Source organism: Eriocheir sinensis, chromosome 67 (assembly GCF_024679095.1).
Source record: "Eriocheir sinensis breed Jianghai 21 chromosome 67, ASM2467909v1, whole genome shotgun sequence".
In the NCBI taxonomy this organism is placed as follows: Eukaryota; Metazoa; Arthropoda; class Malacostraca; order Decapoda; family Varunidae; genus Eriocheir; species Eriocheir sinensis.
The window spans coordinates 2019579-2161194 of record NC_066575.1 but is presented as its reverse complement, the minus strand read 5'-3'; the positions used below and the strand labels follow the sequence as shown (position 1 = coordinate 2161194).

At 45.4% G+C, this 141616-nt stretch overlaps 10 protein-coding genes and 1 pseudogene across 28 annotated transcripts; 8 read left to right on the top strand and 3 right to left on the bottom strand.

Annotated features, from left to right (window-relative positions):
• Positions 1-12815: 12815 nt before the first annotated feature.
• On the top strand, positions 12816-15155 carry LOC126987919 (titin-like). 15 transcript variants are annotated; one of them, XM_050845514.1, is made up of 3 exons: positions 12816-14051; positions 14082-14111; positions 14202-15155. In XM_050845514.1, exons 1-3 carry the CDS (start codon positions 12831-12833, stop codon positions 15021-15023), a joined length of 2073 nt encoding a protein of 690 aa, XP_050701471.1. In that variant the 5' UTR covers positions 12816-12830; the 3' UTR covers positions 15024-15155. The 15 variants fall into 15 exon arrangements, with proteins under 15 accessions (XP_050701471.1, XP_050701473.1, XP_050701470.1 ...); XM_050845516.1 differs by having other exon boundaries at positions 14082-14141; positions 14262-15155; XM_050845513.1 differs by having other exon boundaries at positions 14082-14141; positions 14232-15155.
• A 2150-nt stretch (positions 15156-17305) lies between these two features.
• LOC126987921 (retinol dehydrogenase 12-like) lies at positions 17306-27469 on the top strand. Of its 3 annotated transcripts, none has more exons than XM_050845518.1 (9): positions 17306-17465; positions 19359-19521; positions 20825-20917; positions 21475-21602; positions 22372-22486; positions 23455-23646; positions 23782-23894; positions 25221-25310; positions 26243-27469. In XM_050845518.1, the coding sequence occupies exons 2-9, from the start codon at positions 19386-19388 to the stop codon at positions 26345-26347; spliced, it is 972 nt and encodes a 323-aa protein (XP_050701475.1). In that variant the 5' UTR covers positions 17306-17465; positions 19359-19385; the 3' UTR covers positions 26348-27469. The 3 variants fall into 3 exon arrangements, with proteins under 3 accessions (XP_050701475.1, XP_050701476.1, XP_050701477.1); XM_050845519.1 differs by having other exon boundaries at positions 17364-17465; positions 19259-19521; XM_050845520.1 differs by lacking the exon at positions 17306-17465 and adding an exon at positions 18023-18040.
• A 3328-nt stretch (positions 27470-30797) lies between these two features.
• LOC126987914 (protein odr-4 homolog) lies at positions 30798-43346 on the top strand. The gene is made up of 8 exons (XM_050845494.1): positions 30798-31292; positions 34591-34767; positions 35273-35475; positions 36567-36744; positions 37514-37795; positions 38254-38410; positions 38633-38770; positions 41688-43346. The coding sequence occupies exons 1-8, from the start codon at positions 31197-31199 to the stop codon at positions 41867-41869; spliced, it is 1413 nt and encodes a 470-aa protein (XP_050701451.1). The 5' UTR covers positions 30798-31196; the 3' UTR covers positions 41870-43346.
• LOC126987915 (probable glutamate receptor) lies at positions 42239-49620 on the bottom strand. Its single transcript, XM_050845495.1, has 5 exons — positions 49411-49620; positions 48864-49078; positions 48352-48569; positions 44993-45240; positions 42239-44742 (listed from the first exon to the last, which is right to left on the bottom strand). Exons 1-5 carry the CDS (start codon positions 49605-49607, stop codon positions 44478-44480), a joined length of 1143 nt encoding a protein of 380 aa, XP_050701452.1. The 5' UTR covers positions 49608-49620; the 3' UTR covers positions 42239-44477.
• Positions 49620-59098, bottom strand: LOC126987866 (uncharacterized). Its single transcript, XM_050845328.1, has 6 exons — positions 57369-59098; positions 56683-56861; positions 52875-52976; positions 50091-50372; positions 49734-49837; positions 49620-49626 (listed from the first exon to the last, which is right to left on the bottom strand). The coding sequence occupies exons 1-6, from the start codon at positions 57508-57510 to the stop codon at positions 49620-49622; spliced, it is 816 nt and encodes a 271-aa protein (XP_050701285.1). The 5' UTR covers positions 57511-59098.
• A 151-nt stretch (positions 59099-59249) lies between these two features.
• Positions 59250-74667, bottom strand: LOC126987916 (retinol dehydrogenase 12-like). The gene is made up of 9 exons (XM_050845496.1): positions 74484-74667; positions 70992-71153; positions 69653-69745; positions 68878-69005; positions 67766-67880; positions 63207-63398; positions 62479-62591; positions 60804-60893; positions 59250-60189 (listed from the first exon to the last, which is right to left on the bottom strand). Exons 2-9 carry the CDS (start codon positions 71125-71127, stop codon positions 60085-60087), a joined length of 972 nt encoding a protein of 323 aa, XP_050701453.1. The 5' UTR covers positions 71128-71153; positions 74484-74667; the 3' UTR covers positions 59250-60084.
• A 26457-nt stretch (positions 74668-101124) lies between these two features.
• Positions 101125-107106, top strand: LOC126987865 (histidine-rich glycoprotein-like; annotated as a pseudogene).
• A 3007-nt stretch (positions 107107-110113) lies between these two features.
• LOC126987918 (uncharacterized histidine-rich protein DDB_G0274557-like) lies at positions 110114-120448 on the top strand. 2 transcript variants are annotated; one of them, XM_050845500.1, is made up of 2 exons: positions 110114-110268; positions 119878-120448. In XM_050845500.1, exons 1-2 carry the CDS (start codon positions 110257-110259, stop codon positions 120397-120399), a joined length of 534 nt encoding a protein of 177 aa, XP_050701457.1. In that variant the 5' UTR covers positions 110114-110256; the 3' UTR covers positions 120400-120448. The 2 variants fall into 2 exon arrangements, with proteins under 2 accessions (XP_050701457.1, XP_050701455.1); XM_050845498.1 differs by lacking the exon at positions 110114-110268 and adding an exon at positions 119312-119447 and having other exon boundaries at positions 119878-120447.
• Positions 114194-132497, top strand: LOC126987917 (uncharacterized histidine-rich protein DDB_G0274557-like). 2 transcript variants are annotated; one of them, XR_007741278.1, is made up of 3 exons: positions 124337-124491; positions 124922-125677; positions 132385-132497. XR_007741278.1 is itself a non-coding variant. In XM_050845497.1 (2 exons), exons 1-2 carry the CDS (start codon positions 114287-114289, stop codon positions 125441-125443), a joined length of 534 nt encoding a protein of 177 aa, XP_050701454.1. In that variant the 5' UTR covers positions 114194-114286; the 3' UTR covers positions 125444-125790. The 2 variants fall into 2 exon arrangements, 1 of the variants encoding a protein (XP_050701454.1); XM_050845497.1 differs by lacking the exons at positions 124337-124491; positions 132385-132497 and adding an exon at positions 114194-114298 and having other exon boundaries at positions 124922-125790.
• Positions 131196-132805, top strand: LOC126987864 (uncharacterized histidine-rich protein DDB_G0274557-like). Its single transcript, XM_050845326.1, has 3 exons — positions 131196-131234; positions 131651-132098; positions 132792-132805. The coding sequence occupies exons 1-3, from the start codon at positions 131223-131225 to the stop codon at positions 132803-132805; spliced, it is 474 nt and encodes a 157-aa protein (XP_050701283.1). The 5' UTR covers positions 131196-131222.
• A 1689-nt stretch (positions 132806-134494) lies between these two features.
• LOC126987857 (uncharacterized) lies at positions 134495-138959 on the top strand. Its single transcript, XM_050845307.1, has 2 exons — positions 134495-134570; positions 138216-138959. Exons 1-2 carry the CDS (start codon positions 134556-134558, stop codon positions 138774-138776), a joined length of 576 nt encoding a protein of 191 aa, XP_050701264.1. The 5' UTR covers positions 134495-134555; the 3' UTR covers positions 138777-138959.
• The last annotated feature ends 2657 nt before the right edge of the window (positions 138960-141616 follow it).

Sequence of the window (141616 nt, the reverse complement as noted above, 5' to 3'; positions counted from 1 at the left end):
CGTCACAGCACTGAGTTAGACGTTAATTAATTAAGTTGAGTGGTGCTAAATCAGAAAAGTAAACAAGCACAGTTAGTCGTTCGATTTCTGAGAAGGCGTACGGGCCTATTTAAGTAACGGTTAATTAAAAACGTGGATGAACGGATTTCAAAAGTTGTGACGTTAAAATGTAACACACGGAGTCGATTCACACACAAAATAACAAGTGTCGTTTCACCAGACGAGGTGAAAAGCAAGGTTAAGGTTTGATGCCGCAGCAGCAGCAAGGTCAACGTCTGTCCCTTTGAGGAGGTCAGGCGAGATGAGTGTGAGAAGGGGAGGGAGAAAGGGAAGGGCTCAGGACGGTAAGGGGAAGGAAGAGGAGGGGGGTAAGGGTAGATACAAAGGCAGGGTGGAGTCTGATGGGAGGGAAGAGGGCGGTCACACACACACACACACACACACACACACACACACACACACACACACACACACACAAATACACACACACACACACTCATCACTATTGCACGCGTCGTTAAGCCAAGTGTCATCCGCACAAACAGTTTTCGTAGCCACTTCCTGCATTAGCCAACACCTGATCGATTATTCACCTGTTAAAAGGATCCTCAGGGTGGCAAGTTCCTCTCTTTTTCACGTGCACGAGTCATGAATATTCGCTTCCCTTTGCCTCGCTTTGTTGAAAAATAAAAGAGAGAGCTGAAAACGTCCTGCCTCTTGCATTATGGAGTTGGACGGAGTTGTGTGAGTTTTGCGTTAATGTTTAAATCTTTGTGAAGGGATGGGACATGTTGAGGAGTTGTCGCAAGAAGAGTGAATATCATTGCTTGTAAGGGATGACTGGATTCTCTATAGAAGAGATTAAATTCAGATTAGTAAGAAGGTTTTAGAAATTTTGATTGTTTTGTGTGTGTGGTGAATTCCTTGTCTTTTCTTTTTTTTACTTTTCAGTCTGTTGTGGTACAGGAGAAACTAAAACATAAGAAATAGAATAGACTGATCGTGACCTCTTCTCCATTCTGGTATTTAGTTCCTTGATAAAATCTGGTAACATTTAGGATAAACGGCAAATCATTTAAGGTAACATTTCCCACTACCTTTACCTCTCTCTGTAATGCCTGTAATATTTCTTCGTTCCTATCATTACTCTTCTCATCTGGTCGTCTTTCTTGCTCTGGGACGCTCCCCGTATTAGTGTCTACCCATAACTCATTTTTATATTTATTTTTCATGTGCAAACTTATATACATTTTCTTTGCACTTTTTCTTTTCCTCCTCCTCTTCTTGTTCTTTCTCATTCTATCTTTCTGTCTTTCCTTCCTTCTTCCTCTTCTTTACTTATCCTTCTTCCTCTTCTCTTTCCTTCTTCTTTCCCTCTTTTTCTTCTTCCTCGTCTTCCTCCTCCTCCTCTCCCTTCTCCTCCTCCTCCTCCTCCTTACTACCCCCACCCCCACCACTACCACTCCCAACTTATATAGACTGTAGGTTATCTTGAGGAGCTCTGTAGTGATGGGCTTGTAGTGATGGGCTCTGTAGTGATGGGCTCTGTAGTGATGGGCCTGTAGTGATGAGCTCTGTAGTGATGAGCTCTGTAGTGGTGGGCCTGTCAGTGCTGATGCGACGCCGTTTCTTTCCTGAGCTATACTCGAAGTCAGAAATGATCTTCCGCCACTCGACATTGATAAGAGTGATGTACTTTATTTACGCTAACTTCGAAAATAAGCCCCGCCCACGTCCGCTGATCAACCACCAATAAGATTTTCCCATTTACATGCATCCACCAGTCACAGTATGCCTGAACTTGAGACGGGGCGTGGCTACCCTGTGGAATGGACAATGATTTGCACCTGATGGAGATGAGGGAGGGGCTTATCTGCCACTAGTATTCGAACGCAGGGTATAGTGTTAATTTATTTCAAGTGCTAACCACTCGAGCATCACCGTCCATACATGCTGGCAATACGACGAAACGCAATTGTGAACTTAACATAACTTGGCTTAACTTCACGTGAATAGAGTACATTGACGTCAGTAGGAATCAAACACAGGATTCCATATTCATTAATTCCATGTGCAAACCATTCGACCACTTATAAATACATATGTCGCGGCAACTCTTTTTGTCTTCTTTCACTCTCTCCTCCAAGCACCCTTTCCTTTTATTATCATTATTGTAAGAGACGAAACAGGTAACGAGGGAGGCGTGCAGACACTATACGCTGCCTCTTCAGCCCCCAAACACCTGAGGCGCCGTGAAAGAGAAAATGAAAGTGAAAGCGATGAGAGAGAAGAAGGAGGAGGGCGAGGGGATTACGGTGAAGCAAAAATATCAAATAACAGAGCGAAGGACCTGGTTTGTCACCCACGACGGTGCATGTAATTCATCTGATAATCTTTTTTTCTAACCTGACACGTGTCCCATCTCTCTCTCTCTCTCTCTCTCTCTCTCTCTCTCTCTCTCTCTCTCTCTCTCTCTCTCTCTCTCTCTCTCTCTCTCTCTCTCTCTCTCTCGTCATATATTTGATTCCCTTCCCTCCCCTCTATCCACCGGGCTCCCCTTCCCCAATCCGGCAGTCTCCTCGTCTTGCTGTAAACCATTAGCGTCCTCACGAGTGCCCTGGGTGCTGCGTGGGCTGACGGGAGCGAGGCGGAGAAAGAAATGAACTTCAGCATTAGCTCCGGTAACCTGTCACTTCTCCTTAGCAAGCGAACTCACACAATAGAAAGAGGGAGAGAGAAAGATTCCCTTCCCCTCCCGCCAGCAGCCAGTCATGCCTTTCTTCTCTTCGTCTTGTTAAGGTTCATTTCGTGTCGTTTCTTTTATCTTGCTTCTATTTTACCTGGTTCGTCTTCTTAACTACTACTTCTATTATTATCGTTTCTTGTCTTTAAAGTTTTCATTGTCTTTTTTTCTTCATTATTTTTCCTTTTTCTCCTCCTCTTCTTTTTCTTTCTCTTTCTGTCTTTCTTTCCTTCTTCTTCTTCTTTTTCCATTTTTTCCCTTCTTCCTCTACTTATCCTTCTACCTCTTCTCTTTCCCTTCTTTCCTTCTTTTTCTTTTTCCTCGTCTTCCTCCTCCTCCTCCTCCTCCTTACCACCCCCAGCCCCACTCCCACCACTACCACCACCACCACCACCACCACCATCCATACGACACGTGCGCCAGACCCCAATACAATACAATACCATACCTTTTTTTCCTCCTTATTTTCTTTTCCCTTTTTGTTACATCTCCCCTTGAGCGCAACTTTATGAACCCGAAAGAATACACTCCAGGTAAATTAAGAAGAAGCGTGCAGCAGGTAAGAGAGAGGGAGAGGGAGGGCAGGTGAGGTGACGGTGGAGCAGCCTCGGGGGCACAGGTAACAAGGGGAAAAGTTTACCTGTCTCGATTTACCTGGCGAAAGAATACATGCTTTACGGGGAGGCCGGCACATCGGATCATTAGGGGCAGGTAAGGGGGGGAGACGGAGGGGGAGAAGAGGGAGAGGAAAAGGTAAGGAAGAAGGGAGGGAGGGAGGGAGATGGTATAGGTAGAGGATGAGGGTGATGATGATGGGAGAGAGAGAGAGAGAGAGAGAGAGAGAGAGAGAGAGAGAGAGAGAGAGAGAGAGAGAGAGAGAGAGAGAGAGAGAGAGAGAGAGAGAGAGAGAGAGAGAGAGAGAGAGAGAGAGAGAGAGAGAGAGAGAGAGAGAGAGAGAGAGAGAGAGAGAGAGAGAGAGAGAGAGAGAGAGAGAGAGAGAGAGAGAGAGAGAGAGAGAAGGTAAGCTATTGTGTGTGTGTGTGTGTGGGAGGAGGAGGGAGGGAAGCCGTGTCCGTGTGCGTGTGTGTGTGTTAGTGTGTGTGTGTGTGTGTGTGTGTGTGTGTGTGTGTGTGTGTGTGTGTGTAATTATCCCACACCACAAACAGGCTCAACTTTCGCCTCTTTCTCTCTTTATTTTTTTTCCTTGCTCACTTTTTTTTTTTTATCTCACTCCTCCCCCTTCTCCTCCTCCTCCTCCTCCTCCTCCTCCTCCTCCTCCTCTTCCTCCTCCACCTCCGTAATTGAAAAATGTATAATGAGGGAAGGTTTTTCTCCTCTCCTCTTCAACCTTCTCTTCGGAACTTGTGTTTTTCTCTCCCGTCTTGGCTTATTAAGAGAGTGAGTGACGCGATTGTGTGGCCGAGAGAGGGAGGGAGAGAGATAGAGGGGGGGGGGGGAGAGAGAGAGAGAGAGAGAGAGAGAGAGAGAGAGAGAGAGAGAGAGAGAGAGAGAGAGAGAGAGAGAGAGAGAGAGAGAGAGAGAGAGAGGATAGATCTATAGATAGATAGATAGATATAGACAAATAAACAGACAGATATCCTGACGCCTTCTACCCCTCCCCGGCGGTGGTTAAAAGTATAACATATATTGGTAGATATTTTTCTTTAATCTCTCTTGACTCTGTAGCAAGTAAACTATAAATGAAATGGCAGTGCTATAATAGGGAGACGTAGTGAACCGTACCTGCTATTGTTTTATAGAAAATCAAATAATTATAATAATGAAAAAAATAATAAAGTAATAAAGTTTATTTCGACTTGGCAGCCGTTAGCTCAGAGGAAGAGATGGGTAGCAGCTTAAAGACGAGAAACAATTATAGGTCACCATACTAAAAGAAAAGCTGCCTCATGCCCACACCTCCGCTTCCAGGAGATACCCTGGAGCACAACTCGTCGTAGGCATCCCTGTCAGCCTTAGACGCTTCGATTGACCTGCCCTGGCTTTTTATTTATTTATTTTTTTACGTTTACCCTAAGGCTCCAGTAGGCTTTCTTGATGGAGCTGATGATCGGTCCCAACTTGTTATGGCGCAGGCAAGTGTTTTAAGTGGCACCCTCTTGCATTGCCCATACTGCAAAAAGATCGCGACAGAAGATGTTATTATTATCGTTTGTTGGGGATACACTCAAGAGAGATAGACAGTGCTTGTTATTACAGACCTCCAAGGTAGTCTATTTATTGTAGAATGGCCCAGCGTGTTCTAGGATGAATGGCAAGCACAGCCCATGTCATCAACAGTTGTCCGGGGAGATGCTGGATTTGTTAGCCCATCGACCAACTGACAAACACCGTACCCGCTATACCACTGTGGCGCTCCCTGCACATAGTTACCAGTGGCGTAGCGAAGTGGTGTAAGGGGATTTAGCCTAATGTGTCATGATAATGGAGAATTTTATGTTATTTTTTTAATATGTGTGTGTGTGTGTGTCTGACAATTGTCTGTCCATACTTAGCGAAATGAGCAGCGGTGTGACCTAAGACTTATTCTCAATAATTATTCTACTCGAGAGACATGAGGGGTGGGTGAGGGGCTAGGATGTGAGGGGAGGTTAGTGTGGGGGTGAAGGCGTGGGGGTTAGGTTAGTGTGGGTGTGGAGGCGTAGGGGTGAGGTTAGTGTGGGGGTGGAGGTGGGGGTGAGGTTGTGGGGGTGGAGGCGTGGGGTGAGGTTAGTGGGGTGGGGGGTGGAGGCGTGGGGGTGAGGTTAGTGTAGGGGTGGAGGCGTCGGGGTGAGGTTAGTGTGGGGGTGAAGGCGTGGGGGTTAGGTTAGTGTGGGTGTGGAGGCGTAGGGGTGAGGTTAGTGTGGGGGTGGAGGCGTGGGGGTGAGGTTAGTGTGGGGGTGGAGGCGTGGGGGTGAGGTTAGTGTGGGGGTGGAGGCGTAGGGGTGAGGTTGGTGTGGGGGTGGAGGCGTGGGGGTGAGGTTGGTGTAGGGGTGGGTGAGTGAGGGTAAAGTTAATATGAGGTTGAGGAGTCTGGGTGAGGGGGGTGCTGGCCACTCTGCCAAAGCTACCACTCATCCATCGCCTCCCATTATATTTCTTTTTCTTCTCCTGGGTTAACGTAGATCGGGAAACAATCTGAAAACTTCCTCTGAATTTCCAGAAAAGGTTATGTCACCTTTGGAGTCTTTCAGCTCAACCTTTTCAACTTTAACAGATCCGTTCTGTTTTTCTTATTTAGTGAAAAAGAAGTGTTCTGAATATTGCTATTTTTTAACCTTAAATATGAAATAGACACCAATCAACCAAAAAATTTTCTTTAAATGTATAGAAAATATTAAAAAGAAGGTTTTTGCAAAGAACATTACATACTGACAACAATGAAGCCGCTGACAGTATTATCGAAGGAGACTTTCAAATTCCTTAGACAACTAAGGGAAATATTCATATTATGGTTGGCAAAGCATTCCTATTCTATTCTAATACACGTCATTACCAAGGAAAACAATGAACAGTATATAGTGGTTAACCTTGTAAAGGAGATATTCATAAAAAGGTTCTTTCAACACAAAAAGTCTATTCAATGTACTGCTTACTGACGCTTATCAAAGGGTATCATGAACTTCACACACACACACACACACACACACACACACACAGAAACACACACAAAACGTAGTAGAAGTAGTGGCAGTAGCAGTAGTAGTAGTAGTAGTAGTAGTAGTAGTAGTAGTAGTAGTAGTAGTAGTAGTAGTAGTAGTAGTAGTAGTAGTAGTAGAGGTAGCAGCAAAGTCGTTTTTGTTGTTGCAAAAGTCACAACAATAACACACTCATTCCTCCCTCGTTAACACAATGACCAAACAACTTCATTGAACTTTATAACCCGTGTATTGTTTTCTCCTACTGCTGCCCCGCCCTTACTTCCTCCCCTCAGGCTCCTGCCCCTCACGGAGGCCAGAGGTCAAGGAATACAAAGAGAATCAAACTTGGTGAATTTAAAATGTCGCGTCGCGTCAGCGAGTCAATGTGAAAACTTTGTTCATCGTTTGAAGGCTCAGAAACTAAATTGAAAATGTATGAGATACAAACAGATTAATATATATATATATATATATATATATATATATATATATATATATATATATATATATATATATATATATATATATATATGTACATAACTTGGTTTTATGGGACGTCCTCTCGGAACCGTATACTTGCGATGTAAGTAAATAACCCCATGCAGCAACTTCCACATCCTTTATTCACTTTGTGACGTTTCGGGAAACAACACTTCCCATCTTCAGACTTGAAATATATAAAAAAAAAACTTGGGTATCACACCCGCTTGATGGCTGGTAGATAAAAAGACTAGGTCCAGCGATGTCAGTTACGTCGCTGGTATACGGTTTCGTGGACTATGATGTTCGCGAGTGACATTTGATCTGCAGTGAAAATAAAGAGCATGTGTTGAGGAGTGGAGTGGCGGAGGTGTGTGCAGGAGAGAAAGGGAATGAAAGTCAGTAGGAGTGAAGCGAAATACAAGTGTGTGAATGAGACCCAAGGCAGCGGAAAGGTGAAAACACAAGGAATAGACGTGAAGTGGGGGGGAGGGGGGGGACTGAGTTTGAATACTTGAGGTCAACTGACTATATAGCGGGGAGTGCTGAAGAAAGGTGAGGAAGAGAGTGCATGCAAGGTGGAGTAGGTGAAGGTAAGTCTCAGAAGTGATTTGAGACAGAGGGGCATAAGAAAAAGTGAAAGGGAAGGTTTACAAGATGATAATGACACCGTATTATGTTGCTTGGTTGGGAGACGGTAGCAGCGACGAAAAGACAGGAGGCAGAGGGAGAGTCGAAGATGTCGAGATGGATGGAGATGGAGAGGATTAGAAATGAGTACAGTAGAGAGACAGCCCAAGTTATATGGTTCGAAGACAAACGGAGGAAGTCGAAATAGAGATGGTTTGGACATATGCGGAGCAAAGTTGTTGGGTTATATCAAGGGAAGGATGCTGGGAAAGGAGCTGCCAAGCAAGAGGAAATGAGGAAGGCCTAAGAGGAGGTTTACGAATGTAGTGGAGGAGGATATGCAGGTGGCTGACGTGACAGAGGAATTAAGATGCAGAGATGACGAGATGGCCGATTCGCTGTGGCGGCCCATGACGGGAACAGCTGAAAAAGAGAAGCTACCCCTACAAAGAGTCTACGTTTTCTTTTGTATCATTTGGAGGTTGAACTGTCTTAAAGATTCCCAAGCATTACAAGCCATAGCACGTATCAGTCTCTCTGGGCAGGACCACAGGCGTACGGGACCCTTCTCATATGGGGGGCTGAACTCCACCCGAAAAATATTTGCCTGCAATTTCAAGCAATTCTCTCTCTCTCTCTCTCTCTCTCTCTCTCTCTCTCTCTCTCTCTCTCTCTCTCTCTCTCTCTCTCTCTCTCTGAATGAATGAAGAAGAGGAAGAAGAGACGGAAAGGGAATAAAGAAGAGGAGAAAGAGATAGAGGGAATGAATAAGAGGAAGAGGAGACAGATAGGGAGAGCGAGGTGATTATGAGCCTTGGGAACACAGCGGGATTCGAAGTGGGCGGGACAGGCTGGGGCGGGGCGAGGCGGGGTGGGGCGGTGTGTTGGGGTTGCAAGAGGTACACGTTAAGCTTCACTATTTAGTCCAGCTCACGAAAATAGCCACTTAAGGCGTGACTATTGCGGTCTCGTGCACGGCCTCGAGGGGGCAATGGAAGGCGTATAGGACAAATTTGTTTCTTGACTTGTACGACATTTTTCATTTATATTTTTCTGACATTTTTTTCTCATTTCTACGTGATTTCATTTTTATTTTCTGCCTTTTTTCTCATTTTTACGTGATTTCATTTTTATTTTCTGACTTTTTTCTCATTTCTACGTGATTTCATTTTTATTTTCTGCTTTTTTTCTCATTTTTACGTGATTTCATTTTTATTTTCTGACTTTTTTCTCATTTCTACGTGATTTCATTTTTATTTTCTGCTTTTTTTCTCATTTTTACGTGATTTCATTTTTATTTTCTGACTTTTTTCTCATTTTTACGTGATTTCATTTTTATTTTCTGACTTTTTTCTCATTTCTACGTGATTTCATTTTTATTTTCTGCTTTTTTTCTCATTTTTACGTGATTTCATTTTTATTTTCTGCCTTTTTTTCTCATTTTTACGTGATTTCATTTTTATTTTCTGACTTTTTTCTCATTTTTACGTGATTTCATTTTTTATTTATTTATAGTTAGTGGATCGGTCTTTTTTCAGTATTTTGTGTTTTTATCATATTTTGTTGTGTTGATCCTTTTTTTCATATTATCCTTTTTTTGCTCTTGTTTACATCATTCATTTTGGGGTGTTCTGTGGTGGTCTGGATGAACCTCTTTGTCCCCGGTGAGTTAGATTTATTTGAGCTGCAGCCGGCTTGTGTAGCTCGACTTTTTTTTTTTTTTACAGCAGAGGAGACAGTGCAAGGGCGTAAAAAAAATAATAATGAAAAAAAAAAAGCCCGCTACTTACTGATACTATTCCGTGCAGACTCCTAACGCTTATCCACTTATGTTCTTTTGTTTTTATGTTCCGAAATCATAGTTCTACACTGGATAAGATTTCCCCCATCATAGATCCATACAAAACAAACCATATAAAAAGATTAATATTTCAACATTAATTTTAAACTTTACTGCATCAAACTTTCATTACCAGACACGTAGTTCAACAATGGAATTCTTTTTTTCCTTTCAAATGTGCACCACGAAACGAAAACCTCCTGCATGAAGTCAGTCATAGATATACTCTCTCCTTCCTTCATTCCTCCTCCATTCAATCCTTCACCGATTCATTAATATAATCAGACATTCTTTCCCTTCCTCATCCATACATTCACTCATACATTCACTCCTTCACCCAGTCTCGCATTCCCTTCTATAATAATCGAGCTAGCCACCACCACGCCCCAAGACCTTCCCTACTTTGACCAGCACCACCACCAGCACAACCATCATCACCACCACCACGACCTTCCCTACTTTGACCATCACCACCACCATCACCACCACTACTTCCTCTGCCATCACCGCCACAACCTCCCACCGATTATACGCTAAGGTAGTGAATCATGCTTTTAATTCTAGTCGTTTCTTTTCATTGTTCTTGTTGCTGGGGGCCAGACCATTAAGTATGTCGTAAATAATAAGTAACAAGTAAGTACAAGCACGTGTGTCTCTCTTTACCTGTGTCTTTGTTTGTCTCAATGTTTGTTTATTTTACTTCGTTTGTCATGTTTGTTTCTGTGATCCTGTTGTTCTCTGTTATTCTCTGTTTATCTAATCTGTCGTTCTCTGTTTATCTAAGCTTATCAATATTTTTTTCTGATCTTATTCTCTTTTTTCCACCTCTCTCTCTCTCTCTCTCACTGATAACCAGATAAAGTTGAAGTGCAGTGAATGACTATTAGGAACTGCAAGTGGACGGTGACAAGATGACTTAAAAGGTAGAAAACAATACAAAGGTGAGGTGATAAAGCAGGTAACCTTGATTTTGTCCACTATGAGAGAGAGAGAGAGAGAGAGAGAGAGAGAGAGAGAGAGAGAGAGAGAGAGAGAGAGAGAGAGAGAGAGAGAGAGAGAGACAGTGGGATAAAAGGAGGAAGAGGAGGAAGAAGAGAAAGACGAAGAAGAGAAGAAGAAAAGATAACGGGAGGAGGAGGAGGAGGAGGAGAAAGGAGGTGGGATGATGGACAAGGTGTTTTAGATGAGGAGGAGGTGACATGAACTTCCCTTTCCCCCTCCTCTCCCCCCCCCCCTTACCCTCCTCCCCTCTCTCTCTGTTGACTCTGGCCGGGCCCGTGAACCTAATTCGTCCCTCACTCTTCTGGCATCCACGGAGTCTCCAACTGCTCACTCTTTGACCCTGAAGAACATGGACAACACCAGAAATGCCTCCCTCCTACTCCTCCTCCTCCTCCACTTCTTCTTCCTCTCCTCCTCCCTGTTTCTCCTCTCCTTCCTCCAGCCACTCAGAGACACTCAACACTGTACACTCAACCCCACCTTACCTCACCATCCATGGCTTTATCTAACCTTTTCTTGAATGTATCTAAGTTATTGGCTTTATTAAATCCCTTCATCCATTTATAGACTTTGATCAAGTCTCCTCGCAACCTTCGCCTTTCTAGAGAGTGTAGATTTAAATGCTTCAGCCTGTCTTCATAAGGCAAGTTTCTCACCCCCTGAATCATCTTTGTCATCCTCCGCTGTACAGATTCTAACATCTTGATATCCATTCTATAGTAGGGGGACCAGAACTGAACTGCATAATCGAGATGAGGTCTAACTAGTGCTAAGTAAAGTTTGAGGATGACTTCAGCGCTCCTATTGCTTACGCTCCTTGATATGAAACCCAGTACTCTGTTGGCCCGATTTTTAGCCTGAATGCATTGAGCCCTAGGACGGAGGTCAGCTCTAGGACTCCTAAGTCTCTCTCACGCCCAGACCTGCTTAGAGGAGTGTCATTTAAGGAGTAATTGTGTAAGGGGTTATTCCTACCTACACTCAAAATGCTACACTTCCCGACAAAGAATTCCATCGGCCACTTCCCCGCCCAATCATATAGTCTGTCAAAATCCTGGAGAACGCCAGCGTCCTTGTCTGATTGGATTACTCTACCGATCTTGGTATCATCTGCGAACTTACTGACATCACTACTAATTCCTGTGTGCAAGTCACTGATGTAAATAATAAAAAGCAAAGGACCCAGCACCGACTCTTGTGGGACTCCACTCGTAACACTGCCCCATTCAGATTTTTTACCATTGATTTGCACTCTCTGCTTCCTACCACTAAGCCAAGCCCTGATCCAGTTCAAAACTTTGCCATCTACGCCGTGAGCCTGTAATTTTAGTAATAGCCGGTGTTGAGGAACTTTGTCGAACCCTTCCTGAAATTTTGATACAATATGTCATAGTTTTCATCTCGGTCAACCGCCTCGATTACTTTAGTGTAGAAGGACAACAGATTAGTAAGGCAAGACCTGCCCTTTGTGAACCCATGCTGTGAATCATGAATTAAATTATGCTTTTCTAGATGGTCCCGAATGCTCCCGGGTATAATTGACTCCAACATCTTTCCTACAACTGATGTTAAACTAACTGGGCGATAATTTGAGGTGGCTGACTTGTCTCCCTTTTTGAAAATCGGCGTCACATTAGCTACTTTCCATTGATTGGGAACATACCCAGAATTTACCGACACCTTAAAGATATCGGTAAGTGGGCCACTGAGGACATCCTTGCACTCTTTCAGAAGCCGTGGAAATACTTCGTCTCGGCCCGGCGATTTGTTTTTCTTCAACCTACCAATCTCATCCTGGACTTCTTGCCTAGTGATAATAATAATAATAATAATAATAATAATAATAATAATAATAATAATAATAATAATAATAATAATAATAATAATAATAATAATAATAATAATAATAATAATAGTAATAATAATAATAATAATAATAATAATAATAATAATAATAATAAAACAAGGCCTGATCACGAGTTGGACGCTTTCGCCAGCAGGTGCCCTCCCAACGTGAGCAAGTGCTCATTATCGTCGATCCCCGGGTACTGCCAGGACCTCACACACCACACACCCCATCTCCCTTGCTCAAGGGGGGACAGTAACCACTCCTAGTCAAGGGAAAGAATCCGGCGTGAGCGGGGCTCGAACCGCCGCCTGTTTGGCCGTGAAGCCTTGCAGCGCAGCGCTCTACCGATTGAGCTACCGGAGCGGTGTGTGTGTGTGTGTGTGTGTGTGTGTGTGTGTGTGTGTGTGTGTGTGTGTCTGTGTGTATGTGTGCATATGTGTGTGTGTGTGTGTGTGTGTGTGTGTGTGTGTGTGTGTGTGTGTGTGTGTGTGTGTTCCCCAACCCCCTCAAAGTTACCATCCCCTTTCTCCACTAAGGTCCTTGCAGCGTCTCTCCGTACTTTTACAATTCAAAGGTTAACTTTGAAATACACATCTTCAGATTGAAATGGAACTCTACACCGTATTCAAGAAGACCGTCAAACAGGCCATGGTGAAGGCCACTCTCATGGGCGCCGTGCTGGGCCTTGGTGCCCTGCTCGGCGGCGCGGCGTGGAAGGCCGCGACCACCGCCTCGCGGGTGTGCGAGGCGGTGCAGGCGTGGGAGGACAAGGGCCTCCACGCCACCAACGTGTGGCGGGCGCGGGAGATGCTGGCCCGCCAAGGGTGGCTCGGCCCCCTGCGCCCCAGTCCCCCTCTGGACCCCCTGGAGGCTTGTGGGCTGGTGCCGGGCGAGGCGTCGGCCTGCTGGTGGCGGCTGCTGCTGCAGCCCCGCCAGGCAGGGCGGCTCCTTGCCTGCCTGGAGGAGCGGGTGGTCGAGGCCGAGGCCGACCACGAGGCTTTCGGGGCCCGCCTGTGCTGGGGCGTCATCCTGGCGCTGGTGGTGTCTCTGGGCCTAGTGGCCGCGCGTCGCCTCGTCCGCCGCTGGGTGAAGGGGATTAATGGGCATCATGAAAGCCCAAGCGACGACTGTTTTGTGGATGCCCCTGAAGTCGATGCCGGCGAGGCACTGGTGGAAGATTGGGCAACCCCGGCAGCCGATAGTGATGTAATAGAGGAAACTTGGACAACAGCGACAGCAGTTGTTGAAGAGATCGATGAAGAGGAATGCTGGGCAACGCCAGCACAGTATGTGGAGGAGTTGATGGTGAAGGAGGAGGACAGCAAGGCAACGGATGATGATTCTGTAGGCGCAGAGTCTACACCTACAGACTTACCCCCTGCTGCTGACGACTGTGTGGAGTGTGTGGAGGAGCAAGATCCTGAGGAAATGAACGTGTTGGCCACCGCAGAGAATGTGGAGTGTGAGGAAGTGAAGGAAGAAGGCGGTGGCGAAGAGAACACGGAGCTGGAAAGAACAGATGATGATGCGGATAACAACGCCGCCGATAAAACAGAGGAAGCGGCCGACGAGCCGCAAGTTCCTGGCGAGTTTGTGCAGGACAAAGTGGTGAGCGAGGACCCCGAGGGTCTCGCGGGGGAAGAGCCGCAGAATAGCTTGCTGGTGGCAGAGGCGTTGCCCTTCGAGGGGAAGACAGTCACGAAAAAGAAAAGGAAAAGGAGGCGCAAGAAGCTGGACCCTGCCGTAGATGTGCTGAAGGCATCTGGTGACGCACATGTCAAAGACGAACACAAGACGGATGCCAAGACTGACGTCAAGAAGAAGGCGCAAAAGGCTGAGACAAAAGGAAAGGCTGTGCCAAAGGCTGAGGTCAAGGGAAGGGCGGTGCCAAAGGCTGAGGTCAAGGGAAAGGCGGTGCCAAAGGCTGAGGTCAAGGGAAAGGCGGTGCCAAAGGCTGAGGTCAAGGGAAAGACGGTGGCAAAGGCTGAGACAAAAGGAAAGGCTGTGCCAAAGGCTGAGGTCAAGGGAAAGACGGTGGCAAAGGCTGAGGTCAAGGGAAAGACGGTGGCAAAGGCTGAGGTCAAGGGAAAGACAGCGCCAGAGGCTGAGACCAAAGGAAAGGCGATGACTCCTGCTGATGAGGGAAAGGCCAAATCCGTGGTGAAGAATGTTACGGAGAAAGTCACCAGGAGGAAAAAGAAGCCCGCCCCGGCCCAGCCCAAGGCAGCCCCGCCCAGCCCGCCCCTCCACAGCGTGCGGCAGTCCTGGCAGGAGGACGTGGTGACGGTGCGGCTGCCGGTGCCGCCGGCCAGACGCAGGCACGTCATCGGCCCGCGCGGGGACACGGTCCGGCAGCTGCGGCGGGACTACCCCGGCGTGCACGTGGCGGTGCCGCTGCCGAAGGACGCCGACGCCCACGTGACCTTCAGGGGCCTCAAGAGCCAGGCGGCCGCCGCGTCACAGGAAGTCGCCGCGCGCCTCCAGGCCATCGAGGCTCAGATACGCGAGGCTGCACGGCTCCGCCAGCAGGCCGTGGCCACGGCGGTGCTGGACGTGGCGCCCAACAAGCGGCGCCTCGTGGTGGGCCCCGGGGGCGAGGAGCTCCTGAAGCTGCAGCAGCAGCACCCCGGCGTGAGGGTGTCCGTGCCGCCCGCCATCGACACGGAGTCCCGCAGCGTCACCATCACGGGGCCGCCCGCCGAGGTGCGCGCCGTCCAGGCCAATATCAAGAACCGCCTGGCAGCGATCGAGCACCAGCGGCAGCTCCTGAGGGCCCGCAGGCGGCGGCGACATCAAGGAACGGCTTCGGCGTCAGGGGCTTCCCCGGCCAAGAGTTGCTAAGGTGTTGACGCCAGTGTCGCATGTAGCAACTGCGTCAGTGCCCACACAGTGTTGTGGCAACAAGAGGGGAATGTTTCGGGGTTTTCACAGGGATTACTTACTTAACTGTTTCTTACTTAATATCTGATCATTTATTAAAGCCAACTATATTTTCTTATTGTATCTTCGTTTTCAATAACGATTCTAACATATGATTGCGGCCACTGAAATATTCCAGGGCATTGATGTGTGTGTGTGTGTGTGTGTGTGTGTGTGTAATAGAAAAGAACCCTCAACAGTAAAACAGCAACAACTACTGATTTCTAAGAAATCCTCATGCCCCCATCCGTGTTCATGTTTTCTCTTAATAAGTCCTGATGCAGACCCTCCCAAAGAGTGGCAGTCACCTATAGCTCAAAAACAATCTTACAAAAATTGTCACACCTTGTTTTGTCATGACGCCCTTTACATGAAGAACCCAACATCCCATAGCAGAGACCTATAATGGCTGATATTGAGATAAGGTCAGTAAATGAATTTCAGGAAATATTCATACCCCTAACCGGTTTGGTTGGGTTAGGTTATTAAGGAGTTAAAAGTAACCACCATGGTTATTTATCCACTGATGCTGTGCTGGCTAATCCCGTAAATTGAGGTGAGTCAGTACAACCAGTGGGACTTATTAATTTAACAGGGTTAGGTTACTAATTTAGAAGCAATAGGTTGCTAATTTTGTAGGAGTGTAAGAACCAATCTTTGGCAAATCTGCAAAGAACCCTCCAGTGATCAAGATGACCATTATTTTGTAGAAATAGTACACATGCACGTCCATTACCCAGCCCGAGCCCAGCCCCACTAGTGAGGCTGCAAGTACATATATACACAGCAATGTGCAAGAAGAAATGTTAAATAATAATCATCTCACATATGCATAGTGGTGTTGGTTTCATGAATCACCTGTCCACTTCTGACAGCCTTGTGATTTGTGGTGAAATATGGTATTGGCGCATTTTCCTTCACTTTATCAATGTTTCTGTTATTACAGCATTGAGGAATCACTGTAGGATAGATCCTGACAAACTATCACACCTGAAGTTTCAACAAGTGACACTGTGCTCACTCAAATCTGATGGTGAATGTTGTCTTACATGAGAGGGCACCAGCTGACACTGCAGCTCTTCCAAGAAATGTATGCTGTCATGACCTCAACCACATCTTGGGCTTGACAACACAAATCCAGTGTAAATTATGCAAGAAAATGACAAAAATTATGCACCAAATGACACATTCATCTGTATGCTGAATGGTGCAAGAAATGCTCTGGAATATTTTACCACAAATAAATAAAAAAATTGGCAATAATACAAATGTATAAGTATATATACACCATTATATTTTATTACAAATTATATTAGAGCAATTCCAAGAGCAGGATGGAATGCACTAACATCAAACAGGGAGAGGTGGGGAACATAGGGAAAGGCCTTTGTCATGAAGTAAACTACTAATGGCTGAAGATGAAGATAACGTTTCATTGTAGGGTGAAATGATGTAATGACAGAAACGTCTCTGAAAAAAATAAATAAGATTTTGAACCTAAAATTTCAGTTTGGAAATGAATCTTCATATTTTAGCATTTTTTCTCATCACCCAGTGTTGCTTAGATGGAGCATTATGTTAATAGGAAATTTAGTGTGTGATTTCTTTCTGGTTATGGCAATCATATATGGAATAAAGGTAAAAGAAAAATCTAATCAGGGGCTCTACGTACGTATACCATGCAGTAGAATAAAGGTTAATAGCCCATAACTGATAGTCCACACTTTGGCAACCACAGGCTAAATTCTGTGGCATTAGGTTACCGACCAAGCAACACTGAAGTGTTAAGTTAGGTTCGATATATTAGTTTGAAATTTGATATTACCTCTTTGCACCTTCATATATTGAACAATTGGTCATGTAATTCATCCATCAACTACAATATGAATGCTTCAGGTATATTTGGAGGCACAGAGTGCATCTACTCAATTACCTTACATATATCAAAGTGTTGAGATACACATTACACAAAGTTCGATATTACTTTGGTAAAGGTTGCTCATAAAATTTGAATAGTCGTGCCTTTACATTGTTTGCTTAACAGTATCCTGTGACATCTGCTTTGTTATATACTATCCTGTGTGAACGTGAGGGAGGGGGGTGATAAGGTGCAAGTCGCCGCCGGAGCGAGGGCAGTGCGGGCGATGAGAGATAAGCGGTTCCCTAATGAAAGACTTATCAAGGGAGGCTGCCGTGCACAGGGAGGTAGGGAGGCAGGGTCCAGGGAGGCAGGTGGGTAATGGGTATGCCAGGGCCAGGCAGTGCTCGCTAGCCGCTCCTGGGGTGAGGCAGTACCTCCAACGCTCTTGCCTTATTCTCCTCCTCCTCCTTCTCGTATCATCTTCTGCCTCCACTTCTTTGCTTGTAAGTTTTTGTTTTGTTTTGTGCTGTGTTGTGTTCTGTTCTGTCGTGCTGTGTTATGTTCCGTTCTGTTGTGCTGTATTGTGTTCTGTCGTGCTGTGTTGTTTTCTGTTGTGTTGTGTTGTGTGTGTGTGTGTGTGTGTGTGTGTGTGTGTGTGGGAGGTGTGTAGGTGGCGTGGACGTGTGGAGCATACGTATATTTATGTGTGTTGATGTGTGTTTGTGCAGCAACGATTGACTGGATGTTCGTGCTTAAGTGTCCAGGCTGGTGTTCGTGCGTGCTGGTATGTATATGAAGGTGTTCAGAAACGTGTGTAATAATCGTTACGTGACCACTCCTAAAATCACCTCTTACAAGTGTTCAATACTGTCATGCAAACACTAATACACGAATACGAAGATAAGACTCTCCACCACCACCACCACCATGTTAAGTGTCAGTGCCAACATCGTCGTCTTGGTGGTGTGGTGGTGAGGTCCTGCAGGGTGGAGTGCTGTCACCCGTGTGTCCTTGGGTTCAGGGTTGCGGAGGGAGGTGTTTGGCTGAATAACAAAGGAAGGGAGCGTAGGAGTGACGGGTAAGGAAGGCTGAGAGCATTAGGAAGAGTGAAGATAGTAGAGGGACGGAGAAGGGGCATAAGCAAGGGAAGCCATTGAGGAAAGTGCTCGTGAGTGAGAGATGGAGAGATGGAGAAGTGGGAGTAAAGATATGAGGCATCAGTTTACTCAGCGTTCTCTCTCTCTCTCTCTCTCTCTCTCTCTCACACACACTCACACACACACACACACACACACACACACACACACACACACACACAAGCACCTGGGCGCACACACGCACACACAGAAAAATAAACAAATGTTTCAACAAGATTATAACAACTCGGTGTGTGTGTGTGTGTGTGTGTGTGTGTGAGAGAGAGAGAGAGAGAGAGAGAGAGAGAGAGAGAGAGAGAGAGAGAGAGAGAGAGAGAGAGAATCTAATCGAGTGGGGAAAAGAAGTTGAATAGGTATGAGGCTGAAGTAAGGGAGTGGGAAGGAGGAAGGTGAGGGAGGTGAGAAGGAAGAAAGGAAAAGGAGGTGGAACAAGGGAGGGGAAGAAAGAGGAGGACAGGAAGATGAAGATGAGGGGAGCAACAACAAGGGAAGAGAGGGAAGGGAAGGGAAGGAAAGGGAGGGAAGGGAAGGGAGGCGAGGTATGTGAGGATCAAGGAAGGGGACAGAAGGGATGCGAGTTGAGGGGATGTGAGGGCGGCGGATGTCCTGCTTCAGACTGTATCACCCGCCCTGCCTCCTTGTTTCTCTTACTTGTTTGTCAATCACCCCTTCCACCCTGCCTCACCCTGCCTCACTGTTCCTCTCCCTTGTTTGTCACTGTCACCCCTTCCACCCAGTGGTGGGCACGGTTCAGTTAATCCGCTAATTAGCGAAGCTAACTTTTTCGTTAGCTGATTAGCGTTTTCGCTAACTTTGGAAACAGTTAGCGGATCAATTAGCTTCCGCTAAGTGTTGTTTCTCCTCTGATAACTTAAGTCCACTAAAAATTCATACAGGCTTGGTCTTGTCCTCTTTTATAATGGGTGTTGACAATCGTTCACACCCTTTTCCCCTGGCAGGACATGGGCAGACAATCTCTATGCTGCCAAAACTATTATTGACAGCCTTTTCCTCTTTTACACACTCTTCCCAGCAGCAGAAAATGACTAAACAATCTCTATTCTACTGGAAATAATATTGAGAACCTTTTCTTCTTTTACAATGGGTGTTGACAATCATTCACCCTTTTCCCCGGGTAGGACAAGGGAAGACAATCTCTCTTCTGGCGGAACCGAGATTGACACCGTTCCCTTCTTCACGAGTGATGTTGACAGTCGTTCACACTCTTCCCCTGGGCAGGACGCGTGTTGAAGGACGGCCAGCACCATGTGGACGGAGGTGGCGGCCGCGTTGGTGCTGCTGGTGATGGGGCTCAGGGTGTGGTACAGGTGGCAGGCCGGCGTGTGTGGCTCCAAGGCGTCCCTGGAGGGCAAGACTGTCGTCATCACCGGGGCCTCGGCAGGTGAGTGGATGACACCCTTCCTCTGCCTCACTTTCTCCTTTTTCTTTCATGTTTTTGTTTATGCTTCTGCAGGTGTGAAAACTTTGCTCTCTCCTGATATTTTACGTTCCCTTTTTCACACTATCCTTTTCCTTCCAGCCATTAACTCTTTGCCCTCCTCCACTTGTTTTTTTCCTTCTCCCACACACTCTCTCTTTCATCAGTGACTTCGATAACAGTAAAAAGTTTCAAAATGTAGACAACCGAGTGGTGTGAATTTTTAGATATTTGACTGTGGTCTTGCAATTTCTCTGACGCATATAAACACTGTATGTGTCTCTCCGGATCCATTAAAAGCCTTGCCATGTGTTACGAGAATGCACGGGGTCACCCCACCATCATGTCCACAGTGGGGGGGGGGCTGGGGCGTCAAGCTGTGTCGCCGAAGTGGGCCCTGGCACGGTGACCTTTCATTTGCTCATCAGTGGCTCGGTTGGTATTGTGTCCGGCCTTCGAATCTTAAGACACTGGTTCGATTCCTAGCATTCATTGGTATACATTTCGACACTCCACTATTCCTCCAAACTTGTCTCTCTCCTTTTTGCTTTTTATCTTATCTCCTCCTCTCTCCCACGTTCCTCTATTCACTACAACTTGGCTCTCTCCTTTTGCTTTTAACCTTCTCTCTCTTCCTCTCTCCCGTTCCTCTATCCACTAAAACTTGTCTCTCTCCTTTTTGCTTTTTGCCTCCTCTCTTCCTCTCTTCCTTGTTCCTCTGTTCACTAAAAATTGTCTCTCCTGTTTGCTTTTTACCTTCTCTTTCTCCCTCTCTTCCTTGTTCCTTCCTTCACTAACACTTGTCTCTCTCCTCGTCATCGCCTTCCCTCTGTCTCATCACCTCTCCTTCCTCCTTGCACTATTAATAGAACTCCTGCAGGTGTGAGTGGTGAACCCTCTTCCTCCCTCTTCTTCGTATCATCATCATCTTTCACCCGTTTTTCTTTCCTCTTCCTTCCTTCGTCAATATTTACACAGAGATTTCACACTTAGGTAAACTTTCATCTTATTCTTAACATCCTTATTTCCTGCTTTCTCTTCCTCTTATCTTCTTCTGTTAGTCTTATCTATATTATCCATTTTCTTCGAGCACGAGATAAGTAACTTTTTTTCCCTATCTTCTTCCTTTCATTTATTTCCCTTTCCTTCCTGAGCTCACTACAGTCCCTTCCTTTTTCTAATGCCTGTTTTTTTTATTCTTTATTTACTTTATTTTTTTCTACGTCCCACTTCGATCACGCGGCAAGTAACGTTTGTGTCGTGACAGGCATCGGCAAGGAGGCGGCGAAGGACCTGGTGAGCCGAGGGGCGCGTGTGATCATGGCCTGCAGGAATGTGGAGAAGGCGGAGAGGGCGGCGGGTGAGTGGGGGAAGGCGGGACGAAGAGTGAAGTGTGGTGGGGGAGGGGAGGGGAGTGTGTGTGGAGGGTGAAGTGTGTATGCGAGTGTGTGTAGGTGGTGTGTAGGTGGTAGGGGGGGAGGTGCGACAAAAGAATGACAGGATAAGTGTGTTTGGGTGATAAGTAATGGGCGAAATTTAAGTGAATGTGCCCCTCCTTTTGACCTTAAGTAAATCTTGTGACCTCGACTCTCCTTACGGCCTCAACTTCCATCATGGCCCCAACTAGCAACGTTACCAGGATCTCTTGGCCCTAAATAGCCCCGTGATTGACTGACCCCATGAGAGTACATAATAATTTGAATAATGCCTCTTCTTTCTCCTCCTCCTCTGCGTCCTTATCCTGCTCTTTCTCCTCCTCTTCCTACTCGTCCTCTCCACCCTGTCCTATACCCTCTAATCCTTGTCTTCCACCTCCTCTTCTTCCTACTTCTCGTCCTTTTCCTCCCTCCTCGTCCTTCTTCTCTCCATCACCATTCCTCCTCCTTCTCCTCCTCCTCTTCCCCCACCCACCCGCAGCCGAGGTGAGGATACACGCGCGTGGCAAGGGGGAGGCTGTGGTGCGTCAGGTGGACACGTCTGACCTCGCCTCCGTCAGACGCTTCGCCGCTAGGATCTTGAAGGAGGAGGAGAGGCTGCACTTGTTGGTGAGTGTGGGGGGGGGAGGGAGGCGTGTCCTTCAATCTCTTTCCCCTCTTCGTTTTTTCTTTCTTCATTTTCTTACGTTACATTATTCATTATTATTATTATTGCTTCTTCCTTATTTTTCTTTACTTCATCCTTCTTCACGTGTTTAACCATTTTTTAACTTGTCTCTTCCTCCTTTTCTTTTCTTTATTATTTCCTTCTTCTTTATTTTTTTTCATTTTTTCTTGTCATCTTTTGCTCTTCCGTATCTTTAATCTATTTTTTTATCCTTCTTCACTTTTATCATCTTTTTACCTGTTCCTCCCTCTTCTTTCCCTTCTTCTGCTATTTGTAACTTATTTTCTCCTCATCTTCCATTTTTTTTCATTCCTCTTCACGTTTTCTTAATCACCTTTACTACCGGTCTCTCCCCATTCTCTACTTTCTTCTTTCCTTCTTCCTTCTTTTTTTCTAACTCTTCATCTTTACCTCTTTTTCATTTTCAATTTCGTCATTCCTCCACTTTTTTCATCATCGTAACTGGTCACTTTCCCTTCTTGCCTTTCTTCATCCCCTACCTCCCTTTGTTTTAATTTTTAACCTCTTCTTTCTTTTCCTTTATTCTATTCCTCTTCACTTTGTTTCTCCATTTTTACCTGTTTCTTCCCTTTCTTTCCTTTCCCTTTTCATGTCTTCCTCAATTTTAAGTTTCTCGCCATCTTCGCCTCTTCCTTATTTCCCCTTACTTCACGTTTTCTTAATCACCTCCACCTGTCCCTCTCCCTTCAGATCAACAACGCAGGTATCGTCGGTCCCCCCACGAGAGAGGTGACGAAGGATGGCCTTGAGCTCACCATGGCAACCAACCACTACGGCCACTTCCTCCTCACCAACCTGCTCCTCGGTGGGTAGTGGGGAGTGCTGTGTGATGTGTGGAGTGATGTGTGTTGTTCTCTTCTCCCTAACGCCTCTATTCCTTTCTTTTCTAATTAATGCTTTATATTAAACCACAGTCTTCTTCTGTTTCTGATTCTTGTTTTTTTCCTTCTTCTGTTTCGTCTTCATCTTCTATTGTTTCCTTTTTCTTCTTGTTCTTAATTACCTTTCGCTCTTTTTCTGTTTCCTTTTCATCTGTTAGTTCCTTTCTATTCATCGCTCTATATTACCTCCTTACTCTCATGTTTCTTTTCTATCTACCATTGTTCATTCTTAACGCTCGACGTCTTCCTTTCATAATTCACACCTTTTCCTCCTCCTCCTCCATTTCTCCTCCTTCCTTACGTATACCCTTTCTTTTAATTCATCAGTAAAGTATGGCAAACGCTTCCTTCTCTACCTCTTCTACCACTTCTATCAATAAGAGAAGACAAATCAATGGTCCTTACTTCGCTACCTCTTCTCCTTTCAACACATCAATAAAAGAGGGCTGATCAATGATCCTCCCTTCTCTAGTTTTTCTTCTTACGATTCATCAATAAAAGTAGATAATACATTTCTCCTCCACCTCCACCCTATTAAGAACCCTATTAAAAAAGGCCCAAGCAAATCTTTACGTTGGCAAAGAGACGATTGCGGGGGACTTGATACAGGTCTTCAAACACTTATACAAGTTCAGTAATGTCGATCAGTCCATCCTTTTAGCGCTCCAAACTAACTCGAGAACAAGAAACAATGGTCAAACAATTCAAGCGAAGCGATTCAGCACTGACATCAGCAGAGTTATTTCTCAAACAGTCATCCGCCACTGGCACAACCTTCCTGCAGAAGTAGTTTGTGCGAAAACGATCAATTCACTTAAGAATCATATTGATCAGCAATAATACACTCCACCTCCTCCACCTTCACCTTCTCTTTCTCCCTCCCCCTCGCCAGGCCTCATCAAGCGCAGCGCCCCGAGTCGCATCGTCATCCTCACCTCGGACAGCCACGACGAGGTCACCAAACTCAACCCCGACTGCCTTAACTTCGAGCACGACCACTACTCCTCCTTCACGGCGTACGGCCAGTCCAAGCTCTGCAACATCCTCTTCACGCTCGAGCTGACCAACAAGCTGCAGGGGACAGGTGAGGCTCGGACAGGTGGGGCGAGGAGGAGGTGAGCATAACGGAAAATGGGGAGACTGGTGGGTATAGGTAGTTATTGTAATACATCCTGAGGGCGTGTGTAGCTGAGAGTGTTTGTGTGTGTCCCTCCGGCAGGCGTGACCGCTAACTGCGTCCACCCTGGAGGCGTGACCACCGAGATCTTCTACAAGGGCGACGTGACGTGGAAGCTGTGGATGTGGGGCAAGATTATCTACCTCATGGGGAAGGTAAGGCGGTTTGGCTTTATGTCGAGGATTTCCGTGATCTTTATTTATTTATTTATTCATTTACTTATTTATTTATTATATATATTGTTTTCGTCGTGATTCGGTTTGCCCTTTTTCTTTATTTTTACATCATTCAATGTATTTTTTTTCTTTCTGTTCTTTTTTTCCGTTCATTTCTCTCTTTCTCGTTCTGTCTCTTTCTCGTTCTGTTTGTCTCTCTCTCTCTCTCTCTCTCTCTCTCTCTCTCTCTCTCTCTCTCTCTCTCTCTCTCTCTCTCTCTCTCTCTCTCTCTCTCTCTCTCTCTCTCTCTCTCTCTCTCTCTCTCTCTCTCTCTCTCTCTCTCTCTCTCTCTCTCTCTCTCTCTCTCTCTCTCTCTCTCTCTCTCTCTCTCTTAATCAAAAGTAGTAACATCTGAACTCCACGAACACAGATTAAGGGCGTTTACCTGTGTCACTCACGAGCCAGGTAAACAAATACCTTCAAAGAGTCCTCCGTCACACTGCTGTAAACAAACTCCTTCATCAGAGACACCGCACTTCAACCCCCTCCCTTACCTCCCTCACGTCCACCCGTCCTCCCCCTCCAATGTTTCCTCCTCCTTCCTTATGTCTCTCTCTTCCTCACTCTTTCATTCTACCTTATTGCTTTTATAACTTTCTTTCCTTTTCCTCTTCCTCTCCGCGAATCTTCCTTCCGTCGAATTTCTATATATCAATGTCAGTACTGTCATGCGGTAATTTGCTAACTCTTCTATACCCATAATTCATTTTTAATCTCTCATGCTATATTGTTTTCGTGATGTCTGCCCTTCCTTTTTCCTTTTTTTCCTCCCTCACCGCATACTTCCTCCTCCTTCAGTGCCTCTTCTCCCTTTCTTCCTGATGTCATTTCTTCCTCTCGTCTTCCATGCCATTTTGTCTCTTTCCTCCTCCATTGCCTGTCTTGCTTCTTACCCTGACGTTTTTCTCTTATTTTTTCCATCCCTCTCCTATCTCTTCCCTCTTCTAATGCCTCTCCTTCCTCTGTTTCTCATTTTTGTTACTTTGTCTCTTCTCTCACCTCCCACCTGCCTCCTCACTCCTTCTAATCCCGACGTCTTTTCCTTCTCCCTCCTCTCACTCCCCTCCTGCCTCCTTCCTCCTCCAATACCTTTCTCCACTCTGATCCTGACACCTTCCCTTCTCCCTTTCCCTTCCTACCCTTCCCTTTCTTCAACGCCTCATCTCCCTCTGATCCTTCCTTCCTTCCTTCTCCCTTATTCCATTCCCCCTTTGTCGCTTCCCTTCAACGCCTCTCTCTAGCACCGACGTCTCTCCCTTCCCTCAGGACGCAACACAAGGGGCCCAGACCATCCTGCACGCCGCTGTGTCTGAAGAGCTGGAAGGAGTCAGTGGCAAATACCTCGTCGACTGCAAGGTAGGTGCTGTTACCCCAGGAAATATCGACCGCCTTATAAACGACAGAAGAGAGTGGACGAATGCTAAAACGATCATACTCTGGTAACTCATGAATGGAGAATGTTTTGAACAGTTTCATTTTTTGTTTATTTCATGTTGTGAGGTGGAATTTCCTTTCTTGGGTGACTTGTACCCATGCACACAACAGCCACCTTATGAATTATGGAACAAAGACTAAGGGGAGGCAAGGGAGGATGAACGCTGTAAACTGTTTGTAGTATAAGCTTCATATAGCGTTCACATTATACTTCAGGGAGTTATGCTTTCTTGACTGACATGGACATACAACTCCTCCTCCCCCCCCCCCCTTCTCCTCTTCCTCTCTCTTCTCTTTTCCTCTTTTCTCTTCTCTCCTCTCCTCTCCTCTCCTCTCCTCTCCTCCTCTTCTTACAATGACACGTAAAGGAGCTTGGGGAAATGTTTCACGCTGGTCAAACTGGTACTCTCACGCTCTGCACAACCTCTCCTAAACCGTATTTCCTCCTTCCTGTGTCTTACTCTTTCAAAGAAGTGACTACCAAAACAACGTTGGAGCTAAATTTAAACGTTCTTTGGTGTATTCTGTCTTCTTCACGAGACCAGCGTGTTGATATGTCTTTTTTTTTTTCCTTGATCTGTATCCATCATTAAGAAAAAAAACTAATAAGGTTGACATTCTATCCTTAAGTCTGTCTACCATTACTTAAGAAAAAATAAGGCAAACGTTTAATCGTAAAGTTCTTGGTCTCTCTCTTTCATTAAGAACGAAAATAATAAGGCTTACATCCTATTCTAAACTCCTTAGCCTGTCTATCATTAAAAAAAAATAATAACCCTGACATCCTATCGTAAAGTCCTTGGCCTGTCTATCAATATGAAAAAAAATTAAGGCTGACCGTTTCTATCCTGCAGGAGGCCCAAACAACGGATCTGGGCCGCTCACAGAAGTTGGCCAAGCAGGTGTGGGAGGCCAGCGAGGTGGACGTGAAGCTGCAGGCGGGGGAGAAGCACTACTAGACGGAGGACACGTGACGGACAGATGGACGGGAGGAGCCACGGACGGGAAAACTGGCATACACGGACACGGACGGAGATGAAAGGGACTATACAAACGTGATAAAAAGAGGAAGTAGAGAGGAAAGAGAAGCATTACCAGGCGAGACGACACGGGACGGACAGATGGACGGGAGGAGCCACGGACGGGAAAACTGGCATACACATTATCAGGCGGGACGACATAAACGGGAAAACTTGCATACACGGACACGGACGGAGATAAAAGGGTCTGTACGGGCGTGAGAAGAGGAGGAAGAACTGAAGGGAGACGGACGGGAAACCTTGCATACACGGACACAGACGAAGATGAACGGACTATATAGACGCGAGACGAGGAGGAAGTATAGAAGGAAGAGAGAAGCACTACCAGACAGGAGGAAACTGGAAAAATAAATAATGGAAGTAATAAAAAAAAAAAGATAAAGAAACTGATGAGAATGAATGAAGGACTTGAGAAAGGAAAATAAACAGTAAATGGGAATGAAGATTTTTTAAGGTGAAATGATAAAAGAAGATTGAAACTTTATTTTATCTCTCAGAGTCATTTGATATTTACAGAGGGACGGAAATATCGCGCAAAATCTTAATAGTAAGTAGCAGAAGTTATTGATAAAATGTTAATTGTGTTTGTAAATTATTTCTTTATGACACTTCAAAATAACTAACTTCTCTTATTCTTTTTTTCTTGTTTCTGTTTATTCTGTTTCTTGTAATATGAGATCGAGAGGCTTACTTTGCGTAGTTTTGATGTGCGCTTGTATGTATGTTGTGGTGTGTGCATGTTTTCGTGTTATGGCATAGGCAAATATTTTTATAGTAGCGCCGCCTTGCTTGGCTCATGCTTCCCCCCCCCGCCTCCCCCCCGAGCTCATCTTTTTAGAGAGAATCTAAAGTCCGGGTTGATAGATAGTCTTCAGGACAGCATGTGGTAGTCAAATTTTCCTACCCATCCTTGTCCCACCCCGCCTTCTCATGTTTATCCGTTTTCCCTCTATAAAATGATTTTTGTACTAACATTCCTCACTGAAGATGGTGGCAACGTCCATCGAAACTTTTTGGTAAATAAACATCTTTCGTCTGCAAGAGTGGGTTATATTCACATCACTCGCGGCATGCCGCCGATTTTGATCGCCGACAATGAAAAAAGACCATTATTTTTTACGACTCGGGTCTTGACGCGTTTGCGGATAGGTGAGACAGGGGTTTTAATAGATTCCTTGGCAGCGATCCACCCGCCTGCCACCAATCACCTGAGGAATATTCACCTGTCACCTGCCACCTGGGGATTATTCAGCTAAATGTAACCATCAACCAAGGAATATTCATGCAATAATAATGAAATGACCCTAAAGCAAGTCTCCTTCAAAGGTTGTTGAAGATGGAGGTGCCAGACAAGAGGAGGGGAGTAAGCCCTAAGAGGAGAGGTTTATGGCTGTAGTGAGGGAGGACATACAGGTGGTTGGCGTGACAGAGGAAGATGCAGAGGACGAGATGGAAATGGATGATTCTCTGTGGAGACGGAAACAGATGAAAGAAGAGAAGCTGCCCCTACAAATAGCTTACGTTTTCTGTTGCATTACTAGCAGGCCAAACTGTTTTAGGGATTTCCAAACGCTATATACAATCCATCGTAAACATAAAAGATTCTTTGGGCAGGATCGAACAGCCACTGAATACTGTCTGCCTTCCTTCACATGTAACTGATGTTATTGATGAACAAAACATAACTGGTAACAGTAGAAATAAAGATAATGAAGTGATGATCGACGTGGCATTGACATAGAGTTAATGCATGATATCATGCTGCTGCTGCTAATGATGATGATAGTGATGACGATGATGTATTGTTGACGTGACACTGATAACGATTATGATGATGATGAAAAAATTACATCAATGATAATAACAACCATAACAACCACCACTTAATTAATTCCACCACCACCACCATCACATCAACAACAACAATATTATTGATAATAATAATAATAATAATAATAATAATAATAATAATAATAATAATAATAATAATAATAATAATAATAATAATGACATAACATATCAATAAAAAATAACAATGAAGAAGAAGAAGAAAAAGAAGAAGAAGAAGAAGGAGACTAAGCAGATGAAGAAAAAAAGAAAAGACAAAAGGTGATTGATTGATTGATAGTTAAAAGGTATAACTTACCATTCCAAAGTGCGAAGATCATTTAACTGCCCAGAGACGGATGATTTGGAGTGGTTTAAGTGGATCATGTGCCGCAGCCAGCCGAGACACGTCCAGGCATGGAATGATTGATTAAATGTTTACATCCAGCATCCCCCAAGGTATACACGTACAGTCTCCTTGGCATCCACTCACCACGAGGCAAACACACGTCAGGGGATATGTGGAAGCTGCTGTAGAAATTCCTTGGTAGCGATCTGTTCTTCCTGTGTATTCATATATAAGCCTCCACCTCCTCCTAAGTATCACCTCCCTTATTACTTGTCGTTCACCTACATCACTTCTATTTCTCCTCCTCCTCATCTTCTTCAGCCTCTTCCTCCTACTAATCCTTCGAGCTCCTCCTGCCAGTCAGCAACGCCTCCTTGATACACTTGTTTTTATCCTCCTGAATGTCCTCGGATATACTAGATGCATATAAACGAGATGAACACGTGATGCAGCACACGAGCAGAACACTTTATCCAGCACAAGAGAAAAATAAATATACGAGGATGGACATCAACACACGAGGCGCGTCACTGATAAGGTCAACACTAAGGCGAACTTGACGGTGTGTGTGTCTGCTGAGCGTTTGTGAAATGCTATGGTTCGAAATAACTGATCGGTAATTTCACGGGAGAGCAGATTCAACATGTATTGTCTACCTAAATATAGAAATAAGTAGGCGGAAAGGTAAGAAGTAGGTGCATTTTGAAATTACGAAATTCAACCATGATATAGCCTATGTATTCGTAAGTACTGTTGAAATTATCATGATAAACTTTACTAAACAAACATATCATAACCTTAAAAAAAAGAGATTGTTCCTTCCAATAGCATATGGGTAGGTAATGAAGATCAAGGAGGCTTAACCATATCAGCTTTATGGCGTCTGTGTAGCTCCTGTGGATGGGAAGTAAGACCATATAACTACTTTTTTTGCTATATTCATCTTATCAATAATATAATTTATAGGTCAAACTACTATATATATTTTTTTTATAGTAGATAGCCACGCCAGTAGCAGTCAAGATCGAGGCACTACTGTACATTCCTTGGCAGCCATCCACCAGCCTGTCATCAACCACCTGAGGAATATTCACCTGTCACCCATGGACCACAGGAGGAATATTCAGCTAAATGTCACCCACCACCTGAGGAAATTCATGTAACAAAGCAAGTCTCCTTCAGTAGGCTAAAGGTCATGCTTGCACGCTCTCAATATATGGTGGCTCTTTTTTCGCTAACATGTGAGAAAATGAAGAGGTATTGAGGGGGAAGATAATTATGCAATGATGTGACCAAGGAGTCTAGAGAAGATAGGCTACTTTAGAATCCTTGGATGTGACCTGGGATAAAGAAGATGAGGATGCTGTGAAGGGCATATGCAGGTGTGGGCAGGATGAGGATGATGAGGATGAGGATGCTGTGAAGGGCAGGTGTGGAATGCTGTGAAGGGCAGGTGTGGAATGCCATGAGCTGTAATTAACCTGTGAGGGTGATAGGCCTGAACGTGATCATAATGTGTATCATGGTGACGAATGAGTTTTAAACGCCATTGAAAACCAAAGTTCGTGAATAAGCAGAATAGAAAATTAAAAGGATGATAATGACCTACGAGATGATACAAAGCAATAAACGTCAAAAGAGGAAGAAAAAGAAGAAAAGAAGCAATTCACACCTGGCAGAAAGGTGCTCAGGGAGGTCCAAAAGCTGCTAACTCAGTCTTTTGCATCGTAATTCGTCTAAAGTAACCCAGAAAAAGCCATAATATATATACTTCACCGCTAGATACTCGTCTTATAATAATTACGAGGATACTAGCACTATATCAAGCTGTTTAGTAAGGTTTTCAGTCTATAAAGAGTTAAAACCTTCCACCTCCACCAGGCAGTGAGCTCGCACCTCGCGGCAGGTGTTGTGTTGACGAGCAGCTGTTGCCTGACCTACCTGTCCTGCTCGACCTACCTGACCTGTCTACCTTGCCTGACCTGTCTACACTGCTTGACTACCTGCCCTGCCTGACTAGCTGACCTGCCCGACCTGCCTGACTAGCTGACCTGCCCGACCTTCCTGACTAGCTGACCTGCCCGACCTCTCTGACTAGCTGACCTGCCTGCCCTGCCTGACTAGCTGACCTGCCTGACTAGCTGACCTGCCTGCTCTGTCTGACTAGCTGACCTGCCTGACTAGCTGACCTGCCCGACCTGCCTGACACAACCTGCAGGCCCCCACAGCAGTCAGGAAGAAAAGGGGACCAAAACCTGTACTGGGACTGACAGAACAAGACAGACAGACAGTGAGCCACATGAAAAGAGTCTTGGTGGATAGGACTGTGGAAAGCTGGAAAAGGAGACAGAGAAATAATTAAAGAAAACAATTAAAGGACGCAAAGAAAGATCAAGGTGTAAAGATATAAGAAGGCAGTAAAGCAAGGATATAGGAAGAAGGAAAGAAGAAGAGCTATAAGAAGGTGCAAAGATATACTGTAAGAAGGAAGATCAAGGTGTAAAGATATAGAAGGTGACATCAAGCTCCAGAGGTCTGCAGAAGAGGAGGAAGAAGAATAAATCCCATCGTTGAGGCAGTCACACATCAGCCATGGGTCGTGTGGTGGTGGCAGATGACAGCCTGCAGGACAGCCTGACAGCCCTGGCCAAGGCGGGAACCTTCCAGCTGGGCCTGCTCATAGGACAGGTAAGGGCTGGGTCACACACACACACACACACACACACACACACACACACACACACACACACACACACACACTCTCACACACACACACACTCCTCAGGGGCATGGATGGCTGCTACAGGGGGCCAGATTGATGTCACTCCAAGGAAATATTTTTATTGACTGATTTAGCACATTGTGTTTTGGAGGTTGGGTTAGGTTAGGTTTGGTCAGCTTTAGGAAATGTTTTTACTCCCATTTTATTTCTTTGACCATCATCAGGCCAAAAAAAGCTTGGTAATTGTGTAGTTTAGCTCCACCACCACAAAATACCATATAACCTCTAATATTATGGTTAAAGGGCAGAATACATGTCCTTTAACCAAATTTGAAGGCACACATGGTTTGAAACTAACTTAACTTAAGCAAACCTAACATAACAAAACCCAACCGCTACTCCCCAGACTGCAGCCGCCACTCCAGCTGTCTCCAACACATCGGCGACACTGGCATGGTTATGTTTGGTTAAGTTAGGGGATAACACTGAAGAGAGGGTAGCCACCTCTTGCGAAGTCAATACTTACAATATGGATTCTATTCTGGTCCCTAAATGCAGTGCAGTAACAAATGACTTCTGGAAAATAGAAGGGGAGTCGAGGGCGGTGAAGTCCTCCTGTTTGGAGGGTTATGGGGAACGAAGCCCTCCCGTTAAGGGGGTGGAGGGGGGTGAAGCCCCCGTTAGGTAGGTTACGTTAGGTTAAGTTAGGTTAGGTTAGTTTAAATTTACTTGGCATGTGTTGTGGGGCAGTGGAAATACACAGCGTGGGACGGGGCTGGGGTGGTCCATTACACGGGCCGGTAGTAACAGGTAGAAGTGGGGTGGCGGCGGGGGTGATCCACTACACGGGCCGGTGGTAACAAGTGGAAGTGGGGTGGCGGCGGGGGTGATCCACTACACGGGCCGGTGGTAACAAGTGGAAGTGGGCCGGCGGCGGGTGCACCTCAGGCATTGAAAAGTCAATCATTAAGTGATTTCTGGAAAAGAATAGGTACTATCTCCGTGATAAAAAGCATCATATTTTATCCAAAAACAATCAGTCAATGTCTCAAAATTAGTAGCCCATCTTCTCTTCAATAATCCCCAGGTTATGTAATGACCTAAATTTTCTTTACTATTTTCCCACACATCCTCTGCATGTAACGAAACACACAAGAAATTAATCCAGACAAGGAAAGGTTTTGCTGGCACCAGGGATCGAACCTGTGTCCAGTGAGATGGGAGAGCCTCTCCTTAACCATTCGGCCAAAGAGGTAACACCCTCGGTGAGGTATTGGAGGCTCGCCCATCAGGCGGGTCAGCTGCACTACAGTTAAGCTAGCTTCTAACCCTGCTTGCCTTAATATTATGGTTACAGGTCATGTATTTTCACCCTTTAAACATTATGTGAAGGTGTAGATGGTATTTTGAGGTGGCAGAGGTCAACTACACATTTACTTGAAGGTGATGTCTTGGAAACGTAAGAAATACATGCATTCACGCTAGTTAATCATCTGTACCTCCTGTTGGCGATCATCCTGTGCATAATTTCTGCCAGTTAGGTATTACAGTAATTTAGTCTACTTGCAGAGCAGTGCTTCGTGAATAATGTCGATGTGTAGTTATTTTCTGAGCAGTTCGGCAGATAAAGGTAAAAGTAATAACTTATTGCTGCTTAAATACTTCAGAACTATTTATATTAAAAAATAACCCCACTTTAACCTAAAAGCACACCTCGTATAGTAGTTATCACTCCTAGCTATGAATTTGCCGGCCTGGTTGTGAATCCCACCCTGGACAATATGCATGCAGCCCACCCAGCTGTTGATCCTCCCTTTTGGGCTGGTCAATAAATGGGTGTCTGAAAAAACCCAGGGAAGGTACTTTGTGGTAATCCGAGTAACACTTGCCCTGTGTCCCAAGGTAGTCGATTCTTACCCTGCACAGGCTAACGAATCAGTGTGACAGACATGAGCACCAATGCCACACTCAGCTGTAATGCCTCCAACTTTACCCTTACTTTATAAACATAATAGATAGGTAATAATCTGTATGCCTCCAAGGTGGTTAGTGTGCCCAACTACGAATGTGTAGGCCTGGGTTTGAATCCTGGCTTGGGCAGTTAGCGTGTAGCTACTTCCTGTTTAAGTACTGTATATGATCTTTGGACCTGGCAAAATCAGAAGCTCACAGCCAACATCAGCATTGCCAACTTGCCATTTTTTAGGAGGGAGGAAATTTTTGTGGGTAGCTTACTGCTGCCGCTTCAAGTGCAAATGTTGAGAGACTACTTTCTTTATTTGGCCTCTTACACTCAAAATTTAAAAGTAGAATTAGAGTGGACATGGCTGGGAAATGGATATTTCTTCAACATTTTGACAAAAAAATGTAATTTGGATTAATCAGTTGATTTGAAGTTTTCTGTAGGCCTATTTATCAAGCATTTTTTCTTGAATAATGGACGTGTACTAAGATGTGTCTGTGATTGTTCTCATTATATGATAAATTAATTATATTAATTACATGGCTTCCCTTTCCCTTTTTGGTCAAATTCTGTGTGTTTTGATATTTCACCTATGTTGCTCCTTCTATCCCTTTTCTCCGGTAGTGTCTTCTTCGTAGAATCCAACATCTTCCTGAGAGAATGTTGTCAATTCTTGGTTACCATCTTACCCTGATTTGCCTTGTGTTAATTATACTACTGGCCACCCACTCCCAGGGCTCTTATTCTGTTGACGCCAGGAGGCTTACTGATGCACACCAGTGTCATGGGGGGCTTTCTTTACATTATTTAACAAAACATTACACTTTTAAAAAACATGAGCTTTTTATCTTCACCGGGAGGAGCTGGGCTGCAACAATTAGTCTTACCTGGGCCAGGGTTTGAACCCGTGCACGGGGTGACCAAGGAGAAGCAGAGGCTGTTGCCCTACTAGTCAGCCAAAGGACTATCCCACTGGCCAAGTGGGATTTTTGTGGTCTTTTTCATCTGCTTAGTTTATTGATTTAAAGCAGTTTAATAATCTGCACAGTTGCTGAATATTTAGCCTATATAAGGGAAAAAGGTTAGATCATTACACTATTGCATCAGCTTTTCTCAAATATGTTTGGTAAAAACTACAAGAGGATTGCAGAATTTTTTTAACCTCAGGTCCTTTTTTGGATAAGTTATTTAATCTGTTGTTATGACAACTAATCTTTCATCATGACTCATGCAGATGGTGCTACATCACTGCTAAATCCCTTGTAAAGTTATCATCTCTCTCCAACCTTGTCCTGTTTCAGAGCACCAGTGACAAGGACATCATCGTTCACCTGGCACCCACACCTGTGCCAGATGAGGGTGATCTTAGCTCTGAAGAAGAGGAGGCAGTGCCGCTGAAGCAGGAGCCCAACAGACCTAAGTACCCTGACTCAATTCCCAAGGTGGTGGAGACGACAGTGTCCCAACATGCCCGCCAGGTAGGGGGAGGGCAGACATTTGCACTAGTCTCCTTGTGGTGAGTGGAGCACTCATGTGGGGAATACAGCAACCATGTCATGAGTCTGACAGTCATGCTCCCTGATCAAACATTTCATTTGAGGAGTAGCTCAAGCTACAAGATATTCAGCCAAAGCTTAATCAGCATTGTAAGGTCTCAAATAGTGTAAGCTGCAAATTTAGATGAAATATGATAAGTTATGCAAGTTACAATCCAATAGTATATCCCTTGGTTATATATAGTGAAGAGTACAGATATAAATGGCTCAAGTTTGTTTACCTATCCACCAAATTTCCACATTCTTCTGGATCTTACTGTAGTCATATGCTTCAAAAATATAAGCACAACTTTAATGTTTGAAATAATTTTGTAACCAGTCACTTTTCAGTTTTATTGGCTTAGTTGGCAAATTTATGACTAGTTTGGACAAGCATGATTCCTCTAAATAGGAAGTGTACATATCTTAAATAACTGTTTTTTTCTAGGTTGTGCGTATGTTGCCGGGTGGCCTTGATGTTATTGGCGTGTATGTGGTGACGCCACAAGCTGATTTCACCACCTCAGCCAGCCAGACCAAACTGCGCCTCATCCTCACAGCCACTCACAAAACTACTTCAAGAACCCTCCTGGAAACTGCCGAAGCAAGGACTGGAAAAGTTATCCTTCATGCATGCACACAGTCTTTAAAGTGAGTTTTGTTGTTCTATGATTACTCATTCATATTTTATCATCATCTTCATAACCTTGTTTGTTGCACCTTCCTCTCCTAGGCAGAATTCAGATTGCAGGCTTGAGAAACAAGCATTACAGTCAGAGATGGAATGAGCATTCATGCATACCAAATGTGGATATCAAATGCAGTTCTTTTTACAGGAATTACAGTAGCTACTGTTTAGTGACGACATACAAATTCTGCCAGAAATTATTTTGGTAAGATGGCGATGGCATGAGACAAGTTAAGTTTTCTTGGAATGTAGCACCTTCTACATCTCTTGAGAGGTGTCTGTGTTTGCCCAATGCCTGTGCCATAATGATTTTTGTTTTGTTTTTACACTGACAGCTGTTTTTGGCACATGCCACCTATCTGGTGCTGGACTAGCCATGATTGAAGGTGAGATTGAGGGGTGGTTACTTGACAGTAGTTAAGAAATAGTCGGTTTGGCAGTACTTACCCTGCTTTCACCCCCATGCCCTAACCACTAAGTCAGACTGTCTAAGGAGAGTGCAGGTGGAAGGAAATAAGCATTATGTTATCAATTTGATTGGTCAGAATAAGAGGCAGGAACATTTTAGTTTGGGCATGCAAGTATTGTTTGTGAAACTCATTTCTGGTCTTACTGACAGCTGAATTTATGAATGTATTGGTGAATAACTGAATAAAAGCTTGCTATTCACCATTAACATGAATTATAGTATCAAACTAGTGGTAGCATGATCCTCAAATGGTGTCTAAGTCCATTTTCTCCAGTATAGTCATTAGTCAGAGACTAATTGTCAGAGCTGTAGAAAGCTTAATGACAACACAGTAAAAAAAAAAAAAGAGATGGTTGAGTTTATTGGTTCCATTCTGTGCAATCATGAAAGTACTGCAGGAGAGGTGCAAGAATTAGTAAAGGGAAGGAAACAGAGGGCTTTCACAATGCACAAGGATTCCAACCCTCACTTCATTACCTCTTGTGTTAATTCCCCTCAAACAACACATGTAAACAGGACTAGCTTGTTGTTTCATTAGCAGGTGATACGAGTTTTATTACTGTTGTCTCATTTTCTTTTATACAGAACTGTGTGCAAGACACTGGATGTGTCTCCATCATCTACCAGCACACAGGAAAATGCAGACCTAAAGTTCCAGCGTGGTGGCAGCAAGTGGCACCAGCTCAGCTACTCATACAACATAAACCTGAACCTTTGGCTCCCCAAGAACAAGCCATCACAGTCCCTCTACAAAACCATCATAGTAAGGCTTGAGTGATGTGTCCTTGTTATCTGTGCAAAGCCTTGGTATCTGACAAAGTGTATTTTTTATTTGTGATGCTGTTGCTGATGCTTTATTTCTTTATTTGCATGTGATGATGTTCATGAATATTTTACAGCTTTTTATGTTATCATCATAACAACCATATCTCATAAATAGGTAAAGTTGAAGGGTCAGTCCTTGAGAAATAAGAGAGCAATTATTATTATCAGGAAAGATTCTCCAGTGGAGTGTGCCACTTTGCATTGTTACAGTATTAAAGTACTGCCACCTTAGACATTGGTTTTGATAGATAGATGCTTTTAAGTTGACAAGGTTGGCAACTCATTCATGTATTCTGCCTGCTAAAAAACTTTACCCACTTATTTGTGTAATGTTTGTTAGCCATCTTGCATTTATCATTCTTTCACAAAATCCATAAGTTCTGATTCTTTAATGTCAGACTTCCTTACCACGATGTGCAGCAGATTTTTTTCACTCTTCTTCACTCCCTCAGTATGGTCATCATAACCATTTTATCAGAAATCCAATATATGTCACAGGACCTATGTACTGCACAACTTCTCTGTTTATCTATTTTATATACTCCACCAATGTTTGGTATTCTGTACTTCAGAAACTTAGTATTCTTAAAAGATAGTTGTGTGTCCTTCTGCTCCACAAAGTGATGTGTTGAATTGTTTATGTAAATTTATTTCGCCTGGCAGTCATGATGGTTTCACCCCACTAAAACAGCTTTTGTTTCCCTCAGTCCCTCCTGAGACCATGGGCCAAGAGTGTCACCCAGAGTCTGATCCTCATTGATTCAGAGATGCCAGACGACGAGGATTCCCTAGACTCCAGCGTGGAGGACAAACCAACCAAGAAGAAAGGCGGCAACAGAGGCCTGATGGAGCTGACGCCTCCCAAGGTGTTCAAGGTGGACATCCTGGACCCCCTCACCCCCACCTTGTCCCCCAGCGGCCTCAATGACATATCTGGGAACATCAGGTTCTCGGGCACACTGGCCGGCCTCTCCTTTGTCCATTCCAAGGTGAGGTTGTATTAGGAGCCTGAAGCAGTATTTTTTTTTTTTTTTTTTTTTTCTCTCAAACTTACAGAAAATTCAGTTTCAAGTGATTGAACATAAATACATAACAGAAAAAGTTTTGTTAGTGAAAAGACAGGTGTGCTACCTACTATACCCGAAGTAGCTTGCATATCTGTCGTTAGCATCTTTGGTCAGGCGGCGCAGTATTGCAAAAAGCAAGATGCTGATTACTTAGGTAAGAAATGTTGTAGCATTACAATATTTATATATTTGTGTTCAGGAAGCAAAGTTTTATTTATTGAGGGACATTTTTTTTTCTTCGGAAATGCCCCACACTGAGGTGTTAATTCATTTTAAATTAGATCGCAGCGAAAGGATTAAGGAAGTTATGTTTCCATTTGTTTATTATGTAATTGTTTACATATTATATGAAAATTTTAACTGGACTTTTTTTTATTCAGGCGACAGTGGGTGAGGCGCGGGCTGCAGTGATGGTGGACTTGGTGCGGTCAGTCTTGGCTCGGTGGGAGATGCACTGCGACTCCCTGGTGGAGGAGCCGCCCTCACCCATCAGTGGCGCCATCGTACATGAGCCCCCCAGAAGGGTGTTCCTTGAAGGTGTGCACCATGGTTCTGTCCTGTAGTCTGTTATTGTTGCCATTATCATTATGGTCACCATGATTTCTCATCACAGCTCAATGAGCTCATCCATCTCAACACAAGCATATTTTGCTTTGAAAACTCATAATCTTGTTCTGTCATGCCTATCATCATGTTACTTTTTCCATCATCATCATTATCATCATCATTATATTGATGTGGATTACTGCTGCCTCTCAGGTGGTGGGTTGCCTGTGAGTCTGTGTGACTACCTCTTCCCTGGAGACTCCTGTGCTGACGCTTGCCAGTCTGCCAAGGAGTTGCTCGGCCTCAGGATACGCAAGGAACACGTGGACGACTCACAGGAGACCCTGGCAGGTAAGGACTGAGGGTGTGTCAGTTGTTGGGGTTCTTTTCTCATGGGAAGTCAGTTGAGGTGAACTGTTAAATGAGGAAAACGAATATACGATAAATGAAACTGAAAAAGTAGAAGGCCCACAAGAAAAAATTATGGAAGAGGAAGTAAAAGAAGCACTTAAGGAAATGAAAAATGGTAGAGCAGGAGAACCTTCAGGGCTAACAGTAGATTTAATAAAAGCAGCAGGAAAGGAAGGAGTGGTGGAATTAACAAGAGTGTTAAACGATGTATTAAAAAAGGGAGAGATATCAGAAGACTGGAAAGGAAGCTACACTATACCCATTTTTAAAGGGAAAGGAGATGCTTTGAAATGTGGTAACTATAGGGGGATAAGGTTACTGGAGCATGGCATGAAGGTATATGAAAAAGTCCTGGAGAAGAGGCTGAGAAGGATAATAAGAATCGATAAATGTCAGTTTGGCTTTTGCCCTGGGAGATCAACAACTGAAGCAATATATACTATGAGAGGGCTTCAGGAAAGGTTTATGGAGAAGAGGAGGAGATTGTATCATGTTTTTGTAGATCTAGAGAAGGCATTTGACAGAGTACCAAGGGAAATTATAAGATGGGCATTGAGAAGGCAAAGAGTACCAGAAAGATTGGTTGAATCGGTGATGGGACTATATGAAGGTACAAAATCAAGAATGAAAACAGTGGTGGGAACATCAGATGAGTTTGAAATTGGAGTGGGGGTTCACCAGGGATCTGCCCGTAGCCCGCTCTTGTTTATAAGTAATGGAGGAGGCAACAAAGGAAGCAAGAGGAGAGGCACCATCGGAGCTGCTGTATGCAGATGACTTGGTAGTAAATGTAGAGACAGCAGAAGAAGTGAAAGAAAAGTTTAACAAATTGAAGGAAGGAATGGAGGAGAGAGGTTTGAAAATTAATATGGAAAAAACAAAGTACATGGTGACTGGAAAAGAAGCAAGAGAAAAGATTAAATCAGGAAAATATCCATGTGGATGCTGTGGGATGGGAGAAGGTTTAAATTCTGTCTTGTGCACATGCTGCAGGCAATGGTGCCACCAAAGATGCTCAGGCCTCAGAAATGTAAAAAGGAGTGCAGAATTTTACTTGCCCAGCTTGTGTAAGGAGACAGTAAGGACAAGAAACTGAGAGGGATGAACTAGAGGTTACTGGAGGAAAGCTGGATGAGGTACAACATTTCTGTTATTTGAGAGATGTTCTGGACTCTGAGGCGGGAGTGGAGAAGACAGTGAGAGCGAGAGTGGCGGCAGCATGGTTAAAGTGGAGGGAGGTGGCTAGTCTACTCGTGAATCGTAGCATCCCTCTAAAGAGCAGAGCATTGATGGGATTGTATGAGCATCAGGCAGAAGCAAGGCTGGCTGTACGGTACGGTACAGAATTTTTAACTGTACTCCGTACCTGAAAAAAATACCATACCATAATTTCATACTGTACCCCAGCTATTTTTCTGTACCATACAGTATGATAAAAATACCGTACCATTATTGTACCATCAGGAAAATAAAAAAAAAATAATATTTGTGAAAAAATAATTAAGGTACATCAATAAATTTGAAAAGGCACATTTACAAAGTAACTATGCATGTATCAGGCCTCCTGAATATAGCCTACCTGTCACTAATGGGCAAGAAAGTAAAAAAATCTTAGGATCACTTATTTTAAGCCTGTTCAGAATTTTGCTAAATTTTCCATGCCTATATCATACCATACCATTCATTAGGAAAGATATCGTACCGTAATTCCGTACCATACTTTTTATCAATATTTCAACCATACTGTACCGTATTCCGTACCGTACTGTAGTGCCAGCCTTGGGCAGAAGACAGAGTAGAATGGAGGAGAGCCATAAAGCGTCCAACCACTCAGGAAGAGTGAAAACGGACATTAAACGAAATGATGATGATGATGATAAGTCAGTTGAGGTGAAGAAAGATGGTGAAAAGTATCTTTGAGAAATATCATTGAAGATTTTGTTACATAGGGACTGAAGCAAATAGATGTGGGAAAGTATCAGAGGCATGTTACTGTACTTTGTTGTTGCAAAGAGTTACGTCTTTGTTGAGTACAATTAACCCGGTAGCAACGGGGATCATGTTTCTTAATGGTCCCTCTAAGTGAGAAAAATGAGAAAAAATAATCACTCACACAAACCATTTCATAATATATATCGAAGCCTTTGTGATCAGTTTATGTATCATCTGTTTTGGGGGGTTTAAATCATGGCACAAATTTGGCCCGTCGCTGCTACCAGGTTAAGTCAAGTAAGAGTGAAAATATTATAGTAAAATTTCAATGATATATCAAATACCAACACATTATTTTATTTAAATTTGTAATTCTATTTTAATGCAAATTTTAATTAGTCACATGATGACTCACCTGTTTTTTGCAGTACTTTCATATTATTATTATTATTATTATTATTATTATTATTATTATTATTATTATTATTATTATTATTATTATTATTATTATTATTATTATCATTATTATTATTACTGCTATTATTTATTATTATTATCATTATTATTATTATTATTATTATTATTATTATTATTATTATTATTATTATTATTATTATTGTTATTACGAGAGACATAAAAATCAAGTCATTGTCATGCATGGGTATCCAGTTCATGTCTTCCCTGCTCACAGCATCTGTTGCAGTTAGTAGTTACCTGCCACGTTTTTCAGTCCCTGATGCTGGAAATGGATAATGAAACTGAATTTTAACATTTTGTCTTCTGTAAAAACTGAGATCACACATTTAGAATTTAGAATTCTTGACAGAATCTTTCACATGGGATGGAAGAGGTTAAGTTTGAATGGCTTTTATAGAATTTATAGTTTATAGAGTTTATAGTGGAAATTGTGGACCTTCCCTTACAGATGCTTCAGAGGTGATGTACAATGCAGACATCAGTGTGACTGGTGGTGAGGAAATGGAGGTGCAGGGGTCCTCCAGGGAAGGGCCGTGCTCCACCACACACCTACTCCTGGCGCTGGCAGTGGCTGCCGTGGGCATGGGTGTATCCTTCGTTGCACTACAGAGTTCAAGTCCGTTAACTTAGGTCACGATGGAGTATAGGATAAACAATGTCACTGTAGCTGAATTATTGTTATGGCTCCTACATGGGAACCCTCAGTGTGTGAACCAACTAGTTTTATAATAATTATTGAGTTTCACAAAGCCTATTATTTTTGGGGGAGAGGGGAATCTAAGATATTCCTCAATGCTTTTTATTTAGTCTACCTGGTTTATTGTGCTACTGTCTGAGGGTTGTTGAACGCTGGTCAGTTCAGTCATCGTGGTGTTTTTTGGTTCTAATGCTGTATGTGCTCTCTATCATGAGGATTTATTTTTTGTGTGCATGTGACAAATTCAAGGTGCAGGGATGCAAAGGTGAATACTTTCACAATATTGCTGTTGATGAAGTTATTTTCTCTTATCAGTTCTCCAGGCTGTTAGGATGCTTCAGTGAAAGCCTGTATTATGTGGTGGTGATAGAAGTCTTTTTCTGTTTTCATGCATTGTTTATATAAGTCATCAAGCACAGTTTGTATTTATCTATGCCTTGATCAGTAGTATTAATGTATGTATTTCATCTTGCTGAAGTTTTCTCTGCATTTTTATACAGTTGTTGGATTTTTCACTCTGGGTTTCTGCTAGCAAAATTAGAGCAAGCCATGGAAGAGATGGTCAGTGTGTCACTGTGGGATCAGCAGAAGAGTGCCAAACTGGGGAGCTCACAGGCCAAGAAGATGCTATACTGTGGGAAGTCTTAAATTCAGTGCTGAAGATTTTTCATGATTTACAGAAATGGAGCAGTCCAGGGGTAGAATTAATATAAAGAAAGACTTAAATGTTGTTGCCAGAAAAAGGCAGCAATGTTGTCTTAATCACAGATGTGGAGGTACAAGACTGTGGTTGTAAAAGGTACCTTTATTTTTATTAATTAAATGTTAGAAAACAAAGTTTATGCAATGGGGAGAGAGAGGACCCCCATCACACCCTCCATCACACCTTAAGTCAAATAAAATCAAAGAGTTTGTGCCTCCTTTTACCTTGGACACATTCATATTTACACACACGAAAAAAAAAAAAAAATTGTAGGTGCTAATTCCACATGTGCATAATAATCTGGGGCAGTCTATTTTTGAGTGGCCCTGAGCCAAATAGGGAATTTAAATTTGCAATTGAGGTGCTTTCATTATTACTAATCAGCTGAGGTCAGAAGGTATATTTTTCATGACTAAATGTTTTATGCTTTTAAAAGTTAGTGATATGTATTCCCAGTCCTTCAACATTTCCTGTGTTTCCTTGTCTTGGGGGGAGGGTGAAGAGCAGCTTGTTTTGGCCTGGCTCGGGGCCACTCACTGGGAAGGTTTTTGTACACACTATAGCAAAGGTGAGGATGGAACATCAATGTGATAATATAGATTTACTGTAAAATATTTCAATTTTCACACCAGTGCATTCATTTCCTCAATGTAATTTTTTTTGTCATATACATTATATGGCAATTTAGATTATAGTATTAGCCTTTTTATATGGTCGTGATGACATGACATTGTTATTTTCCTGAATGGGTCTATATTGGCTGTATTAAATTGTACTTCCAATGAATAGTTCTGTTCATGCATTCACTCTGAGGCAGCTTTACAGTCATGTCCTCTGTGGTTAATCAGACATGTGAATGGTGTTTTGAAGGTAGTCATTTTTGCCCTTTTACTCAGCTGAGTGGAGGCAGAGAAAGAAAATATACAAGATAGGATTAACATCAGTACATGTCCATTGAAGCTGTAGGGGTGCCTTGGAGTCAGAAGCTGAGGTCCCTCCCCATGTGAAGGGTATGCTTTCAACAGCCGTACACCTGAATGATCAAATCTCTCGCCTAAAATGACCCTTATGCTGAAAAAGAGTATTGCTGAACAGAGAGTCGTGTGTGGCATGAGAAGGGGTTGAGTGGGGTGAAAAGGATTTATTAGAAGTCAAGAGATGTCAAATATCGAGAAAGTGGGAGTTATGAAAATGAATGGGGAATGGAAAAAAATATAAGGTCGGTCAGAAAATTTTGGAAAGAAGTGGAAGGTGTCGGTGAAGTGTTTGATGGGAGAGAAGGATGTGTGACACTGGAAAGAATGGATGCAAGTGAACCGAATGAACCAATTAGTAGGGAGGAGGTTAGGAGATGTGCGAGAAAACAGAGGAATTGACAGGCAACAGGACCAGATGGAATCTCATATGAAATGTACAAAAATGGGAGAGAGGTGATGCTTGATAGAATGACCGAGTTATTGAATCAAGTATGGAAGTAAGTGCGGAAGAAAAAAAAAATTGTCACATAAAAGAGGACACAAGAGTAAAGGTGAGTTGAAGAATTATATTGAACTAACATAATATACAATAGTGCAGTGTTGAATGACTGTGTAAATGTATTGTGAATGCTAAGATGGGGTGAGGCATGGTATATCAGTGATGGTAATCCTACCAAAACAAATGAGAGATAATGGAGATCCTTACAAATAATTAATTTTACACAAGTATGATCTATGTATAATAAGAGACTAGCACTACATAGTATTAGGTGTTAGGTGTCAAAATAACATCATTTCCATTCAGTCAGCGGTAAGCAACGGCATGTCTAACCAGGGCCTTCTCAGTGAGTGGGCCTTGGTCTAGCTCAGCATCCCGATACATAACCTTCCTTTACGAGTATCAGTAATGGCTATGGACCTGCCCCTGCGTTCCCTGGCCTTGGCGATCCGCTCGAGGCAGCAGCAGGCAAGGGCGAGTGCGATGGCGAGGAGCAAGCCCAGCGCGGGGGTGACTATAGCGGCGAGGCGCAGGGGCGAGACGCTGGCCTGGTCACAGTCCTCGCTCAGGGGCAGCCACTGCGCCTCCAGCTTCTTCATCAGCCCGCCAGTCTTCATCCTCAGCAGCCTGCGGGGAAGGAATAGTGTGTGATAGTAACCTGCATGGTGTGGATCTCTAGCTTTCACCTCTCCCTCGTTGTACGTACTACGTATTTCCATTCTTTAGATATGCAGAGGCGTAGCTATGCTTTGTTTCTTTGCCCCTTATTTTTGGTGTAGAGTGTAGACTATTATTCTTACGGACTGAACCTCCAACGCCTCATGAGAGAGAGAGAGAGAGTAACCAACATTCAACACACTACATAATAATGTCTTACACGTTGTTGAGGATGCGGACCAGCGGGGAGCCCTTCGTGAACGCGATGGAGGTGGAGGCGCTGAACTCCGCGCCGGGCAGGACGTAGTGGCGGCAGTCAAGGTTGTTGTAGATGAAGAGGTCTGTGTCCATGTAGACGTAGTTCTCCGTCAGCGTCTTGGCCACGCCCTCCGCCGACGTGGCCACCGTGAGACTTGAGTCGGCCGTCACCATGCTGTAGGCGGCCTGGTGGTAGGGGTTGTCCGAGGTCTGAGAGAGAGAGAGAGAGAGAGAGAGAGAGAGAGAGAGAGAGATTAGCTTATAACAACATCTTCGTGTAGAGGGGCTCCCGTGGTCCCATGGTAGAGTCTGCCCCTTGCGCTCTGGCGGGGTGTTGAAGCGTAAGAGTTCGAGACCTATCCGGTGCCATGGGAGTGGAAAGGTGGGCTCTCCGACACCCTCAGCCCCGTTGTTGGGCCTCCTCCTTGAAAGAATTGGGCATCTTTCTACCAGCCGTCTTCGTGGTTGCGCGGCATGCTCCGTCTTTCTCCCTTGGGGTATATCCCCAACGAAGCAACAATTTTTGGGTTGGCAACACTGCTCGGGGGTTTAAATAGTCAGTGTTTTGTGTGAAGTGACGGTGGGTGGTGTTGCGATGCTTCCATGTGCTTTGCGGAGGAACCATGAGCCAAGTAATGGATTTTAAGTGTGGTGGCGTGATGTCTGGTGTGGGGCGTGGTGTGGGTAGGGTGGCGTTGAGTATAGGAAGAGCTGAGGGGCCAGTGAGGGTAATAACAACAGTTCTGGGTTTGGGTGGTGTGGTGTTGGTGTGCTGGTGCTTGGTGGTGCTGGCGTGGTGTTTTAAAGGGTTGTGTAAGGGTGTGGCGTGGTGTTTTTGAAGGGTCGTGTAAGGGTGTGGCGTGGTGTTGATGTGGTGGTGTGGTGTGTCCGGTGGTGTCAGGGTTACCAAATTATCGTATATTCAGACAGTACATCGTATTTTCCGGTTTCTGAGTCACAGCTATCGCAAACAAACGTCAATAAGTAATGCTTTTAACGAGAACTTTAACTGGTATTTCGTTATCTGTGTGGGTGAGAAAGTTTTGGGCCCTGGAACTGGTAAATGCGATGTTTTGAGTACGGTAATTGTGTGTGACGGTGTGGCGTGGTGTTGGCGAGCTTGGTTAGTGCTTGCGAGAACTATATAAATAAGGCTTCGTATATTATGGGGCTAGTGTGTGTTAACAAGAACCAAGTTAGCAAGGTGTTGAGTTTCTGTGCGTGTTTGTGTCGTTGGTGTCCACGTGGGTGCAACATTAGTGTAGCCAACTGCGGCACCGCGCGGAGAGACGGACCATCTCACAGGACGGTAAGGGATTTTTTGTTTATTTATAGTATTGTTATCTATTGATTTAATGTTAGAATTTACTCAATTTAGTTTATTGTTAATGTTCTTTTCATCTTGTTTCATCGCGTTTACGTGTCACGCAGAGAAGACATTTGTGAATTATAATTGTTGATGTAGATAAGTGGTTCTCAATCTTTTTTCAGTGATGGAACCCTGAACTTATATAAACCTTTTTGTGGCACGTGAATTAACTTCTTATACACAATTGTACCTGTTCAAATTACTTTAATTAATGATTTTAAAATTATTATCCATACTCAAACCAAAATTAACATACGGTACAGTACATAGAACTCATCAGTAGAATTAGATTAACTTAAGAGTTGTAAATGCAAACTAACATTAAAAGAAGAAAAAAAGGCATGATTCTAAATTCATAATATTGTGGCACCCCTAGGCACTGTCCGTGGCACCCAGTTTGAGAACCTCTGATGTTGATATATGTAATTAGACAGAGATAGATTAGCTATAAATATAGATGGATAGATACATAATGAGAGTGACTTGTTTAAATGATGTTTATAAATTTCTTATTGGCAGTGGAGAACTTGTAAAACAGCGGAAAGTGTAGGTGTTCTTTGTATAATTATTGTAAAATGTGCACGGGTCATGGTGATACTGGCCTGTGGAGCAAGGTAATGATGAAGTGACGGAGTTTTGGTCATTGGTCTGTTATAAAGATATTTTCCCAGGAGTTGACAATAGTATAAGGGGTGGTTGTGAAACGCCCGAATTTTCTCTTTTCTCTACTCCAACACGACCACCGCATGTAACGAAACACGAGAAATTAATCCAGACAAGGAAAGGTTTTGACGCCTGGGATCGAACCCACGACCAGCGAAACGGGAGGGCCACTCTTTAACCAGTCGACCAAAGAGTGAGTTATGAGAGGCTCTGTGGTGACATCTGCCATCCGATATCCTAAGACATCCCATTTTTAATTTCGCATCGCGGAACCCAATCTTTACTATCACAGAGTAACTAAGTGAAGCATCTAAGTGTAAAAAGTACCAAGGAGGACCTAAAAAGCTATGCAAAGCGGAACAGGTCACAAGAAGAAGAAGAAGTGATTGTTGACATACGTCATCATTTGCTTTCATAATAATATAAATAAACTTGGGTGGGATGGATGACGACAAGCAGTCGATAGACACGGTACCATGTCGAAATTCATGTATGTATTCAAGATGGGATGTCTCACGATCTTGGGATGTCTCATGACGCCACAGGCTCGCCCACCAGGCAAGTCAGCTGCACTACAGGAGAAGGCCTGACGGACTGTTTACTGTTCTCAGACGCGGAACCCGGGGCCGCCACCAGCCAGCACCATGGAGACTCGCCGAGCTGGGGTTGGTGAGTGTTTCTTTAATTTGTTTTACACATACAGGAGACCATAACTTCCATAAGGGGCCACTCACCCTACACATGACAGCACCTGAGAAACACTTACCCATCTGCCCTCTCCGTCCATGACTTTCTAATTCTGGACGATCAGCACGTGAATGGGGCAGGAAGACGTGAATAATATTGTTCTCAGGAGCGCCATGCCATGCTCACGATGATGTGTGAGATGACTAACTCTATCTTTATATATTCGTCATGTTTGTCGTGGTGTCCGGGAGGCTATATTTTTAGTTCTTTCCACTTGCCAACTCGCTTATGTAGCAAGCTGCCTTTTTATTTTTGTTTGGCAACAAAGCACCGCTCATCTCGCCTGCATGCTAAAAAAATAAAACGCACTTGTGTCGCTGCGTTTCGTGTATGCCAATGAAAACTGATTTGACAACCAGCGTAAATTGCCACTAGTTTTAATCATTTATCTATTATTATGTGATGAAAAAGCTTTTATTATGCGATGAAAAAGTTGACACGTCATTAATAAAACAAGGCGCCCGCAATCATAGTCCCGCGCCCCCATCCACCCGGGTCAAGGCTTCCACCTGCGCCACGCGGGGCAGAGCACAGGGCCTCACCTTGAGGTACTCCATCAGAGCTGCCCCCTGCATCACGCCGAAGGAGAGCCGCGTCTGGCTCAGCACGTCCTGGATGGTGGAGAAGGTGGGCATGTGTGGCCCCGCGGCCAGGGAGGAGGCCAGGTTGCTGGTGTAGTACGCCAGGATCACCACGTGCAGCAGCATCGTCGTCAGCAGCACCAGGCGGGCGGGGCCGGAGCGCGGCGGCTTACTGCACCCTGGGGAACCGCGGGAGAGGCATGACAGGGAAGGTGTTGTATTACCTTGCACTAACCAATAAAAGACCTATATAATACTATATAAGACTCCTATTCCCTAGTCTACTGTAATGATGACCACCTATCTGTCTGGGCACTAGCGAAACTCAAATAAGAATGGCGCCGCTATAAAACACTTGCCTGCTCCACTAACGGGCTGGGGTCAATCTACAGTCTCCATCAGGAATGCCTACCGGCGCTATGGGCCGAACTTAAAAATAGAGTGGGTTACCAGAGCTTGTGTGTGATGCTTACCCTGGCCACACAGGGCGCCCATGACGACGATGAAGCTCTCGAGTAGGGAAAGTCGCTCCTCGCCCACCTCCAGGACAGTGGTGGTGCCGTGCAGAGTCAGCGTGAGCAGCACCGTCATGGCGCCCATCACGGCCCAAACACCGCCGCTGAACTCCTTCGTGTACGTCCCCCACATCTGGTCCCTGTTTGTAGGCCGCTTCACCACCATCTTGTACCTGTGGGGGAGGCGCCTTGACCTTGGTGTTGAATCTCACTCGGCACACGAAAAAGTGATTTGCGATATACCATATATCAATATGTTATAGATTAAGTTGATCGAAGACGAATTGTAAGCTTTTCTTAAGGATGCCCATCGTATTTGCACTCGCCATATAACTGCTAATACTGTTCTACTCGTCCACCGTTCTAGTTGTGTTACCAATTATCATGCACCGGTGTTTATGAAATCTAGATTTTCCTAACCTATGAATCCCACCCTGATGCACTCGGGTAAGGCAGCAAGTAAAAGGCAACATTGCAGTCTCTTATAAGTCTCAAGTAAGTGTACCTTGTGTCTAAGACCGGCAGGAGGAAGTCAACTGCCTCGCTGCGCTCTGCCGTGATGTCCAGCGATGCCAGGGCCATGTCCGCCACCCCCGCCACCACGTCCCCCACCATGCCCGTCCAGCGTCCCTCCTTCAGGCTCCCCCATTGCCCGTCCCGAGATGGCCGGCACACCTTCCTGATGGTGGCCGGTGTGCGCATGAGGTGGTCACCTCAAACCCTAGACATTACTTTTAGTTTACCTTTATAGTAATTAATAAAGCACACACACACACACACACACACACACACACACACACACACACACACACACACACAGTAACGCACGTGAAGTTGGTGATCTGCTGCAGCGTGGTGACGACGTCCCCGAATATGCCGGTCACGATGACAGTGCCGTACTGGCGAGGCTTTAGCAGGGTATTTGGGGGCTCCTGGTGAGAGAGACGGGGTCGTGAGGCGAGGCTGCAGTGGCCACAACTCGAAATCAGAAAGAATACTACCGAATATACAGTTTTGGTCTCTGGTGACCTGAGTGAATACTTCCATCAGGTGGGTTATGTCATGTTTCACGTTTTCTGCGCAAGAGGGAAGCAACAAAAAGTAGGTGGGTGCATCCTGGATCAGCAGTGAATTGGTCCTATTGGTCCAGGGTCTACCTGTGTGTCGAAGAGCAAATTGTCTTACGTGGATTGTGGAGCAGGTGAGCTGGAGGCCCGAAAGGTCTTCCCGTCGCAGCAGCGGGTCACCCACCACGCCAAGCATCCTGCCGAAGGTCACTTTCCTTTCCTCCAGCCTGTCTCGGGGCATCATCTGACCCCTGACCCGGGCCAGCTCCTTGTCAGCCTCGGGGGTGGGCAGCAGCCAGCGGCCGGCGTGCAGCAGCCTCTTGTCCATGCCTGGAGCCACCTGGTACACCTGCCAGAGGGTGGCGGACGCACTCTCGGGGGGGATGACGGCCACAGTTACCTAGGGAGGGGCGGGATACGGCAGGTGTCTAAGTCGAGGAGGCCAAGACTGTCCTTCAAGTTATAGTATTACTGACTGAAGGAAAGGTTATGGGTAGTCCATGATGTAACGAAAATTTTGCGTTATTCCCATTACCTGTAATATTTATTGTTTAGTTCAATATTTTATAGCATCCGTAACAGTCACTCTAGTAGCGAAAAAAAATCAGCTATATGATAATGAACATTCCAAAGTACAGTATTTTTGAGTAGCGGCCTAAAGTACTAGAGTCGCATTTTGTTAGTCGTAAACCAGGGGCGTCTGAGGCTTGACTCGACCGGACGCGGCGCCAGTGTATAGGGGAGAGCGGTGATTATGCAGCCTTTCTTTAAAAAAAATAATAGTTTTATAAAATTAATATTCTTGGATAAAAAAAAGTTACAGAAGTAGTGAACGGTTCAGAAACTTAGCGCCTGACAAAACTTTTACAGAAAATGATAAGAAGCGCAGAAAGAGGAATAGGAAGAAAAATGCTAGATACATCATAGAGACAGGAAATGAGGATCATGGAATATATAACAGACAAAGGTTTAAGATTTAGGAATAGAAAAATGAACTTGTGTGCGGAGCTTATAGCAGATGGACAACCTAAGTAACTGAGTGGCAGAGAAGACAGAGATTCAGGTGAAGCGATTAAACTAAGAACATTTGCCGCAGCAGGAGGGAATGCACTATCAGGCAGAGAAGTGGAGAACGTTGGGAAAGGCCTTTGTTCTGCACTGGACTATATGAAACGGCTAATGGACATCAGTATTAAAAGACTACTGCATCGTTATAAGATATACAGTAGACTACCGTATCAGGACACCTCTCCTCCCGAAATTGACCCCTCTTTCGGCCACCTCTTTTGATTCTTTTTTGTAGGAGCAGCGAGTAGCGGGCTTTTTTTTTATTATTGTTTCCTTTTTTTGTGCCCTTGAGCTGTCTCCTTTGTTGTAAAAAAAAAAAAATATATGAGTACAAAATAGACTATGTAGTACTGCATCGCGCATCGTAGATCAGTAGTGTGACAGTAACCTGCGTGTCTGCATCCCTTTTCTGTGGCTTATGTATGCATGTATGTGTTTATGTGTGTTGGGCACGTACCGTAGCTCCCTCTTATCTTGATGCCCGAATAACAGGGCTGATGATAATGGCGTGACTAATCGTAAAGGATATAAAAAAAGGGAGAAACTAGAGCGGAAGAAGGGTGGAAAGGAGTGTGATAGAATATTTATGGAAAGTGAGAGGGGTTAAAGGGGTCAAAGAAAACTGGGGAGAGGGAGGAGAAAGATAGGGAAGAGATACATAAGAGAGTAGAAGGAGGGGAAAAAAAAGGTACGCTGTTAGGAATAGAGAAAGTAAGGGAGACCGGAGGGAAAAAATATCTAACACAAGGGATGAAAAGTAAAAAAAAAGTGAGATAGAAGAGAAAAGGAAGGGAGTAAATGGATGGAGAAAAAGATGCACTGTTTAGGATAAAGAAAAGGAAGGAAGACTGGAGGAAAAATCGAACACAAAGAAAGATGAAAAGTAAAAATAAGGTATCAGATATAGAAGAGAAAGGTAAGGAGTAGATGCAGGAGGAAATAGCCGTACCGTTAAGGATAGAGAAAGTAAGGGAGACAAAGGGAGAGATGAAAATAAAATAAAAAGTGTTAGATATAGAAGAGAATGGTAAGGTAGAAGACTAAGTAGATGGAGGAAAAAAAGATACAGAAAATAAATGAATGGGAGTCGGTGGAGGAAAAAAAAAACATACACGGTTAACGATAGAGCAAGTATAGGAGACAAGAAAAAATCGACCCCAAAATATATGAAAAGTAAAAAAGAAAAAAATAAGCTTCAGGTATAGAAGGGATTAGAATACATCAAGGAGAGAACTAAATCCCCTTATCCTGATTGAGGCATTAAAGGTAATTGGGGTGTTTGCGGACAGGGGAGGTGTTATGTATAAGTTTGTGTGGATATTTTTTTTTCTTCGCTCACAACGGCTATTCACACGTCTTGCCATATTTTCCGATGAGGGCGAAAGGGATACTGACGTGACGTGTACTTACCTGTCAAAAGTACATCGATCTACGGGGATGAAGTAGCACGAACACACCTGAGAGAGAGAGAGAGAGAGAGAGAGAGAGAGAGAGAGAGAGAGAGAGAGAGAGAGAGAGAGAGAGAGAGAGAGAGAGAGAGAGTAATGGGAAAAAAGAAATATGAGTAAAGGAAATTGGGAACGAAGAAAGAAAGCTGGAAAAAGAAAAAAATGGGGAAAAGAAAGTAAGATAGAAAACTTGAAGGCTGGGAAAAAAGAAAGGTTGTAGAAAAATAAAGATGCGAAAAAAAGAGAGAAAAACGGAAAAAAAGAAAGAAGGAAAAAATGAAATTGGGAGGAGGAAAATAAGTATAGAGGGTTAGAGAGAGACGACTGGACACAGAAAGGCAAATATGGACAGACACAGACAGACGGACAGACAGACCATTCCTCACCATGCTGTCTAGGAGAAGCGTGAGGGGCTCCAGCCAGGGGGTCAGGTCGGGGGAAGGCAGCAGCAGCAGCCATGAGGACCAGCTTGGGGCCCTCGGGAACACCTGTACGCCCGGGGGAGACACGGGGGGTAGGGGGTAATTAAACTGTATTGTCGTTATGATGCAACAGGTGTGTCTGGCGTGGAGGGGGAGCACGTAATAATAGTAGTAGTAGTAGTAGTAGTAGACACGTAATAGTAGAGTAGTGCAAAAGCTGCAGTGTTCACTTATTAATGTATGCAATTAAGGTTATGTTAAGATATAAAACAAGCCCATAACACGGTTGATATGTATGATAAATGAGCATACTAGATACGTTAACTATTTGATCAAGGCGTTTATCTGACTTATAACATACATGAACCTCTAATGGTAGTGTTCAAGCTTGCTTATAGTGCAAAAAATTAATCTCCCTGAAGATTATATGCTGTACACAGTTACTTTATATGAATTGTTTAATTGGATAAGCTCACCTAAACTCAGAAGATTATTAAATACTGGTGGTGGATACAAATCCCCCCGTGAATACTGGAGCCTCTTTCCGTCACTGTATGTTAGCCTGATCGATATAATGACAGTCTGTCGTAATTCCTCTGGGTTCTTAATCCTTCCACGAACGCATTAAGCAGAGACGCACGGCCGCAAAGACAGTGAAGATAAATGTTGCTTCATCACGCTCGCATCGACAAGGACATGGTGATTAATGTCTTAGTATTCATGATGATCTGTTCGATGAGTTTTCTTCTGCTTAGGCTGTACGAGTGAGTCCCCGCGATGGGTTTGGACACTTGACTATCGTTAATATTGTCATGCATCACTTGTATGGGGGGGCTTCACTCACACAGCTCTCTTGGACTGAGTAGAGTCAAATGCTCTTCGTCTCATCAACTCCTCTTCTCATACTGACGGTCTTCTTCCTCTTAAATTCCGCCGCCATGTTACCTCTCTTTCTATCTTCTATCGATATTTTCATGCTGACTGATTTTCTGAACTTGCTAACTGCATGCCTCTCCCCGCGGCACCGCTGCACTCGACTTTCTACTCTAGCTCATCCCTATACTGTCCAAACCCCTTATGCAAGAGTTAACCAGCATCTTCACTCTTTCATCCCTTACACTGGTAAACTCTGGAACAGCCTCCCTTCGTCTGTATTTCCTCCTGCCTATAACTTGACCTCTTTCAAGAAGAGTATATCAAGACACCTCTCCACCCGAAATTGACCTCTCTTTTGGCTACTCTATACTATCGTCTGTTGTGGGAGCGGCAAGAAGCGGGCTTTCTTTTTCTACACTCTTTTTATTACCCTTGAGCCGTCTCCTTTGTTGTAAAAAAAATGTCACGAACAGGAAGTCTAGACCTACCGTGGGAGGCGTAATATGTAAGCATGAAAAATGTTTACATATTTACATGCAGGCCTGTTAACAACAGAGAGGAACAAAAGAGGAATGGAAGATGGAATTATGGAATGAAAGGGAAAGCAGTGAAAAGGTGGATACAGTAAAAACGAATCAAAAAGGAAATATCCTAAAAGGAAATGCAGGCAGAAGACGCTGTTGGCGAAACGGAGACAGTGTTAAATGGCAAAAAAACTAGAATGCAAATTAAATGATAACAACAGCAGATACAAATAACAGGGTGAGCAGACGAAAACACAAGTAGCCTCTTGTAGCGAAGGAAACGAATGACGGAAGACGGTTGAAAATAGAATAAGGTAATGTAAACGGGCGAATTCCAGCAAACGAATGACCTCATGATTACGGAGGAGGGAAATGAAGACAAGGGGCAAGAAAAGAAACAAATCAAGATAATGAAAGCTTGCATATTCTAGTAAACGAATCATCTCGTAATTATAGCAGAGGAAAATGAAAACAAGAGGCGAGAAAAGAAACGAAGATAATGATAGTGGCAATTTCTATTATTGGGTTGAAACGATGGGAGAAAAAAAATGTAAGCGGTGAACAAGGACAGACGCAAGTAACCGGCATGAAGTGAAGGTAAATGAAAATAGAAGAATGATAAAAAAGTCGAAGATAACGATACCAGGCAAACTGTTGTAAACGAATAAATCGATGATGAGGAAGCTGTGATTGATTTAAAGACACACCAGTCATGCAGACATCAACGAAACAAAAGACTACGGAGGTCACTTAGTAACACCAATATTTTAACGAATAAAACGATGATAAAAACGATCACTGATTTAAAGGGAGACGAGAAACCAGTCATGCATAGATCAGCTAGCTAATTAACGGGGAGCATACGGCAGGGGGCGCGTCGCTTCACTCACCCACCCAAATGTATCACCGACCTAGCCCCGCGGATTTACCCTTCCCATTCTGAGTTAATCTTGGCAGGATCGATCACCTTGCCCCATCCATTAGTTACGTGAAGGCTTAAGTAGTTTTATTGTATTTGCAAGTCGTAATTTTCGCTCCTTATTTCTTGCATTGACTCCCTTTCGTAACTACCGTTGATTCTTCCCTGCTTCACTGTTTCATTTAATTGCCACTCTTTCTGCTAGCTCTCTCATTCGTTCCTCACTCGTTGCTTCACTCCTTCCTTACCTTCGTATATTCATTCCAGTGATACCCCATGATCCTGCTAGGACACTTGGTACCAAATGCATCGACGCCCCTCTCCAAGTCAGTATTCAGTGTCCATGTCTCACAGCCATACAGCATGACAGTATAAGTGCAAATTAATGGAAATTCAGAGGAAGTGTATGAAAACAGAGAGAATATATCTTTGTCCTTTACACATTACAAACATCTGAAATAAGTCTGATGAACTCAAATTTCTTCTTCACATCAAAGCTTCCTGTATGTGGTATGCAGAAAAACACACATGACTTTTAAAGAGCCAAATCTTTGTCCGCCTGCAAAGATGTCGACAATGCCATATACATTAGCGAAAAAAAGACTCGACTACAGAGGACACTTAAAGTCGTATTTTCTCCTAAGTGATCAGCCGAAGAGGCGACACGCGGGCTCGGTAATGTTCCTGTTGATGGCTCTGGACGGAACACACGCACGGATGTTAATTATCGTGTCCATGCATCTACCGCGTGATGGGTTTTGCTCCTCGTCCATTAAACACTCTCTCTCACACACACACACAGTCACACTCACACTCTCTCTCTCTCTCTCTCTCTCTCTCTCTCTCTCTCTCTCTCTCTCTCTCTCTCTCTCTCTCTCTCTCTCTCTCTCTCTCTCTCTCTCTCTCTCTCTCTCTCTCTCTCTCTCTCTCTCTCTCTTCTACCTTTATCTATTTATTTGTCAATCCGTCAGTCAGTCATCAATCAATTAATGTACCTTTTCGTATCTGTTTATCTCTATCAATATCTCCATTTATGTGTCTTGTCTCGTTATCTCTATCAGTAAGCACATCCACATCTATCTGTATTTATATTTGTTACTGTATCAATCAATATATAACTATTTTTTGTGTGTATCAGTTAGGCTGTCTCTTTGTCCATCTTTTCACATGCCTATATTTATGTTTTTTTCTGACTAATTTGTTCATTTACGAGAACCACCATTCAATTACACTGATCTCGTTAAAAAGGAAGGATACACGAACGCTCCAGTCCTTTAATAACTCCTCCCCTTAAAGAAAAGTGTAAAGAAAATCACGGCCCCTTTTCTTCCCCCCCCTCCCCAACTACTCGCCACCTCCACCTGCGAGACACAACACCCCCTTAATTATGAACAGAGTCTGAGCTCGGCGGCGGCGGTGAGTGACGGTAGGCTGGCGGGATGCAAACACTGACTTGGGCGAGGGCGGCGGCGTGGCGTGGCGAGGGCAGCAACGCCACCATCAGGGGGCTCACGTTGGCTCTGGGCCAGCCGTGTGTCTCCCCGAGGCTGGCCAGGGGCACCACGGCGGCAAGGGCGGCGGTGCGGGTGGCCAGGGCGAGGTAGGTGTCGGCCGCCCACGAGGAGCCCAATGCTGCGACGCCACAGGGAGAAAAGAGTTACCAATAAAATAGTTACCAATAAAATAGTTACCCATAAAATAGTTACCCATAAAATAGTTACCCATAAAATAGTTACCCATAAAATAGTTACCAATGGCGCCGTGCTTGCTTATCTGATGACGTGTTTGTTTGTTTGCTTGTTGGTTAGCATGTTTCTCTTCTTATTTATTAGTTTCCATTCTTGTTTATTTCCTTGTTTTCATTCGTTTATTTGTTAATGGATAAAAAAAGTCCTACTGTACCTTAATTAGTTAGCAAATAGGGATTACAGTGAAAAACTCTGCGGAAAGTTAGCTTAGCATTTTGTTATCGTTTCTTTTTTTTACCAGAGTACTCTGATCCTAAAGCAAACGAGAAAGAATACCATTTTGAATAATAAAAAGTATGATAATTTAGGACATTATACTCTGGACAGAACTATGGGCGTTATGTGTGTGTGTGTGTGTGTGTGTGTGTTTGTGTGACCGCTATTGGCTTACCTGAATCCATCACGTACACGTCGCGGTGTCTGTAAAACTGCACGAAGTCCACCACCACCTGTGTTGTCACGTTCTGCCCTGAGGTCGCCACTGCCCACGCCGCCACCAGCAGGCACCCCGCGGCGCCAAGACACCCCGACATCACCCGCGGCGCTCAATTAAAACTGGGCGTGGCGTTTATAGTTTATAATTTTCGAATCGACTATGTCTTTTGACCTTGGGTACATTTAAAGTCATAGGCACGAGATCTGCTTAACTGTTATTTCTTGCCTTCAATTAAGAATACTCGCGAGACCTCAGTGCACATATTCTCAGAGATTTTTTCTTTAGTTTTAGTTTGACACGTTTCATGCAACACTCCTTCGTTACCTGATAATCCTTTTCGAGGGCGTCAAATAAACATTTTCCTGTACTTTTCCTTTTTATGAAAAACTGCTTCGCTTGTTTCTTACTTTTCTCGTGCCTTTACTGCCACACATGGGCACTCGACAATACCCGTCGGTGCATACGGGATATTTATTTTTCCCTGTGTCAGTACTTCCAAACACTAGCACCACCGTAGACTCGTCGGCGCACATCTCACTCCTCCCATCACCAGATAGCAACTGCCGCCCTGCCACCGCCGCCGCCGCTGTCACTGATGCTAGGGGCGAACATCCATTCACCTGCTGGTCGATTCTTTGTCGGACGATTGGGGACTATCAAAGCTGAATTAATTAGGTCGAGGCAGCACTGTGTCCTGGCCCTCTGGCCGGAACAACGGGAGAGGCAATGCTTCTCCGATCCTCTTCTATACGGCTCGGTGCCGTAATATTTCACTGAAATGATTTCTTATGAAAATATGCGAAGAAAGCATCGCTCACCTTGTTGTATTTCTAACATATTGAAGTCATTATAAGGAAAACCTAGTAACTTTTTTCTCCGTCCTTTTTATCAAGCGGATGCAGAAGTAAGTAAACTTATAGTCTTTTACAGTGTAATGATACATGTGATCCATACTAACTAAGCAATTGTGTTCTGACTATCAACATATTTTCTGGTGAAAGTAATTAAAAAAAACTATTGGTACATAATATCCGTGAGACGGTCCCTCAGGCGTGAACAGTAGATGTTGATTATTTTACTCGCAGTGATGACTGGAGGGAGCCACGTGCTACCGAGCCACGAATGATTTCCTCAGTCACAATGCCGACTTCTGTAGGAAAGCGTTGTTTGCAGAAATCATGAAGTTAAAATTATGAACAGTGAATTGAAAACCTCTATAAAAAAAGTCCAAAGAGAAAAGTCCTCATATGGACAAACGTATTTGCTGGCACGTCAGGTTAACTCAGAGCTGCTGGCGGGCACAATATTTGTTTTAATCATGTGTCGGACAGACTGACTCGCGACCCGAAAGACCGTATCGTCTAGAAAATTTAGACACTGCGATCATCGTATAGTTAATCTGGAGAAAGATAAATTTAATCAACCTGGGAAACTAAAATGATCAAGTTTGGCAGAAAAACGTTATAAGAAGAAAATCATTAAAAAGGAATGATGTCCAGTCCGCATAAAAAGTGAAAAAATATAATTTGGAGAAAGAAAACTACGTGTAACTACTTTATATTTTTTGTTAACTTAAACAGACAGGCTTTATTGAGATTGCTGTGTGAAGCTGATGATAGTGTACAGGTTTGTGGTGTAGGGCTGCACAGGCGAGGTGCCGTACAGGTGTGTGGGGCAGGTGTATAGATGAGGGTGGTGTTTGGGCCTGTAGGGGCGCGTGTGTGGTGAATCACTGTACAGGTGTGGGTGGCAGGTGTGGGCCGAGCCAGGTGTAGGTGTGGTGGTGGTGTCTTGAAGGTGTGTAAATTGCAAACTTAGGGTGTTATAATCGTACACACACACACACACACACACACACACACACACACACACACACACACACACACACACACACACACACACACACACACACACACACACACAGAACTACACTCATGCAAGTATTTCCCATTAGTAATACGCAAGCACACACACACACACACACACACACACACACACACACACACACACACACACACACAACACAACGTCTAAGCGCACATCAAAACTACACAAAATTAGCTTCTCGATCTCATATTAAAAGAAACATCAGCTTGAAAAATGAAGAGGAGTTAGTTATTTTGAAGTGTCGCGAAGGAATAATTTAGAAGCACAATTAACATATTCTCGTCAGGAACTTCTGCTATTAATTGAAATTTTGCGCACAAATTTCCGTCCCTTTGTAAATATTAAGTAACTCTGAGGAAGATAAAATGGTTAATCTTCTTTAATTATTTCACCTTAAAAAGTCTTCATTCCTCAGTGTTTTCTATTTTTTTCTTAAGTCCTTCATTCCTTTTCTTATTTTTTTCATATTTTTTTCTACTTCTCTTTCTTATTTTCTAGTTTCCTCCCGCCTGTTAATGTTTTTTTTTCTTCTCCGTCTGTACTTCCTCCTCTTCTTTCGTTTGTGAAGTCCCTTTCATCTCCGTCCGTGTCCATGTATACAAGTCTCCCCGTCCGTGACTCCTCCCGTCCGTGCGTCCGTCCGTTAAGAGTCTTCCTGCCTATATAGTAGCGGTTCTCTCTTCCTTCACTACTTCTCTCCTCACGTCTCATCGCCGTCCTTGTCCGTGCATGCAAGTTGTCCAATTCGTGGCGCCCGTCCGAGCGTCCGTCACGTGTCCTCCGCCTAGTAGTCCTTCTCCTCCGCCTGCAGCTTCACGTCCACCTCGCTGGCCTCCCACACCTGCTTGGCCAACTTCCTGGAGAGGGCCAGATCCGTTGTTTTGGCCTCCTGTGAGATAAAAATAGTCGGCCTTATATTCTTTTTATTATTGATAGTCAGGCAAAGGACTTCACGATAGGATGTCAGCCTTATTACTTTTCTTAATGATTGACAGGTTAAGGAGTTTGGGATAGAATGTTAGCCTTATTTTTTCTTAATGGTATAGAGAGGCCAAAGCACCGTTGCCAGATTATCGTACTCAGAGCCTCGTATTTACATGTTTCTGAGCCATAGCTATTGCCAAAAAACACCAAAAATTTACCTGCCACAGTTTACCTTCCCCAGATGTTCCCAGGTATTCATTTATCGAGCCCGGGCCAGGAATGAAACCCAGGCCCGCAAATTCGTAGTCAGGGATGCTAACCACTGCACCGCTGAGATATCACCGTTCATCCTCCCTTGCCTTCCCTTACTCTTTGTTATATCATTCCTAAGGTGGCTGTTGCGTGGGTATAAGTCACCCAAGAAAGTAAACTCCATCTCACATCTTGAAATAATCTAAAAAAAAACTGTTCAAAACATACACCATTCAAGAGTCACCAGAGAATAGTCGTTTTGGCATTCGTCCACTCTCTTCTGTCGTTCATAAGGCGGTCGATATTTCCTGGGGTAACAGCACCTACCTTGCAGTCGACGAGGTATTTGCCAGTGACGCCTTCCAGCTCTTCAGACACAGCGGCGTGCACGACAGTCTGGCCCCCGAGTGTTGCGTCCTGAGAGAAAGGGATAGGCGTCAGTGCTAGAGAGAGGAAAGGCGTTGGAAGATGGAAGAGACTGAAAAGGGACGGGATAAGGAACAGACATTAGAGAGGGATGGGAGAAGGGAGAAGGAAATAGCGTCAGGCTCAGAGGGAGGAGAGGCATTGGAGGAAGGAAGAGAAAAGAGAGAAGAGAGGTATAGGAGAAGGGGAAGCGACAAAAGGGGATGAGAGAAGGGAGAAGGAAATGCCATCATGATCAGAGAGGGGAAAGGCATCGAAGGAGGGGAGAGACATAAGGGGAAGAGAGAAGGCAAAGACGTCTGGATCAGGAGGAAGGAGGAGGCAGGTGGGAAGTTAGAGAAGGGAGAAGAAACAAAAATCAGAAACAGGAGAGGCAATAGAAGTGGGAAGAGAAAGGAGAGGGATAGAAAAAATGAGAAGAGAAAAACGCCAGGGTAAGAATGAAGAGAGGCATTGGAGAAGGAAAGAGACAATATGGCGTGGGAGACAAGAGAAAGAAAAGACGTCAGGAATAAAGGGAGAAGAGTTTGGGGGGGAGAACGAAGTATGCGATGAAGGAGGATATAGGAAGGGCGTCATGAAAACTATATAGTATTAGGAACAGAAAGAGAAGTATGGGTATAAAAGTGTTAGCAAACGATTCGCCTGCCAACTATCGTGCAACTTCTGTGCAGGTGTCAGGTAGCTGTCGTAACGGCCAAAATTTGAATTTTGTGCCTGACCATTTCACGAGTGCCGCCCGACCTAAACCGAAAGCTGCACGAATGCTTCACGATAGCTAGACGATCAGTGAAATTGATGCACGATGTCTAAAGCACTCCTTTCCGAACTTTGCCACAGTCACCGGCCACACCGAGGACTGCACGAAAAATAAGCGCAGCTCACCTTGCCGTCTTATCGGCCATCACTCGTTGTACACGGATTTCCTCAACGATGATTAGACCAGGATCACAAGTGTCTTTTGATCCTGGACTAGACGATGGGCAACGATTATGAACTCGAGTGATGCACGAATGGAAGTCGTGCAGATATCACGTTCAAGATCGTGTATGTGTGAATGGCCCTTAATTAAGGAAGAGAAGAGACATTAGGAAGGAGGAGGACTCATAGGAGGTGAGGGGGGGATGAGTGGACGTGAGGGGGGGAGGGGGTTGAAGTGCGGAGTCTCTGATGAAGGAATTTGTTTATAGCAGTGTGGCGGAGAACTCTTTGAAGATGTTTGTTTACCTGGCTCGTGAGTGGCACAGGTAAACGCCCTTAATCTGTGTTCGTGGAGTTCAGGTGTTACTACTTTTGATTAAGAGAGAGAGAGAGAGAGAGAGAGAGAGAGAGAGAGAGAGAGAGAGAGAGAGAGAGAGAGAGAGAGAGAGAGAGAGAGAGAGAGAGAGAGAGAGAGAGAGAGATGAAAGGGGAAAAAAGAACAAGAAAGAAAAGAAATACATTGGAAGAAGTAAAAATAAAGAAAAGGCAAACCTAATCACGACTAATAAATACCAATAAATTCCAATAAATAGATAAATAAATAAAGATCAAGGGAAACCGCGCCAGAGAGCCAAAGACAGCCTCGCCTCCTCACCTTCCCTATGAGGTAGATAATCTTGCCCGATATCCACAGCAGCCACGTCACGTCGCCCTTGTAGAAGATCTCGGTGCTCACGCTGCCAGGGTGGACGCAGTTAGCTGTCACGCCTGCCGGAGGGACACGCACAAACACTCAGCTACACACGCCCTCAGGATGTATTACAATTTAGAATACTCAGGTTTATACATCATCTTAGACTGCTTGTATGGTTTGCACCTTTCCACACACACACACACACACACACACACACACACACACACACACACACACACACACACACACACACACACACACACACACACACACACATTCACGTATCAATTAAAACTTACACAAACTATCTTTATGATCGTTACTAAGTTCTTTCATCAAGCTTACCAGAAACACTCAGACGCACGCTCATGCATGAATACAATGAATACTTCCCCTCGCCCCTCCTGTTAAAGCCTCACCTGTCCCCCGCAGCTTCCTTCCCTTCCCCTACCAGCTTCCCATCCCCCCTCACATTTACCTCCCTCTCGCCCCACCTGTTAAAGCCTCACCTGTCCCCTGCAGTTTCCTTCTCTTCCTCTACCAGTCTCCCATCCCCCATCACATTCACCTCCTCCTCGCCCCACCTGTCCGAGCCTCACCTGTCCCATGCAGCTTCCTTCCCTTCCTCTACCAGTCTCCCATCCCCCCTCACATTCATCTCCCCCTCGCCCCACCTGTCCGAGCCTCACCTGTCCCCTGCAGCTTGTTGGTCAGCTCGAACGTGAAGAGGATGTTGCAGAGCTTAGACTGGCCATACGCCGCGACGGAGGAGTAGTGGTCGTGCTCGAAATTGAGGCAGTCGGGGTTGAGTTTTTTGACCTGGTCGTGGGTGTCCGAGGTTAGGATGACGATGCGACTCGGGGCGCTGCGCTTGATGAGGCCTGGCGAAGGAGGGGAAACATGGAAACATGGAAATATGGATGAACATACAATAGAAACCCTGTTATATCATTACGAGGTTGCCTGCTTTAGTGATTTAATCGTAACTTAATGACCTTTTTGTAATTACGGGACCAGAACTGAATGACGTATTCCAGGTGGGGCCTTACTAGCGGGTTATACAAGGACAACATTACTCCTGGCGTCTCATACTCAAAGCTTCTCGCTGTGAACCGGAGCATCGTATTGCATCGTATAGGGGCCGGACTTGCAGTGTTTTATGGGCATCGTCAATCCTTATACTGTCCCCGAGGTCTTTTTTCCTGTACGACTTGTAGTGGCTCCTCACCCATGTAGTAATGAATGGTTACTATTTCTGAGCCTAAAGTGCACGACTTAACATTTGTTAGGGTTGAAGGACACTTGTCTCTCTTCAGACCACTGCATTATCCTATCGAGGTCCCTCTGGATGATATCGCAATCTGGAGTTGTGAGGACTTTCCCACCCATTTTTGTATCGTTGGCAAATTTAAGTGGAGATGGAGGTGTAGGAGTGTTTTGTCTTTACTTGTATAGATGAACTGAAAGATGGAGGTGGAGAGGAATGTTTTTTATCGATGAATTGTAAGGTGGAGGTGGATGGGGGTGGAGAGGAAAGTTTTTTATCGATGAATTGAAAGGTGGGCGTGACGGAGGGTTGGTGAATGAAACGAATGTGGATGGAGGTGGAGTATTTTGTCCTTACTTGTATTGATGAATTGGAAGAAGAAAAGATAGATAAGGAAGGCTGATCAATGTGCTTTCTTTCATTGTTGAACTGAAAGAAGATTAAGTAGAGGGAGGGAGAGAAGTAGAGCGAGGGAGGAGAAGGTGGAGGAGGAATGTATTATCTACTAGTTTTTATTGATGAACGGGAAGAAGAAAGGGTAGGGAAGGAAGGATCATTAACTATCCCTCTTTTATTGATGTGGTGAAAGGAGAGGAGGTAGTGAAGTAGTGTTGTCTTCTTTTATTGATGAATCGGGAGAGAAGGTAAAGAAGGAAGTGTTTGTCATATTTTATTGATGAATTAAAAGAAAGGGTAGAAAAGGAAGGAGAAATGGAGTAAGGGTAAGAGGTATGAATTATGGAAGAACAGCGAAGGAAAATGTATGAATTAGGAATGGGAGTTAGCTAAGGAGGAAGGGAAGGAGAGAGAGGAAGGAAGATTAGAAAGAAATGAAGAATTGAAGAAAGAGGGAGGAAGGGAAGGAGAGAGAGGAAGGAAGATTAGAAAGAAATGAAGAATTGAAGAAAGAGGAAGGAAGTGAAAGAAGATAAGGAAGATATATATGACGAGAAAATAAGTTAAACATAGCAGGAAGGGGAGAAAGAAAGAAAGAAAGGAAAGGAAGAGGTGATAACTAAACAGAAGTAAAGATGGAAAGGGAAGGAAGAAAGTAGGAACGGAAATGGCTTCTGTAACATTACGTTAAGCTGCTAAGGAATAACACATCTAAGCGAATACGTTGATGACGATAGTAAATGTCAGCGATATCCACGTAATAGGTAACGTAATGGGGATAATATCGAACCTTCTGCTTGGTGCAATGATACGGCCAATATCCAGGTAATAAGAGACGCTTTTGCTGTGGGATACAAGGAGAAAGGTGTGTGTGTGTGTGTGTGTGTGTGTGTGTGTGTGTGTGTGTGTGTGTGTGTGTGTGTGTGTGTGAGAATGCTACGACTACCACCACCACCACCACTCCTACAATGTGTGAATTTTTCTTTAAAGGTGGCTCATGGATTTCTTTTCTTCACATTTTTTTTTACATCCCCGCCTATAGCGCCGGTAGGCTTTCTTCAGGGGCCAGATGGTCGGCCCAAGCCCGTCATGGCACAGGCAGTTTTTATAGTGGCGCCAGTTATGCTTGGCTCATGCTGCCCCCCGGAACTCATTCTTGATTCACTGGACGGTTTCTTCTAGAGTCCGGGTTGATGGGTGGTCTTCTGGACAGCATGTGGGTAGTCTTAGGCCACTCGGCGGTGACTGAAAAATCCCTGGTGGTAGCGTGGGGATTCGAACCGACACACGTATGCACAGATTGTACTGTTCCATCTAGAAAGCCTCCAAACAACTGTACCGTGGTCTTGGCCCAGGAGACCTGAAGTCTCAAGGGCTTCGCCTCCTCGTGCAGTGCCTCGAGAGCCATCACTAAAACCTCCAGCGACTCCGCAAGAGTCACTGCATCATCGGCAAAAATAAGGTCAGTGACCCTGGTATTGCCAATGGATGCTCCACAATTTCTTTGATCCACAACTCTGCCTAGTACCCAGTCCATACAAGTATTGAAAAGTGATGGGGCAAGGACACAGCCCTGCCTCACTCCCGCATTCACGGGAAAGAAGCTGGACAAGCCCCCCCACACACACACACTTCACAGCACTCTCTGTCCCAGAATGCAGGCCAGTCAGCAAACCAATAGTCCTCGCAGGAATCCCACGGAGTCGCAGACGATCCCAAAGTGCCTCTCGATGCACTGAGTCAAACGCCTTCTTGAGATCGACATAAGCTGCAAGCATCATCCCCTGTCGAAATTCTCGTCGGCGCTCCACCAGTACGCGAAGCGCTAGGATACGGTCAGTTGTTGACTTTCCAGGTGTGAACCCAGACTGTTCAGGTCTCTGCAGCTTCAGCAGCTGGCTGCGAATTCGCATCAGCAGTAGGTGGGCAAGCACTTTACCTGGCACACTGAGCAGTGTAGTACCACGGTATTTGTTGCAGTCCTGTCGGTCCCCTTTCCCTTTCTAGATAGGGACGACCAACCCCCTCTTCCAGTCAGGAGGAATGGTACCAGAGTGCCATACGGCAGTCAAAACCGCATGCAACCCGCGGATCATGGCCTCGCCTCCAGCTTTGAGCAGCTCCGCACTGATGTTACGGGTACCAAGTGCCTTTCCACCCCTTAACTTTGCCACAGCCTCTCTGACCGTAGGATTAGCATCCGCCACCTGCAACCCAGCAATTGGAAGCTGTCTACTTGGAGGGTCCACCGTGTACTGCTCAAAGTAGTTATAAAGAGTAGTAATAAAGGTCGAGAAGAAAAGAGAATAAGGAGAAACAAAGTGAGGAAGAAGTATAAAAGAAACAGAAGTTTGAAAGGTAATGAAGTATTGAGAGGATGCGGTAGCAGTGAAAGACATGAAGAAACAGAAGAAGAGCGAACGGCAATGTCGAGCGTCAAGAAGAAAGGAGCAATACTAGAAAAGAAGAAGCAGAAGTGATCGATAATGTAAAGCGATAAGAAGAAAGAAACAGTAGTAGATGAAGAAGAAACAGAAGTGATTGATAATGTAGAGCGTAAAGAAGAAAAAAGCAAAAGTAGATGAAGAAGAAACAGAAGAGAAGTGATCGGTTATAGGGTCTTGCAGTGAGCTCGACCTGCCACCTACCTGGAACATCTGTCAGCTTCAAACCTGCGGAACCTTGACTCCAGCGAGGCTTAAGTGACATTTTTTCTGTTCCAAACTAGCAGCAAGTATATCGGAGTTGTAATGGTCAATATTATGTTTACACCAAAAAATCTGAGTGCTGTACATTATTCATGACGTTATAATAAAAATGTTGGAAAAATAAAACGCATTCAGTGATAAATCCTACGGCACTCTATCCAATGATTAATAGGAATGCATCAGTGGGAATTCATGGATAAATATTTCCTTCATGCAAGAAAAGAGAAGGCAAGCAAGTCAAACAATGGTGTCATGCTTTCAATTTTTTACAAGTAGTGAAAATTTTGCCACTCAACATTTCCTCCAGCTGGTACGCCCCTACCTCACACACGATGCGTTACTTTATCTCTCAGTCAAGAACACAGGAGGTTGTTTACACTGCTCCAAAACATATCGAATGCTCCCGTCAGCAAGTGTTAAACGTATTTCATATTTCTAATTTAAATCAGAATACATATATCTTTAGCATCTTGAACAACATATAGCATGTGACGATTGTTTCTGTGGGAAAAAGTATATATTTTTTTTAATTTCCCTTTTCTCGTGATGTTTTGTTTCTCAAATACTATTACAATTGTCTCTGTACCGTAGCTGTGATAAAAATACATGATTTCTAAATACTAACGAAAAACTTGTAAGAAAAAATATTTTGCATAATATTTTTTTGTAGTTCCAAGACAACCACCAGATGGCAGGTCGAGCTCACTGCAAAACCCTATATAAAACGTTAAGAGGAAAGGAACAATAGTAGGTAAAGAAGAAACGGAAGGAGAGTGAATGGTAATATAGAGCATAAAGAAGTAAAAAAAAGGAATAAAGGAAAGGAGCAAAGGCGATACAAATAAGGGAACAACACTCTCCACTCCCCACTACCCACCGAGGAGGAGGTTGGTGAGGAGGAAGTGGCCGTAGTAGTTGGTTGCCATGGTGAGCTCGAGGCCGTCCTGGGTCACCTGTCTCGTGGAGGGGCCGAAGATACCTGCGTTGTTGATCTGAAGGGGAGAGGGACAGGTGGAGGTGATTAAGAAAACGTGAAGAGGAAGGAAGTTGAGGACGAGGTGAAAATGGCGAGAAAGTTAAAATTGAAGAAGAATGAATAAAAAGGAAGGATAAAAAAGGAAAGGCTAAGAATGAAGAAATAAAGTGAAGAGGAACAGAATAAAGGAAGAGAGAGAAGAGGTTAAAATGAAAAAGAGCAAGAAAGATAGGCGTCGAAAATGAAGAAAGAAAAGGTGGGAAAGGGTCAGGTCATGATGATAAAGGTACAGAGGATTGAAAAAATGTTATATAAGAAAGAGGCAAAGATGACGAGAAAAGATAGAAAAATAAGGAAGTAGGAAAAAATAAAAAATAAACAGGAAATAAAGACACAGGTAAAGATGATTAAAAAAAAGGTGTAGAAAGATAAATTGAATAGAGGAAAATAAAGAAGAGGTAAAGAACACTGAAAAATAAGTTAGGAAAGATATCAGAAAGAGGAGGAAGAATGGAAAGAAGACCGGATGATAGTGAAAAACGTGGATAAGAAAAAAAAGATGATGAAAAAGCAGGATGGATAAGACGAGGAGAATGAGGTGCCATTGAAAAAGAAGATTAAGAAAACAAAGAAGATGGAGGAAGATGAGAATAGAAGAGGAGGAAAGGAATGAATGAATGAGATGGAGACGGTAGAGAAGGCAAATGAGGCGGGAGTGAATGAGATAGAGAAAGAGAAGAGAGAGAATGAGAGAGTGAAGAATTGGAAAGATGAGGTACAGTAGTGAAGGAGGAAAATGATGGTGATAAAGAAGGAAGGGAAGAGTGAAAGGCAATGCAGAAGAAAGGAAGAATACATTGAGCAGAGAGAAAAAAAAGAGAAAAAAGAAGGAAGAAGAGAAATAAAACGAGGGAGGAGAGAGCAAACACACTCACACACACACACACACACACACACACACACACACACACACACACACACACACACACACACACACACACACACACACTTACCAGCACGTGCAGCTTCTCCTCCTCCTTCAAGATCCTGGCGGCGAAGCTTCTGACGGAGGCGAGGTCAGACGTGTCCAACTGACGAACCACAGCCTCGCCCTTGCCACGCGCGTACACCCTCACCTCGGCTGCGGGGAAGGGAGATGAGGATAATGAGGAGGAGGAGGAAGAGGGCTAGGACGAGAAGAGATGGGAGTGCGAGTTGGAGGAAGACAGGGAGGATGAGGACGAGGAGTAGGAATAGGAGGAGGACAATGATAAGGAGGAAGAGGAGAGGGTGGAAAGGACGATTAGGAGGATGACGAGGAGGAAATGAACGAGAAAAAGGAGAAAGAACAGGAGGAGAGGGAGGAGGAAGAAGAGTATTTAATCAAAACATCATTAATTCTTATGGGGTCAGACATTAACCGGGTCATTTTAGGGCAAAAGATCCCGGGCCATGGTGAAACTCGGTCATAAGGAGAGTCAAGGTCACAAGATACAACTGGAGAAGAAGAGTGAGGAGGAAGAAGAAGAGTATTTAATCAAAACATCATTAATTCTTATTGGGTCAGACATTCACCGGGTCATTTTAGGGCAGAAGATCCCGGGCCATGAGGTAACTCGGTCATAAAGAGAGTTAAGGTCACCAGATACAGTTAAGGTCATCCAACACCTATTATCACACACACACTCTTACCCTTTCATTCATTAGCCGTTTCACACACCTACACATACTTCACTTCCCCAACTTCCCCCATTCACTTCACTCTTCGTCCTGCCTTCCCCCACTCACCCGCCGCCCTCTCCGCCTTCTCCACGTTCCTGCAGGCCATGATCACACGCGCCCCTCGGCTCACCAGGTCCTTCGCCGCCTCCTTGCCGATGCCTGTCAAGATACAACAGTTACTTGCCACGTGATCGAATTGGGGGTGAAGATAAAAAAGTGAATTAAGCATAAAAAAACAAACAGACATAAGGATAGGGAAGGGAATGTAAGGAGCCACATGATCAAAGTAGGACGTAGGGGAAAGAAGGGGTACAAAGCTTAGTCATGAGGATAGAGGAATATTGAAGGGAGTGAAGGAGGAAAACGGAAAAAAAAGTTAACTGCCGCGTGTTCAAAGCATGGCGTAGAAAAAGAAAGTGGACATAAGTGGAAAAAAGTGAAAGAAAGTGTAGCATAAAAAAAGGCACGAGGATAAAGAAGGAATTGAAGGTAGAGCAGTAAGCAGAAAAGGGAAGAAAAAAGTTACTTGTCTCGTGCTGGAAGAAAACGGAAAAATAGTTGTAGAAGTCATATGAACAGAAAAAGAGTAAAAACGAGTGGGGGAAGAGAAGGAGGAAAAAAAAGGGCACTTGAACGGAGCAGGAATTAAAGGGAGCATAAGAAGAAGATAAAGGAAATATGGTTGTAGAAGTTATATGAACAGAAATAGATTCGAAACGAGTGGAGGAGGAGAAGGATAAAAAATATATAAAAAGGCAATATAACGGAGCAGGAAATAAAGAGATCATGGGAAGAAGATATAAATGGTTACTTGCCGCGTGCTCGAAGGAAAAAAAAAAGCAATTCCAGACAGCATATGAATAAAGACAATAGAAACGAGTGGAGGAAAAGGAGGAAAAAGATGATGAAGATGATAGAAGCTCTGCGTATTGACTTGAGAGGAAGGAAGAAATGTAGATCAGATAAAAGGAAGAAGATGAGAGGAAGAGAAAGCAGAAAATAAGGATGTTAAGAAGAAGATGAACGTTTACCTAAGTGCGTAATCTCCATGTAAATATTGACGAAGGAAGGAAGGAAGGAAGGAAGAGGAAATAAAAACGGGTGATAGATGATGGTAAGAGGAAGAGGGTTACCTACGCACACCTGTAGGAGTTCCGGTAATGGTGGCAGGAGGAAACTGTTATCGAAGTCTCTGATGAAAGAGTGTGTGAGAGAAGGAAAAAAAAAGTGAAGAAGGGGAAAGAGTTAATGGTTGGAAGAATACAGGACAGTGTGAAAAAGAGAACTTAAAATATCAGAAGAGAGCAAAATTTTCACACCTGCAGAAGCATACACACAAAAAAAGTAAAAGTAAAAGAAAAAGAAAGAGAAAGGGAGGCGAAGGGGAAGAGGGCCATGCACTCACCTGCCGAGGCCCCGGTGATAACGACAGTCTTGCCCTCCAGGGATGCCTTGGAGCCACACACGCCGGCCTGCCATCTGTACCACACCCTGAAGCCCACCACCAGCAGCACCAGCGCGGCCGCCACCTCCGTCCACATGGTGCTGGCCGACCCTCAACACCGTCCTGCCCAGGGGAAGAGTGTGAACGAATGAATAAAGACACTGTAAAAGAGGAAAAGGCCAGAGAGAGATTGTCTGGCCATGAAGAAAGAGTGTGTGGAAGAGGAAGATGCTGTTAATAGCAGTTTTGCCAAAATAGGTTAGGGCGGTGGCCGAGTGGTCAGCGTGTGGGCGTGGGGCCGCGGGGCTAAGTTCGAGTCCCACCAAAACACGCTGATTTTTCAACCATCTCCGATCTTCAATCAACCCTAACTTCAGCGACTTCGTTCAAGTGAAGCACCGGGGGGCGGCATGGGCCAATCGAAACATCACGGCATCCACTATAAATAAAATTCGCCTGTGCCACCAACGAGCTGGGGTCGCCCAAGTGGCCCCTCAAGACACCCACCGGCGCTAGAGGCACCCCCTAAAGAAAATAAGAGATTGTCTGGCCATGTCTTGCCCGGGGAAAGTGTGTGAACGATTGTCAACACCCATTGTAAAAGAGGAAAGGGCTGCTAATATCAATTTTGGCAGCATAAAGATTGTGTGCCCTTATCCTACTCGGGTAATAATGTGTGAACGATTGTCAACACTAATTAAAGAGGAAAAGGCTGTCAGTATTATTTCCGGCATAAGAGAGATTATCTGTCTGTCCTGCTCTGATAAAACTGTGTGAACGATTGTCAACACAAATTCTAATGAGGAAAAGGCTGTTAATATAAGTTTCGACTAAAGAGAGATTAGCTGTATGTCCTGCCTGGTGAAAAGTGTGTGAACGATTGTCAACACAAATTCTAATGAGGAAAAGGCTGTTAATATAAGTTTCGACTAAAGAGAGATTAGCTGTATGTCCTGCCTGGCGAAAAGTGTGTGAACCATTGTCAACACCATTTTTAAAGAGGGAAGGTTGTTGATGTCAGTTTGTGCAGAAGAGAGTGTTAGTCTATATTAGTCGGGCAGAGGAAGGAGAGAGTTCACGAGACACCGGTTCTGGCAGTGAAATATGAATGCGTGAGGCAGAAACAATGGTAGGAAAAGAAAAGATTGAGGGACGTCTGTGGTGCAGGAAAAGATCATAATTTTAAGAGAGACACCCATTCTTGCATGGAAAGAGATTTAGTGACGACCGTTCTGGCAGGGAAGAAGTTTCCGTGACACAAGTATTGCAAAAAAGAAAAAAATCATGAGACATCCATACTTGCAGGCAAAGAGAGATATAGCGACGTCCGTTCTGCCAGGGAAAAAGAGTTTGAGAGACTTCTGACGGCGAGAGAAGTGTGCTCAAAAGACATCTGTATTGGTGGTCGAGGATAATATGCAAGAGATTAACACCCGTCCTGGCTGGGGGAAGGAGTTTTAAAAGGCATTCTTTCTGGCAGGGGACACACACACACACACACACACACACACACATACAAAGTACCAGTTATCTTATTGCTTCCAGACATTTTATATTTACCCTTGTCAGTCTGTAAGGAGAAAAAATGTGTGTGAGTATGATTGAATTTTGATGTTGGTTCGGCGAAGGTTTTAAGACATTTTTCACTCCTGAGCCATGAAACATTAACATCAGAGAAGCGCATATAGAAAGACAAACAGAGAGACAGACGGTGGAACACGGAGAGAGAGAGAGAGAGAGAGAGAGAGAGAGAGAGAGAGAGAGAGAGAGAGAGAGAGAGAGAGAGAGAGAGAGAGAGAGAGAGAGAGATCATGACGTTACATGACTATTTACTGGGTTTCAAGGTCCCTGTGTGTGTGTGTGTGTGTGTGTGTATGTATGTGTGTGTGTGTGTGTGTGTGTGTGTGTGTGTGTGTGTAGGGTATCCTCAGTCACGTGATCTTTGGGTGCATTGGGGCGGTTATTATCTGTGAGCAAGGGAAGTAAGGTGAGGGAGCGGGGAAGTGGGGGGTGGGGGGGGTGGAGGGGATGCAATACACACACACACACACACACACACCTTCTCCCCCACCTGTACCATCACCACTAACCCACTTCCTCTTCTTCCTATACCCGTGACTAAAATAAAAAAATACGCACTAGGGAGCAGGTGAGCCAGAGAGAGATGTAGTGGAGGGGGGGAGGAATAGAGGCTAGAGGAGAAGCAGAGTGTGGTGGGGGTTAGTGAGTGAACCGATGGGTGAATGAGACTGTGGGTCAGTTCGACAGTCCAACCCAGTCATTGCAAGCGCCCAAACCAAACTATATTCTCCACAATGATCCGTTATTTCTACTCAATACCAGATACTAAAGAGATTTCATGTGTGGTTCTCTATAGTTTCCTTCATTTTATATAAACGTCAAATAGTGTATAAGTCATTTTCGTAGTATTTTGTGTTTGGTTGAGGAGCTTACAAACATGCTGTACTGGACTGTAAAACTGGCCCCATGAGAACTAAAAAGACATGGTAGAGTGCGTTGGAGAATGGAGACGAGTGAAGCATGAAGTGTATCACCGTAGAGTTGCTGAGACACTGAGGGGAGAATACTTAGAAACGAGGCAAAGAGGCGAGGAAGGAGTGAGAAAGAGAGAGAGGAAGAGAGGGAGGGAGGGAATGATGCAGGGGGGAGGGAGGGAAAAGAGCCAGTCTCTCCAAAAAAGGCTCCAGGCAGTACAAGAGGGGAAAAAAAGCAGGTAAAAGAAGTCTGTGAAAAGCGGAGGCTGGATGTGAGGAAAGCAGGATATGTACCAACAGAGTATGAAGCAGGAATGTTGTGTGTGTGTGTGTGTGTGTGTGTGTGTGTGTGTGTGTGTGTGCGCGCACTATGTAAATTGATGCCTCGTATCTTTACTCCCACTTCTCCATCCCTCCATCTCTCACACTTTCTCAAACGCTTTCCTTTCTTATGCCTTATGTCGGTCCCACTCTTTTCTCCCCTATTCCCTATAGTTCCCTCATCCCTCCTTACCTATGACTCCTAGGCTTTCACCCTTTGTTTCTCGGCCAAACACCTCGCTACGTAACCTTGAACCATAGGGCACACGGGTGACAGCACTGCACCTTGCGTGACCCCGGTACTGGGCCACCAAGACGACGCCTACAATATTGGCACTGGCACTGAATGGCGGCGGTAAAGGCGAGTCTCTTCTTCGTAGTCGTATATACGTGTTTGCGTGACAGCATTTCAAGAGTGGTCACGTAACGAATATCAAATGTTTCTGAACACCTGCATATACGCACGCACCAACAAACACCAGCTTGAACACTTAAGCATGAACATCAAATTAATCGTTGCTGCACACACACACACACACACACACACACACACACACACACACACACACACACACACACACACACACACACACACACACACACACACACACACAGCAAGCACCACACAAACCCTTACAGGCAAAAAGAGTCCTGGCTGATGATCCTGGAATGGAGGAGGAGATGGAGGAGGACGATGACGACGATGAGAAGATGATGCAACAGGGAATGAAGCGGAAGGAGGAGGAGGATAAGTAAGGAGCGTTGGAGGTGCTGCCTCACCCCAGGAGCGGCTAGCGAGCACTGCCTGGCCCTGGCATACCCACCTGCCTCCCTGGACCCTGCCTCCCTACCTCCCTGTGCACGGCAGCCTCCCTTGATAAGTCTTTCATTAGGGAACCGCTTATCTCTCATCGCCCGCACTTCCCTCACTCCGGCGGCGACTTGCACCTTATCACCCCTCTCCCTCACCTTCAATATTGCCTCTGAGTGGCTGAAGGAAGGGGAGGAGAAACAGGGAAGAGAGAAAGAAGAAGAGGAGGAGGAGTAGGAGGGAGGCATTTCTGGTGTTGTTGTCCATGTTCTTCAGGGTCAAAGAGTGAGCAGTTGGAGACTCCGTGGATGCCAGAAGAGTGAGGGACGAATTAGGTTCACGGTCCCGGCCAGAGTCAACAGAGAGAGAGGGGAGGGGAGGAGGGTAAGGGGGGGGGGAGAGGAGGGGGAAAGGGAAGTTCATGTCACCTCCTCCTCATCTAAAACACCTTGTCCATCATCCCACCTCCTCTCTCCTCCTCCTCCTCCTCCTCCTCCCTTTATCTTTTTTCTTTCTCCTCTTTCCCTCTCTTTTCTTCCTCCTCTTCCTCCTTTTATCCCACTGTCCACTCTCTCTCTCTCTCTCTCTCTCTCTCTCTCTCTCTCTCTCTCTCTCTCTCTCTCTCTCTCTCTCTCTCCCCTTCATAATATTTACATCTCTTCCTCGTACTATTATTAACCATGTTTTTTTTTCCTTATTAATCTATTTTCATCCCTTATTTGTGACTTCCCTCTCTCCTGTGCTGGACGTCCGGTGTGTGTGTGTGTGTGTGTGTGTGTGTGTGTGTGTGTGTGTGTGTGTGTGTGTGTGTGTGGATGGGGGGGTGAGGGTGTGGGTGGGTGATGTTAGAGTTTGGTGTTTTTGCAGATGCTATCGCTGATTACATTCCTGAGTTCATGCATGTATGTATGTATGTATGTATGTATGTATGTATGTATGCATGCAGAAACGCGCAAAGTATACATAAAGGAAAATATGGAAAAGTGCATTCTCTCCTTAATTAAAGAAAGTGAAATCAGAAAATGCACAAGTACGTTATTATTATTATTATTATTATTATTATTATTATTATTATTATTATTATTATTATTATTATTATTATTATTATGAATGATATTATTATTATCATCACCACCTCCATCATCATTGTTTTTACTCGGACTTTTACCTGCGTGTGAGTCTTACGTGTCCGCTGCGAGGCATAAGTCACTCCCTCAATCAGCTCGGAGGCTCTAGTGTCGTATATTTAGCGCCGAGGCAGTCACCAAGGCAGGACGCTCGGCAGCCACTCACCAGGTCAGTCAGCGGCCAGGCACACAAACAGAGGCAAAGTTAGAGGGCCAGGCAGGCAGTCAGTCAGTTAGTCGGATAGGGACAGCAAGAATTAGTCAGTTAGTTAGTCACTCAACCAAACATAGAACCAGTTTGTAATATTGTCATTCATTTAGTCAGTCAGTCAGTCAGTCAGTCAGTCAGTCGGTTATGGAAAGCAAAAACCAGTCAGTCTGTTAACCAAACGCAGGATTCATTTGTAACCGTCATTCAATTAGTCAGTCAACGAATTAGTCAGTCCACCAATCAGTCAGTCTGGTTACGAAAAGGAAAAAAAATCAGTTGGTCAGTTAGTCAAACAAAAACGAATTCCACTTACTACTTTGCCATTCAGTGAGGAAGTTAGTCAGTCAGTCAGTCAGTCAGTCAGTAGTAGAGTGTTAAGTAACTGCATGGTCACCTTCATCCCTAATTAGTCACTCAGTAAATTCAGAAAGCCACTAGACTGTTGACTGATTTGATTCATTCAGTTGTTTAGTTATTCTTTCCTTCGTTATTAACTCGTACACTCATTCACTCCTTCATTCATTTCTTGTTTGTTAATTAATTCAGTCATTCATTCTTTAATTTTTCATTCCTTCAGTTATTTTTATTTTTATTATCCGTACATTTGCTTCTTTCTTTCTTCTCATATCTTCATTGTTATTCCTTCTTTCTTTATCCATTCATTGCTCATTCCAACATTTATTTATTAATTGATATTCTTTACTTCTTTATCTACATATTTAATCGTTCATTCATTTCTTCAACCAGCGTTATTCCGTTATTATCCATACATTCACTCCCTCATTCCTTCATTCCTTCATTCATAAACACTCATTCGGATACTCCTTCCTTTCCTTCATACATTCAATGATCCATTCACTCTTTCAGATCATGCATTTCCCTTCTATAATCAAGACAGTCAGCCGGCCAGCCAGGGAGTGCGTGCGTGAGTGAGTCGGTCAGTCGGCGGGTCGGTCTCTTAATCTCCCTCTCCAAACACGGGGTAATGAGCTGAGTACAACCGCCTCTTTCACGCTCCCTCGCGCCACCTCTGTAAAAGTGGAGGCAACGAGAGGCATTAACGTGAAGGGAAATAAGCAACGTTCACTCATTTTATGTTGCCCTTCCCTGGTCCTGCTCGTGACCCTCCCCCTCTTCCTCCTCCTCCTCCTCCTCCTGCTTCTGCTTCACTCCCTCCTCTTCCTCCTCCTCCTCCTCCTCCTCCATCTGTCTTTCACACTCAGTCGTTTCATCTCTTTGTTTATCATTATCAGCTTCCAACCAATTAATCTTTTTTGTTTATGTCTCATGGCTCCACTCTCTCTCTCTCTCTCTCTCTCTCTCTCTCTCTCTCTCTCTCTCTCTCTCTCTCTCAAAAAACAATGAGGGAAATCAGAAACATAGAGGGAAACGGATGTCGCGCCGAAAACATTCGGCCGGCGTCCTGCCATCCCAGACTCGACAAACGTAGCTTTTGCGCCGTCACGGTGTTTACGATTAATTTAATATTCCCGTCTGGAGTTGTTCTGCAGTTGTCTGGAGTTCTCGCCCTCCCCCGCCTCGGCGGTGCTGGGGAGCGTCAGGGAGCCCAAGGTCTCCCTGGCGAGCGTCGCGGGGCTCAGGGGTTCCGGCAGGGCGTCTCGGCTCCCTCGGGGCGTCCATGGCGGTGCCGTAGATCCCGAGTGTCCAGGGGCGTGGGGAGGGGAGGGCGTTTGGTGTTGTGTGTTGGTATGGGCGGGTCTTTTCTGGGGTGAAGGAGATTCATTCGTATCAGCCCACAGCACCAAGGAAAGGCGATTTCAGAACAACTCCACGACAGGGATATTACAGGTGAAAAACACCGAAAATAAGGAAAATAAACTGAAAGAACATCAGAAATAGGACAATACAGGAGAGGAATTCCAGGAAATAGACAAGATAGAAGCACAGATGAGAAAAATAAAAAAAATAATACAAAAACACAAAAATCCAGCAAGAAGGCCTTTGGTGTGGTATATTGGTATGGCTGAGCCTTCTTTGGGGTGAAGGAGACTCCGCTGTAGCAAGATACGGCACCAGGTAGAGGCGATGTAGATACTCTACACAACACTCACACGACAAATAAAGAAAAATAACACCGGAGACAGGATAATACAGAAAAGGAATGCCAGAAAAAAGAAATCAGATACAAAACACAACATTAGCAAAACGAACAACTAGGATTCAGGACTTTGGTGTGGTATGTTGGTACGGGCGAGGCTTCTCAGGGGTGAAGGAGACTCGTCTGTAGCAGGATACGGCACCAAGAAAAGCCGATATACAGTAGAAACAACACCAGAAAAAGGAAAATGAAGAAAGAGAAAACCAGCACAAGGAAAATACAGAAAAAAACACCAGAAAAAAGAATACGATAGAAACACAACATCTTAAAAAGGAAAAAGTCATCATCCACATTTTGGGCTCTCGATGGGATGCTGACCCTGACTTAACTGTCGGGGTGGGATGCTGACCCTGACTTAACTGTCGGGGTGGGATGCTGACCCTGACTTAACTGTCGGGGTGGGATGCTGACCCTGACTTAACTGTCGGGGTGGGATGCTGACCCTGACTTAACTGTCGGGGTGGGATGCTGACCCTGACGTAAATGTCGGGGTGGGATGCTGACCCTGACTTAACTGTCGGGGTGGGATGCTGACCCTGACGTAAATGTCGGGGTGGGATACTGACCTTTAAAGGAAGGAAAATGAGTTGTTGCGATGTCTTAGTTTTATCGACAAAGGAATCGACGTTTTGGAAACAAGGAAAGGAAAATATGGTTTTGAGTTGCTTTAGTTTTATCGACAAAGGAATCAACATTTTGGAAACAAAGAAAGGAAAATATGGTTTTGAGTTGCTTTAGTTTTATCGACAAAGGAATCAACGTTTTGTAAACGAATAAAGGAAAATATGGTTTTGAGTTGTTTTAGTTTTATCGACAAAGGAATCAACATTTTGGAAACGAATAAAGGAAAATATGGTTTTGAAATGGTTTAGTTTTTTCGACAAAGGAATCGACATTTTGGGAACGAAGAAAGGATAACGAGTAATTACAACGTGTTTTTATCGACAAAGGATAAAGATACGGCACCAGGTAGAGGCGATGTAGATACTCTCTCTCAAGGTTGCCTGCACTATCACCTCACCTGTATCAATGTTTTACCTTTAAGTTATCGCGTCACCGTCCACTCGCAATTTTTTAAAGTCCTTGCTTGCATTTCAGCTTCATCCGGTTATCAGTGAGAGAGAGAAAGGGAAAAAGAGAAAGAGATAAGAGAAAAACATCGATAAACTTAGATAAACAGAACAAGAGTATCACAGAAACAGAAATATAAAAAAAACGAAGCAACATTAACATACATACATACGAACAGACAGACACGAGTAAATACAGACACACGGATAAACGAAACAGCTACTTACGGTGGTGGTGGTGATGATGGTAGTGATGATGGTTGTGGTGGTGGTGGTGATGATGGTAGTGATGATGGTTGTGGTGGTGGTGGTGATGATGGTAGTGATGATGGTTGTGGTGGTGGTGGTGATGATGGTAGTGATGATGGTTGTGGTGGTGGTGGTGATGATGGTAGTGATGATGGTTGTGGTGGTGGGGGTGATGATGGTAGTGATGATGGTTGTGGTGGTGGTGGTGATGATGGTGATGATGGTTGTGGTGGTGGTGATGATGGTAGTGATGATGGTTGTGGTGGTGGTGGTGATGATGGTAGTGGTGGTGTTTGTGGTGGTGGTGGTGATGATGGTAGTGATGATGGTTGTGGTGGTGGTGGTGGTGATGATGGTAGTGATGATGGTTGTGGTGGTCTATCTTCTTACTCCTCCCTCATCTCTAACCTCCTTCTATTCCTCCTCCTCCTTCACTTCTAATCTCCTTCTCTTCCTCCTCCTCCTCTTTATCATCACTGTTCTCCTCCTCGTCGTCGTCATCATCATTTCCTCCTCCACATCATCATCTCTTCCTCCTCCTCCTCCTCGTGCCCTTTCTTTTCATCCTTCTCCTCTTCCTCCTCCTTTTCCCCTCCTGGTCCTCGTCTCCAAATAAATTCGCTCGAAGCATAAATATTCACGGATCTGGACGGAACTAGGCATGAGGGAGGCAAGGCAGGTGGGCGGGAGGTGGGTGGCTGCCGGGGAGGAGGGAGGAAGGGAAACAAAAAAACACGGCGGTTCAGACTCCGATTCATCGAGATAATAAACACCGTCCCTGCTTTTCCCTCCGTGCGCCAGGTGGGTCAGGCGTGCACGGAGGGTTCTGTTCTAGCCATGACCGGCGCTGGGATGGAAGACATTAAATAAGGCGCCTTGGGTTAGCTTTCTTTGCCTTTCTTTGGAGAGGCGGTGGCGGCGTCGTGGAGTACCCTGATTCAAGTCCCATCCGCCTCTACAAGCTTACAATTTTCAGTCATCGCCGAGTGACCAACCCACATGTTATCCTGAAGACCACTAATCAACCCGGACTCTTGATGAATTCTCTAAAGAGGATAGAAAATGAGCTCTGGGGAACAGCATGAACCAAGCAAGAGAGCACCACTATAAAACGAAAAATAATTCAATGTTTTATTATTTTTCTTCGTCTGCGTCTTGGTTAGCGAAGAGAAGGGAAGAGGGTGTGACTCGTAGAAAAAGATTGTTGTTGTTGTTGTTGTTGTTGTTGTTGTTGTTGCTGGAATATAAAAATGATGCTGGTTTTTGACGTCGGTTTCACTTCTAATTAATGAAGATGTTACTGTTCCTTTGTTGTTGTTTATATCTTTTGTGTTGTTACTTATGTTACTTTTCTTTCTTTGCTGTTGTTCTTCATTTATTTTTTCTTCTCTTAATTCTTTCTTTTTCATGTCGGGGTTTCCACCAAGCACCATCACCACCACCACCACCATCATCCCCCCACACCACCACCACCACCACCACGCTGTAAACACTTGGTTATCCTCAGCTTCAAGGGAGTAAACAGGCCTTCCCCCTCCCCCCGCCCCCCTTCATGACGTCACTACACCCCTCTACCTTGCTCTCTCTCTCTCTCTCTCTCTCTCTCTCTCTCTCTCTCTCTCTCTCTCTCTCTTTGTGCTATATTTCTTCTTCAAGCCTAATTTCCTTTGTGTATATAGTTCCTCCTCCTCTTTTTCTCTCCTCCTCCTCCTCCTCCTCCTCCTCCTCCATTCTTAGTTCGTTACAGCTTTCTTCCCTTCCTCTTTCCTCCCTCCTCTCCTCTCTCTTTCTCCCCTTCTCTTAGCCCTACACTATTCTTTCCTTCCTTCTTCCCTTCGTTTCTTCCTCCGTTCTTCCTTCCTTCCTTTTTTTATCTCCTTCCTCTCTTCTCCGTTCACCCTCCCTCTTCTTCTTTGGTTATGTTCTTCTTTTCTCACCTCTCCTCCTCCTCTTCCTCCTTCTCCTCCTCCAGATGCGTAATGAGTGGACGTGTGAGGAGAGGAGGAGGAGGAGGAGGAGGAGGAGGAGGAGGAGGAGGAGGGAAGGCCAAGGAAGCTAAGGAGTTAAAATATAATGGATTTCCACGGAGATGTTACCACTCTCTCTCTCTCTCTCTCTCTCTCTCTCTCTCTCTACGCCTTCTGTGTCTTTTCTATGACTTTTTCTTTGTTTCCCTTCGCTTTTCCTACCTATGTATACTCTTCTTCTGTATACCTATTTTCCTACGTGTGTTTTTTTCCTTTTTTTCATTCTTTGTCTTTCCTCTTTGTTTAATTTTTTTTCGTGTTTGCTTTTTTTTTTGCCCTTCCTTTATTTTCCTTTTTATTTGTGTCTTCGTGTTTGCTTGTATTATTTTTCTTTCTTTCCGTGTTTCTCATTCTCTCACTTTTTTGTTATTCTGTGCTAGTTCTGTTTTTTGGCCCAGAGAATTTTACGTCTTTACTTTTCTCACTAGGTGGTGCTATTTCAATCTTACCCATTGCCTCTGAGTTTGCTTGTTCTCGATTAGACCCCAGTCACATGCACGTCTAAAATATCCCCTTTTGGCACACGAGGCTGCGAGTTTACGATTCGGGTACGTGATCCGAAGCTCCATTGGTTTGTGTTTCTGGTTTGACGAAGCCTACGTTAATTTTTTTTTCGTTAATCTTTTTCTTTCGTTAATCTTTTTCTTGTTTGACGAAGCTAACGTTAATCTTTTTCTTGTTTGACGAAGCTAACGTTAATCTTTTTCTTGTTTGACGAAGCTAACGTTAATCTTTTTCTTTCGTTAATCTTTTTCTTGTTTGACGAAGCTTACGTTAATCTTTTTCTTTCGTTAATCTTTTTCTTGTTTGACGAAGCTCCAGAATGTTCAGAAAGACTAATGACTGACACTCCCACATCTCGCCTTGAACTTGCTTTGGTATCAGTTACGAAGAGATATAAATAGATAAATAGACACATAGGTAGATAGATAGATACTCTTACATATATAGATAGGGACAGAGATATATTAAAGTCTGTTTCATAAGACACTTTCTCTTCTCACATCAGATATTTCTAGAGGTCAAAGAGGGGGTCAGTCGGGTTCTAATGCGTGTTTCTTTAGGTTCACGGTAAAGAAGAAGGGTCAAACTACAACCAGGGTCATAAAACTACTCCTGGAAATACCCACAACTCCTACGAAAGCCTTGTCAAATAGGTGTTCTTGGACGACGAAAAGTTTTATAATACGACGCTAAGAGTCTATAGGTTTACTAACGTCACTCCCTTAACCTTATGGATCAAAGAAGCTAAAATTATATATGATACCTTAATGGAGACCTTGATTAAGAGACTAAGAGGACAACTTTAAGGGTGGTCTCAGTAATTTGCCTCGAGACACTTCCTTACATTCTGAAGAGAGTGAAGAAAATGACGGCGAGGCGGAAGAGGGAGGAATCAAAGAGCAGCCTCCTCCTCCTCCTCCTACTACACTTTCCCTTCCTCCTCCTCCTCCTCCTCCTTCTCCTCCTCTTCATTATCATCATTATCATCTTCCTCCTCATTGATCTCACCCGTCTACTGCTCCTCGTACTCCACCACCTATATTTTTACCCCCTATATCGACCTCATCCTCCTCGTCCTCGTTCTCGTTCTCTTTTACGTCCTTGTCTTTTTCGCCCCCTCCCTTATCTAGCCTCCTCCTCCTCCTCCTCCTCTTCATCCTCCTCCTCCTCCTTGAACCCCTCAATCGCTGTCCTTCCCTTCATGCATACAACTATTTCAGGTTTTGGCTCCGGTTTTCGCCCCCCACCCCCCTTACACACCCCTCCACACCCCTCCAACCCACAACCCCCCCAAGCCACACCCACAGGCACCATCATGGCCTCCCCACGCCAAGCCAAACAACCCTGAATGCAAGATAACTGATTTTTTTGTGTGTGCTTGCGTTTGTTTGATTCTGTCGCCGCAAACATACCGGAAGGTGTTTGTTGGAGCGAAGGAAGTGAAAGTGGCGAGGAGACGTGAGGTAAGGTTGGAAATGGGGGGGTGGGAGGATGGGCGGGGGCTCTGTGTGTGTGGGGGGGCGGGGCTGTGTGTGTGGAGGGGGGGCGGGGCTGTGTGGGGGTGGAGGGGGGGGGCGGGGCTGTGTGTGGGGGGGCCGGAGACTGTGTGTGTGTGTGTGTGTGTGTGTGTGTGTGTGTGTGTGTGTGAGAGAGAGAGAGAGAGAGAGAGAGAGAGAGAGAGAGAGAGAGAGAGAGAGAGAGAGAGAGAGAGAGAGAGAGAGAGAGAGAGTATATATATAAATAGACTCGTCCAATCGCTCACCATTTGTTATCTGTTAAAAAAAAAAAATTATGTGCCTCTTAGACGATCAGTTGAATATGTTTGGATTATTCTCACCCATTTTCATGAAGCTCAAATTTGGAATGTTTTTTTTTATTTTTTTATCTGTAGAATGTCTTGAATTGGGAGTGACTCAGCCTTAGTATGCATAACACTTATACTAATGTTGGTCTGTTAAACGTCATTTGCCACAGCAGGGCCTTCGAGAGGATCTTATCAGGTGGTTCAAAACTATTTTCGAGCCCCCTCCCCCCCCCGTTAGCCCTCATGTTTTCATTCGTAGCAGCTTTTAGCAAGTCACCCTTCAAGTTTTCGGAAGTGCAAAAATGGTAAAGAAGGTGAAGCTGGTCGCAGTGGAGCAATTCGTGGACTTTCTGCATTTAAGGTTCAAGTCCTCTGCTACGATAACGATGACGACGACCTTCATTAGTAACTTAACGTTCACTGTCGTGGTGGTTGAGATTCTTAACTACATCCCGTCTTTTCGCAGTCGCAGGCGTGGACAGCTCCCGTGCGCGGCTGCAGGAGGCCGGGAAACGCTCGGGGCAGGGTGCGGCAAGGATAATGGACACAATACTTTAATGTGTGGATGCGATGTTAAAGAAAGTATTACGAGGACGAAAAAATATATTGAAAATTAAGTCAGGATGAACAATGGTGTTTTCTTTCTTTTCTTATATATACTTTTCTTTCCCTCTTCGGCACGTTGGGTGTTGTAGATTTACCGTTTTTTTATAGTTTTTTTATAAGCCGAATGTAATCTTCTTTGTACACATTTGAAAGGTGTCTGAAGGCTGCATCCTAAACAAAATAATAGAATGTTACAACTTTGTGAAAAGATTCCAAGAAAGAGAGATTTTCAATGATTCAAGTTAGTAGTGTTGTTGTTGTTGTTGCTGTTGTTGCTGTTTTTCTTGATTATGATATGTGTTAGTGTGTGCATGAGTGTGTGTGGGGGGGAGTGTGGGGTGTGTATGTTGGATGAGGGGTGAGTGTCAGCGTTGCCAGATTATCGTATTCACCATATTGTATTTATCATTTTTAAACCTCAAACTCTCGTACCTACACAAATAACGACAGAATATTAAAGTTAGCGTCAAAACTGTTATTTATTGATGTTTGTTTGTTTGTTTTTGCTATAGATATCAGTAAGAAACTACGAAAATGTAATACGGAGTGTACGATAATTTGGCAACGCTGGTGAGTGTGTGTGTGTGTATGTGGGGGTGGGGGGGGGTGCGTGCGTGTGGGTGTGCGTGTATCAGCCTGCCGTGGACAGTCTCAGGATACACACACACACACACACACACACACACACACACACACACACACACACACTGACATGTCTCCCTCCCTTTAAAAGTCCTTCAGCATGACGTGAGCACCACCGCGACCCGTCCTCGGCCAGATTTGACACAGCTGTTGAAGGGCGGGCAGGCGGCAGCGGACGGACAGAGGGACACAAACAAGGGGACAGAGAGATAGACAGGCGGACAGGCAAGGAGGCGCAGCGGACAAAGGGACGCAAACATAAGGGGTAACATGACTTAAAATTAAACACGCGACATGCAGAGAAGGTTTAAAATTGCTTCTTCCTTTGATATAGATGCTTGAACTTCCTGACTATGGAGTATGTAGTTATCATCTTTACTGCTTAACATTCATTCATTGCCAAGTAACGTATATAAATAAGCATATCGGGAAAAGGAGAGACAGAGGAAAGGTTAAAAAAGATGACAAATGCAGGTGGGACAAATAAACAGGTAAAGGAGAGGCAGATAAATGACTAGACAGGAAGACAGGCATGCAGGTAGGACGCAACTCCGGAATCATGGGACGACCAGCAAATTGACAGGTTGGTGGGAAGACTGACAGACAAGTGAAGTTACATGCAATTTACGGAAAAACAAAAAACAAAGACAAGCTGGAGGACTAACAGACAGGCAAATGGACATGGAAATAAACACTTAACTCGAGACAGGTGAGCAACATTATTAGTGAACAGTTAAATGGAGACAGAAGCAGACAGGCCAATAGGAGGCAATGAAAATGAAGTAACATAAAAATAAGAATCAGGAAAGCAAACAAAACAAACAGCTAAGAATTTATAAACAGACAAAAATAATGAATAGAACAAAAACAACTACACACACACAAACACACTCAATACCCCCGCCCCTCACGCCACCACCTCGCCTCTCTGCTTGCTTCGAAGGGGCTGTCAGTCACGAGCCATGAGTCAACGGGGGCCAGGAATAACCTCATCTTTGCCTGCATGACGGCGATTTAAGGCCCTTGGTATCCTCTTGCGGTAGACAGAGGGGCAGGGATGGGTCGGAAAGGGCATGGACGGGGTAGGGGCAGGAGTAGGAGAGGTATGACGGCGTGTTCTACCTGGTCTTCCCCTGCATCCAACTTTTCCTACACTTTGTTATGGTCGCGTCTGGGAGAGTTTTGCTTTTCCTGAGACTGTATGAGCCTGTGTTGACGGAAGATAAGGGTGAGGGAAAGAGAGAAGGAGGGAGGTATAGGAAGTGTATAGACGAGTAGGGAAGAAGGAAGGGAAGCTGAGCGGGAAAGGAGAGAAAATAAAGTGATGGAGAGAGCGAATAAGGAAAGGATTTGATGGTTGGGAAAGATGGAAGTTGAGGACGAAGTGTTGAGAGTGAGGGAGCGTAGAAGGGAAGGGTAAGTGAGTGGGAATGAAGGAAGGGAAGCTGAGCAGAAAAGGAGAAAAAATAAAGTGATTGAGATAGCGAATAAGGAAAGGATTTGATGGTTGGGAAGGATGGAAGTTGAGGACGAAGTGTTGAGAGAGAGTGAATCGTAGAAAGGGATGATTTAGGGAGGAAGGGTCAGTGAGTAGGAAAGAAGGAAGGGAAGGGGAAAAGGGGAGAAAATTAAGTGTGACGAAGAGTAGGAGGGAAGGATAGAGGGAGGAAGTAAGGGTAGATTAGTGGGAAAGGAGGAAGGAGACGGGAAGGAGGAAGGAGAGAAAAGAAAGGGAAGCAAAGTGAAAGGGATAAAGAAGAAAGTAGGAGAGTGAAAGAAATACTGTAGGAGGGGTAGAAGAGAGGGAATCAGGAGAAGAATGGGTCAAAGAGAAAGGATTAGAAGATAGGAGAGTAAAAAGAAGGAAAAAAACGGACGGAATGGATTAAAAGGAGAGGGAGATGAGGAAAGAGGGAAGAAGGGAGGAAAATAGGACAGTAAAAGGGAAGGAAAGATCGATGAGAAGGAAAAATAAGGAAAGTAGTAGGAGAGAGAGAGAGAAAAAAAAGTTTGAAGGTCGGTAAGGAGGAAGCAAAGAAGAAAGGAAGCGTTGAAATGAGGATAAAAAGATGAAAGAGAAGAAGATAAAAGAGGAAATTAACGGAGGAAGGCGAGGAAAACATGAAAAAAGGAAGGCGAGAGAGAAGGAGAGAGAGAGACAGAGAGAGAGAGAAAGCTGGAAAAGGAAGGGAGGTAAAAAAGGAAATAAAAGAGAGAGAGAGAGAGAGAGAGAGAGAGAGAGAGAGAGAGAGAGAGAGAGAGAGAGAGAGAGAGAGAGAGAGAGAGAGAGAGAGAGAGAGAGAGAGAGAGAGAGAGAGAGAGAGAGAGAGAGAGAGAGAGAGAGAGAGCAACGCCTAATCAGAGGAGGATAAAAGTAGGGGTGGCGAGGGAGGGGATCGCGGCCCCGTCTTTAACCCCACCCCACCCCACCCCCTACAATCTTCTTTGGCTCTTTTGATGAGTCACTGTGGCTGTATTTGCGTCGACGTGTGTGTGTGTGTGTGTGTGTGTGTGTGTGTGTGTGTGTGTGTGTGTGTGTGTGTGTGCACGTAAGAAAGCACCCCCAATCACTTCACACACACACACACACACACACACACACACACACACACACACACACACACACACACACACATTAGCTCAGGTCTCTGGTCATGTATGGGCGGCATTGTCAAAGGAAATCAGTAAAGGGGGAAAAGACGCGAATTCCTATCCTTTCTGTACACAACGCTGACCTCGCTGTTTACATTCAAACTCTTTCAAGTCTCTCTCTCTCTCTCTCTCTCTCTCTCTCTCTCTCTCTCTCTCTCTCTCTCTCTCTCGAACATCAAATAAGCCGATATGGTGTTTTTTTATGTCTTATTTTGTGAATTTCAGAACTCTGATGTTAAGGAAAAGTGTGAGAGGTAGGTCGTGCTCTCCTTTTGGCTCACCTGTCCCTCCTTACCTGCCGTATCACCTGTGTTCCCTGTGCCTCCTTCGTGCTCTCTCTCCCTTCCTCCCCTCTTTCTACCCTCCTCCTCTATTCCTGTCATCTTCTCTCCTTCTCTGCCAGGGATGCCACGATATCGTACTCATCAAACTAGATTTCCCCATTTCTAACGCATAACGACTGCACAAAACCCTCTATAATTAACACTTTTACCGATAAGTATAAATAGCTATCATTATTTTAGATGGTGAGACGATTTTTAGGCTGAAGACGGGAAAAATGAGAAGGTGTGAACGACAATCTGGTAACATTGTTCTCTGCCCTCTTTCTCCTCTCTCCCTCTCTTCCCTCCTTTTCTTTCACTCTTTCCCCTCCTTCTTCTCTCTCCCTCTCTTCCCTCCTTTTCTTTCCCTCTTTCCCCTCCTTCATCTCTCTCCCTCCTCTCCTTTTTCTTCGCCTCTCCCTTTCAGATTAAAGGTTTCACGTGCAAAAATCATGTTGGGTGTGTGTTTGTTTTCTGTCATGTGTGTGTATTTATGTCTGTCTGTGTATGTATGTAAGTGTTGATGTATGGCGAGATATTTTTGTCATGCGTACGGTATATATTTGTTTTGATGGTTTTATGGTACAAATCTTATGTTCATTTTAACAATATGAGAACGCAGTTAAAAGCCTAAAATAAAGTTAATATCCAGAACTCGCTGGAGCTGTTACAATGAAAATATGAATTGACAAAAAAAGGGCAGTGTTGTATAATTTATTTTTTCCTAACACTGATGTTGATGATAAATTTTCTTTCATCCTTGAAGCCATGCCGAATTTCCTTGAAAGAAAATGCTTAAATAAACATGTGCTCTCTGAAAATGCTAACTCGTAGACACAGTAACTATTGAGCATGTACACCGTTATTTAATTGTTATCAGGAAGCAAAGGACAGGATAGAGAGTAAAAATACTAGCCCGACGCATTAACTAGCAAGCCAGCACAAACTCTTCAAATGTTATTAGAAAGCAAAGGAAAAGATAACATAGAAGTGATAAGCTAAAAAAAACTATAATATGATTTCACTCGATGACCTCAGTCGTGATCTTATCTAGCCAAGCGACGCGACACAGCTGCCTACCTTGGTTACGACTGTTACGTGCAGACTGATCTCTTTATCACATTCTCCCAGTAAGTAGAGACATAAGAAGTAGCTCAGTGAGATACACAGTAAATTAGCGACTTAATGCGAATGAAATCGAAATTGCTCACTAACTATTGGCGTTCTCTCGATTTTTCTGTTGAACCGTCGTGATGTATTTTATTGTGTTTTGTTTTGTATGACCACGCTCTGCCCTTCGCCTATAATGCTGTAATAAAGAAACGTCTCAATTTTATTTTGGTTATCGTATTTCTACATTGCCTTATAAGATGGGCGCTTTATTTTGCATATTTTTGGGATGTATCAGCGCTCCTTTGCCTCTTATGAATAATGTCTTCGTGGCCGTGTTAAAACAGCGTAAGGAAAGTTTTGCTATCCACCATCACGATCCTTCTCGTAGAGTTGCTCTTTAATTAATGCACGAACAAACGTTTTCTCTGAGACGGCGAACTTAAGGCAAACTCACTCATCTTGCAGAGAGAGAGAGAGAGAGAGAGAGAGAGAGAGAGTCAGTCAGTCAGTCAGGCAGGCAGGCAGGCAGTCACAAGGTATCACAAGCTACTGACGTTTGTCGTTTCGCCGTGTGTTGGGGCAGCACCTGCTAGCCGTTTTTTCACCGGTATGGAGCCCCGTGCGCTGTAGATCCCACCGTCGATTCCACAAAAAGGATGGATGGGATGTCCAGAAAAAGTCAATCTCACCAAAATTTACTCTAGGAGGGATCGAACTCCGCTCCTCCGACCGGTAGCCTCTACTCACTGAACTAGAATACCACGACGCCCACACAGTGCTGTCATTCTTTGCCCAGCAGCCTCGCCATGCTCACCTCGCCACCTTCCTACAGTAGTTAATAAGTTCAGTTCTCCAGTCGTTCATGGCTTTTAGCCTTGAAATGATACGTAATGCTTCTGGCTTCCCACCAGTCACCGTAAAAAAACTTGGGAGTGTAGTAGTGAAGAAAAGTTTTATAAAGAACTAAAAAGATTCCATGAAATAGTTAATGTGGAGTTTTCATTTTATGTGTTGCCAAAGATCAGTGACTACAATGGATCTACGGTACGTTTGTCAGGACAATAGGGATGTGTCCAATATTAATTTATATATTCCTCTGTTTTTAGCTTTTCTTAAGGGGCAGTAGACAGACCGAGGCTCCTCCAAAAAAGATAATTTCGAAATATGCTGCTTCTACAAACACAGAAGTTATAAAGAAAAGTTGTTCAGAGTTAAAATAACAATAAAAAATATTGAGAGCTTTTATTGAAACAAGAGAACAATAACACACATTCCTATGATACTAAGATTATTTTCATAGCTATTAAAATAGAACTAAAAAATAGCCGGCAACCTAGAAACAAAGAAACAGACTCCATACGCAACACGACTGCAATAACGACGCATTCCCACAACAGCGTAAAAAAGCAGAAAAATTAAGACCTTGGAACAAAGGATCATTTTTCTGTTTTTTCGCTTCGGAATATAATGATCTCCCACTGCGTGCGTGTGAACCCGGCTTTTTTTGTTCGAGTAGCCAATGATTATCACTGCTGGACAATTAGTAACGCATAGGGGAAGGAAGAAGGAGGGAAGGGAGAGGGAGATATGAACACAGGAGGGAGGTAGGGAGAGGGAGAGAATATGTGCAGGAGGAAGGGAGAAGAGGGAGGGAGAGATATGAGTGTAGGAGGGAGGAAGAGGGCGATATATATAAATGTAGGGAGAGATATGAGTGTAGGAGGTAAAAAGGGGAGGGGTGGAGAGGGAGGGACATGCGCTTTGGAAGGAGGGAGGAGAGGGCGAGAGGGAGAGCGAGATGAGTGAAGGAGGGAGGAAGAAGAGGGAGAGACAGAGAGACAAGGGAGGGAGGGATCTGAGTGAGGGAGGGTTTGGGAAGGAAGAAGGGAAAGACGGTTCTGAGGAAGGGAAAGGAAGGGAGAGAAGGGAAAAAGAAAGGGAAGGGAGGAAAGTGAGGGGAAGGAGGAAAAGGGACGGAAGGAAGAGAGAGAGAGAGAGAGAGAGAGAGAGAGAGAGAGAGAGAGAGAGAGAGAGAGAGAGAGAGAGAGAGAGAAGCTCAACAAAGAAGGAAAGAGGCATGGGAAAGGGACCCCGATCAACATGGTATACCTGTGTTGGAGTCTCTCACTGCTTTTTGCGCCTCGGTTAGCAAGGGGAATGCGCAAAACACATGACCTGGTAACCGTCTCTCTGCATATATATCCATCTGTATCATCATTGCCAGGTTATCGTACTCAGAGCATAGTATTTACCGATTTCTGACGCCTAGCTATTGCCAAGAAACACCAGGATCTAACTCTTTTAACGATAACTATAAATGAGTTTCGTTATTCGAGCCCAGAAGACAGTTTTGGGGCAGGAAGTTGGGAAATATAAGCAGCTGAGTACGACAATCTGGCAACGTTGATCTGTATGTTTATATCGATCTGCCCATATTCAACTATCTATACATGCATATTTATTCATTTTTTGTATATCCATCCATCGATCAATTTATAACTTTGTATTATTTCTGCTTAATATATATGTGTATCTCTCTACCTGATTGTCAACCTCTCTATTTGTCTTCAGTGCCTATCTATTACTCTGCCTTTCTATGTATCATGTCCTATTTTTTTCATCCCCGTATGGAGGTAGAATATAATAAGAAATTACTAACGTTATTTTCCCATTGGCACTTTGTAATATTTTGAGGCTTTAAATGAGTGAATGATGACATAGTTCCCCTCCGCCACAGCTCATCACACATCCAACCATCCCATCACCAGCTATGAATTTAAGTACCACGCATTATGTAGGTAATCAGAAACTATGAATTCATGTACGAAGCAAAAGAATATTAAGAGGAAAATGTGATACAACTTTTCCTCCGCCACAGCCTACCGCACAGCCTCCACCGACCATCAACTTGGTCACAATATATTACGTACAAAACCAGAAACTACAAAATTATATACGAAAAAATAAACAAATCAAGGAAAATGTGCTATAGCCTTCCCTCCACCACAGCCTACCACAGAAGCAATCCCCACATTACCACTCTTCAATATAATGCTTAAAGGTAAATTTGGGGCACACACAATACCTGCGCTTGACCTCGCTGCTCTTCTCCGTCACAGTGACCCTTGAGCCTGTGACACGAAACGAGAATCTACATAATTTCCGTACAAGGTAGAAGAATCGAAGAAAATACGAACAGATTGGAGGAAACGAGAGATAAGAGGAAGAGGCGAGGAAGCCGCTCACGACACATAAACACGACTCGGAAAAGACAGAAACGTTGAAGAAATCATGAAAAGTAAGAGAAAGTGGGAGGCGAGGAAGGGAGTCAGGGCGACGCTCCCGACATGAAAGTGACATCAAAATAAGTCCAAGAAACATTGCAAAGAACAAATGAGGGAAACTATAACATTTTGGCTTACAGGGACGTGTGACGGCGAGTGGAAGCGGAGAGGAACTTAGTGTATGTGTTGTTGAGCTTGACGCTTGTTTATATATACATTTCTTTATAGGATTTATAGATGAGAGGAGGACTCATTCAGGTTATACGCATGAGTAATAATATTAGTCGTTTTTTTTTCTTTCTTGAACAGTTACTTTGTTTAATGGTTTCAAAATATCATTCTTCTTCTGATGCTTCTTTTTATTTCATCATCATCATCATCATTATCATCTTTTTCTTTCTTCTTCTTCTTCCTCTTCTTCTCCTTCCCCTTCTCCTTCTTCTTCTCCTTCCTCTTCTTCTTCTTCTTTTTCTCCTTCTCCTTCTTCTTTTTCTTCTTCTCCTTCTTCTTCTTCTTCTTCTTCTCCTTCTTCTTCTTCTTCTTCTTCTTCTTCTTCTTCTTCTTCTTCTTCTTTTTATTCTTCTACGCCTTCTTCTTCTTCTCCTTCGCTTTCTTCGTCTACCTGTCTTGTTTTTTCTCCGTAATCGTACCTCCGCCCCCCCCTCACCCCGCGGCCCCAGGGGAGTGCGTTACATGCCCCCCTCCACGCTTAGCAAAGGTGTGACCAAAAACTAACCTTGGACTCAGGTAACCTTTCACTAATTAGCATAGGTAACCCTGACCGCCACAGCCTTAATTAGCGTCCCCCCTTACCTGCCCCTCTCCCTGTGACCCCCCCGCCCACTAGCCTCGCTGTTACCCTACTGTAGCCTCCAACACCCTGCCAGCCACCCTACCTCCCTCCCTTATCCCTCACTTTCCCTGGTCTCTTTCCTCCCTTCCCCTCTTCTGTTATTCTCCCTTAAATCTCACTTTTGTTTCCCCCATCCATCCCTTCACCTCTCCCTCTCTCCTCCTTTCTTTTCCTCTCATTCTCTTCCCTCTCTTTCCCTTTTCTCTTTCCTCCCTTCCCCTCTTCTGTTATTCTCCCTTAAATCTCACTTTCTTTCCCCCACTCCATCCCTTCATTTCTCCCTCTCTCTTTCCTTCTTTTTCTCTCTTCTTCTCTCTCACTTTTCCTTCCCTCTTCTCTCTTCCCTCTCTCCTTTTTCAACTTTCATCCTCCCCCCACCTCATCCCCTCACCTCTCCCTCTCCCCTTCCTTCTCTTCCTCTCTTCCCTCCCTCCCTCCCTCCCTCCCTCCACGCCCCGCCAGCCCTGACTTTTTCCTTGCAACACAAGAGCAGAAGGTCAAGGAAAGACTGATTTACACGAGTTTTAGCGCCTGTGTCTTGCCCCACCTCCACACACCTTGCTCTCTCTCTCTCTCTCTCTCTCTCTCTCTCTCTCTCTCTCTCTCTCTCTAGTATTTCTTCTCCTTTACTTTTTTTATCTCATTTTCCTCTTTTCTTCTTCTCTCCTTCACTTTCTTTACTCTTCTTCCTTCTTCAATACTTAACTTTGATCTCTTGTTTTCGTTTCCTTCTGCTTTCCTCTTTTTTTCCTCCGTTCCCTACTCTTCTTTCCTCCTCCCTCATACTTTTTTCTTATTTTATTAATCTTCCATTCGTCAATACATAACTCTGATCCCTTGTTTCATTTTTCCTTTTGCTATTTTCTTTCTTCCTTTCTTCTCTTCTCCTCTTCCCCCTCCCTGCATCCTTCACTCCTCTTCTTTTTTTTTTTTCTCATACATTCCCTCCCTCTCTCTCTTCCTCTGAGATCAGTTTATTTCTCCGCCTTGCCTATCCCTCTCTTTTTTCTCCTCTCCTTTCTCCTCTCTTTCCCTTTTCCTAATTTCCTTCCCTTTCTCCCTCAACAGAACTCCCTCTCTTTTTTCTCCTTCTCTCCTTTCTCCTCTCTCTCCCTTTTCCTAATTTCCTTCCCTTTCTCCCTCTACAAAACTCCTTCTCTCTTTTCTCCTTCTCCCTTTTCTCCTCTCTCTCCCTTTTCCTAATTTCCTTCCCTTTCTCCCTCTACATAACTAGTTTTCTCTCCTCCTCATTCATACTCTCCCTCACCTTTCCTCCTCTTCTCGATCATCCTCATTCCTCATTCCATTCTCATTCCTTACATAATACTAAAGTTTCTTCACCACTCTTTCGCAACTCTCTTCCCCCACTACCCGCCTCCCTCCTTCCTCCCGTTCTCTCCCTCCCTCTCGACTATACCGACCCCTTTGCCTCACTTCTCATCTCCATCCCTCACTGCCTCGCCCTTGCCACTGTCCTCGAGAGTAACATGACGAAGACGAACACTCCAGGTTTTCTGCCGCGAGCTCCCAGAGGTGGCGTGGAGGGAGGAGAGTGTAGGAGTCTTGCAACACAGAGGAACATGGGAACGCAAGGATACAGGAGGAAAATGGAGGTATAAGAAGGTACGAGGAATGTCTGGTGATGAAGAGGTAGAGGATTGCTGGAAAATGGATACTGAAAAAAGGAAGATTCTTGCATATCACAGAATGAACATGGTAACACAAGAACACGAGCATGAAGTGTTAATATAAAAAGAGATGGTTGATGTACGAGTGATGAGGAATATAACATAAAGAATTGGCGTTAAGTGTAAACATATGAGAGGATGAGAAGTGACAGCGTGAATAGACGATCATTGAATATAAACCCAAAATATGAATGATTGGTACGTATGAGGAATGTTAGTGAGTAAGGAAGATTAGAATTTCAAAAAAGCATCGTGAAAAAATAGGAGACGAATAAAAATATGACTTAGGGGAAACGTACAAAAGACAAATGTAAAGAAAGAATGAGAAAACAAGAACGATATTAATAGAAGAATCTCAGATAAAGAAAAACTAAGAGGAGAAAGTTTATTTAAAAGAACGTAGGCAAAAGATCAGTGGCAATAAGAAACGGGAAATATATTATTGTCAGTAACTGTTTGGAAAGCGGAAGGAGAAAATATGAATGAGATAATTATGAGCGAGGAGGAGAATTTGCATAAGATCAAGGAGAAAAGGAAGAGAAAGGAGGGCAACTGCGAAAAGAAGAACCTCAAAAAAGTCAAAAGAAGAGGAGAAAGAAGAGGAGAAGCAGAGAAGGAGGAGGAAGAGGAGTTGGAGGAGGAGGTGGTGGTGGTGGTGGTGATGGTGGTGGTTAAAACTAAGGTCCCTCTTTTTATTTTCACGAGCAACGTTTAAATCAGCCTTTCTCTCGTCTGGTATTACGAACGGATCAACGACTTTATGCTGACTGATGATACTAAAACAATATTAAGTGGTGATCGAAGACTAACTTATTTGTGACAGGGTCGGTTACTAATACCAAATCCAGTAGTATAATATCTTGAGTTGGTTGAGTAATATACATTCTGAGTGAGGAATGCGTTAATATCCATGAGTAAATTGAGTATGTTAACCTCTTGGTCTCTCTTCATCAAGCCCCAGACAACGTTAGGGCAGTTGATATTCCAAATGTTCAAATCACTGGTGTTTTGTACTACATAGTGCATTTCTTCATATACGTGGGGCGGCGCTGTCTTCTACCTGTTGTATTATTTAGATGGATGAATAGGATGAGAGAAAGAGGCGGAGAAAGTGAAAAAGGAGCAATAATAACAGGTTAAAGTCTAGGGAAGAAAAATGGAGGGAGGGAGAACAGAAACCATAGTTGTTGTGGTATTGGTAATGTTGAATGAAAAGGGGAAGAGAAAGAAGAAGCGGAGGAGGAGAAGCTGAGGAGGAGGAGAGGAGGAGATTAAAACTAAGGTCCCTCTTTTTCTGTTCCGTTTTCTGTCCATGTTCCCTGTTTTGCTCCTGCTCCTTTGCATCCTTCTTCCCTGCATTCCACAGAGGCAAGGTGTGTTCTGCATGGCTCCTGTTTTTAGAAGCATGCAAGCAAGTGCCGTGTTTTGCTGCGGTATCTTGTGGTATATTTTTATTATGCTTATTGTTTTTATCATACTCATCTATATTTATCATTATTATTATTATTATTAGTAGTAGTAGTAGTAGTAGTAGTAGTAGTAGTAGTAGTAGTAATAGTAGTAGTAGTAGTAGTTCTTGTTCATATTCTTCCTTTTTTTTTCATTCTGCTTCTGTATCGGCTCGTCCTCCTTGATAATATAACCTTCATCACAGATATTCTTTTTCTACCACCAACGTACTAATTGTAACCACCTCCACACTAACCATCTCCACCATTACCATCATCACGCCCACCACCACAGTAACCATCTCCACCATTACCATCATCACGCCCACCACCACAGTGACTAACCAAACCTACACCAACATTTTTTACCTTCCATCACCACTATCCTAAACTCTCCCGTGACCACCAAACCTTCACCGTAACCACCACAACCACACCCACCACCATCACCACCACCATCACCACTATCCTAAGCTTTCCCGTCACCACCAACAAACCTTCACCACCACAGAGGCGATACACTTTCATGCTGTGGTCACGTGACTAGCAGAGTTGTGGAACGAATAATTTTAAATATGAGAATTTTGAAACTAAATAACTGTGATTGTACTGGCGAGGGTGTGTGTGACTTTCTCTCAATGACAACAGCAGCATCTCACACACACACACACACACACACACACACACACACACACACACACACACACACACACACACACACAGTTCTCGTTGATTTCCTCAGTAATATTTTTATCACCAGGCAATCACGGTTACCTTCAGTCGGAACCTACGGGCGTGACCACACTCAGAGCCACACCTTCACGCAGCCACACCCTCAGACATCTTCCTACACACAGAGTGACGTAATTTTTTTTACTGTCTTGATATTGGTAGTCAACATAAATGCATTGATTTGAGATTATGCTCGTAATAATAATAATAATAATAATAATAATAATAATAATAATAATAATAGCTATGCGTACTGTATGTCATAGATTCCATTAGAGGAGAATTTAAATAGACCAAGTCCCACAGCTTTGTAATATGAAAACACGTCATTGAAAACAGCGTAACATCTCGACTACTCCGTGTGCCACATCCAATACCCCGTAAAGCACTCCAAGATGTCTTCGCTACTCCGTCTAACATCAACTTATCCCCCACAAAACACGGCGTAACATCTTGACTACTCCCTACCCGTACCAATTGGATTGCCGGATTAAAGTTTGATAGATAATCGTAGCTCAGTAATTTTTAAGAGTTCGAACTGAAAGTGGGAACTGAGGAGCCGTTCATCTGAAGATCATGGATAATTTAGACGGTGGTGCTGGAGTCGCGAGGGTGTCCTTTACCAACCTTTCTGCACAAAGTAACGAATGCATCCAGATCGAACTGAGAAGAGAGCATCAAGAGGAGGAAATAAGGGAGAGGAGGTCTTGGTGTTCCGCGTTACTGTCCTGCTTCTTCTGTATAAAGACAGAGCCTCCTTCTCCCTGCTTGTCTGGGGATGAGGTAGAAACAACAACAACAACTCATATAAGCACAGAAGAGGAAGAAACATGGTCGCTGGCAACGGAAGATGGAAGCCAAGAAGAGGAACTCCGGAACGAGGAGGACGAGGACGAAAAGCAGATAGATGGAGTACAAAAGAATGATGAAACAGTGAGTGTGGGCGAGAGGCAGACTGACGAGAAAGTGATAAAAGAAGTTGTGACGCCGACGAAGGTAGACGAGAGGGTGTGCCAGATTGTGCAAGTTCCCCCTCAGCATCGGCCCATCTTCCCGGGCCATCGCGACGCCACAAGGGTAAGGCTCTGTGAGAAGTGCAGCGTCCAAATCGCCCTCGAAGGGAATGGATGCTACCTCTCTGTGCGTGGCCGCGGCGAGGATGTGGGTCATTGCTGCGAGGAGTTGAAAAGGCTGTTGGCGGAAGATGAACCCTGCCCCCTCCCTTGCCGCACCGGAAAAACCCAGGTGGCAGAGGCGACTCCAGCGGGTAACTCATAACAAGGCATACACACAGCGCCAATCCCAGACCCTTCCGGAGCTCCGCACAGTCCCATCCTACAGCCTTCAGCTACGCCTCCAGATAGGACTCATAGTGTGAGCCCCCTCCTGAGACCACGTCAAAGGCCATACCTACAACAATCCCCACACCTAGAGTCACACCCAGAGCCACACCCAGAATCACACCCATACCCAGAGTCACACCCCCAACCCCCACACCCAAAGCCACACCATAACCCCCACACCCAGAGCCACACTCACAACAACCCCCACACCCAGAGCCACACCATAACCCCCACCCCCCCACTCCCACCCACAACAACCCCCATCCTCAGAGCCACATTCACAACAACCCCCACACTCAGAACCACGCCAAGAACCTTCACCACACCCACCTTCGCCACACTCACAAGCAGAAATGAAGCCACACCACGAAGCACGACTACGACGAGGACGACAGGAAGGAGACGACCACTTAGTTTAATGAAGGAATGGATCGGGGGTCAAACTATAGTGAAGTGGATCAGACAGAAAACTGATTAAAATGAGAAATATTCAGTGTTAAAGTAAATATAGTTTTGAAGTCAGTGTTTAGCTTGAAAGTTTTGTTCATGAGCACTGAAGGGACGTTTGGTGAACAGGTAGATGTATATTCAAACCTTTGGGATTATTGCTTGAGTGAAGATACCTAACTGTTATCCTGTTTATGTATTAATTTGATCTCCACTTGAAACGTTCTTTTGTGTTTAGTAGCTCACTTAGTAATGATAAAATACTTTTCAATAATATCCTTAATGAATAATAATATACTTCTCATGAAATATGTTGTTTTCATTATATTTTCCGTGACCAATCATGGCTTTATTTGAAAGACATTTAAAAGTCAACAGTGTACTTTTTACTCTAGTTTTTCCCCTTCTATTGTAATATCAGGATCAATTTTCTTGTGAGCGATGAAAAGTGTTGCTATCGCTGTCTTGTAACTCAGAATACCAATCTGTATTTGCCAATAAAGTGAAACGTATCATTCAGACTATTTTTTCCCATTTTTCTTATCAACACTTTTCCTTCATTGTGAAAAGTTTGAATATTAAAACTTAAATTGTGTAACCACCTTATTAATTCGTAATGATTGTGGCTAGATTTTGGATAACAAAGTCCATACAGGAAGCCGGAAAGACTGACAATGGATATAGACAAACATACAAATAGAAAGACAGACACAGACATAGACAGACAGACAGACAGACGGTTGAGCCCTGTGTTGAGGAAGTGATGAGGTGAAGGGATAAGGAAATCGTATGGGAGGTATGGAAGGCCAGGCACCGAAAATTACCGTAGTTCCACCTCACCGACAAGGAAAAGTGAAGCTATGGACACACACACACACACACACACACACAAACACACACACACACACACACACACACACACACACACACACACACACACACACACACACTCTTATCTAAATCATACATATAACCAAATCACGTATAGGAAGTTCCTGTGTAGTTACGTGTGTGTGTGTGTGTGGGTGGGTGGGGGTGGGGGGGGGGTAGGCCACAAGAACACAACTTATGCACCTGAGAGAGTTTCTTCCTGGTCGTGGCGTCCTCAGGTAAGAACAATATTCACGCTTCACACACACCTTCAAGGAAAACAATAATATAATGAGCCTTTTAATTTGAGTCCCTTAGTTACTAAGGCTGCGATATTTTAGAACTGGAGGTTAGAGGGAGGAGGGAGGAGTGGAGATGGTGGTGGGTAAACTTTCTGAGGTATATATATATATATATATATATATATATATATATATATATATATATATATATATATATATATATATATATATATATATATATATATATATATATATATATATATATATATATATATATATATATATATATATATATATATATACGTAGCTATATATGATAATGTGAAACTACTGTCTGAATCTTGTAGTATAAAAAGTATCCATGTTAGAAAATGTGAATGAATGAAGTCTTACACAAAAGATATCAGAAGTAGGCAAGACACGGTTAATAGATTTATAGGTCGTTTCTTTTGATAACAGGAATTTGCAAAGGCAACTTCGCGATCTTTATAAGGATAGATAATTATCGGTAAGGAAGAGAATAAAACTAAAGGTGACAAGAAGGAGCAGTAGTCATCAGTACGTAATTCAGCGCCAGCAACAAGGGAATGCGTGGACACTGAGCCTGTGGAAGACAATTGATTCACACTGAAATGGAATGAGATTTGATTTTCAAGGGAGAGAACAGAATAATGATTGATAAGAAACTAAATGAAGCACAAACACTGGCCATCAATATGCAAAGCAGCGCCACCAGCCAGCACGGGAGTAGAGGGAGCGGTGAATGAGTGAATGAATGAGAGGTGATTCATTAGGGAAGAAGTAGAATGATAAATGATACAAACAAGCTGAGGGACAGACTGGCCGCCAATATACAAACTAACGCCACCAGCTAGTACGGAAATAGTTGGGACACTGAGCCTAATCACTATATTGGATTCATAATGAAGGAAGTACAGTAAAAGGTGATGAGACACACGATGTCTCATCAATGCGGCCATCAAGGGCTGCTGAAGAAAGCTCGTCCGGCAGGGGTGTTGTGGTCAAGAGGAAGAGTAAGGGTTTAGGGGAGGAGAAAGGAGAGGGAAGTGAGCCACCCACGAAGGCCGAGTTACAAGCATATAAGGCGTGGGCTGGGCTGGACTGGCAGACACTTGGGCTGACGGCAGTGAGCAGACATCAGCACCAACCATGAAGACCTACGTGAGTACTGACAGTCACTCGCTTGATTCAGCACCACTCGGCCACTCTCTTCCTCCTCCACTCGCCTACATGTTCCAGCCTGTATTAACCCATCCACTCACACGATCTATCCTCATTCAGTCTGATACTTCCTTCTCCACTTGTCCACATGATTCAGCCACCCATCCACTCACTCACACGATCTACCCTCACTTCATTTGGCCACATGGTCCAGTCTCAGTCACTCAATCATATTATAAAAGTTAGTTACTCGCTCATTCTCTCATTCACTCGATAAAATTTCTGTCGAGCGACTAATCCTTATCGGACATGTAGACTGAAGGATATGTTGGCTTCACTCTACATGCCGGCTATCTGTCCCCTCGCCTCCCATTACTGACGAGGTGGAAGGAGACTTAAGGGGTCACATTGCTCTCTGCCGCAGGTGTGTGTGGCTCTGGGCCTCCTGGCAGTGGCGGCTCTGGTGCACGCTGACCCTGAGCCCGAGGCCCTCGCCGAAGCCGACCCCGACGCCCACCGGCCCTACTCCTACCACTACGGCTACCCCCACTACGGCCACTACTCCTACCGCCACTACGGCTACCCGCGCTACCACCACCACCACAAGCGGTCCGCTGACCCTGAGGCCAGTGCTGACCCAGAGCCCAGCAGACACTACTACGGCCACCACCACCACACCCCCTACCACTCCCACCACCACCACAAGCGCTCCTGACCCTGAGGCTGCCGCTGAGCCCAGCAGGCACTACTCCTACGGTCACCCCCACCACTACGGCTACTACCACCACAGGCCCCACTACTACCACAACCACCACAAGCGCTCCGCTGACCCCGAGCCCAGCGCAGAGCCCAGCAGGACCCACTACTACGGGTACGGCCACCCCGGCTACCACTACTACAGGTACCCCTACTACCGCTACGGCTACTACCACCGCCACCACTAGAGCCGATCCCTTTCTTCACTCCACCATGACCCTGCAACGGGCCACTCCACCTCCTTCATCTCCACTTTATCTTCCACCTCCCCCACGACCAACCTGCTGCGGGCCGCCACCTTCTCCTCCTCCCCCCCACGGCCGCCACTTGTCTCGACGCAGCGACTCGCTTCCCCGGGGCGGCTGGCGGGAGAGGCGCCGACACCCGGACTCACGGATAGGCCGGTCTTGCTCACGCCGGTTTTTCCCGCGTCCCCGTATCGCCCCAGCCGCCCCGGAGCACCGGTGAGGGGCGCCGCTCCGCCCCGGCCCCCTCGCCCTCACGCCACTTAAATAAAGCTGCTCTGTCTTAATGTTACCTTGTTCTTTTGACCTAAGTTCGTACTCGACCAATTTTGAGTGGATGGGTGGAGGGAGCAAACAACTTAATTGCACCAGTACTGTAAGCCACGAACAAGCACACGGTGAAAGGCCGTCATTTGTATCAGGTGATTACCAACATGCCTTTCAGTGTACTACTCTTAACATCCTTTTACCTCAAAAAGAACACACATAAAACTCAGGCAACCTTTTTTTCTGATGGACTGTAACTTGTAGCGTTACCAGTCTTTTTCAAGTCAAGATGAGCTTTGCTTCTGCCACAGTGTGACTGGTCTGCTCGAGACAATTGGAATCGCTTGTAACCCCCGTGAGTGGCGCCTCTTCATCAACAACTCGTCCAGGAGCCTCAAAGCCGTGCTGCTTCATAACGGGAACATGCATCCATCTCTTACCCTGGCTCACTCGGCGCAGCTCAAAGAGGAATACAGCAGCGTCAAGATCTTGCTGACTTTTTTCTGAACGAGAATGTTGACATTTGCCAGTTTTCATAATGGCAATAGATAAATTTCAGAATTATCATTGTCCTGGTAACAAGAGCTAAGTTTGAAGGAGACATAAGCCATTTTTGATACATTCTAGGCGTAAGCAAATAGGAAATAACAGTTCCTATCCTAGGATAAAAGTCGTGTTACACAGTGAATCATTCAGTTTAGCTATAGAATGGGTGGCGGGTTAACTTAAGCTTCCCTGTCAGAAAAGTCACAAATACCTGTTTTTAGGGAGGGAATTTCGCCAGTATATCACCGTCACATCCACGCCATCCTGTTTCGCTCTCAGCGGTAAATAAAGAAGTATGTGTACCCGACCACTGACTGTACTGAGCACACATCGCCCTCCTTTACAGACTAATACGTAACAGATTAATAAATATTGATATATTGTAAGTGAAATGTACAGGCATTGAAAGGTAAATGCATACACACACTGCACGTGCAGGAATAAGCATGGATAGAGTTGAATGATTTGTACAGGCTATGAAAAGGAAATATTTGTTACCGTTACACCACAGGACGATAGAGCACACGCCAGACGGGGTATTCTGAGTCAGCACCAGAGTTACGGCGCGTGATTACCCTGAGTATTATGCCGTTAGGCCTAGCAAGGTCACACGTTATCAGAGAGAGAGAGAGAGACTCACACAGCAACACAGACACACACACACACACACACACTCACACACACACACATACAGACACACATACACACACTCACACACATACACACAAATACAAATTGACACATACACACACACAGACACATACATATACATTTTATTATACACACGCAATGTGTGGGGGGGGCAAAGAGTGGGGGAGTAGATAGATAGATAGATAGATATTGGAAATAGCAACAATATCAACTGACTCAAGCATTACACCTATTAAAATGGTCTCTCTCTCTCTCTCTCTCTCTCTCTCTCTCTCTCTCTCTCTCTCTCTCTCTCTCTCTCTCTCTCTCTCTCTCTCTCTCTCTCTCTCTCTCTCTCTCAAAAACAATGAGAGAAATCAGAAACAGAGAAGGAAACGGATGCCGCGCCGAAATCATTCGGCCGGCGTCCTGCCATCAGACTCGACAAACGTAGCTTTTGCGCCGTCACGGTGTTTACGATTAATTTAATATTCCCGTCTGGAGTTGTTCTGCAGTTGTCTGGGTTCCCCGCCCTCCCCGCCTCGGCGGTGCTGGGGAGCGTCAGGAGCCCAAGGTCTCCCTGGCGAGCGTCGCGGGGCTCAGGGGTTCCGGCAGGGCGTCTCGGCTCCCTCAGGGCGTCCATGGCGGTGCCGTAGATCCCAGTGTCCAGGGCGGGGGAGGGCGTTTGGTGTTGTGTGTTGGTATGGGCGGGTCTTTTCTGGGGTGAAGGAGATTCATTCGTATCAGCACACAGCACCAAGGAAAGGCGATTTCAGAAGAACTCCACGACAGGGATATTACAGGTGAACACACCGAAAATAAGGAAAACAAACTGAAAGAACATCAGAAATAGGACAATACAGGAGAGGAATTCCAGGAAATAGACAAGATAGAAGCACAGATGAGAAAAAGGAAAAAATAAAACAAAAACACGCACAAAGATCCAGCATGAAGGCCTTTGGTGTGGTATATTGGTATGGGTGAGCCTTCTCTGGGGTGAAGGAGACTCCTCTGTAGCAAGATACGGCATCAGGTAGAGGCGATGTAGATACTCTACACAACACTCACACCACAAATAAAGAAAAGTAACACCGGAGACAGGATAATACAGAAAAGGAATGCCAGAAAAAAGAAATCAGATACAAAACACAACATTAGCAAAACGAACAACTAGGATTAAGGCCTTTGGTGTGGTATGTTGGTACGGGCGAGGCTTCTCAGGGGTGAAGGAGACTCGTCTGTAGCAGGATACGGCACCAAGAAAAGCTGATATACAGTTAAAACTACACCAGAAAAGGAAAATAAAGAAAAGAAAACCAGCACAAGGAAAATACAGAAAAACACCAGAAAAAGAATACGATAGAAACACAACATCTTAAAGGAAAAAGTCATCATCCACATTTTGGGCTCTCAATGGGATGCTGACCCTGACTTAACTGTCGGGTAGGTGGATGCCGTTGACCGACAATGTCGGGGTGGATGCTGACCCTGACGTGTAAATGTTAAGGGGATGCTGACCCTGACGTAAATGTCGGGTGATGCCGACCGACGTAAATGTTGTAGTGGATACACCTATATGCTACCGGTGGGATACTGACCTTTAAAGGAAGAAATGAGTTGTTATGATGCAAGCCCTGAAGCTTTTATCGACAAAGGAATCGACTTTTTGAGGACACAGAAAGGATAACGAGTTATTGCGACGCGCTTATCACAGCACTAATGCTTTGGAAACAAGAAAAAGGAAAAATATGATTTTGAGTTGCTTTAGTTTTATCGACAAAGGAATCAATATTTTGGAAACAAAAGAAAGGAAAATATGGTTTTGAGTTTTAGTTTTATCGACAAAGGAATCGACATTTTGTAAACGAAGAAAGGAAAATATGGTTTTGAGTTGTTTTAGTTTTATCGACAAAGAACTACTATCAAACAAAGAAAGGAAAATATGGTTTTGAGTTTTAGTTTATCGGACAAAGGAATCAACGTTTTGTAAAACGAAGAAAGTGTTATATTTTTGAGTTACGGAAGTTACCGATGTGCTGGAACTGCATTAAACAAAAGTAAAAATATAATTGTTTTTAAGGCTCATCGATAAAGGAATCAACGTTTTGTAAACGAAGAAAGGAAATATGGTTTTGAGTTGTTTTAGTTTTATCGACAAAGGAATCAACATTTTGGAAACAAAAGATAACGTTACGCTTTATCGACAAAGGATAACCTAACAGTGATAGAAGTGGAAGGAAATCGAAAGAGAGGCGATTCATTAGGGAAGAAGTAGAATGATAAATGATACAAACAAGCTGAGGGACAGACTGGCCGCTAATATACAAACTAACACCACCATCTAGTAATGGAGTAGATGGGACTCTGAGACTAATCAATATACTCAATTTATAATGAAGGAAGTAGAGTAAAAGGTGATGAGACACACGATGTCTCATCAATGCGGCCATCAAGGGCTGCTGAAGAAAGCTTGTCCAGCAGGGGTGTTGTGGTCAGGGGGGGAGAGTAGGGGTTAAGGGAGGGGGAAGGAGAGGGGAGTGATCCACCCACGAAGGCCGAGTTACAAGTATATAAGGCGTGGGCTGGGCTGGACTGGCAGACACTTGGGCTGACGGCAGTGAGCAGACATCAGCACCAACCATGAAGACCTACGTGAGTACTGACAGTCACTCGCTTGATTCAGCACCACTCGGCCACTCTCTTCCTCCTCCACTCGCCTACATGTTCCAGCCTGTATTAACCCATCCACTCACACGATCTATCCTCATTCAGTCTGATACTTCCTTCTCCACTTGTCCACATGATTCAGCCACCCATCCACTCACTCACACGATCTACCCTCACTTCATTTGGCCACATGGTCCAGTCTCAGTCACTCAATCATATTATAAAAGTTAGTTACTCGCTCATTCTCTCATTCACTCGATAAAATTTCTGTCGAGCGACTAATCCTTATCGGACATGTAGACTGAAGGATATGTTGGCTTCACTCTACATGCCGGCCATCTGTCCCCTCGCCTCTCATTACTGACGAGGTGGAAGGAGACTTAAGGAGTCCCATTGCTCTCTCTGCAGGTGTGTGGCTCTGGGCCTCCTGGCAGTGGCGGCTCTGGTGCACGCTGACCCTGAGCCCGAGGCCCTCGCCGAAGCCGACCCCGACGCCCACCGGCCCTACTCCTACCACTACGGCTACCCCCACTACGGCCACTACTCCTACCGCCACTACGGCTACCCGCGCTACCACCACCACCACAAGCGGTCCGCTGACCCTGAGGCCAGTGCTGACCCAGAGCCCAGCAGACACTACTACGGCCACCACCACCACACCCCCTACCACTACCACCACCACCACAAGCGCTCCGCTGACCCCGAGGCTGCCGCTGAGCCCAGCAGGCACTACTCCTACGGTCACCCCCACCACTACGGCTACTACCACCACAGGCCCCACTACTACCACAACCACCACAAGCGCTCCATGACCCCGAGCCCAGCGCAGAGCCCAGCAGGACCCACTACTACGGGTACGGCCACCCCGGCTACCACTACTACAGGTACCCCTACTACCGCTACGGCTCCTACCACCGCCACCACTAGAGCCGATCCCTTTCTTCACTCCACCATGACCCGGCAACGGGCCACTCCACCTCCTTCATCTCCACTTTATCTTCCACCTCCCCCACGACCAACCTGCTGCGGGCCGCCACCTTCTCCTCCTCCCCCCCACGGCCGCCACTTGTCTCGACGCAGCGACTCGCTTCCCCGGGGCGGCTGGCGGGAGAGGCGCCGACACCCGGACTCACGGATAGGCCGGTCTTGCTCACGCCGGTTTTTCCCGCGTCCCCGTGTCGCCCCAGCCGCCCCGGAGCACCGGTGAGGGGCGCCGCTCCGCCCCGGCCCCCTCGCCCTCACGCCACTTAAATAAAGCTGCTCTGTCTTAATGTTACCTTGTTCTTTTGACCTAAGTTCGTACTCGATAACATTCAGCTGTCACCTTCTTCAACATTAAACATCCTCGGTCTATCCTTAGCTCAAAATCTCAACTGGAAACTTCACATTTCCTCTCTCACTTAATCAGCTTCCTCGAGGTTGGGCGTTCTGTATCGTCTCCGCCAGTTCTTCTCCCCTGCACAGATGCTTTCCATTTATAGGGGCCTTGTCCGCCCTCGTATGGAGTATGCATCTCACGTGGGGGAGGGCTCCACTCACACAGCTCTCCTGGACAGAGTGGAGTCTAAGGCTGTTCGTCTCATCAGCTCTCCTCCTCTTACTGATAGTCTTCTACCTCTTAAATTCCGCCGCCATGTTGCCTCTCTTCCTATCTTCTATCGATATTTTCACGCTGACATGCACGTGCAGGAATAAGCATGGATAGAGTTGAATGTTATGTACAGGCTATGAACAACGTTACCAAATTACCGTACGCATAACATTGTATTATCCGGTTTCTGGCCCATAAATATTGCAAAAAAGAGCATCAATAATTACCGATTTTAACAATAATTATAAATGCATATCGTTATCTTTGTGGGTGCGATAGTTTTTGGTCAGAAATCGGCAAAAACAATACGCCAAGTACGACAATCTGGCAACGTTGGCTATGAAAAGGAAACATTTGTTATCCTTACAGCACGGGACAGTGGAGCACACGCCAGACGGGGAATTCTGAGTGAGCTCCAGAGTTACGACGCGTTATTACCCTGAGTTTTGTGGAGTTCGTTTCCGTGAATATCATTATCACCACACCAGCAGTGATCGTTGTTTTGGGTACCGGGGCGAGGGTATTGGAACACAGGTATTGGAAAAAGGGTATTAGAACAAGGAGTGTCGAGTGTTATTGTATACGTTGCCTGTATGCTTCAACATTAGGGGAGGCGGTGGCTGAACGGATAGCGAGACGGCCCCGCGTTCAGGAGGACGAAAGTTCAATCCCCGACCGGTGCCACCAAACCGGGATTTTTCAGCCGCCGCCGAGTGGCTTAAAACTTCCCACATGCTGTCCAGAAGACCACCTATCAACCCGGACTCTAGATTCTAGGATTAAAGATGAGCTCCGGGAGGGCAGCATGAACCAATGCAAGATGGCGCCACTATAAACACTCGCCTGCGCCAGAACGGGCTGGGCCGACCATCAGGACCCACCGGGAAGAAGATTTGGACCGACCATCAAGATCCACCGGGAAGAAGGCTACCGGCACAATAGGCCGCGACGAAAAAAAAAAAAAAAAAAAAAAAAGAAAGAATTCCGCGGCACACAAAATAGAGCTTCATACCAACGTAGTAATTTTTGCTTGGCCAGTTATGTTGCCAACAGGAACAAAAATATAGTTATTGGTCAGTAATGTCTGATTATTTTCTTTCGCTTCATCCTAGTCTTCCACCACCACCTCCTCTTCCTCCTCCTCCTCCTCCTCCTCCTCCTCCTCTACCTTCCCCTCATCACCCCCCTGCTGCTGCTACTAAAACTGCTCATGCTATTACCTGCTGCAGTCGATGCCTCTTTTGTTACTTTTGCTGATGTTATATCTATATATATATATATATATATATATATATATATATATATATATATATATATATATATATAGATAGATAGAGATAGATAGATAGATAGATAGATAGATAGATAGATAGATAGATAGATAGATAGATAGATAGATATAGATAGATAGATATAAATAGATAGATAGATAGATAGATAAATAGATATATATATATATAAATAGATAGATAGATAGATAGATAGAGATGTTAAAATGAAACTACTGTCTGAATCTTGTAGTAGAAAAGTATCCGTGCTAGAAAATGGGAATGAATGAAATCTTACACAAAAGATATCAGAAATAGGCAAGACGCGCTTAATAGATTGATAGGTCATTTCTTTTGATAACGGGAGCTTGCAAAGGGAGCTTCACGATATTTATGAGGACAGATGATCGACAAGGAAAAGAACAGTACGAAAGGTTATAAGAAGGAACAGCAGCCATCAGCATGTAAGGCAGCGCCAGCACCAAGGGAGTGTATGGAGCACTGAGCCTAATGAAGACAGTCGATTCACAGTGAAATGGAATTAGATATGATGTATAAGGTGGAGAATAGAATAATGATTGATATGAACCACGATGAAGCACAAACACTTCCCATCAAGAAGCAAAGCAGCGCCACCAGCCAGCGCGGGAGGAGAGGGAGCGGTGAGCCTAACAGTGATAGAAGTGGAAGGAAATCGAAAGAGAGGCGATTCATTAGGGAAGAAGTAGAATGATAAATGATACAAACAAGCTGAGGGACAGACTGGCCGCTAATATACAAACTAACACCACCAGCTAGTAATGGAGTAGATGGGACTCTGAGACTAATCAATATACTCAATTTATAATGAAGGAAGTAGAGTAAAAGGTGATGAGACACACGATGTCTCATCAATGCGGCCATCAAGGGCTGCTGAAGAAAGCTTGTCCGGCAGGGGTGTTGTGGTCAGGGGGGGAGAGCAGGGGTTAAGGGAGGGGGAAGGAGAGGGGAGTGATCCACCCACGAAGGCCGAGTTACAAGTATATAAGGCGTGGGCTGGGCTGGACTGGCAGACACTTGGGCTGACGGCAGTGAGCAGACATCAGCACCAACCATGAAGACCTACGTGAGTACTGACAGTCACTCGCTTGATTCAGCACCACTCGGCCACTCTCTTCCTCCTCCACTCGCCTACATGTTCCAGCCTGTATTAAGCCATCCACTCACACGATCTATCCTCACTCAGTCTGATACCTCCTCCTCCACTTGTCCACATGATTCAGCCTGCAGCCTCCCATCCACTCACTCACACGATCTACCCTCACTCCATTTGGCCACATGATCCAGTCTCAGTCATTCAGTCACATTATAAAAGATAGTTACTCGCTCATTCTCTCATTCACTCGATAAAATTTCTGTCGAGCGACTAATCCTTATCGGACTTGTAGACTGAAGGATATGTTGGCATCACACCACGTGCCGGCCATCTGTCCCCTCGCCTCCCATTACTGACGAGGTGGAAGGAGACTTAAGGGGTCACATTGCTCTCTGCCGCAGGTGACAGAGGCTCTGGGCCTCCTGGCAGTGGCGGCTCTGGTGCACGCTGACCCTGAGCCCGAGGCCCTCGCCGAAGCCGACCCCGACGCCCACCGGCCCTACTCCTACCACTACGGCTACCCCCACTACGGCCACTACTCCTACCGCCACTACGGCTACCCGCGCTACCACCACCACCACAAGCGGTCCGCTGACCCTGAGGCCAGTGCTGACCCAGAGCCCAGCAGACACTACTACGGCCACCACCACCACACCCCCTACCACTACCACCACCACCACAAGCGCTCCGCTGACCCCGAGGCTGCCGCTGAGCCCAGCAGGCACTACTCCTACGGTCACCCCCACCACTACGGCTACTACCACCACAGGCCCCACTACTACCACAACCACCACAAGCGCTCCGCTGACCCCGAGCCCAGCGCAGAGCCCAGCAGGACCCACTACTACGGGTACGGCCACCCCGGCTACCACTACTACAGGTACCCCTACTACCGCTACGGCTCCTACCACCACCACCACTAGAGCCGATCCCTTTCTTCACTTCACCATGACCCTGCAACGGGCCACTCCACCTCCTTCATCTCCTCCACTTTATCTTCCACCTCCCCCACGACCAACCTGCTGCGGGCCGCCACCTTCTCCTCCTCCCCCCCACGGCCGCCACTTGTCTCGACGCAGCGACTCGCTTCCCCGGGGCGGCTGGCGGGAGAGGCGCCGACACCCGGACTCACGGATAGGCCGGTCTTGCTCACGCCGGTTTTTCCCGCGTCCCCGTGTCGCCCCAGCCGCCCCGGAGCACCGGTGAGGGGCGCCGCCCCGGCTCCCTCGCCCTCACGCCACTTAAATAAAGCTGCTCTGTCTTAATGTTACTTTGTTCTTTTGACCTAAGTTCATACTCGATAACATTCAGCTGTCACCTTCTTCAACATTAAATATCCTCGGTCTGTCCTTAGCTCAAAATCTCAACTGGAAACTTCACATTTCCTCTCTCACTTAATCAGCTTCCTCGAGGTTGGGCGTTCTGTATCGTCTCCGCCAGTTCTTCTCCCCTGCACAGATGCTTTCCATTTATAGGGGCCTTGTCCGCCCTCGTATGGAGTATGCATCTCACGTGGGGGGGGGCTCCACTCACACAGCTCTCCTGGACAGAGTGGAGTCTAAGGCTCTTCGTCTCATCAGCTCTCCTCCTCTTACTGATAGTCTTCTACCTCTTAAATTCCGCCGCCATGTTGCCTCTCTTTCTATCTTCTATCGATATTTTCACGCTGACATGCACGTGCAGGAATAAGCATGGATAGAGTTGAATGTTATGTACAGGCTATGAACAACGTTACCAAATTACCGTACGCATAACATTGTATTATCCGGTTTCTGGCCCATAAATATTGCAAAAAAGAGCATCAATAATTACTGATTTTAACAATAATTATAAATGCATATCGTTATCTTTGTGGGTGCGATAGTTTTTGGTCAGAAATCGGCAAAAACAATACGCCAAGTACGACAATCTGGCAACGTTGGCTATGAAAAGGAAACATTTGTTATCCTTACAGCACGGAACAGTGGAGCACACGCCAGACGGGGAATTCTGAGTGAGCTCCAGAGTTACGACGCGTTATTACCCTGAGTTTTGTGGAGTTCGTTTCCGTGAATAACATTATCACCACACCAGCAGTGATCGTTGTTTTGGGTATCGGGGCAAGGGTATTGGAACACAGGTATTGGAAAAAGGGTACTAGAACAAGGAGTGTCGAGTGTTATTGTATACGTTGCCTGTATGCTTCAACATTAGGGGAGGCGGTGGCTGAACGGATAGCGAGACGGCCCCGCGTTCAGGAGGACGCAAGTTCAATCCCCGACCGGTGCCACCAAACCGGGATTTTTCAGCCGCCGCCGAGTGGCTTAAAACTACCCACATGCTGTCCAGAAGACCACCTATCAACCCGGACTCTAGATTCTAGGATTAAAGATGAACTCCGGGAGGGCAGCATGAGCCAATGCAAGATGGCGCCACTATAAACACTCGCCTGCGCCAGAACGGGCTGGGCCGACCATCAGGACCCACCGGGAAGAAGATTTGGACCGACCATCAAGATCCACCGGGAAGAAGGCTACCGGCACAATAGGCCGCGACGTAAAAAAAAAAAAAAAAAAAAAAAATTCCGCGGCACACAAAATAAAGCTTCATACCAACGTAGTCATTTTTGCTTGGCCAGTTATGTTGCCAACAAGAGCAAAAATATAGTTATTGGTCAGTAATGTCTGATTATTTTCTTTCGCTTCATCCTAGTCTTCCACCACCACCTCCTCTTCCTCCTCCTCCTCCTCCTCCTCCTCCTCCTCTACCTTCCCCTCATCCCCGCCCTGCTGCTGCTACTAAAACTGCTCATGCTATTACCTGCTGCAGTCGATGCCTCTTTTGTCACTTTTGCTGATGTTATATATATATATATATATATATATATATATATATATTTATATATATATATATATATATATATATATATAGATAGATAGATAGATAGATAGATAGATAGATATAGATATATATATATATATATATATATATATATATATATATATATATATATATAGATAGATAGATAGATAGATAGATAGATAGATAGATAGATAGATAGATAGATAGATATAGATATAGATAGATAGATAGATATAAATAGATAGATATAGATAGATAGATAGATAGATAGAGATGTTAAAATGAAACTACTGTCTGAATCTTGTAGTAGAAAAGTATCCGTGCTAGAAAATGGGAATGAATGAAGTCTTACACAAAAGATATCAGAAATAGGCAAGACGCGCTTAATAGATTGATAGGTCATTTCTTTTGATAACGGGAGCTTGCAAAGGGAGCTTCACGATTTTTGTGAGGACAGATGATCGACAAGGAAAAGAACAGTACGAAAGGTTATAAGAAGGAACAGCAGCCATCAGCATGTAAGGCAGCGCCAGCACCAAGGGAGTGTATGGAGCACTGAGCCTAATGAAGACAGTCGATTCACAGTGAAATGGGATTAGATATGATGTATAAGGTGGAGAATAGAATAATGATTGATAAGAACCACGATGAAGCACAAACACTTGCCATCAAGAAGCAAAGCAGCGCCACCAGCCAGCGCGGGAGGAGAGGGAGCGGTGAGCCTAACGGTGATAGAAGTGGAAGGAAATCGAAAGAGAGGCGATTCATTAGGGAAGAAGTAGAATGATAAATGATACAAACAAGCTGAGGGACAGACTGGCCGCCAATATACAAACTAACACCACCAGCTAGTAATGGAGTAGATGGGACTCTGAGACTAATCAATATACTCAATTTATAATGAAGGAAGTAGAGTAAAAGGTGATGAGACACACGATGTCTCATCAATGCGGCCATCAAGGGCTGCTGAAGAAAGCTTGTCCGGCAGGGGTGTTGTGGTCAAGGGGGGAGAGTAGGGCTCAAGGGATGGGGAAGGAGAGGGAAGTGATCCACCCACGAAGGCCGAGTTACAAGTATATAAGGCGTGGGCTGGGCTGGACTGGCAGACACTTGGGCTGACGGCAGTGAGCAGACATCAGCACCAACCATGAAGACCTACGTGAGTACTGACAGTCACTCGCTTGATTCAGCACCACTCGGCCACTCTCTTCCTCCTCCACTCGCCTACATGTTCCAGCCTGTATTAAGCCATCCACTCACACGATCTATCCTCATTCAGTCTGATACTTCCTTCTCCACTTGTCCACATGATTCAGCCACCTATCCACTCACTCACACGATCTACCCTCACTCCATTTGGCCACATGATCCAGTCTCAGTCACTCAATCATATTATAAAAGTTAGTTACTCGTTCATTCTCTCATTCACTCGATAAAATTTCTGTCGAGCGACTAATCCTTATCGGACATGTAGACTGAAAGATATGTTGGCTTCACTCTACATGCCGGCCATCTGTCCCCTCGCCTCCCATTACTGACGAGGTGGAAGGAGACTTAAGGGGTCACATTGCTCTCTGCCGCAGGTGTGTGTGGCTCTGGGCCTCCTGGCAGTGGCGGCTCTGGTGCACGCTGACCCTGAGCCCGAGGCCCTCGCCGAAGCCGACCCCGACGCCCACCGGCCCTACTCCTACCACTACGGCTACCCCCACTACGGCCACTACTCCTACCGCCACTACGGCTACCCGCGCTACCACCACCACCACAAGCGGTCCGCTGACCCTGAGGCCAGTGCTGACCCAGAGCCCAGCAGACACTACTACGGCCACCACCACCACACACCCTACCACTACCACCACCACCACAAGCGCTCCGCTGACCCCGAGGCTGCCGCTGAGCCCAGCAGGCACTACTCCTACGGTCACCCCCACCACTACGGCTACTACCACCACAGGCCCCACTACTACCACAACCACCACAAGCGCTCCGCTGACCCCGAGCCCAGCGCAGAGCCCAGCAGGACCCACTACTACGGGAACGGCCACCCCGGCTACCACTACTACAGGTACCCCTACTACCGCTACGGCTACTACCACCGCCACCACTAGAGCCGATCCCTTTCTTCACTTCACCATGACCCTGCAACGGGCCACTCCACCTTCATCTCCTCCACTTTATCTTCCACCTCCCCCACGACCAACCTGCTGCGGGCCGCCACCTTCTCCTCCTCCCCCCCACGGCCGCCACTTGTCTCGACGCAGCGACTCGCTTCCCCGGGGCGGCTGGCGGGAGAGGCGCCGACACCCGGACTCACGGATAGGCCGGTCTTGCTCACGCCGGTTTTTCCCGCTTCCCCGTGTCGCCCCAGCCGCCCCGGAGCACCGGTGAGGGGCGCCGCTCCGCCCCGGCCCCCTCGCCCTCACGCCCTTTAAATAAAACGCTCAGTCTTAATGTTACTCTTTCCTTTTGCCCTAAGTTCATATTCGCCAATTTTGAGTGGATGGGTGAAGGGAGCAAACAACTTAATTGCACCAGTACTGTAAGCCACGAACAAGCACACGGTGAAAGGCCGTCATTTGTATCAGGTGATCACCAACATGCCTTTCAGCGTACTACTCTCAACATCCTTTTACCTTAAAAAGAACACACATAAAACTCTGGCAACCTTTTTTTCTGATGAACTGTAACTTGTAGCGTTACCAGTCTTTTTCAAGCTTCTTCACCCGTCAAGATGAGCTTTGCTTCTGCCACAGTGTGACTGGTCTGCTCGAGACAATTGGAATCGCTTGTAACCCCCGTGAGTGGCGCCTCTTCATCAACAACTCGTCCAGGAGCCTCAAAGCCGTGCTGCTTCATAACGGGAACATGCATCCATCTCTTACCCTGGCTCACTCGGCGCAGCTCAAAGAGGAATACAGCAGCGTCAAGATCTTGCTGACTTTTTTCTGAACGAGAATGTTGACATTTGCCAGTTTTCAGAATGGCAATAGATAAATTTCAGAATTGTCATTGTCCTGGTAACAAGAGCTAAGTTTGAAGGAGACATAAGCCATTTTTCATACATTCTAGGCGTAAGCAAATAGGAAATAACAGTTCCTAACCTAGGATAAAAGTCGTGTTACACAGTGAATCATTCAGTTTAGCTACAGAATGGGTGGCGGGTTAACTTAAGCTTCCCTGTCAGAAAAGTCACAAATACCTGTTTTTAGGGAGGCAATTTCGCCAGTATATCACCGTCACATCCACGCCATCCTGTTTCGCTCTCAGCGGTAAATAAAGAAGTATGTGTACCCGACCATTTACTGTACTGAGCACACATCGCCCTCCTTTACAGACTAATACGTAACAGATTAATAAGTATTGATATATTGTAAGTGAAATGTACAGGCATTGAAAGGTAAATGCATACACACACCTGCACGTGCAGGAATAAGCATGGATAGAGTTGAATGATTTGTACAGGCTATGAAAAGGAAATATTTGTTACCGTTACAGCACATGACGATAGAGCACACGCCAGACGGGGTATTCTGAGTCAGCGCCAGAGTTACGGCGCGTGATTACCCTGAGTATTATGCCGTTAGGCCTAGCAAGGTCACACGTTATCAGAGAGAGAGAGAGAGAGAGAGAGAGAGAGACACACACACACACACACACACACACACACACACATACACACACACATACACACACACACACATACACACACATACACATAGACACATACACACACACAGACACATACATATACATTTTATTATACACACGCAATGTGTGGAGGGGGCGAAGGGTGGGGGAGTAGATAGATAGATAGATAGATATTGGTAATAACAACAATATCAACTGATTAAAGCATTACAAAAGCATTCTACCTATTAAAATGGTCTCCCCTCTCTCTCTCTCTCTCTCTCTCTCTCTCTGAAAAAACAATGAGAGAAATCAGAAACAGAGAGGGAAACGGATGCCGCGCCGAAAACATTCGGCCGGCGTCCTGCCATCCCAGACTCGACAAACGTAGCTTTTGCGCCGTCACGGTGTTTACGATTAATTTAATATTCCCGTCTGGAGTTGTTCTGCAGTTGTCTGGAGTTCCCGCCCTCCCCCGCCTCGGCGGTGCTGGGGAGCGTCAGGGAGCCCAAGGTCTCCCTGGCGAGCGTCGCGGGGCTCAGGGGTTCCGGCAGGGCGTCTCGGCTCCCTCGGGGCGTCCATGGCGGTGCCGTAGATCCCGAGTGTCCAGGGCGGGGGGAGGGGAGGGCGTTTGGTGTTGTGTGTTGGTATGGGCGGGTCTTTTCTGGGGTGAAGGAGATTCATTCGTATCAGCACACAGCACCAAGGAAAGGCGATTTCAGAACAACTCCACGACAGGGATATTACAGGTGAAAAACACCGAAAATAAGGAAAATAAACTGAAAGAACATCAGAAATAGGACAATACAGGAGAGGAATTCCAGGAAATAGACAAGATAGAAGCACAGATGAGAAAAAGGAAAAAATAAAACAAAAACACGCACAAAGATCCAGCAAGAAGGCCTTTGGTGTGGTATATTGGTCTGGGTGAGCCTTCTCTGGGGTGAAGGAGACTCCTCTGTAGCAAGATACGGCACCAGGTAGAGGCGATGTAGATACTCTACACAACACTCACACCACAAATAAAGAAAAGTAACACCGGAGACAGGATAATACAGAAAAGGAATGCCAGAAAAAATAAATCAGATACAAAACACAACATTAGCAAAACGAACAACTGGGATTAAGGACTTTGGTGTGGTATGTTGGTACGGGCGAGGCTTCTCAGGGGTGAAGGAGACTCGTCTGTAGCAGGATACGGCACCAAGAAAAGCCGATGTACAGTTAAAACTACACCAGAAGAAGGAAAATGAAGAAAGAGAAAACCAGCACAAGGAAAATACAGAAAAAAAACACCAGAAAAAAAAAAACGATAGCAACACAACATCTTAAAAAGGAAAAAGTCATCATCCACATTTTGGGCTCTCGATGGGATGCTGACCCTGACTTAACTGTCGGGGTGGGATGCTGACCCTGACTTAACTGTCGGGGTGGGATGCTGACCCTGACTTAACTGTCGGGGTGGGATGCTGACCCCAGCTTGAATGTTGGGGTGGGATGCTGACCCTGACGTAAATGTCGGGGTGGGATGCTGACCCTGACGTAAATGTCGGGGTGGGATGCTGACCCTGACGTAAATGTCGGGGTGGGATGCTGACCCTGACGTAAATGTTGGGGTGGGATGCTGACCCTGACGTAAATGTCGGGGTGGGATGCTGACCCTGACGTAAATGTCGGGGTGGGATGCTGACTCTGACATAAGTGTCGGGGTGGGATACTGACCTTTAAAGGAAGAAAAATGAGTTGTTGCGATGTCTTAGTTTTATCGACAAAGGAATCGACTTTTTGAGGACACAGAAAGGATAACGAGTTATTGCGACGCGTTTTTATCGACAAAGGAATCGACGTTTTGGAAACAAGAAAAGGAAAATATGATTTTGAGTTGCTTTAGTTTTATCGACAAAGGAATCAACATTTTGGAAACAAAGAAAGGAAAATATGGTTTTGAGTTTTAGTTTTATCGACAAAGGAATCGACATTTTGTAAACGAAGAAAGGAAAATATGGTTTTGAGTTGTTTTAGTTTTATCGACAAAGGAATCAACATTTTGGAAACAAAGAAAGGAAAATATGGTTTTGAGTTTTAGTTTTATCGACAAAGGAATCAACGTTTTGTAAACGAAGAAAGGAAAATATGGTTTTGAGTTGTTTTAGTTTTATCGACAAAGGAATCAACATTTTGGAAACAAAGAAAGGATAACGAGTTATTACGACGTGTTTTTATCGACAAAGGATAACCTAACGGTGATGGAAGATGGAAGGAAATCGAATGAGAGGTGATTCATTAGGGAAGAAGCAGAATGATAAATGATACAAACAAGCTGAGGGACAGACTGGCCGCCAGTAAACAAACTAACGCCGGCAGCTAGTTCGGGAATAGTTGGGACACTGAGCCTAATCAATGTACTCAATTTATAATGAAGGAAGTAGAGTAAAAGGTGATGAGACACACGATGTCTCATCCAGCGGCCCTCGACCATGCAGCCATCAAGGGCCGCTGAAGATGGCTGGGAGGTGTGGTGTGGTCAGGGGGGGAGAGCAGGGGTTAAAGGAGGGGGAAGGAGAGGGGAGTGATCCACCCACGAAGGCCGAGTTACAAGTATATAAGGCGTGGGCTGGGCTGGACTGGCAGACACTTGGGCTGACGGCAGTGAGCAGACATCAGCACCAACCATGAAGACCTACGTGAGTACTGACAGTCACTCGCTTGATTCAGCACCACTCGGCCACTCTCTTCCTCCTCCACTCGCCTACATGTTACAGCCTGTATTAACCCATCCACTCACACGATCTATCGTCACTCAGTCTGATACCTCCTCCTCCACTTGTCCACATGATTCAGCCTGCAGCCTCCCATCCACTCACTCACACGATCTACCCTCACTCCATTTGCCACATGATCCAGTCTCAGTCATTCAGTCACATTATAAAAGTTAGTTACTCGCTCATTCTCTCATTCACTCGATAAAATTTCTGTCGAGCGACTAATCCTTATCGGACATGTAGACTGAAGGATATGTTGGCATCACACCATGTGCCGGCTATCTGTCCCCTCGCCTCTCATTACCGACGAGGTGGAAGGAGACTTAAGGGGTCACATTGCTCTCTGCCGCAGGTGTGTGTGGCTCTGGGCCTCCTGGCAGTGGCGGCTCTGGTGCACGCTGACCCTGAGCCCGAGGCCCTCGCCGAAGCCGACCCCGACGCCCACCGGCCCTACTCCTACCACTACGGCTACCCCCACTACGGCCACTACTCCTACCGCCACTACGGCTACCCGCGCTACCACCGCCACCACAAGCGGTCCGCTGACCCTGAGGCCAGTGCTGACCCAGAGCCCAGCAGACACTACTACGGCCACCACCACCACACCCCCTACCACTACCACCACCACCACAAGCGCTCCGCTGACCCCGAGGCTGCCGCTGAGCCCAGCAGGCACTACTCCTACGGTCACCCCCACCACTACGGCTACTACCACCACAGGCCCCACTACTACCACAACCACCACAAGCGCTCCGCTGACCCCGAGCCCAGCGCAGAGCCCAGCAGGACCCACTACTACGGGTACGGCCACCCCGGCTACCACTACTACAGGTACCCCTACTACCGCTACGGCTCCTACCACCGCCACCACTAGAGCCGATCCCTTTCTTCACCCCACCATGACCCGGCAACGGGCCACTCCACCTCCATCCCCTCCACTTAATCTTCCACCTCCCCCACTACCAACCTGCTGCGGGCCGCCACCTTCTCCACCATTTCCTGTACTTCCTCCTCCTCCTCCCCCCCACGGCCGCCACTTGTCTCGACGCAGCGACTCGCTTCCCCGGGGCGGCTGGCGGGAGAGGCGCCGACACCCGGACTCACGGATAGGCCGGTCTTGCTCACGCCGGTTTTTCCCGCGTCCCCGTGTCGCCCCAGCCGCCCCGGAGCACCGGTGAGGGGCGCCGCTCCGCCCCGGCCCCCTCGCCCTCACGCCCTTTAAATAAAACGCTCAGTCGTAATGTTACTCTTTCCTTTTGCCCTAAGTTCATACTCGCCAATTTTGAGTGGATGGGTGAAGGGAGCAAACAACTTAATTGCACCAGTACTGTAAGCCACGAACAAGCACACGGTGAAAGGCCGTCATTTGTATCAGGTGATCACCAACATGCCTTTCAGCGTACTACTCTCAACATCCTTTTACCTTAAAAAGAACACACACAAAACTCAGGCAACCTTTTTTTCTGATGAACTGTAACTTGTAGCGTTACCAGTCTTTTTCAAGCTTCTTCACCCGTCAAGATGAGCTTTGCTTCTGCCACAGTGTGACTGGTCTGCTCGAGACAATTGGAATCGCTTGTAACCCCCGTGAGTGGCGCCTCTTCATCAACAACTCGTCCAGGAGCCTCAAAGCCGTGCTGCTTCGTAACGGGAACATGCATCCATCTCTTACCCTGGCTCACTCGGCGCAGCTCAAAGAGGAATACAGCAGCGTCAAGATCTTGCTGACTTTTTTGTGAACGAGAATGTTGACATTTGCCAGTTTTCAGAATGGGAATAGATAAATTTCAGAATTATCATTGTCCTGGTAACAAGAGCTAAGTTTGAAGGAGACATAAGCCATTTTTCATACATTCTAGGCGTAAGCAAATAGGAAATAACAGTTCCTACCCTAGGATAAAAGTCGTGTTACACAGTGAATCATTCAGTTTAGCTATAGAATGGGTGGCGGGTTAACTTAAGCTTCCCTGTCAGAAAAGTCACAAATACCTGTTTTTAGGGAGGGGATTTCGCCAGTATATCACCGTCACATCCACGCCATCCTGTTTCGCTCTCAGCGGTAAATAAAGAAGTATGTGTACCCGACCATTGACTGTACTGAGCACACATCGCCCTCCTTTACAGACTAATACGTAACAGATTAATAAGTATTGATATATTGTAAGTGAAATGTACAGGCATTGAAAGGTAAATGCATACACACACTGCACGTGCAGGAATAAGCATGGATAGAGTTGAATGATTTGTACAGGCTATGAAAAGGAAATATTTGTTACCGTTACAGCACATGACGATAGAGCACACGCCAGACGGGGTATTCTGAGTCAGCGCCAGAGTTACGGCGCGTGATTACCCTGAGTATTATGCCGTTAGGCCTAGCAAGGTCACACGTTATCAGAGAGAGAGAGAGAGAGAGAGAGAGAGAGAGAGAGAGAGAGACACACACACACACATAGACACACATACACACACACACATACACACACACACATAGACACACATACACACACTACACACACACATACACACACACACACACACACACAGACACATACACACACACAGACACATACATATACATTTTATTATACACACGCAATGTGTGGAGGGGGCGAAGGGTGGGGGAGTAGATAGATAGATAGATAGATATTGGTAATAACAACAATATCAACTGATTAAAGCATTACAAAAGCATTCTACCTATTAAAATGGTCGCCCCTCTCTCTCTCTCTCTCTCTCTCTCTCTCTCTCTCTCTCTCTCTCTCTCAAAAAACAATGAGGGAAATCAGAAACAGAGAGGGAAACGGATGCCGCGCCGAAAACATTCGGCCGGCGTCCTGCCATCCCAGACTCGACAAACGTAGCTTTTGCGCCGTCACGGTGTTTACGATTAATTTAATATTCCCGTCTGGAGTTGTTCTGCAGTTGTCTGGAGTTCCCGCCCTCCCCCGCCTCGGCGGTGCTGGGGAGCGTCAGGGAGCCCAAGGTCTCCCTGGCGAGCGTCGCGGGGCTCAGGGGTTCCGGCAGGGCGTCTCGGCTCCCTCGGGGCGTCCATGGCGGTGCCGTAGATCCCGAGTGTCCAGGGCGGGGGGAGGGGAGGGCGTTTGGTGTTGTGTGTTGGTATGGGCGGGTCTTTTCTGGGGTGAAGGAGATTCATTCGTATCAGCACACAGCACCAAGGAAAGGCGATTTCAGAAGAACTCCACGACAGGGATATTACAGGTGAACACACCGAAAATAAGGAAAACAAACTGAAAGAACATCAGAAATAGGACAATACAGGAGAGGAATTCCAGGAAATAGACAAGATAGAAGCACAGATGAGAAAAAGGAAAAAATAAAACAAAAACACGCACAAAGATCCAGCATGAAGGCCTTTGGTGTGGTATATTGGTATGGGTGAGCCTTCTCTGGGGTGAAGGAGACTCCTCTGTAGCAAGATACGGCACCAGGTAGAGGCGATGTAGATACTCTACACAACACTCACACCACAAATAAAGAAAAGTAACACCGGAGACAGGATAATACAGAAAAGGAATGCCAGAAAAAAGAAATCAGATACAAAACACAACATTAGCAAAACGAACAACTAGGATTAAGGCCTTTGGTGTGGTATGTTGGTACGGGCGAGGCTTCTCAGGGGTGAAGGAGACTCGTCTGTAGCAGGATACGGCACCAAGAAAAGCCGATATACAGTTAAAACTACACCAGAAAAAGGAAAATGAAGAAAGAGAAAACCAGCACAAGGAAAATACAGAAAAAAACACCAGAAAAAAGAATACGATAGAAACACAACATCTTAAAAAGGAAAAAGTCATCATCCACATTTTGGGCTCTCGATGGGATGCTGACCCTGACTTAACTGTCGGGGTGAGATGCTGACCCTGACTTAATTGTCGGGGTGGGATGCTGACCCTGATTTAACTGTCGGGGTGGGATGCTGACCCTGACTTAACTGTCGGGGTGAGATGCTGACCCTGACTTAATTGTCGGGGTGGGATGCTGACCCTGATTTAACTGTCGGGGTGGGATGCTGACCCCAGCTTGAATGTTGGGGTGGGATGCTGACCCTGACGTAAATGTCGGGGTGGGATGCTGACTCTGACATAAGTGTCGGGGTGGGATACTGACCTCTAAAGGAAGGAAAATGAGTTGTTGCGATGTCTTAGTTTTATCGACAAAGGAATCGACTTTTTGAGGACAAAGAAAGGATAACGAGTTATTGCGACGCGTTTTTATCGACAAAGGAATCAACGTTTTGTAAACGAAGAAAGGAAAATATGGTTTTGAGTTGTTTTAGTTTTATCGACAAAGGAATCAACGTTTTGTAAACGAAGAAAGGAAAATATGGTTTTGAGTTGTTTTAGTTTTATCGACAAAGGAATGAACGTTTTGTAAACGAAGAAAGGAAAATATGGTTTTGAGTTGTTTTAGTTTTATCGACAAAGGAATCAACATTTTGGAAACAAAGAAAGGATAACGAGTTATTACGACGTGTTTTTATCGACAAAGGATAACCTAACGGTGATGGAAGATGGAAGGAAATCGAATGAGAGGTGATTCATTAGGGAAGAAGCAGAATGATAAATGATACAAACAAGCTGAGGGACAGACTGGCCGCCAGTAAACAAACTAACGCCGGCAGCTAGTTCGGGAATAGTTGGGACACTGAGCCTAATCAATGTACTCAATTTATAATGAAGGAAGTAGAGTAAAAGGTGATGAGACACACGATGTCTCATCCAGCGACCCTCGACCATGCAGCCATCAAGGGCCGCTGAAGATGGCTGGGAGGTGTGGTGTGGTCAGGGGGGGAGAGTAGGGGTTTAGGGGAGGGGGAAGGAGAGGGGAGTGATCCACCCACGAAGGCCGAGTTACAAGTATATAAGGCGTGGGCTGGGCTGGACTGGCAGACACTTGGGCTGACGGCAGTGAGCAGACATCAGCACCAACCATGAAGACCTACGTGAGTACTGACAGTCACTCGCTTGATTCAGCACCACTCGGCCACTCTCTTCCTCCTCCACTCGCCTACATGTTCCAGCCTGTATTAAGCCATCCACTCACACGATCTATCGTCACTCAGTCTAATACCTCCTCCTCCACTTGTCAACATTATTCAACCTGCAGCCACCCATTCACTCACTCACACGATCTAGCCTCACTCCATTTACCACATGATCCAGTCTCAGTCATTCAGTCACATTATAAAAGATAGTTACTCGCTCATTCTCTCATTCACTCGATAAAATTTCTGTCGAGCGACTAATCCTTATCGGACATGTAGACTGAAGGATATGTTGGCATCACACCACGTGCTGGCCATCTGTTCCCTCGCCTCTCATTACTGACGAGGTGGAAGGAGACTTAAGGGGTCCCATTGCTCTCTGCCGCAGGTGTGTGTGGCTCTGGGCCTCCTGGCAGTGGCGGCTCTGGTGCACGCTGACCCTGAGCCCGAGGCCCTCGCCGAAGCCGACCCCGACGCCCACCGGCCCTACTCCTACCACTACGGCTACCCCCACTACGGCCACTACTCCTACCGCCACTACGGCTACCCGCGCTACCACCACCACCACAAGCGGTCCGCTGACCCTGAGGCCAGTGCTGACCCAGAGCCCAGCAGACACTACTACGGCCACCACCACCACACCCCCTACCACTACCACCACCACCACAAGCGCTCCGCTGACCCCGAGGCTGCCGCTGAGCCCAGCAGGCACTACTCCTACGGTCACCCCCACCACTACGGCTACTACCACCACAGGCCCCACTACTACCACAACCACCACAAGCGCTCCGCTGACCCCGAGCCCAGCGCAGAGCCCAGCAGGACCCACTACTACGGGTACGGCCACCCCGGCTACCACTACTACAGGTACCCCTACTACCGCTACGGCTACTACCACCGCCACCACTAGAGCCGATCCCTTTCTTCACTCCACCATGACCCTGCAACGGGCCACTCCACTTCCTTCATCTCCTCCACTTTATCTTCCACCTCCCCCACGACCAACCTGCTGCGGGCCGCCACCTTCTCCTCCTCCCCCCCACGGCCGCCACTTGTCTCGACGCAGCGACTCGCTTCCCCGGGGCGGCTGGCAGGAGAGGCGCCGACACCCGGACTCACGGATAGGCCGGTCTTGCTCACGCCGGTTTTTCCCGCGTCCCCGTGTCGCCCCAGCCGCCCCGGAGCACCGGTGAGGGGCGCCGCTCCGCCCCGGCCCCCTCGCCCTCACGCCCTTTAAATAAAACGCTCAGTCTTAATGTTACTCTTTCCTTTTGCCCTAAGTTCATACTCGCCAATTTTGAGTGGATGGGTGAAGGGAGCAAACAACTTAATTGCACCAGTACTGTAAGCCACGAACAAGCACACGGTGAAAGGCCGTCATTTCTATCAGGTGATCACCAACATGCCTTTCAGCGTACTACTCTCAACATCCTTTTACCTTAAAAAGAACACACATAAAACTCTGGCAACCTTTTTTTCTGATGAACTGTAACTTGTAGCACAGATGCTGTCAGGAGTGAACAAGTGTGTAACTGTTCAGGTGTCATTATGCATCAGGTGAAGAGCAGTAAGCGTTTTAATGTAGTCTTGAGAGGTTTTGCTGAGGAACGGAGAAGCCAGCAGGATTAACTCGTATAAACTGTTTTAAGTCATAGGCTATTAGTCAAATGGGTGGACCGCCTTATATTCTGCTTCAGAAAGGAAAGCTCTCGCCATCAAGCTGAAAAGGGTAGCGTTAAAATAAGGGATATCAGAAAGAAAAAACAGCTTGGGGAGAACTTGAAGTAATTATGTAAATATCTAGTGACACAGAGACAGCTCCCAAACTTCAGCATCGAATGTGATTGTGTTCATAACGTTTAATCATCACATCGTCCCCATCCCTGTCATCTTCATCATCTCTGTGATCATTATCCTTATTGTTGTCGTTGTCGTTTTCATCGTCAACGGCATCATTATCATCATTTAATCCATCATTATCATCATTCCTTTTTTTCCATATCAACACCATCATCACCATCATCTTAATTAAGAGAGAGAGAGAAGGACAAAGAGAGAGAATGAAGAAGTGGAATATGATTATGTCTTAGCCAACCCGACAGCGAAAAAGAAAGAAGAAATAATGGATTTGTTTGCAGCAATGCCAGATATCCAAGAAAAAGTCGCCGTATTGGGATTGCTTGCGATTAACCAGAACTTGGGCGGACGTCAAGTTAATCAGCATGAGAGGGAGGGAAGGAGGGGAGGAGAGTGGGAAGAAGGGAGGGTGGAAGTGACGTGTACTAGCGATGAAAAAGTGATACGAATGGGGAAGACCCGGAAAAGTAGAAGTTGTAGTAGCAGTAGTAGTAGCAGTAGTAGTAGTAGTAGTAGTAGTAGGAGAAGGAGGAGGAGGAGAAGAAGAAGGAAAAGGTGAGGAGGAGAAGGATGTGGAAGAAGAGGATTAGGAATATAAAAAAAAGTGGAAGATGAGGAGCAGGATAGAGAGTAAGAACATTGAGAGGAGGAGATAGATGGGAAATAGGAAGATAAGGAAGAGAAGGATGAGGAGCAAGGTAGAGCGGAAGAGTATGAAGAGGGGGAAAAGGTCCGGCACCCGATTTTACCTGGCTGTGGCGTCCTCAGATGAGTGCCGCGCCACATCGCTGGAAGGTCCCGTAGGCAACATTGTTCACGCTTCACACACAACTTCAAGGAAAAGAGTGATCTAATGGGTGCTGTAATTTGACTCCCGTCCTTCAAACACCTGTCCTTGTCACACCTTTGAAGACTTACCTGGTGATTATTACATTGTTTCCTACTTTCTGAGGCTATGATAATGTAGTAGTGGAAGTGAGATGGTTAACTTTTGATATGATGAAGAGCGTGGTGCTGGTTATGAGTGTGTCGATGTTTGTTGCTGTGGTGTTGGTATGGGTCGTAGTGGTTGTGGTGATGGTTGGTAGAAACAGTAGAGAAGCAGATGTAGTTGTGATACAGTAATGGTTATATCAGTGGTAGTGGTAGAATTTGAAGTAATAGTTGTTTTGGTGGTAGTGGTAGTGATAGCAGCTGTAGTAGGAGGAGCAGAATTATAGTTATGGTGGCGATGATAGTAGTAGATATAAGATAAATAAAGAAAAGTAGTAGTAGTAGTAGGATTAGGAGTAGGAGTAGGAGGAGGAGGAGGAATAACATTTACAGTATTAGCAATAACAGTAGCAGAAGTATAGTAGTGATGGAAGTATTTATAGAAGAAACAGAAGTAGTAGTTATGGTAGTTGAAGTAATATCAGTTGTCTGAGGTCGTGATACTTACGTTGGTGGAGACGGCAGTGGTGGCGGTGGTCGTGGGTGTGGTGGCGGCGGCGGCGGTGTGGGACATGGTTGGGTGTTGCAGGTAACCACCACTCAGGTATTGGCAATCAACCACCTGACGGCCACACTCATTAGTCAGGCCAGACGGCGACTAAACTAACTCTCTAATCGTCTGCTTGTGTAACCCACCATACACCCCCCTCCCCCCCTCATCGCCTCTCACCCCCTCCCTCCCCCTCCCTTCTGATCTCCTCCAAATTCTCTTCCTACTGTTTTGCCCTTCTTTATTTTCCCATTTCCTCTTCTCTTCTGATATCTTCCTCCTTCTTCTATAACTTTTCCTTTCTCAACTAATCTCCCTTTTTTTCTCTGTAGTTCTCTTTTCCTATTTCCTCTTCTCTTCTGATATCTTCCTCCTTCTTCTAAACTTTTCCTTTCTCTACTAATCTCCCTTCTTTCTCTGCAGTTCTCTTTTCCTATATTTCCTCTCCTCATCTGATATCTTCCTCATTCTCCTCATTCACTTTTCCTTTCTCTGCTCATCTCTGCACTTATTCTCTTTTCCTATTTCCCCTTCTCTTCTGATATCTTCCTTATCCTCCTCTGTCACTTTTCTTTCCTTTACATGCTTCCTTTTTTTTTTATTTACAGAAAGGAAGCAGTTCAAGGGCAACAAAGAAAAAAAAGCGTTGAAAAATAAGCCGCTAATCGCTGCTCCTATAAAAGACAAGAGTAAAGAGTAGCCAAAAGAGAGGTCAATTTCGGGTGGAGATACTATTTCTATACTATTCCTGATACTATTCCTCTCCTCCATTTGTATCATCATATCCTACTTCCTCGACCTCCATGTTCCTTTCCTGTGTTCTTTCTTACATTCTTCTTTCTCTCTTCCCATTTCATGCCCTTTTGTCACTTTCCTTCCGTATAGGTGCATGGTTAATAATAGACCATTGCTTTTTGTTCGACTGTTATTCGTTGTTTTTTGTTCTAATCACCTGGTAAATTTTTTGTTGTTGTTAGGAATGATTAATTGACAGACTTACTATTTTGATAACTGGACAACTGATAAAAGAATGGATATATTAGTAAAGTATTTGTACAAAAACTAAATGATTTCGTAAGTGATATAATAAACATTAGAACACTGAAAACAAAGTAAAAGTCATTAACGTATTCGCTTACTTGTACATCTATTTACTTGAGTGATTGATTGGCGACTGTCGGGCTAAGCTTTCCTGCCAGACAACACTCAATTACCTGCTTTCACGGGGAGAAATCCGCCATCATAGCACGGTTACACTCCACGGCGCCACCCTGTCACGTTCTGCCAGCGAGTGAATAGGAAAGTTTGTGCACCCAATAAAAGACTGTATATCATAAGCACACGTCGCCTTCCTTAACAGATATACACATGCAGTAAAAAGCATTGATATCGTTTAGTGATATGGTGGTACAACTTATGAAAAGGAAACACACACACACACACACACACACACACACACACACACACACACACACACACACACACACACACACAACTGTTGCAGATACGGAGACGGGACCACACGAGCGTAAAGCCCAGGCCCTGTAAAACTACAACTTTTATAGGTAAACTTGGTAAATACACACACACACACACACACACACACACACACACACACACACACACACACACACACACACACACACACACACACACACACACACACACTCAAAAATTATATGTAAAATAGGTAAAAACACACACACACACACACACACACACACACACACACACACACACACACACACACACACACGGACAATAATAAGCATGTCTATAGTTGAGTGATATGTACAGACTATGAAAAGGAAATAGTTGACATTCTTAGCATGATTCATTCCGGCACACCAAACGAAGGACTTTTGAGTCAACACCAAATTATGTCGCGTGATTCCCCCGAGTTGCTTTGTGGGATTAATTTAATAATAATGAATAACTATATTTTCTTACAGTTGTGTGGAGAAAAATTTTACCGTATACTAGACATTCCCGACGTCTGTAATAGTGATCGTTGTGTTGGGTATTGGAGCATGACTATCGGAACAAAGGTATTGGGACAAGGGTAGAACAAGGAATGTCGAATGTCACTGTGCGCAGCTCTATGGATCAACATTCCGCAGCACACGCCGTACAGAGCTTTATACCAACGTAGCGATGTTTCCGTGGCCAATTATGTTACTGACTGGAACTAAAATATCATATTGGTCGGTGATGTTTGATACTTTCTACCTCACCATCCTACTCTTTCACCTCCTCCTCCTCCTCCTCCTCCTCCTCCTCCTCCACCTCCACCTCATCCGCCCTCTGTTGCTGACACTGTTACTGTTGATGTTATTATCCTGCTGTCGATGGCTCTGGTGTTACTTTTGCTGGTTTTCTTCATCAGGAGTGAAGAAACTCTCGGACTCTTGTATTAGTAAACTATTCGTGTTAGAAAATGAGAATGAATGAAAAGTCTTACACACAGGAAATGTGAAAAAGGGAAAAACATACAATTTATAGGTTAATAGGCACGACTTCGCAAAAATAAGTGCACGATCCTTATGAGGATGAGTGATTGATAAGGAAGGGAACAAAATGAAAGGTGATAGGAAGGAACAGTAATGAGTATGTAAGACAGCCCCATCAGCACGTGAATAGATGGCGCACTGAGCCTAATGAAGATAATAGTTGAATCACGATGAAATTGAAAGAGATGACTTAAGAGAGTGAACATGATATTGACTGATGAGGAACAAACACTGGCCACTAATATGCAAAGCAGCGCCATCAGCTAACAAGGGGGTAGGGAGAGCACCGAGCCTAATGCAGAAGGAAGACAGAAGGAAATCGATTGGCAAGTGATTCATAAGTCAAGAAATATAATGATAAATAATAAAAGAACATACATTACATAGCCATGTGCAGAAGAAAAAAGAAGACAGGATCGATTGGCAAGTGATTCATAAGTCAAGAAATATAATGATAAATAATAAATAAGCTAACGTACAGACACTAGCCACCAATATGCAAGGCAGTGCTAACGGCTGGTAAGGAAGATGGAGCCCTGAGTCTCATCAATACCCCGGATTGATAACGAAGAGAACAGAGTAAAGGGTGATGATACACATGACGGTAAAGATCCAGTGTCCCTCAACCATGCGTCCATCAAGGGCCGCTGAAGAAAGCTTGGCCGGCAGGTGTGTCGTGGTCAGAGGGGGGGGGGGGGGAGAGTAGGGGTTTAAGGGAGAGGGAAGGGGAGGGAAGTGATCCACCCCACGAAGGCCGAGTTACAAGTATATAAGGCGTGGGCTGGGCTGGACTGACAGACACTTGGGCTGACGGCAGTGAGCAGACATCAGCACCAACCATGAAGACCTACGTGAGTATTGAGTCACTTACTCGGCACTACTCAGCCACTACTCAGCACTACTAAGCCACTCACCTCCTCCTCCACTCGCCCATCCAATCACACTCACGATCTATCCCCACTAAATCAGTTACTTCCCCCTCCACTTGTCCATATGATCCAGGCTGTATTAACCCATTCACTCACTCAATCAATCCTCTTTCAGTCACTCACTTCCTCCTCCTCCACTTGTCCACATGATCTTTCTTGACACTCCGTCTGCTTACACTGGGCTAAAGTATTAATTCTTCCTTTTCACACGTGCAATGTCTCAAATTTGCTTAAATGATACGTTGGCATCACACCACGTGCCGGCTATCTGTCCCCTCGCCTCCCATTACTGACGAGGTGGAAGGAGACTTAAGGCGTCACATTGCTCTCTGCCGCAGGTGTGTGTGGCTCTGGGCCTCCTGGCAGTGGCGGCTCTGGTGCACGCTGACCCTGAGCCCGAGGCCCTCGCCGAAGCCGACCCCGACGCCAACCGGCCCTACCCCTACCACTACGGCTACCCCCACTACGGCCACTACTCCTACCGCCACTACGGCTACCCGCGCTACCACCACCACCACAAGCGGTCCGCTGACCCTGAGGCCAGTGCTGACCCAGAGCCCAGCAGACACTACTACGGCCACCACCACCACACCCCCTACCACTACCACCACCACCACAAGCGCTCCGCTGACCCCGAGGCTGCCGCTGAGCCCAGCAGGCACTACTCCTACGGTCACCCCCACCACTACGGCTACTACCACCACAGGCCCCACTACTACCACAACCACCACAAGCGCTCCGCTGACCCCGAGCCCAGCGCAGAGCCCAGCAGGACCCACTACTACGGTAGGCCACCCACCTACCACTACTACAGGTACCCCTACTACTGCCCGGCTACTACCACCGCCACCACTAGAGCCGATCCTTTCTTCACTTCACCATGACCCTGCAACGGGCCACTCCACCTCCTTCATCTCCACTTTATCTTCCACCTCCCCACGACCAACCTGCTGGGCCGCCACTTCTCCTCCTTCCCCCCGCCACTTGTCTCGACGCAGCGACTCCTTCCCCGGGCGGCTGGCGGGAGGCGCCGACACCCGGACTCACGGATAGGCCGGTCTTGCTCACGCAGGTTTTTCCCGCGTCCCCGTGTCGCCCCACCCGCCCCGGAGCACCGGTGAGGGACGCCGCTCCGCCCCGGCCCCCTCGCCCTCACGACCTTTAAATAAAACTGCAATGCCTTAATGTGACACTTTCTTTTATCGTACCTAAAACTCACTAATCACCAAGGTTTATTTTTTCCTTTTTCGGTAAGTGATTTATTGCACTATTACAACCAGCGCAGGTGTACTATTAATTTAGCCGTCATTTGTGTCAGGTAAGGGCAGTAAGCCTTCCAGTGTACTTTTTTTCTTATCCTTAAGAAACACATAAAACTCATAAACCAACCAGCCTTTATTCTAGCAAACAATGAACGTACAACACTGGTGCGGTCATGTGTTAACAGGTGCATGATTAATTAGGTCTCTTTTGTATCAGGTGAGGAACGGTAAGCGATGTATTGTAGTCGTGAAATGTAGTCTTGAAATGTTTTGCTGAGAAAGGGTGAACCAACAGGATTACAGGAGCAGTGAGTAGCGGGCTTTTTTTCACATTTGTTACCTTTTTTTATGCCCTTGAACTGACTCCTCTGCTGTTAAAAAAAAAAGTGATTCGTATAAACTGTTTGCCATTGGATTTAGTCAACCGAGAGGCTCTGATATTTCTCTTCTGAAAGGAAATCTAACTCTGCTTCTCCCACCACCAATTCGAAAATAGGCATATTAAAAAAAGAATACTACAAAAGAGAAAAAGCATGTTAAGATTTGGAGTAATTACAAAGTGTTTAAGTCAGTGAGAGCTACCGAGCCTCAGCAGTACATGTGATATAGTGTTGATAATGCATAATCATCATATTAACATCATCGTCCCCATCCCGTCATCGTCATCGCCATCGTTGTCATCATCGTCACAGTAAGCTTCAGCCTAATCATTATCTTTATCATTATTGTCGTCATTGTCCTTTTCATCGTCATCATCATCATCATCATTAATATTCCCATCATTATTATCGTTATTTACCCATCATCATCGTTTTACATCATTACCTTCAAGAGAGAGAGAGTCTGCGAAGAAAAAGTGAAATATGATTATATCTTAGCCAACCCAACATCGATAAAGAAAAAAAAAAGAACGAACTTGATTGTCGCAATGCCAGATAACCAAGAAAAAGGCGCATTACAGGGATTGCATGCGATTACCTAGACCTTGGGCGGACGGCAGGTTAATCAGCATGGGAGGGAGGGAGGGAGGGAAGAAGGGAGGGTGGAAGTGACGTATACTTGAGGAGAAAAACAGTGATACGAATGTGGAATAGTAGTAGTAGTAGTAGTAGGAGGAGGAGGAGAGAAGGATATGGAAGAACATTAGGAAGATAAGGAAGAGGGAGATGAGGTGCAGGATAAAGAGTAAGAGTATGGAGAGGATAATGGGAGGAGAGGAGGAGAATAATATGAAAAAGAGGAGGATTAAAAGAGAGAGATGAGAAGCAAGATAGAGTATATGAAGAGGAGAGGAAGAGAAAGTTGTGAAAGAGCTGAGTTATGAAGAAGAGGAAGAGGAGGATGAGAAGCAAGATTGAGTAAGAGTTTGAAGAGGATGAGAGGAGGAAAAGTATACGTATATCAGAATGATTAGGAAGAGGAGAATGAGGAGGAGGATGATGATGATAGACAGTAAAAGTATGAAGAGAAAAAGGACCCGGATGGCAATAAGACGCGGCAAAGGAATGCGCTGGGAATAGTGCTAGAAATGGCTTTAGGTCACCTTTCGTCGTGATTTTAAGGACTAACTCAACTAAGCGAAATCCTAAAGACAAACACTTCCTTGAAGGCTAAAATATACAGATGAAGAAAGCATTATAAAACACACACACACACACACACACACACACACACACACACACACACACACACACACACAAACACTGCAACCCCCTACCTCCTCCCTCCCACTGCAACTCCCCCCATCTCCTCCCCATCGCTCCATCTTCGGGCTATATAAAACGCCTAATTACCGGGGTGAGGGGGTGGGGCAGGAAGGGGCGGCAAAACAGGCCCCGTGAGATGCGTGGGAGGCGGGGCTGGGCGGCGGGGCGAAGGTCGGGGCGAAGTATATAACGCAGGGGACGGAGGTCACTGGCGGGAACCCTGCACAGGAGTCGCCTTCTTGAGCACCGCAAGGACCAACACGAGGAGCAGCACCATGTTGAGGATTGTGGTGAGTGCTGAGGCTTTCTGGAGGAGGTGCTGAAGAAGGGGGTGGAGGTGGTGGTGCTGATAGGCTGTTGGTGATAGATGGTGGTGCTGGAAACGCTGAAGGAGGTGATGGTGGTGTTGTTAGGTTGATGGTGATGAAGGAGGTGATGAAGGTGGTGGTGTTAGGCTGTTGGTGTTGGAGGAGGTGATGAAAGTGTTGTTGTTAGATTGGTGGTGATGTAGTGGTGCTGAAGAAGGCGCAGAAGAAGGTGAGGTAGAGGAAGGTGTTGTTAGGCTGCAGGTGATTAGTCGGTGGTACTGGAAGAGGCACAGAAGGAAGTAATGAAGATGTTGTTTTAAATCTGATGGTGCTGAAGGAGACGCTGAAGGAGGTGATGGTGGTGTTGTTAGGCTGACGGTGATGATGGTGGTGATGGAGGAGGCGTTGATGGAGGTAATGAAGATGCTGTTATTTGTTTTGTGTTGTTTTTGTTGTTGTTACTTAATATAATTGTGATTTTCTCTTATTTCACTCTTATTTCCTGCTGGCACGGGGCTTTTTTTTATCATTGTTTCCTTTTTTTGTGTGCCCTTGAGCTGTCTCCTTTGTTGACACGGACTTGAAGTGATAGTAGTAAACGTAAACATATTGGTACTATATAATTCGTTGCTGTAGTTGTTGTTACTGCTGCTGCTACTGATGTCTCTAACTGCGATTGTGTTGTTATTTCGGTATTTATAATTGTCTGGTTATTGTTTCTGGGTGTTAGTAGCTTGAGGTGATTGCGGTGAAGGTGAGGGTGCTGGGGCGCTTTAAGAATGTGTTGTTGTTGTTGTTGTTGTTGTTACTGGTGTCTTTGATTTTGTATTTACTGTTACATCGGTCTATAGTTGCCTGGTTATTGTTGATGGTGGAGGACTGCCTGGTCTGTTTCCGTTCCCGCTGGTGATTTGCTTCTCTCTGTTTTGTTTCTCCTTAAGGTGTTATTTCTTCTTTGAGTGGTGGTCATAATTTATTCCTCTGTCTCTACAATGCTATTTCTGTGCGTCTTTCTGCTTTCATATTCTGCTTCTTACCCTGTTTGTCATATTCCTGTTACTGGCGGTTTTCATCCCATTCTGATGTTTCTGTTGCTTTTTATTTTTACTTAATGCTCTACTTCTTTTTTTTTTTTTACATATAATTTATTCATATTTCTGTTACTGGTTATTTTACTCCCATTCTGATATTTCTGTTCATCTTATTTCTGATTTAACGCTATTGTACTTCTTTTCATACCTCTAGTCATATTCCTACTACTATATATCTGTTTTTCTTTTATTCTGATATTTTTTTCTTTATTTCTCACTAAATGCATACATCTTTTCACACCTTTTTTGTTTGCCGCTCCGGTTTTTGGTATAATTATCTCTTCAGTTTATATTTCTACTTGTGCTGCTGGTGTTTAATTGCTGTTGCTGCTTTTAACACTTTCCCACGTCTCATGTTCCTGTCCCTGCTTGTCGCTGCGTTCTCGTTCCAGCGCTGCTCCTAATAATGTTTCCGCTAGTTCCTTTACCGCTTCTGCTCAATCCTGCTGCTCTTGCTCCGGCATTCAAGGTCTTAAAATTATAGGAAGGAAGGAACAATGAAATAAAAGGGGAAAGAGGGAACCAGATAAAATGGAACTATCATGGGCAGGTAAGAACGTTTTGCTGACTTACTAGCTCATGAAATCAAATGACGACTCTAAGATAAGGTCCCGTGTTACCTTTTACCTGTTGGCTGATTGACTTACCTGGCCTTGTGTTGTAGGTGTAGGAGGACACGGCTGTAGCTTACCTGTTAATTAACCTGACTCCAAAGACGGGTAAAAACAACAACAACAAAATATTAGCTGCTTCTACTCCTATCACTATTACTACTACTATCACTACTACTACTACTACTACTACTACTACTACTACTACTACTACTACTACTACTACTACTACTACTACTACTACTGTTACTACTACTACTACTACTACTACTACTACTACTGTTACTACTACTACTACTACTACTACTACTACTACTACTACTACTACTACTACTACTACTACTATAATACCACCACCAGCACCGCAACCTCCAGCGTGAAAGTAGCCCCGTCTACCTGAGTAAATTACCCAGGTGACTCACAGTCCTCCCCTCACAAGGCCACTCACTCACGCTCGTTTCCGTGAAGACTTAATCATCCGAATCAGTGGTCTGTCCGCGTTACTCAACACCGTTACCACTGCTGCCACTGATGCGACCACTAAGTATTAATTCCATTACAGTTAATTTAACTACCTCTATTATTTTCTTCCAATCATTTATTCATCTGTGGTCGATTATATCAATATTATAGTCGTTATTAACTAGCATCTTCCTCCTCCTCCTGCTGTTACTAACTACTATTACTACTACTACTACTACTACTACTACTACTACTACTACTACTACTACTACTACTACTACTTACTACTACTACCACTACTACTACTAAATCTTCACAATAACCATCGCCATTACGTTATTCTACATTTCCTTTTTTTTCTTTTCTCTGCATAAAATTTACCCTTTATTTCCCTCACTTTTCTCCCTTACACACACACACACACACACACACACACACACACACACACACACACACACACACACACACACCTCTGTACTAATTGGCCGGATTTCCGCTTTTCTTGCCTCTTCTTCTAAGGTAATTATCAAGGCGGCCCGAAAAATGCGAGGAAGAGAAACACCATCATCATCATCAGCAGCAGCAGTCAGGGAGGGAACGATAATGGGGGCGTGAAGGACAATAGATTAACTCAACTTGTGGCGTCTTTTACTAATAGTTTTTTTCTCTTCTATTGTCATGATGTAACGCAGCGAAAAGTTCGAGTTGGCTATATATAGTTGGCTGTGTGTGTGTGTGTGTGTGTGTGTGTGTCTGTGTGTCTGTGTGTGTCTGTGTCTGTGTGTGTGTGTGTGTGTGTGTGTGTAAAGGGAGAAAAGTTAGGAAAATAAAGGATAAATTTTGTGTGTTGATAATCTTCGCTTGTGTGCATTCGATTTGTCAGGCAGCAACCACACATACGAGGAGACGTGGGCTCATCTCCATTAACGTTTGAGCGTCTTAAAACAATATATTAAAAAAACCCAAGGCATTTGTCTCTTTACAAGCAATCAGATTGTCTCAATAAAGTCGACTCTATGGTTTCTGAGCTCCTAGTCAACGAGCAGGATTTATACAAAACTATGTAAGCCTTGAAGACCATTTGGCCCTACTTCGGAAGCTGTATCAATTGACATTATTTTTGCAGTCGTTGAGGTATTTGGGGCTTATCATTTTCAACGTTTGAGGCCTTCACCGTCTACTCTGTCCAGGATAAGAATGTATTCAGATGATGTTCTCAACAACGTTATCTTATTCACAATTGCGGAGGTTCAGCCACTCTGTTCCTTAAGTGTTGTATGGCATCAGGTGTGTCAGGCAGCATCAAGGTGGCTGTCGATCTCTACTTGCCCGTCCTCCCAGTCTCCAGGTGTCACCGTGCCCCCTCCCAGTCTCCAGGTGTCACCGTGCCCCCTCCCAGTCTCCAGGTGTCACCGTGCCCCCTCCCAGTCTCCAGGTGTCACCGTGCCCTCCTCCCCCGACAGGTCACAGTGGCGAGCCTGGCAGCGGTGGCGGCGGCGGCGGCTTTGCGGAGTCACCCGAGAGTAGAGATCGAGGAGGACGCAGTGTCGTTGCCGTTCCTGAAGGACCTGCCGAAACCGTGGGTTCTGGGGCAGGTCCCTCCGCCGGGCTGGAAGAAGGAGCCCACGACGCGTCCCCCCACCCTGAAGGAGGTCACGGTACCCAAGTACTACTACCCCTACTTCGGGTCGCCGGCCCTCAAGTACCGCCTCAGGACGGAGGGGTCGGGCGTGGCGGTGCACCCCGGCGGCGCCACCTCCTTCGTGTCCCCTCAGGTGCACGGCGTCGGGAAGCGCTCCACGAAACCCTCAGCCTCAGTGATCGTGCGGCGGAGCCCTGTGCCCCTGCTGCCCCCTTACGTGTACGACCCCTGGCGCTACCCATACTACCCCCGCCCCCACTACCGCGCCCTCGTCTACCCCCCGTCCCCCTACCCGGCCAGCAGCTTCGTCTACCACAGACAAACACACAAACGGTCACCACTCACCTCGGAGTCTGAACACGGCTACAGCTACGGGTGGTGAGTGGCGGGGCGGGGTGGGGCAGGGCGGGGCATGGCGGGTCGGGGCGGGACATGGGAGCACCTTGGCATTAGAGGGACGAGGAGTAACCTGTGATAGGCCGGCGCCACTCCGCTGGTTTTTTGCAGATGTTTGCACCGTCTCTCCTACACGTTGTTCATTGATCATATTATAATAAAGGTTATATTCCACTAATTTTTACTTATTTCTCCCCCATGCAAACCAATAGCTTTCTTTTCTAAGAGTGGCAGAGTTAATTTTCTTCCCATTGTATACTGTAATGTTTTTGTTATACTTATCTTGCGTCTCTATCATGGTAAGTCCTTAGAAACTAGTAAAAGCAAGCGGAAAATTTGACTCCCTCATTTTCGTGCAGAGTCAAAGCGGAAGCGTGTCTGAAGGAGGTTAAGTAGAAGAAAAAGAAGGGGGAGAGATGAGATAGACAGCAAAGGTAGTAAAAAGATGACTAAAGAGGAGAGCTGGCGAGAGACAACATAACCGCCAGCCATTTCCAAAGAGGTGTTCATAATACAACACCAATCGCATGAACATATAAAAATCATGTTCGTGTTGAGGAATACCTATTATGCTCACCTACGTAACACCTTTCCCCTTGCACCACTTATCACCCTCATTTTATTTTGGTGTGATAACAAATAATATGGAAAGATAAGGAAAGAAAAAAAGAAGGGAAAAAGGTAAAAAGAAAAGGAGAGAATGGAGGGGAAAGGAAAAGAAAAGGAGAGAAAGACCAGTGACACATTTCAAGTCATATCAAGTACTTCAGTGTGTTGGAGAGGCCGGAGGTGACACACGGGGGAGGGAGGGAGGGGGGTGAAATGAAGGAGGGGGAGGAGGAGGAGGTGGGGAAGCAAGAGGGGGGAGTACAGGAGGCGTGGGGAGGCGTGGGGAAGGAGGGATCTAGGGGCCTTATTGCGCGTGACGTCACCCACAGGTAGAGAGATAAAGGAGACAGCAGGCAGGCGGGTGTGCTTGAGTTGGCTCCTCCCCCTACCTATACCTTCACCACCCCCTCCCTCCCTCCCTCCCTCAACACGTGACGCCGGCGAGCACACACACTTGCACCCGCCCCCCCACGCCTCACCTCCCCGCGCACCTCTCCGACAGGGTTCCATACTCGGCCTCGCGGGGCAGGTAGGTTGTCCGGGGCGAGTGAGGGACGTGACTTGGCCTCCACGCCGCTCCTCTGCATCGCACCTCACCAACAGCGTCGCATAATCACGGGTCTTGCCGCGCCGCCCTCCTGCAGCCCCGTCGCCCTCTTGCAGGGAGGCAGCCGCAGGGAGGGAGAAAGAGGGACCGTTTTCTCTAACACACTTCGGCTGGTTTAGAGGGACGCTTACCTATCTCTACTTCAGCCCTTCTTCGTGATTTATATATGGATTATTTGAACTCTTACGCAGAATTTCAGTGTTTTTGTGTGATTAGTAAAGAGTTTAAGTGTGAGGATCTCCGTTTTGGCATACAAGGTTCTCTTATAGCGTTTTCAGACGAAATTATTAGAGGAAAAGTGTGTTTTTAATCTTTTCAATCTTTTCCCAGCCCGTTATCATCACACAGGGAGCAGATACATGAAAACACCACCACAGTCAGCAAAATGTACGGTAATTATATGCAAATGGTGACCCAGCAGCTATATCATCGGCGGAGTGAAGCAAGAAGGGTATGAAAAGTCTACAACACTCCCTGACAGTCCACACGCACGCTTACAAAATATACGTAAGTTTAAGCCTTCAGTCACACCCTTCTATCATTCTGTACACTGATCATCGTCATGTCCTGAATTTGTGGGTGTGCCTGCCTGTTCCAGTGCCTCCCTCCCTCACTCCTTCGACTCCCTTTCACCCTCATCTCCCTCCCTGCATGCGCGCGGCGTTACCCTCTGATAAAAACGTCTCCCTCACTCCCTCACACCCTCCCTTGCTCTCTCTCTCTTGTCTCGTGAGCGTGCGTGCGGTGCCAGCTCGGAGCGGAGTGAGAAATGATGTGAGGGAGGGAGGGAGGGAGAAATGAGCCCCTCTCTCTCTCTCTCTCTCTCTCTCTCTCTCTCTCTCTCTCTCTCTCTCTCTCTCTCTCTCTCAACAAGCACTCGAGGAACACTTAAGAAAACCAATGGGAAACGTGATATCAAAAGAAAGTGAAAATACTGCGTGCGACATTGATTTCTAAATGGAGGGGAAAAGTGGGAAAGGAGGGAGAAGCAATGCGTAGGTGAGGGAGGGAGAGCAATAGGTGGGACAACGGGGGGGAGAGAGTGGGGAGAGGACGACAGTGGGGGGGAGAGGGGATGGCTGGGTCGTGGGGTGAGCCGCGCAACCTACGCCACACATTCTCTCTCTCTCTCTCTCTCTCTCTCTCTCTCTCTCTCTCTCTCTCGTTTTATCTATGTTCATGCAAATCTATACTCTCTCTCTCTCTCTCTCTCTCTCTCTCTCTCTCTCTCTCTCTCTCTCTCTCGCTCGCTCGCTGGCTGGCGCTCCCTGAACCCTCCCTAGGTTGGCCGACTCGCCCGCCCGCGCGCTGGCTCCTCCCCTTATCCTCCCTGGCGCTCCCTGCACGTCCTTGAACCTCCTCTTACAGGCCAAAACAACCCTCAAAACTCTCCTTCTTACCCCCAAAATACGGTTGGTTACCCCTAGAACCCTGGCATTCGCTCATCCCCCGCCAGAGAAGGAAAAAACCGCTCTTTTCTCGCGCTCGTCTCCCTCCCTTTGATGACGTCGCAGCCCCGCCAGCCAGCCAGCAAGTCGCTTTGTCTCCCTGAATCGGCCATCCCGGCTCGCATTTCTCAGCCGAACGCGATTATTCCCTTCATTTCACAA

What these genes read in the sequence shown, in the direction of transcription:
- LOC126987919 (XM_050845502.1), top strand. Translation starts at nt 12,831, where the DNA reads ATGGTGAAGGCCACTCTCATGGGCGCCGTGCTGGGCCTTGGTGCCCTG. An exon ending in AGGCTGTGCCAAAGGCTGAG is followed by an intron (nt 14,052 to 14,081) that starts GTCAAGGGAAGG and finishes CCAAAGGCTGAG; the next exon opens with GTCAAGGGAAAGGCGGTGCC.
- LOC126987866 (XM_050845328.1), bottom strand. Translation starts at nt 57,510, where the DNA reads ATGTCGGGGTGTCTTGGCGCCGCGGGGTGCCTGCTGGTGGCGGCGTGG. An exon ending in CGTGTACGTGATGGATTCAG is followed by an intron (nt 56,862 to 57,368) that starts GTAAGCCAATAG and finishes GTGGCGTCGCAG; the next exon opens with CATTGGGCTCCTCGTGGGCG. An exon ending in CGCTTCTCCTAGACAGCATG is followed by an intron (nt 50,373 to 52,874) that starts GTGAGGAATGGT and finishes GCCCCTCCCTAG; the next exon opens with GTAACTGTGGCCGTCATCCC.
- LOC126987921 (XM_050845518.1), top strand. Translation starts at nt 19,386, where the DNA reads ATGTGGACGGAGGTGGCGGCCGCGTTGGTGCTGCTGGTGATGGGGCTC. An exon ending in CCTCACCAACCTGCTCCTCG is followed by an intron (nt 22,487 to 23,454) that starts GTGGGTAGTGGG and finishes CCCCCTCGCCAG; the next exon opens with GCCTCATCAAGCGCAGCGCC. An exon ending in CAACAAGCTGCAGGGGACAG is followed by an intron (nt 23,647 to 23,781) that starts GTGAGGCTCGGA and finishes TCCCTCCGGCAG; the next exon opens with GCGTGACCGCTAACTGCGTC.
- LOC126987914 (XM_050845494.1), top strand. Translation starts at nt 31,197, where the DNA reads ATGGGTCGTGTGGTGGTGGCAGATGACAGCCTGCAGGACAGCCTGACA. An exon ending in TGGGCCTGCTCATAGGACAG is followed by an intron (nt 31,293 to 34,590) that starts GTAAGGGCTGGG and finishes GTCCTGTTTCAG; the next exon opens with AGCACCAGTGACAAGGACAT. An exon ending in TCTCCTTTGTCCATTCCAAG is followed by an intron (nt 37,796 to 38,253) that starts GTGAGGTTGTAT and finishes TTTTTTATTCAG; the next exon opens with GCGACAGTGGGTGAGGCGCG.
- LOC126987915 (XM_050845495.1), bottom strand. Translation starts at nt 49,607, where the DNA reads ATGCGCACACCGGCCACCATCAGGAAGGTGTGCCGGCCATCTCGGGAC. An exon ending in CTCTGATGGAGTACCTCAAG is followed by an intron (nt 45,241 to 48,351) that starts GTGAGGCCCTGT and finishes TCTCTCTCTCAG; the next exon opens with ACCTCGGACAACCCCTACCA. An exon ending in GTCCGCATCCTCAACAACGT is followed by an intron (nt 44,743 to 44,992) that starts GTAAGACATTAT and finishes CCTTCCCCGCAG; the next exon opens with GCTGCTGAGGATGAAGACTG.
- LOC126987916 (XM_050845496.1), bottom strand. Translation starts at nt 71,127, where the DNA reads ATGTGGACGGAGGTGGCGGCCGCGCTGGTGCTGCTGGTGGTGGGCTTC. An exon ending in AGGAGAAGCTGCACGTGCTG is followed by an intron (nt 67,881 to 68,877) that starts GTAAGTGTGTGT and finishes TCTCCCCTTCAG; the next exon opens with ATCAACAACGCAGGTATCTT. An exon ending in AATACCTCGTCGACTGCAAG is followed by an intron (nt 60,190 to 60,803) that starts GTAGGTGCTGTT and finishes TTTATCTCACAG; the next exon opens with GAGGCCAAAACAACGGATCT.